The 124,010-nt window shown below is 41.5% G+C and overlaps 7 protein-coding genes across 19 annotated transcripts; 5 read left to right on the top strand and 2 right to left on the bottom strand.

Annotated features, from left to right (window-relative positions):
* The first annotated feature begins 22,376 nt into the window (after positions 1-22,376).
* Positions 22,377-32,356, top strand: dyrk1ab (dual-specificity tyrosine-(Y)-phosphorylation regulated kinase 1A, b). 5 transcript variants are annotated; one of them, XM_080460573.1, is made up of 12 exons: positions 22,377-23,209; positions 25,105-25,174; positions 26,659-26,855; positions 27,152-27,244; positions 27,697-27,885; positions 27,984-28,131; positions 28,226-28,512; positions 28,655-28,801; positions 28,964-29,104; positions 29,204-29,507; positions 29,693-29,817; positions 30,124-32,356. In XM_080460573.1, the coding sequence occupies exons 2-12, from the start codon at positions 25,165-25,167 to the stop codon at positions 30,706-30,708; spliced, it is 2,226 nt and encodes a 741-aa protein (XP_080316699.1). In that variant the 5' UTR covers positions 22,377-23,209; positions 25,105-25,164; the 3' UTR covers positions 30,709-32,356. The 5 variants fall into 5 exon arrangements, with proteins under 5 accessions (XP_080316699.1, XP_080316701.1, XP_080316703.1 ...); XM_080460574.1 differs by lacking the exon at positions 22,377-23,209 and adding an exon at positions 23,516-24,104; XM_080460575.1 differs by lacking the exon at positions 25,105-25,174 and having other exon boundaries at positions 22,383-23,209.
* Positions 32,357-35,002: 2,646 nt separating this feature from the next.
* Positions 35,003-40,109, top strand: thap12b (THAP domain containing 12b). Its single transcript, XM_080459851.1, has 5 exons — positions 35,003-35,327; positions 36,860-36,980; positions 37,060-37,167; positions 37,249-37,285; positions 37,367-40,109. The coding sequence occupies exons 1-5, from the start codon at positions 35,239-35,241 to the stop codon at positions 39,256-39,258; spliced, it is 2,247 nt and encodes a 748-aa protein (XP_080315977.1). The 5' UTR covers positions 35,003-35,238; the 3' UTR covers positions 39,259-40,109.
* Positions 40,110-40,587: 478 nt separating this feature from the next.
* On the top strand, positions 40,588-47,694 carry map6b (microtubule-associated protein 6b). Its single transcript, XM_080460187.1, has 3 exons — positions 40,588-41,592; positions 43,102-43,315; positions 46,044-47,694. Exons 1-3 carry the CDS (start codon positions 40,823-40,825, stop codon positions 46,251-46,253), a joined length of 1,194 nt encoding a protein of 397 aa, XP_080316313.1. The 5' UTR covers positions 40,588-40,822; the 3' UTR covers positions 46,254-47,694.
* Positions 47,695-54,319: 6,625 nt separating this feature from the next.
* LOC308107627 (histone H4 transcription factor) lies at positions 54,320-62,653 on the top strand. Of its 3 annotated transcripts, none has more exons than XM_080460069.1 (11): positions 54,320-54,383; positions 54,690-54,876; positions 55,859-56,085; positions 56,168-56,279; positions 56,358-56,510; positions 56,607-56,681; positions 56,988-57,108; positions 58,570-58,708; positions 61,418-61,542; positions 61,916-62,358; positions 62,455-62,646. In XM_080460069.1, the coding sequence occupies exons 2-10, from the start codon at positions 54,726-54,728 to the stop codon at positions 62,340-62,342; spliced, it is 1,530 nt and encodes a 509-aa protein (XP_080316195.1). In that variant the 5' UTR covers positions 54,320-54,383; positions 54,690-54,725; the 3' UTR covers positions 62,343-62,358; positions 62,455-62,646. The 3 variants fall into 3 exon arrangements, with proteins under 3 accessions (XP_080316195.1, XP_080316194.1, XP_080316193.1); XM_080460068.1 differs by having other exon boundaries at positions 54,330-54,383; positions 56,604-56,681; XM_080460067.1 differs by lacking the exon at positions 54,320-54,383 and having other exon boundaries at positions 54,618-54,876; positions 56,604-56,681; positions 61,916-62,653.
* On the bottom strand, positions 62,402-72,646 carry LOC308107628 (uncharacterized protein). Of its 6 annotated transcripts, none has more exons than XM_080460071.1 (7): positions 72,528-72,618; positions 69,953-70,155; positions 69,783-69,863; positions 69,629-69,700; positions 68,585-68,672; positions 64,914-65,593; positions 62,402-63,981 (listed from the first exon to the last, which is right to left on the bottom strand). In XM_080460071.1, the coding sequence occupies exons 2-6, from the start codon at positions 70,067-70,069 to the stop codon at positions 64,932-64,934; spliced, it is 1,020 nt and encodes a 339-aa protein (XP_080316197.1). In that variant the 5' UTR covers positions 70,070-70,155; positions 72,528-72,618; the 3' UTR covers positions 62,402-63,981; positions 64,914-64,931. The 6 variants fall into 6 exon arrangements, with proteins under 6 accessions (XP_080316197.1, XP_080316196.1, XP_080316200.1 ...); XM_080460073.1 differs by having other exon boundaries at positions 62,589-63,981; positions 69,629-69,697; positions 69,953-70,085; positions 72,528-72,646; XM_080460075.1 differs by having other exon boundaries at positions 62,599-63,981; positions 69,629-69,697.
* A 3,553-nt stretch (positions 72,647-76,199) lies between these two features.
* Positions 76,200-95,454, bottom strand: LOC308107938 (mediator of RNA polymerase II transcription subunit 13-like). The gene is made up of 30 exons (XM_080460545.1): positions 94,942-95,454; positions 93,471-93,705; positions 92,872-93,040; positions 89,742-89,887; positions 89,445-89,642; positions 88,603-88,797; positions 88,342-88,498; positions 88,149-88,256; positions 87,349-88,065; positions 87,049-87,265; positions 86,218-86,248; positions 85,976-86,097; positions 85,767-85,857; positions 85,483-85,679; positions 85,177-85,376; positions 84,017-84,906; positions 83,738-83,905; positions 83,393-83,616; positions 83,069-83,264; positions 82,557-82,983; positions 80,873-81,089; positions 79,887-80,078; positions 79,578-79,801; positions 79,343-79,485; positions 79,082-79,240; positions 78,822-79,001; positions 78,531-78,676; positions 78,169-78,333; positions 77,246-77,343; positions 76,200-77,126 (listed from the first exon to the last, which is right to left on the bottom strand). The coding sequence occupies exons 1-30, from the start codon at positions 95,005-95,007 to the stop codon at positions 76,994-76,996; spliced, it is 6,411 nt and encodes a 2,136-aa protein (XP_080316671.1). The 5' UTR covers positions 95,008-95,454; the 3' UTR covers positions 76,200-76,993.
* A 2,178-nt stretch (positions 95,455-97,632) lies between these two features.
* On the top strand, positions 97,633-104,190 carry c18h3orf33 (c18h3orf33 homolog (H. sapiens)). Of its 2 annotated transcripts, none has more exons than XM_080460184.1 (5): positions 97,633-97,785; positions 98,048-98,107; positions 99,467-99,626; positions 100,720-100,880; positions 102,000-104,190. In XM_080460184.1, the coding sequence occupies exons 1-5, from the start codon at positions 97,666-97,668 to the stop codon at positions 102,255-102,257; spliced, it is 759 nt and encodes a 252-aa protein (XP_080316310.1). In that variant the 5' UTR covers positions 97,633-97,665; the 3' UTR covers positions 102,258-104,190. The 2 variants fall into 2 exon arrangements, with proteins under 2 accessions (XP_080316310.1, XP_080316311.1); XM_080460185.1 differs by having other exon boundaries at positions 97,651-97,785; positions 102,003-102,970.
* The last annotated feature ends 19,820 nt before the right edge of the window (positions 104,191-124,010 follow it).

The raw sequence follows: 124,010 nt of genomic DNA, 5'->3' as shown, positions 1-124,010 counted from the left end.
AGTTCTGGAGCCTAATTCCATCTTGAGTGTGCAGGACTGGTAAAATGGTCCCACAATAACCTTCCAATTTAAACTTCAAAGGGTTTTTGCTTTTTGTGGCGCAGAGTATACGTGATGAAAATGTCTTTTTTTCTTTATAACCAATTACTACAAAACAAATCTCAACATGATGCCAATTTTAATGAAACCTTCTGGTGCAAAATACGATAAAATAAACAAAAAAAACCTTCTATAGTTGTTGTATTATGGGTGTTTTTTTAAGAAACTCCCCAGGCAGCATGGCTTTGAGGCGAGTTAGACAGCAACAAGGTAGCAAGTTTTCATGGCAGCATCTCTGGTACTCCTCCGGCCAGCTCAGTTGGTAGAGCATGAGACTCACAATCTCAAGGTAGAGGGTTCATGTCCCACGCCGGGCACCACCTTCCAGTGGGCTCACCGCCTGCAGGAAGGTTCTTAATCGGTGCTATGTGATCTGGGTGACGGTGCTCAGACTGTCACCCCCGTGACCCGGAAACGGATAAGAGGGAGAAAATGGATGGATGGATGGATGGATGGATGCATCTCTGGTACTTCAGCTTGGGTCTTAAGAAATTCCTCAAAAAAAATCTATTCTCTGAAATGTTTCGAACATGACGGGCCAGAGAGGAGTCTCCTGCTGGACGGTTCTGGCCCATGGGCCTTATGTTTGACTCTCCTGTTCTATAAACTTCAGGTGAGAAAAGTATCTCATTTAGAGAAAGGTTTAAGATGTAAAAGTGAGTAAAGTTTATTTATAAAGGGCTTTTCACAGAAAAAAATCACAAAGTGCTGTACATACAATGGGTGCAATAAAACAGAACATACAAATTTCATAAAATACTCTAAAAGTGAGAAAAGATGAGTTTTATGACATTTAGTTGTGTATTGTTGTTTTTTTAAGACAGACTGTAAATAATCACAATCATAGACATATCTAAGCCTCTAACAACATCCCATTAGTGTCTCTAAAGCAGTGCTTCTCAATGCTTTTGAGTTAACTTCTTTTTGGTGTTTGCGACCCCTCAATGAGGTTCAGGTTTGAAATGATCATACATCAATAAATCTGAACAGAACTGAACTATAACAGAGCTGAAATAACTTGAGATTAATTTATTGATCTATGATACAGCAGCAGCCGAGCTTCATGCACCAAATTCCTCCAGTCCAGTTAAATGAACTATATATATATATATATATATATATATATATATATATATATATATATATATATATATATTAATTAAACACACAACATGGTAGTATTTTGTGTAACTGAGCAGTTGAAGGTACTTTCGACCGGAAAGGGTGTTTGGTAATCATGGCAGATGCTGCTATACAGGAGAGAGTCGGAAGAGTTAAATGAGTCTAATTGGCTTTACCTAACTGTGACTTGTGCTTGTCTGCCACTGTGATGGAGCTCTGGTTCACCTTTACCTGAGGCAACATTGTGGTTATGCTCAGAGCTGCAGAAAACCCGACGAAATAAGCTTCTGCTGACATCTTGTGGTCAAAGATCATATTGCAATGGAATTTGCGGAGTTGCTTTCCCTGAGTGCAAGACTGTACAATCATAGTATAATCAGATCAATGAAACGACCAGACCTGGGAAAAGTACTTAAAGATATATACTCAGGCACAGCAGTTCTAATGTTGTTGAATAATACTCAATTAAAATTAAAACTACTGCTGTGATATAACTACAAGTAAAAAGTATTTCTACAGCTTTAAACCACAATTAATTGCATCATTCAAATGATCCAATTCAGTTTACCTGTTTGAAAAAATGTGTCAAAGTTAAAAGCACATTTCTCTGAGTAATTTGAAGTTTTTATGAAAAACATATATACACAAAACACAAACAAATGTAGATCAAAAGCAGGACTTTTCTGTGTCGAAAGAATAAATATATTAATAAAAAATTGCAGCCAAAAATGTTTGATTATGAACAAATTGGAGGGTATATTCAAAACTATGATTACATGGTGAAAGCTGCAGAATAGTGTAGTGGTTAGTGTGCCGGGCAAACCTCATATAATCTCCCCGGTTTGAGTCCAGGTTGGGATCAGGGCTTTACATGTTCTTACTGTCCAACTAATGAATTGATTGCATTCTGTTTTGTCTTTAAGTAAAATTCCTCCATCCATCCATCTTCTTTATTGCTTATATCCTGTTCAGGCTCACGGGGTGATGGCGCTAATCCCAGTTTACTTTTGAGCAAGGGCAGGATACACGCTGGACAGGTCTCCAGTCCATCACAGGGCAAACACACGGAGACAAACAACTACACACACTCACATTCACACCTCGGGCCCATTTAGGGTCTGTCTGTCCTGTTCTGAATGTTATGGTTTCTGTATATTTCAATAATGTTTGATTCCCTTGTGATGCCTGGTGTCCTCAGATTTCATGTTGTGGTCTTGTAGTAATGTCATCAGCGTCCTCTGATTAAGTGTCGTTTCTGCCAACCCATCAATGCTGTCGCTCCATCTCTTCAGTTTCTGTGAGTCATGTTGTACCTGTTTAGTTTCCATCTAGTTCCCAACTGGCTCCTCATTCAAAAACTGTCAATCAGTCATCAATGTCGTCCTAATCATGTTTTTAAGATAAGCTGCATCTCTCCATGTAGAGTGGTTTCATCTGGACACTTCTAAACCATTTGTAGTCACAACATAACTTAGACAACATAAATAGATCCTCATGGATCATTTTAGCATTAAAAAAAAAAAATATATATATATATATATATATATATATATATATATATATATATAATTTTGTTCGTAGCAAAATAAGTCAAAAAAAGCTGAGAGTGGAGGAACTATTAGTACTACTAGAATAACAGTGCTGGAGGGGCATTCAGCAACCGATTGGATGACTGGATATTAACAAAATTTAAAAAAGGATTTTAAAGAGACACAGTCATGAAAACTGTTTAGAATTAAGATGAGATCTGAAAAAAAGGTCTCTAAAAGAAGAAAATTTCCAACATTTAGATCATTATCTACCAAAATAGTAACAATTTGGAGAATGTGGGTAATTTGTGTTTAAGGAACAAGGTGAAAAGTGGAATATTGGATGTTGGTGATCTTCACGGCTTCGGGCAGGATTGTAATGGAATGAAACATCTCAGCCCTTCTCCTCAAGCACCGCCACTGTCCTGCAGGTTGTAGATGAAGCTGTCAGGCCTCTGCAGAGCTGGATGACAACCGGTTGGTTTGAATCAGGTGGAGCAGGAAAACCTCAAAAACAATCAGGGCGGCGTCTTGAGGAGCAGGACGGGGAAGTGCTAACTGAACAATTAAAAGCTCAGACATTTATTTCAACTCAAACCAGAACCAGTTGTGACCACTAGCTGGTGGCAAGAGGAAACCCATCTGACAAGTATGGATCAGGTGAGCTGTATTAGTTGTAATTAGCAGGAAACGGTTCGACGAAGAAATAACAATGATTATAAACTGATAATAAACTGCTGCACCTTCTCCTGGCCTGAAAGAAGTCATTTAAACACCATGTGAAAATGTCCGGGTTTCCTCTCATCTAAACCTATTTAAAAATGTCTTCATAAAGAAAAATAATAAACTTCTCTGTGGTTCTTTAGTTTTTAGAAATAATTAAGTAATGAAACTGAAATACTGGTTCATTTGTTTGAGCTATTTACCTACTTTACAGCTTATTTCTTAATTACTTTTCTCTATAAGTTCTTTGGAAACCCAATGAAATTCACTGTTTGGGTGACTGAAGTGTTGAACATCTCACAACACATTAAGGAGTAAGTAAGTAAGTAAGTAAGTAAGTAAGTAAGTAAGTAAGTAAGTAAGTAAGTAAGGAAAGTTTATTTATAAAGTGTTTTTTGCCTCCAAAAAAATCACAAAGTGCTGCACATACAAAGGGAGCACTAAAATAACCTAAGAATATTTTCATAAAGTCAATAACAAAAGTGGACAATCCATTAACCATAAGCTTTCCTAAATTAAAAAAGAAAGTCTTTGAGTGCTTTTAAAAGAGTTCGTAGAGTCGAGCATGCAGAGGGACAAATCCCCCCCACCCCCCGGATTGCAGAGAATAAATGAAAGCATGGACGATCATTTCGAGGTTTAATTTTGACTACATGCTCTGCACTTTAGAACAATTTCTCAGCACAACCCCGAGGTTTGTGGTTATAACAGACGACCCCAGAGCACCACGGTGGCTTTTGATCAGGAGCAATCACTTTCAGTTTTGTCAGTACTGATCTGAAGGTCATTTGAAAAAAGCCAGTTCTTAATGCAAGTCACACATTCCAAAAACATAGATAAGACATTAAACTCTGAGGCACTGAAGGAGCAACACAACTGAATATCATCAGCGTATAAGGGATAAGACACATTTATAAAACCAGCAATGAGACGACTAAGAGGCAACAGGTACAATATACACAGTATAAACAAAACAGGCCCCAGGACAGAGCCCTGTGCCACTCCACAAGATAGGCTGCACACTTCAGACATTATATTGTTAATAGCAACATTGAAAGTTCTTCCTTTATATTTGAGCAAAACCACTAAAGGACAGACCAGTTAAACTCCAACTCACATTTAAGTCTGCCGATCAATATATTGTGGTCTACAGTATCAAATGCAGATTTCAAGTCCACTAAGAACCAAAGTGTGTAATGACCAGAGTCTGCAGACATCATCACATCGTTTGAACCTTTGAGTGGAGCTGTTTCAGTGCAGTGCATTTTTAAAAAAAAAAGATTGAAATTGAACATAGAAATCCTGCTGCTCTAAGTATGAGGTCAACTGATTCACCACTACTTTTTTTTGAGACAAACGGAAGTTTGGAGATGGGCCTTGAAATTTGATCAAAGTTTGGCTTTTTAAGAATGAGATTCACCACAACATGTTTGGTGTAGCCGGGGATCGAGACAGATTCAAGCGAAGGGCTAATCAACTTCACAACCCATCAACAGGATTAGGTTGGAGTATTAGAGGTGAGTGAGCCACTAAAGCACGGCAAGGACATCATATGTAGATTTTAGGTAGATACTTAAAGCTATTTCTACTTTACCCCGAGTGTGTTACAATTTCCACACCATCTGAAAACATTGTCATAACTGAGCAGCATGCTTCATGTCTGATGATGAAAATAAAAACTTTAGATAAAATAAGGAGTGACAATAATTCGAGTTCAGGGGATACAGATGTTCAAATTTGATCATCATCAAATACCTTTAAAACTTGACAAACAGAAAAGGTTAAATTCCAACAATATGTCATCTTTATCTATGTCCTCTTGTGCTAAATACAGGAAAATGTCAAAAAGCTATGTCCCCTATTTGTGGCAGGTATATTTTCTATAAATGTTTTTGCATCCTCAAATACAGTGACTTGACTTTGAGCCTTGTGCTGTCTGAATCTGCTCATAGATCTGAAATCCTTTGTGCCACAGTGTTTCTGTTCATGCTCGTGTTTAAAAAAATCCTGACACTTCTCAGGTTGTACAATTTATGCTTTTTAAGGTTTTGCAGCATGCTTTCAAAAACCAAAACTTTATAACATCATGAATTTGATGGTCATACAACTTCACTAAAAACTTTAGTTTTACTAAAACATTGTGATATCCAGAGGTCAAATTGGAAATAGCAGTTAATTTTGGATCAGCCGAAGAGGTTGTGATACTTTCATTCTTATTAAAAGGGAGATTTTCAGCAAGTTTCTCTGTTATTCTGTCTCGCAGAGCTTCAGTAGGAAAAGTGATGATATATCAGTGTATAAATGTATACATTTCTTTTTCTTCTTACGTAAATCTATGATTATAAATGGACAATATCATATTGTTATGAATGAGTGTTGTTGTCTGCAGGGATATGAGATATGTGTGTTTCTTTCGCTGCTTTGAAATGCTGCAACAAAGCAATTCTCTCCAAAGTATCAATAGCTAAATTTTATTCTATTCTATTGGGTAAAAGTGTATATAAACCCCCTAAATCTCTTTAATTCCTTTTGCACAGATTAACCAAACTCATTGTGGTGCAATCTCTAACAAATAGCAGTTGAAATAAAGTAGTTGACCGGCCTCTAGTTCCTTTCTTAAAAATCAAACAATATAATATACTCATCTCAACTCATATTTATTTCTATAGCTCATATAAAAACAACCACAGCTGACCTCCGGAAATTCCTGTACATAAATAGACATAAAAGCCTAAAAACAGGAGGTGAAATCAGTAAAAACTAAAAAAATACAGCAACAAAATGTTTTTAAGAAAAACACCAACAGCAACAAAAAAAATCTATAATGAAATGGCAGCAAATAAAACAGAAGTGGAGTCTTAAACTGGATTACAAGCTAAGGAATACAAATTGGTGTTTTTAAAATGAACCAAACATATTGTGATGTGATTAATTGTTTGTTCTTCGCCTTCCAATCAAACTCCCAGTTGGTTTTAAATGAGTTGTATCCAGTTCCCCAAAATTTTCAATTTAAACCCGAGGACTGCATTTGACCAACTTTGTGTGACAATCAATCAGATTTCACAATCTGGCATGACTCTGAGTTGAGTGGGTTTTGCTTTTCATTATAACTGACTATTATTCCGAATCCCAACTTTCCATAGAAATATGAATGTATTTCATCATGTGTGTCGATTAAATATACACACTTGATGATCTGGTATAAAATTACAAGAAGCAGGAAGTGAGACTGTGGGAACCTGTGCCTCGCTGTAGGGGGCAGTGCTGAGCAGCAAAAGTTTAATCATTTTCGGCTGGTGCTTTTTCTTCTTTTTAATAATAGTTATTTTAATATGGGGATGAAATGTATTCTTTCACTTATTTTGAGTATGTGCAGAGCAAGACAAAAACATATGATCAACTCATTTAAATAATGACGCTCGAGCCCACATGTGTGTGTGTGATGGCGATATACAGCATATCCCATATCCATAGCTGTCCAGTGTCCAGGTATGACAGGTATATCTTGCTGAGATAGAAATATATTTTCAGGAAAGTGGCACAAACATGAACCAATTAGATCAACATCTAAAGGTAAACAGGTCTTGCGAGTGAGAAAAAAAACATATTGTGCCATATCAGAAACAAAACATGATGTTGTGTTTATTTATAATATAAAAGACAAATTAGAACCTGTTTTAGGGTTTCTGGTCATTTAACTTATAAGCTAGAAACATAGAGTTAAAAAATTGTCTTCTTTGGTACCTGCAAAGAATTCTCATGTCAGATGTGATATATAATCCGCACATATCAATCGAGGCTCCTCTTTTAGGTTCATATCTTTGTAAATCTGATGGCAAAAGACACAGTGCCATGCCAGCTACTATTCCTTTAATAAGGGAAATATTGGAAAAGGAAGTTACTTTGTTTAAATTGCAAGAGAATCTTGCAACTGTAAACATGTGGCTCTCTCTCTTTCTGGAGACTGTTTTGGCCAACAGAGTTAAGCATGTCTGACAGGCCTGATATACAATTTTAAATCATCTTGACCAAAATTATTTGTTTGGTATCGAAAATAGAGACCAAAATGGGCCCACTAGAGGGCGCTGTCCAGCCTCTCGGGATTACAAAGATGAGATCAAGTGAAAATCACTGCTGTTACTGATTTATTCACTGGGAATTACAATTGCATTGTTATTTAGCGGAGCAGACAACACAACAACAAAAGATAAGTGATGCTGCACTGAAAGCGAGTTTACTTCTTTGCGACATAGCATCACCATTAATCCAGACTGTGGGAGTGAATTTGTAAAAACGTGCTCATTGAAGGCTGCAAAATCGAAGGACATAACCTTTTCCCAAAATGTCACAGTATTTGTTTGTTTGTTTGTTTGTTTTGTGACTCATATTTTTTATTGGTGATTCAGTTCACTGAAAAAGTACTGAAGAATTTAATATGCCATTCATATGACGCAACCCCTTTTATTTTATTTTAAAATGTTTGTATTTGTACAAGAAAACGGTCAAACACAATATAACAAATGAAAATGAAAAAACGGAGTAAAAATCAATACATTTATAGATACAACTAAATTAAAAAAGAAAAAAGAGGAATTACGTTTTTACAATGGTACACACTTGGATGGGGAATTATACGACTGTGAAATTATCTCTATCTGTACATTGTGTTTCTTCTCAAAATGTCGGATTCACACTTATTCTATTTAGAGGTCTGAGTCATAAAAGTCTACTTTATCTATGAGCCTGGATGTAAGGCCCCAGTTACAACGTGGTTAAATTAAAACAGCATTGTTTTTGTGTTTTTATTACAGAAAGGTTTTTGCATTTACACAGCAACATTTTGATATCTGTTTACACTGAAAAGGCAGAAATGCTTGTAAATTATGTAGTTTTCATTTTGGGCCACTAGTGGGTGCTGTTGTTTGTTTTTATAATGAAATCAAACACGTGCAGATAACAATAGGCTGTAAATATTAACAATGGGACTACAGGGACATTCCTATGGACAGATGACCAAGTTGGATTGTTTTTACTATAACTCTGAACTTTAAAACCATCAAGTCCCAGGAGAATATGGACTGGGAGTTATGACACTCTGGAGGAAAACATTGTTGTTATTGTCCATCTAGTCACTCATGTGCAGAAGAACTATTTATTTTGGCCGTGGTGCACATGCACAGCAGCGTTTTCCCCATTTACACAGACGGAGTCAGAGCGTTTTTGAAAAGCAGGAGCGTTTTTTGAAAGCAGTTCTAAAGGTAGAAACCTCTTGTACCACTTGTACATAATTCATTTGCATCACAACATGAGCGTGTGTTTGAATCGAGGTGTGTCATTTTCAGGTAAACTGATTTTTAGGTCATAGAAATTAAGCTATTGACAAACCATAACAGTGTTACCTCATATAATTCTCTCAGCATCGTAACTTCTCTGTCAAACCACAACTTCCAGTTAACAGGAAAGTGTCTGGCCTATACATAGCCAATTTAAAATGTTCAGCTGGTTTGGGTTTTCTAAAATTGCACAAATGAACTGAAATAAAGGAGAAATTTGGAAGATGCCTGTCAAATTGAGTTGATGAAATTATGAAAATATAAAGCATAACAGATAGAAAAATATTAAAGATTACATTGACAAAGGACGTTTTGAACCTGGGGGTATACTGCCAACTCTGGATAAATAAAAGTTTTCTGTGTATTTTCTACATCCAGGTATGTTTAAAAGGAATCTCCTTCAATATCTTGCCTTCTTGAATGATAATTACACTGTCGTCAAAGTAAAACACAATATTAACAACATCCGATAAATTCAGTGGACATTTTTTCTTTTAAAAGGGACATTTGGATTGAGGTTGTTTTAGCAGGGGTCTGCAACTTTTATGACCAACAAAAAAAATTGGGGGGGGGGGGATTTTCCACTAAATCAAATTTACCTGGAACCTCAAAACACATTGAACCTTTAAAATGAGGCTGACACAGCTTCTAAAGTTTCATCTATCCAGTAGTTTTGAAACACGTATAAAAACTGAATCTTAAGTTGCATTTATGAAGTTTCAATTACAATTTAGAATGGCAAAAATGTCATTTCATTTTCAGCTGTTTTTGTGCCTGAGTTTAGCAGTTTAAGCCTTCTTTTTCAGCAACAATGTTGACATTTTAGAATAGAATAGAATAGAATAGAATAGAATAGAATAGAATAGAATAGAATAGAATAGAATAGAATAGAATAAAAATACTTTAATAATCCCAGAGGGAAATTCTTAAAAGCATTGCTCCACACAGAAGAAATAGAAAGTTGAATGACAAATAAGACAGGATAAACATAGATAAGTACTTTAAAATATTACTATGTACAAGACTTAATGGTGACTAATATAAGAGAGGATGAAATTAACCAAAACCCAACAAAAACCATTTACAGAGGAGTTATATGGCCTCAGGAAGGAAAGACAAAAAAGCCATTTTAACCATTTTATCTCTTTTCTAAACAGCTTTAATAATTTTTTGTTTGTTTTTTCATTTTAGAAATCCTAATCATTATAGTATTTTTTCCCATTTTAGTCATTATGCCTTTTTTAAAGCCTTTTTCATTCAAGAGATAAAAGGCATTTTTTTCAGGTGACTCTGGTGTTTAAAAATAATAAAATAAAAAGATAATGAAATAACCACGAGATATAATGTTTGTATAGGTATTATATTCTGAATGCTCCAGGGAGCCACTACAAAGGCCAAAGAGCCCCATGTGGCTCCAGAGCTGCAGGTTGCAGACCCCTGCCTTACAGTGTGGCTGGGTCTATATTTACAGTTTATCTTCAGAGTCCCATCTCAGTCTTGGCCTGATGTCATGGTACAAGCTATACCACAGGGTCAATGCATGTGTTGTGTTCAGTCAGCGGGAATTTTTTTGAGCTGGAGAGTCAGTATCTATCAGAAACAGTACACTTTTGTTTGTGTGTATGTGTGTTACTGATGCCTACAAAACCTTAATTGAAGTGAATTAACAAGATTTGTGAGTGAATATCAGGCTAAGGTGTACTTTTGGAAAATCAAATTCAAGCAGAAATCAAACATCCAAACAATGTGAACTTTTTGGTTAAAAACCTGGGTTAGGGTCTCACCCTGGACAGGTCTACGGTCCATCACGGAAACACACAGAGACAGACAACAGCACACACTCACACACGCCTATTGGTAATTTAATCTCCAGTTCATGTTTTTGGATTGTGAGAGGAAACCAGAGTACCTGGAGGGAACCCACGAACACACGGAATAAGCCCGACACAAAAGCCTATATTGTTGTGAAAACTAACCACTGCTCCACCATGTAGTCAAGGGTTGCTTTATTAATTGCTGAAAAATAAGTCAGAACTACTTAGAAAAGTAAGTAATGTTAGTAGGAGTACTGGGTGGGCCAGCCTAAGAAATGATTCACTCATTAAGGTTCTGCTGAAGATACATCAGTGAGTTACAAGCAAAATTATGTTATAAACACATTATTTTGTTCTGTTTTACTTCCTTACTAATTGTCAAAGTGAAGAATGTTCTACTGCAACTTCTGTAATATAGAAATGGATTAACGAATGACAAGTAGAATTTGCAATGATACAGCTACCAACATGAAAGTTACTTACAGTTGAGTCGAACATCTTTAAAATGTCAGTTTTGGCTCATGCTGAAGCAGCTTGTGGTCTGTTTGTGAAGTGCTCTGCCACCTTCCCCACCAGCTCAATGTCCTTCCTGTTCTCTGTGTGGATCTCCTGCTGCAGGTCAGGAAGTTCTTTATCGCTGACTGCAAGAAATGAATCCACATGGGATCAGAGCGGTGGTCAGCTTCAGCTTCCTGAAGCTGTAACCTTAGCTTGTTCCTTCTCCTCCTGATGGGAACTGTTTGTCAAGTCAGCCGGGATGTGGACACCATTGAATTTAAAATTCTCTTTGTACCACGACTCAAAAGGACAAAGAGTTGGGTATATTTCAATATTGTCATTCCAGTATAAAGTTTTTGTCCTTGTGATGTCTTTGTGGTATTTATGTCCTTGAATTTCCTCTACTTTATGTCTCTTTGTTGTTCAATATCAATCATACTAATTTAGATTATCATGTTGCTTCTTGGAAATATTTTCCCAAACACTGATCGTGGGTAGGTAATATTGAAACACTGCACAGAGATTTAATGTATTCTGTGCTCTATGTGTTTTTTGATTGTACTCGCCAGCTCCAGAAATATATTTGCTTCAGGCTTTTAACAATATAAGATCCCAGCTAGCGACACTGTACGACATGAATATCATAACTTTGGGCACGACGTGAAGTTTGCTGTGTGCACATTGCTCGATTGAAACGCAAGCTGAATCGCAGCCTACGATGTATGTGAGTGGATGTGAATGTGTAAGAATAGAAAGTCATAAGAGCGTGACATGACGGCATCCATTCATGTAAAAGATATTAGCGAAGCATAAACGGAGCCCTCACCCTTGTGGCGTTTATGTATTTGGAGAGAAGTTCACCCCAAAAAGTAAAGCTTCTGCTGTCACAACTCTACGAGGCTGTCTTCTTGGTGGACTTCTCACATGCCGCTACCTTTTTTTTTTTTTTTTTTTAAAGGATCTTGCCATTGTAGCTGCAAAGCATCTCTTTGTGTTTAGCGCCAGTGTCGCGATGATCAGTCGGTCATTTCATGCTGCATTTCTATTAGTATTGACACTCTGAATGTTTCCTTCTTCTTGTTCTTCTTCTTCCTGTTTGGGCGCAGAAGTGGCTGGAGGAGAGAAGTTGGTGAGAAAGAGAGATCTGGTGCTTTATTTGCTGGGTTTTTCCTGTTGCATCTTCTATCTGAGTGTTGTTTAGTGTGTTTTTCTGTGTGTTTGATTGTTCTTGTGAAGGATTGGGTTTAGTTTGTGAGGCTTCAGCAGCCAGCTAGATGGGCTAGCCTGGTTAGTTTGGTGAGACTGGAGGCAGGTGAAGGCTTCGGCCTACACCGGCTGACTTGTAGACATGCCATCAAACTTAATCCTTCTTCTAGTTGTTTGGTGGAAGACTGTGTTTTGGCTGTGGGTGAAGTTATTGGGTATGAAAGTGTGAAGTCTGCTTTGAGAATGAACAGTTGTGTTGTTGTGTTTGTTGATAGTATAGTATTACTACTGAGAAAGTAAACAAGCTCCTAGAAAATGGTGTGGTGATTGGAGGAACTTACACTCCTGTTATGTCCTTGATGAATCCTGCAAGAAATGTGATCATTTCAAATGTACCTCCTTTCATGAAAAATGAACTACTTGAGAAGGAACTAGTGAGACATGAGCAGGAAATCTCTCCTATAAAAATGATTCCACTCAGATGTAGTTCCCCTCATTTGAGTCGTGTTATGACTTTCAGAAGACATGTATTTATCATACTTAATTAAGCCAATGAAGAATTAAATCTAGTCTACAAGTTGAAAATTGACAATTTCTATTATACTGTTCATGTGACCTTGGATACCATGAGATGTTTTGGGTGTGGAGCTGAAGGACACTTGCAGTGCGGTGCAGTCCTGTCCAGAGAAGGTGGGGGAGAAAGTTTCATCTGCTCCGGTAACAGAACCAGAGGCTGGTGGAGCTGATGGAGGAGAGCGTGAAGTTGGTGGAGCCGATGGAGGAGACCCAGAGGCTGGTGAAGCCAAAGGGGGAGAGCGTGAGGCTGGTGGAGCTGATTGAGCAGAACCTGAGACTGGTAGATCTGAAGGATGAGAACCTGAGGGTGGTGGAGCTGAAGGAAGAGAACCTGAGGGTGGTGGAGCTCATGGAGCAGAACCTGAGACTGGTGGATCTGTTGGAGGACAGCGTGAGGCTGGTGGAGCCGAGGGGGGAGAGCCTGAGAGAGCCACACAGGAGGTACACAGAGAGGAATGGCAGGTGAAAGAAAAGTCAAAGAAAAAAGGTAAGAAAATAGCACAAGCTGAGCCAAAAGACGATGCTGTCCCCACTGCAACCAGAGTGACGGAGTTGGTCCTAGATGAAGATGAGGAAATGACAATTGATGATGAATTGTGTAAACAGTCAACTAAAAGAAACAACCCAGAAAACAAACTGACTAGTTACCAAGGATTCAAAGTGTCAAGGAAAGATTCAGAGGTCCAATCCTCACAGGCAGAGTGTCTTGTCCAACACTCAGGACAGTGAAGGTGAGAATACTCACAAGGACACAGAGAATCTTTACTCTTTCACTAGAATCCAGTCTTTTTTACAAGTCACCAAAGTAATGAGACAGATCAAACTTGAAGAGTTTTTTCCAGATCTAACGCTGTTTTTAGAATTTGTTAAACTCTTCATGTCAGATCGTAACGACCAGCCCACTTTCACTGATCAGGAAGTCTTCCGACTCAAAACATTGTTTCCAAAAGTGAAATTCCGAGTCGTCCAAAATGTTTAGTTTCTCCCTCCTCTGTGGTTTCTTCTCTGTGATGTTCACTTGTAGCTTCATCTTCTCCATGAGTCAGATTAAACTAAGCTCTTTAAACCTTAATGGTGCCAGAGAAGATGCAAAGCGAGCTGGAGTCTTTAGCTTGTGTAGACTTAAAACACTGGATGTAGTTTTTCTGCAGGGGACCCACAACACAGCTGAGAATGAGGCCGATTGGAGGAGGGACTGGGAAGGGGAACTGTTTCTGAGCCGTAAGAGCAGTAACAGTGCTGGGGTTGCCATTTTATTTTCTAGAGACTTTTTACCTATTTCTTGTTCATCTGAAAAAATTGTTGAGAGTCGCCTGCTAAAAATCCAGGCCCAATTTGAGAACAAAAATATAACTTGTATTAATGTTTATGCAGAGAGGATGATTCTTTTAGATATTGTAAACAATGTTGTAAAGAACTGTAGCCATGATAGTTATTTGTTTTTAGGCGGTGATTTTAACTGCACTGCAGATCCACTACTGGATCAAAATCACCCCAAACCACATCCACCCTCGAATTGGAAACTTTTCAGACTCATAGAGGAGAAAGATCTGTGTGACACCTGGAGGCTGTTTCATGCTACCCAATGACAGTATACCTGAGTGCACACCAATAAGAACTATTCACCCTTAGCCAGACTGGATCGTTTATATTGTCTGAAACATCAAACTAATGTGATGCAGAACTGTTCCACACATCCAGTTGGCATATCTGATCACTCTATCATGCAGTGTTGTGTATTTATTAAAGAAATAAAGTGCAATAGTGATTTCTGGCATTTTAACACAACTTTGGTTACTGACAATGTTTTTAGGAATGCTTTTACTTTGTTTTGGACGAGCTACTCAAAGAAAAGCAAAAAGGCAACTCTTTCTGATCTGTTGGGTTTCACTGCTCAAGGTGCTCTGGTTGGCACCCGTTTCCAGAACGTGGCACAGATGGACGCTCCCTCTCACTTTTTCTTTGGTCTTGAGCACAGGAACGGACAGAGGCGACTGATTCACTGCCTGAGGTCTGACACAGGGCAGCTGCTGCAGGAGTCCGAGGACATCCGGAGGTAGGCTGTCACCTTTTACCAGCAGCTGTTCACTTTAGAGCTCCAGCACAGGCCAGAGGGGGCGGGGTCATTTTACGAGGGTCTGCCCAACGTTCCTGCTGATTGTCATACATTGCTGGAGGCTCCAATCACATCGGAGGAGCTTCACACTGCACTGCAGAGTCTCAATTGTGGTAAGGCTCCAGGTATGGACAGTCTGCCTGTTGAGTTCTACAAAACCTTCTGAGAGGTGATCGGCAATGATCTGCTCCTGGTTCTCAGTGACAGCCTCAGCAAAGGACAGTTACCGCTGAGCTGCAGAAGAGCGGTGATCACTCTGCTGCCCAAGAAGGGAGATCTACAGCAGTTAAAGAACTGGCATCCAATGGCCCTGCTCTGCACTAACTACAAACTGCTGTCCACAAGGCTGAGAAAAGTGATGGAGCACATCATCAACATCGACCAGACATACTGCATACCCAACAGATTGATAGCTGACAACATCACACTAACTCAAAATGTTTTGGACCTCTCCAGTTCTTTGGGCTGTGAACTTGGTCTGATTTCCATAGACCAAGAAAAGGCTTTTGACCGAGTTGAACCCCAGTACTTGTGGCAAACGTTGGCTGCATTTGGATTCAGCTCTGGTCTTTTAGCTGAGATCAAGACCTTGTACAGTAACATTGAGAGTGAGCTAAAAATCAACAGTGGTTTAAGTGCTCCTTTTAGAGTCAGCAAAGGCGTGAGAAAGGGCTGCCCCCTGTCTGGTAGGTTATATTCAATAGCCATCGAGCCCTGCCTGCACAAAATATGAAAAGAAATGTCAGGTGTAGCTCTACCCGGCTGTAAAAGAAAGTTTGAAATTACCGGCCTATGCTGATGACATTCTTTTTATTGTAAACAAAAAGTATGACATTAACTCTCTTGTTAAATGTGTGAAAGATTTTGGTGGTCTCTCTTCTGCTAAGGTCAACTGGGGCAAAAGTGAGATCCCAGCAGTCACTGAGGGGCTCAGCAGGACGTTGGTGCTACCGGAGGGCCTCACATGGAGTAAGGGGGGTTTAAATACCTGGGGGTTTTTGTGGGAAACACTTTTGCTGTTAAAGATTGGGACAATGTGTAAACGGATGTTTAAAGAAATGGTTATTGTCACATATATCTTTTAAAGGAAGAACTCTGGTTATTAATAATCTTGTTTCCTCCATGCTGTGGCATCGTCTTGCCTGTGTTGACCCTCCCTCCGGCCTTCTAGCCAAGATCCAGTCTCTCCTGGTGGACTTCTTCTGGGACAGGCGGCACTGGGTTCCACAGAACGTGCTGGCTTTGCCCAAGGAGAAGGGGGGACGGGGACTCATCCACCTGGCCAGCAGAGTCACTGCCTTCCGCCTCCAGTTCATCCAACGGTTTCTCACAGGACCCAGAGACCTCGTCTGGAGACCTTTGGCCCGGACCAGCCTGGAGCAAAGAGGGAACCTGGGTCTGGCGGAGTCCCTGTTACTGCTCAGCCTGCAGGTTCCAGCAGCTCCCAAGGTTCTACTCTGGACTGTTTACGATGTGGGAAAAAGTCATCAAACACAGACTGACAGACTCTGCATCACTGTTTTGGCTCCTGAAGGAGCCAGTAGTGTTTGGGGGACCTTTTGATGTGGAGCCAGAAGCTGGAGCTTCAGTCCTAGACCGGTTTCTCTCTGCGGGGGTCACCACACTGGGTCAGGTCCTGGATCTATGTGGTCCCGATCTAAACAATACAGCAGACCTGGCTTCTCGTCTGAGGATCTGTCAGGACCCTGGACCGGCTGCTGAAAGCCTGGAAGTCTAACCTGACATCATCTGAATGGATTTTAATCAAAGACTACCGTGCTGGACACTGACCTTTTCCTGGCATTGCTATTGTCCCTGATTTTAAAGAATGCACTGGTGTTTTTTAAGAGATTAAGAAACCATCAGAGAACAAACTTAACACCATCCAAGGCAAAGTGCTGCACTGGCTGTTGATGAAGGTTTTAAATAAAGACAAACTCAGTGACTGTGCAGAGACTCCTTGGAGGTCTTTCTTGAATTTGCCAGAAAATGTCAAACCTGTATGGAGAGCACTGTACAAACCACCCTTGACCAAAAAGGTTGGAGATCTACAGTGGAGGAGCTGCATGGTGCCATCGCTGTAATCTCCTTTGTCTCTCAAATAAACCCTGCAGTGGAGGACGGCTGTCCTTTCTGCTCCACCAGAGAAACAGTTTTTCATTGTTTTCTGGAGTGGAGAAACCTTCTCCAAACAAATGTATATCGTAGGGTACAGCTACAAACAGCAGTGTACCTCAGTAGAGAGATATGTTGGAAAAGTCTCTGGACTGTGACGTCAATGCGTTTTTTTGTGAGGCTGATTAAAGCCAGATTAAAGGTAGATTTTAATTTCTACAAATGGACTACCAATGTTGATGAATTTGTTACTGTTTGGTGCTTTAAAGGTATTATTTTTGTTCTGTTGTTGAAAATGACCTTGTTTTTGGAATGTTCTTGAGTTAGTTTCTGGGATAAATCATATACAAATGTGTGTGTATATTATCATTTATTTATTTTTTTTCATTTAGTTTTCTAAACCTTATGGTTATTTGATGACTTTTTTGCTGTCTGCATATATTTTCTGCAAATAAAGTCATTCAAAAAAATCTAATCTTCTTCCACTTCTTCTACAGGATCGACCATCCAAGCAAGATCCAACAGTCTGAGATGTAACTTTTAAAAACTGAGTACTTTCTACTGTCTTTTCATAAGGGTTTACTTCAGGGTATTTCTTAAATTGCAAAGATTACTACAGCTTATAACAACCATTTAGTAGACTATCCATTGGATGTCAGGATATGTGTTCAATTTCAACTCCAAATCCAAGATTCTGGACCTTGAGTAAAATGTAAACAGTTTGTCCCTTTTGGGAATCCAACTACTTTTAAGGGAAAACTTAAAATCTTCCCTTTTTCATAAAGTAAAGAGGGCTGGCTCAAGTCACCCTGGACCACTTTCTAGTTTAGCTGCTATAGGTTTGGACTGTGAGAAGACTTTTATTGCACTCTCTGCGACCCTGAACTGAAAAAAGCGGTTTAGAAGATGGATGATTAAATAATTACTACTAGATATGCTCATAAACCCTTGTTTTATTGTTGATATATGATGAAGAACATATCAACACATAACAAGGTAAAGTAAGGCGTGACATATTTTAAGACCAGACATCCTGGTCAATCGAAATCTCCAGCTCCTAGACAAACTCTCCAGCATTTATTATTTTGTAATAAGTGAGTCTTTTCTCAGATTCACCCCTAAAAAGCTTTGCCCTTCCAAAAGGCTTTTTTTTTTTTAAAATACCAAGTGATGTTCCTTACTTGTCAACAAACTTGGTGGCAGAGTTCTACTCCAGTTCTTCCTACACCTCCCTTTTCTTGCCACTGCTCCAAATCATTTTCAGATATGTTGCTAATGTCAAAATGATCAACCTTAACCATTAAAATTTTCATGAAATTGTAAAGTACTTTACTTTCAATGACAAGTTAATGAAGATTTTATTGTGAGGGTTGGAAATCATTGCATACTGTTGTCATTTGCATTTAAGAAGATGGACAGACAAACCAACAAACAAACAATTTCAACAATTTGAGAACTTGAAGCCACTCACAAGCCTTGCTTGCTTGTTATCTTTTAGATTTGTTTATGCAAAAGTGAATAAAATCAAACAGAGTTGGGTTAAGAATATTATCTACAAGCCTGAGATAAGACAAACGAAAATAACAAACCACTCTGATGAAGTGAGTGGAGACCTGCTGTCATTTATTTGTCACCAATAAAAGAAGAAGGACACTGGATGGACCAGACATTTATATTTCATAAGTGTTTGATATACGACCCCGATTCCGAAATAGTTGGGACAAAGTGTAAATTGTGAATAAAATCAAAATGCAATGCCTTTCAGATCACATGAGCCAATATGTTATTTACAATAGAACATAGATAACATTTCAAATGTTGAAACTGAGACATTTTTAATTTTTTTTCACAAAATTTGCTTTTTTTAAATGTTCAAGCTGCAACAGCTCTCAAAAAAGTTGGGACACAAGCAAAAAAAGGGCTGAAAAAGCAGTTAATATATAAGAAAATCAGCTGAAAGAACATCTAGCAAGTAATTAAGTTAACTGGCATCAGGTGCGTAACATGATTGGCTATAAAAGGGATGTCTTCGAGAGGCTCAGGCCACGTTACACATACCTGGGTATCTGAAAAAACTGTGATATTTCTCTGCGTTTGGGCTACCCATTTACACATAAACGCACCTACGACTCACCACAAACGATGATTCCTGAAAACAACGGCCACAGTGGAGATCTGGATAAAATCCGTGTCTCTGTTTGCATCTAAAGTGGGGTAGGCGGATATTTATGTCACAATTGGTGACATCCTGGTTTTTTTTCCAGGATTCTGATTGGCTAGCATGGCTTCATGCTTCTTGCTACACTGCCACCTACAGGTTTGGCATGCTCGAAGCAGCTCTGAACCAGCTGTACAGTATATGTGGGTAAATGTAAATTAAGATTTTTTTTTAAACATAGAGAGGGTTATATCAGGTTGTTTTTTTTAAACAGGGTACGTGTAAACATTGCGGAAGAGTATTAGGGCCACTGAAGAAACAAAGATACAATAAAACCCCAAAAAATTTCCAAATATTGAGACATAATTGCAGAGTCATTTTTCACCACAATTAAAGCTGATATCTATTGTAAAAGTTCCATGAGAACTTTTTTAGATAAAAAAATTTTGTTTTGTTTTTTGATTTATACACATACATGTTCTTTGAAGATGTGCTCAAGCTCCACTTGGCCCTCTGGGAATAAATATAACCTTTTGGCCCTCCTAATGTTCAAAATTGCCCATACCTGTTATAGAAGGAAGGGTATATTTGTTTGGATTTCTTGTCATTTTAATAAACCAAACCAACCAAACTCACCCCATGGCTGTAAATTGAAGTGCAGTAAATGTGAATTTCCATTTTTGGATTTACATGTTTAACAGAAATTTCATATTTGTGCCATATTCACGAATTCACCATTTTCCCCAAATGTATATCAGGTTTCTATAGATAAAAAAAGACCAGATTTGTGTATTGTGTGTAAACTTTCATCAAGGTCATAAAGTTAGAATTGTTTTTGATAAGGCCACTTCATTAAAAAGTTTTGTCAACTTGAATGTTGAGGGTTTAATCTTTCTGTAACTGAACAAATGGAACAATTTTTACTTTGATATTTGAAGGATTACTGCAAAATGTAAGGACAAAACAATGTCAACAGCCAGTATTTAAACTGAATTTCTTTTTTTTATTAGAAAAAAGAGGGATAATTTTATAATAAAATCAAGTTAATTCAAGTCGGTTGCTGAAAGATTAGATTATGATTGGTTTGAGCTTCTCAGAATCATATACATGTCAGTGGCAAGAGTCTGAGCCTCGAACGGATGCATTCTTGACAAATCTAGGATCAGATGACAATGTTTTTATTGAACAAGTATGTCTGGATATAATACAAAATTAATCACAATCTAATGTAAGGTTTATCAAAATCAGTTTCATATAGTTTCCCTGTGATCCACATCAGTCTTCAGTCATCGTCCAGGGACATTGTTCAATTTTGTCCCATTCTCAAAGCTAAAAATAAAAAAACGATTTATTTTGTGTCATTTTATTATCAATATTAAATTACTATAACACTATTGGCCCGATCTTCATGCACTGTCCTTTTTTTTTCTTTAGAGAAAGTAGTGAGTAAAAAATTACTTTGGTTTTTCTTCTTTAGAAATGGCTGTTTCAATAAGAGTTCTAAGAGGAGGAGCCATAAGAAAGCACAAAGTGAAGTTATTGGTTTCATCTTTGGTTGCAGCAAAATTTGAGAAAAAAAAAGCACTAGATATTGGTGCAAAATGACTGAAGTGATTTCCAGACATGTAATAGTATTGTACACAGTAATTGGAGGACAAATGGCATAGTGTGAAAAATCTGTTGTTTTATTCTTGACAATTTTCAGGTTGTTCCAGTTTGGAGGAAAATGTAGATATGTCAGATGACAGAGTGAGAGGACTGTGAGGGACAGAATATGTGCATTCCTGGACAATCCTTCTCACCAAGCAGGATGAAGTCAGGCCAATGAGCAGCTCAGTCAGTGGATCATCTTATACACTGCATAACTGAACCATGATCATGAAGTGACAGTTTGGCCTCAACCACAGTGTGAACTGAAGTATTCTCCATCCGTCCAGTTGACACCTACCTTCTTTTTGTTTACAGTCAATTAATTAATTTTGGGCTGCATACCACTGGGTGAACATGAAATAATGTGTTCAATTACAACATGATGACACAGGATACATTACAGACATTGAAGTATTTCACATTATTGTCTTTGGGATTTGAGATTTTATATTCATAAATAACAGTGTTCTTTCTCTTGGCCCCTGCTTTACACCAGTTATGACAATTTCTTTTTTAATAAAATCACTTGTACATCAGCTTGTTGACTTTGATGTTTTTTTAATCTTTTTTTTTCTTCATTTCTTTCCTCCCTGTCTTTTTTTAAATTATTTAAATTTTTTCACATTTAAAATCCAATAATTTTTTAAAAACAATTTATTGCACTTCAGTTAGTCTTTTGGGGTAAGTATGTCACAATATGGATATGGAACTATTCATATCTCGATATACATATCAAGATTTTTGGTAGCCGTATCACGACATCCATATCATGATATGCTTATCACAAAAGATTAACTTGAACTGCAATGAAATGTTTGCTTTTAAATGCGTGTCATATGTATATTGCAAATGTCGATATTGTGAAGGTAAAACTGTGATATACCGTACAGCTCAATTGTGTAGCAAAATTAAAAATGTATATATCATTATTCTTTATTTAAATTTGCCTTGTGCTGCTGTGAAATTTGAATTTAAATCTTATTTAAACATTATGCAATCATTCGGACCAAACTCAACTGTATGCCACCACTGAATCAAATTGCAGAACTATTTCAAAGTAAAAACTGTTTGCTTTAAACATAAAAAGGCTAGAAAACTTTCCATATAAGGCAAAATGTTTCGTTTTCTGAGGAAATACGACGGAGCTTTGTGTTGGCATTGCTGTGTTGGGGGAGTGTGCAGAGCTGCTGCCTCTCTGTGAAGCTAAATGGTGGATTCACAGCATAATGACGAGCAGAGACGAGCAGTAAAGTGTTTATCTGATGGTAGCAACAGGCCAAACTCGGTGAAATTGGGAGAAAGGGGAGAGAAAGAGGAGGAAAAGGGGAGAGCATTTGGAGTCAGTGTGTCCTGTAACTCCGGCCAGTTACATTTTATTCGTCATTGGTACATCCGGGAACTTCTTCTTTTTTTTTTTTTTTGATTGACAGTTGCCATGGCAACAAGCTAGAGCATCGCCATTTTGTCAGGAGGGTTTTTTTTCCCAGCTCAGTCTTTTCAAATGTTCTCCCTTCCCGCCGGAATAATGCTGTCAGTGGATATATGTTTGACGTTTTTGGATATCGAAATGCGCCTAGTGGATCGGATCAAGAAGATCAAGAGGCCGACGTTCTAACAGAGTTGAAATAATTAGGCGGCGCCGCACTAACTGAGTTGTCCGTGTCTCTGGTCCACCGGGCCGGTTCACTGCGCAGGTTTGGACGGCGCGCCATTTTGTGAAAATTGACACAAAATTCCTAACCAAAATTATCAGAGGACACGGTTTCTGTTTCACGTGTACAACAGTCTGGATCCATCCGTAGGCTCGTTTTTTATCGAAGTGACCGACACGGTATTCGCAAAAGGAACGCAAAATCTGAATTTGGCATAACGTTTATTTAGCGGTAGCTAGAGTCGTTAGCTCCGGGCTAGCCAGGGAAGCTAATGTTAGCGGGCAGCTAACCGTTAGCTGCGTTCATTTTGTCAACCAGCTAGCCCGTCCGCTAAGCTTGGCTAGTGAGTTCTGCGTGCTAGTTAACGTTAGCATGTCGCTTGTCATCAGCTGATCGTAGCCTTGGTCAAAGTTGCTCCGATCGCCGATGTTGCTCATCGAAGCTTGGGACATGAAGAACGTATTAAATGTGACTGGCGAATTATTTTAGCCGGTCAGAGGACGGGGGATTGGATTTAACATTACTCGCTAACCGTGCAGGGAGGGGAGAATCTCAAGCTGGATAAGTTTCCTCATCATACAGGTTATTGGACTTTAAATGAAGATCGTGCCATCAGAGGTGAGTGATCGCGAGCTATCCTTGACATTCAACGTTTTTTTTTTTGTTTTTTTTTTTGCGTGAACGCTCTCGCCGTTGTATATAACATGTAACGTGAATGGTTAACAATGATGGACGCGACAGTGAAGTTGGGAACGGTAGCTTAAGGTATGGCGGCTAAGCTAGCGTTTCGTGGCGGTGCCGACTCCTCCGGAACCGCCGTTAACGTTTTACTCCCCAGTCAGTAGGTCAGCGGGGGGATTTTTTTTATTTTTTTTTAACTGTTGGACGGGAGCGGCGGTGCATCTGGTTGCGGAGCGGCTCGGAGGGGAGGGGGAGGGGGTGCAGCGGATTGAGTGGGTCATGCTGGTACGGCGTTAATGTTCCAGCTAACCCTTGCGATATTATACACTGTCATTGTACCATCCCAGCAAAGCGGCGTCTTGTTGGCTCATAGAACCCAGCTTTGATTTACTGCCAGTGCAACCTTCCGAGTTATTCGGTATCACGGTGTGTGCAGGCGGGTTTTGCGGTTTTACTGTACGGGAAGCTAACCGGGCTAACGCCTTGCTGCTAATTCGGCTAACCTGGCTATTGGTTAACGTTGACTTGTTGACGAACCAGCTGAATGGGCCCCACAACCCGCTGGCTGCACACAGCGTCACTGGCTAACGTTAACGTTGGATTGGTGAGGGATATGCTCGCTTGTCCTGCAGTTTTTCCAGGGTAACGTTAACGACGACAGCGTTAGCTAGTTTCGACTTGCTAGCGGTAACGTGAGCCCGACTCCCGTTTGTCATTTACGCCGAGAATCGGAGGCACACACACGGACGGATATGTAGCGAGAGGAGGACGAACATTAAACGCTGAATATGCTTCCTAAATTCCAACCATGACGAGATCTACCCCATCATCTGTAAGTACGGGGCTGCTCGGGAGACGTCTTTATGCGCGGACCGGAGGCTTTTAATTGTTTTGAATGGCTTTCATTTGATTCAGCTCCGGAATGGATCTAATCAGTTGGGCGTGAGAAGATGACACACAGGCTTTTTTAGAGAGGTCTTTAGCCATCACTTATGATATGATACGGCTACTAATAGCAAGCGAGCTGTCGTTATATTTACACCTAAATAGGCCCGTTGATGTCGTAATGACTAGAGCCAAAAAAGGAACTGTTCATATGTCAGTACTGAAAATTACCAATAATCCGACGTCCAGGAAACACTAAAGAGCTACAAGTGCGCTTTAATAAAGGCCTTCTGGACAAATACAGATTGGATTTCACCAGTACCCTATTTATTTAAAAAAAATTTTTTAACTCGTTAAATTCATCCTAACAGTTATTACAATCTAACACTAGCTTTTTGTTTGAGGACAGAGCTCAAACTAAACTTTTTCTTCTCTGTCAATTTGCATAATCTGATTAAGCAATTTTAGATAAACTACTTACATTTAGACACAAAATTGCATATTGTAACTAATGTTTTCTACGTCTTATTATTATTTTAGTGAGTATTATTGATTGACATATCCTGCAACTATGAACATGTTGGGAGGAGATCAAGTGCACATACAGATTGAAAACAATATTAATCCTGATTTAAGTCTAAGGAAATTACATTTTGACACTTTTACAAGAGGTTCAAATATAAAAAAAAAGAAATTATTGTTTTTAATTGTACAGCCACAAATGGCAAACTGCCTTTTAAAAAGTGTGGCCTTTGTTTAAAAAAAACAAACCCAAATTCAATTGATTTAGCTCTAGCACACTTTTCTTTCAAAGTTTGGGGGTGTCCTCTCTCTCTCCCTTTTTAGGGGCCCTCTGTTCCTCTCATCTCAACTAAACTTAAACCACAATAAAGTGAAATCCCAGCTTGAGATGCACAATGATAATCATTTGTTTTTATTCTTTGTAGTGGGTTGTGGTTTGCTGCTGGCCTCTCCTCCCAGGATGATATGAAATTTGACAGGAAAAGATGCATCCAGGTTAGCTGCTAAGTATTAAAGCTTAACCTTTTGGTGGGGAAGTCCTGCACATTAAATATTCTCTTTTGCTCTTGTGATTTTTCTTATTTTATTTTTTAGGGTGGTGGGATTCACAGTCACAAACTACTCTTATTTACTTAAAGTTTATGATGGAATACATATCTCTGTTAAGTTCAACTTTTTATTTATAGATATATTTTACAAATTAAAAATGTATTTCTTTTCATTTAAATGCTTTAAATATAGTGGATAATATAATGTAGTGTAATAGAAAAATACAAAGAACTCCTATCTTATTTAAAAAATATATATTTAAAATGTATTCATAAAACCATATATATATATATATATATATATATATATGAAAGGTCTTAGTTTCCAGCAGATCCAGTGTTTGGCCGTGCTCTATGTGCTCTATCATCTTACAGTTCCTCTTATTTCTGTCAGTGGCTGTGTATTTTCTGCTTTTCCAGAGCTGGGTCAGCTTTCTACCGCTCTCAGAAGGAGTGCAGGTTTTGGGCTGTGCAGCTATTTTGCTGTCAGGCTCTTGTGTTGAAAGCAACGTCTAAGTGTGCCAAAGTTCAATTTTATTTCTTGTTTATTTCTTGTTTTCTCATTGGAAAATGGGAGCAGCTCTGCCCTGGCAACAAAAGTAGGCTATTTGCATACTGCGTTGTGATTGGTCTGTGCATTGATGGGCTTGCCAAATCACGCTGTATCTCTGTGGTGATAGGCTATGCTAATTAGGTGCTGTTGCTGGGATTCTGAATAGTGGTTACTGTGTAGCACTGGTGAATTGTGTTGTCTGGTGAGAGATGCTGATAGCTGAACATGCTATTTAATAATTTTTTGATTCCTTCTGGCTTAAAATGAAGGATGATTCACTGTACAGTGTGGAGATGCTCTGTTTTCACCCCTTCTCACTGTTAAACCTGCTCTTTTCCTCCCTTTTCTTCACAAAGGTTGCTATATTCCTGCTATATATATATATATTCCTTTATTTTGTGCTTATCCTTTTTGATGCATTTTCTTTCTTTGTTTTACATTATTAACAAAGACACTATCTTTAATCCTGATTTTACCCGGTAACTGTTTATTAATCCTTGTTGTTGACATTTAATGACAATTTCTGAATGTTTTTTGAAAATTGAGCTTGATTATTTTTACATGTATGTATTTAATACATATTCCTAATTAGCATGTTGCAATTAAGAAAAAATTTAAAATATAAAATCTGTAGTTGCTGTCTGAACAAATTATTACAGGCCACGATAAAAAGCCGATAATTCTTCTTATTGTTGTGTCTTTACTGTAAGTAGGAATGTTTTACTCATTCAATTTCTGGCCTAAATATACCTTGTCTCAGAAGGGAAAAAGACAGATTCACACCGAGCTCATCAGCCTGTTTCTCTCTTTTGGATTTTGTTACACATCATGCTGAAATAGGTTAATATGCAACTCAAAGCGGTGTTAATGTCTTCCAGGAGGAGAGACTTCAGCATGCAAACCTTCGTCCGTCCGGCTTGCGCCCTCTTTTTCTTTACACACTGCTGGTCTTCAGATGGCTGCTCCAATGCCCCATACGCACCAGCAGTACAGTGACCGCCACCAGCCAAGCACTGACCAATCTGTTACGGTCTTACCGTACAACGACCAGACACCACAGCTCACTGCCAATCAGGTACACTAACTCGACCTGACTCCACTTCTCGCATTCCTCTTAGTCTTAACCTGGACAATTGCAAACATAATGTGATATGAAAGTCTACTTCCTCTTTTCTGCTGCTGTCACCAGGCAGAGTAGCTGCATGTCAAATATTTCTTCCAGTCCAGCCTTTTTCATACTGTGGCAAAACTCATTCCCATAATAACCATGTTAGGTTTCTGTGTTCCTCACAGGAGTGTTGTGTATATTTCTTGTTTATGAAATAATGTTATTTTTGTTGTCCTTTTCTTTTTTTTCCCCCGATACTTCAGAGGCACATGCCCCAGTGCTTTCGTGACCCAACTTCAGCTCCCCTGAGGAAGCTCTCCATTGACCTTATCAAAACATACAAACACATCAATGAGGTTTGTTCTGTTTTTTTTTTTTTTTTACTCAAGGCACCAAGAGATTGATCAGTTAGCTGAATGACAGACACTTCATCAGTCACCATCTTCGTAAATGACTTCAAATATATTATGTCACGTGGAAGAGTGAAATGTGTACTTTGTAACTTCACACGAAAGGATTGTTGTTTTACTTGTGATATGTGACAGTGGCCTATTTATCAGTGAACTTTAGACTGTTTGTCAGACAAAACAAGACGTGTGTAGGTGTCTCCTTTGTCTGAGTGACTGGTCATTTTGCACAGTTTGCTTTTACTTTGTAAGTGATTTAATGGATTATTGAAAAGTAGATTTTCTTTTCCTTCTATTTTTTTAATGAAAAAAGCATTTTTCCGGGCCTTGAAGCATCTTTCCATACCATTAACATGTGTGACTCTGAAACATTTTCATGTGAGCGTTTGTTTTGTTTACAGGTGTATTATGCAAAAAAGAAGCGGCGGCACCAACAGGGTCAGGGTGAAGACTCCAGTCACAAAAAGGAGAGGAAAGTCTTTAATGATGGCTATGACGATGATAACTATGATTACATCGTCAAGAATGGGGAGAAGTGGATGGACCGATATGAGATTGATTCCTTGATAGGAAAAGGATCATTTGGACAGGTATTTATTTACACATCGAACTCACACGTACACTTTGAGGACTTAAATGAATATAAAGAGGTTCAAATGTTAAGATTTTTTTTTCTTGTCTTCTTAAGGTTGTAAAAGCATATGACCGTGCAGAGCAGGAATGGGTTGCCATTAAGATCATCAAGAACAAGAAAGCTTTCCTCAATCAAGCCCAGATTGAAGTGCGCCTCCTAGAGCTCATGAACAAACATGATACTGAGATGAAATACTACATCGGTAAGTCACTCTCCAAATGAAGACATGTCTCGGGAATGACAATCCTTTCATTTCTGTTTTGGACTAACGTGGCTACTGTTCGGTTTTTCTGCAGTCCACCTAAAGCGTCACTTCATGTTTCGGAACCACCTCTGCCTCGTGTTCGAGATGCTGTCATACAACCTATACGACCTTCTCCGAAATACCAACTTCCGCGGCGTCTCACTCAATCTCACCCGGAAATTTGCCCAGCAGCTATGCACGGCACTACTCTTCCTGGCCACGCCAGAGCTCAGCATCATCCACTGTGACCTGAAGCCTGAGAACATCCTCCTCTGTAACCCCAAGAGGAGTGCCATCAAAATAGTGGACTTTGGCAGCTCCTGCCAACTGGGACAAAGGGTATCCAGCTTTGTTTGTTGTTATCAATTAATGATAATAAAAGCATGGAAGTGTGCAAGCTTGTGAGATAAGACACTTTCTAAGAAGATTGTTGGTCTAAGTGATTTTTTTGTTTTTGTTTTTATTTTTGCTTTGATTGTAGATATACCAGTATATCCAGAGTCGTTTCTACCGTTCCCCAGAGGTGCTGCTGGGAATGCCCTATGACTTGGCCATTGACATGTGGTCCCTGGGTTGCATCTTGGTAGAGATGCACACTGGAGAACCTCTCTTCAGCGGAGCTAATGAGGTAGAATGATCTCAAATGTATTGTTAGAAACATCTGCCAGGTGGCTTTCCTGATATCTCGCCCGCATGTAGACTTTAGACTTGTAAATGAAAACTCATAGGAATGTTGGAAGCCCTTCCTCTCTTTTAACAGGACTGAGTTGATTGATAATGTTCTCCACAGGTGGACCAGATGAACAAAATAGTGGAAGTTCTTGGTATCCCGCCTAATCACATTATGGACCTAGCCCCAAAAGCAAGGAAGTTCTTTGAGAAGCTTTCAGATGGTACATGGAGTGTTAAGAAGACCAAAGATGGCAAAAGGGTGAGCTCGGTTGCCTGGTTTGGAATTTGATGCAAGCTCAAAGATTAGTTGTGATACCTGAGTATTTTATTAAAATTTTGCTGTACTCTGTGTAAACAGTATAAGCCTCCAGCTTCGCGGAAGCTCCACTCCATCCTGGGTGTGGAGACAGGGGGTCCAGGTGGCCGGCGGGCAGGGGAGTCTGGCCATGCTGTTGCTGACTACTTGAAGTTCAAGGACCTGATCCTCCGGATGTTGGACTATGACCCTAAGAGCCGCATCCAGCCCTACTATGCCCTGCAGCACAGCTTCTTCAAGAAGACTGCGGATGAGGGGACCAATACAAGCAGTAGTGTGTCTACGAGCCCCGCATTAGAGCAATCCCAGTCTTCAGGAACCACCTCCAGCACCTCCTCGAGTTCAGGTAGATACCGGCTAAACAGCCCAACTGGTGTTCACTTATTCACTTTATACCAATTCTTTACTGTTGTTACCTCCATGGAACATCAGAAGTGTTAAAAATCAACATTCACTACCTCTTGCTGGTCCTGTTTGAGCTGTATACATCTTTGTCACGACTGTAATTGTGACACTTTTGTTCACACTTAGGAGGATCATCTGGGACAAGTACCAGTGGCAGAGCGAGATCAGACCCTACCCATCACCACTTGCACAGTGGAGGACACTTCGGCACGGCCTTGCCAGCCATTGATGGTGACAGTCTTTGCCCACAGGTCAGTAAGGAACTCCCAAATACCCTCAACCCGTTTGACACTGGCAGCCATTGTGCTTTTATGATGAAAGTAGAGTCTATGTTTTCCTTTACCTTTTCTTAGGTTTTGCATGTAAGAAATTTATTATTTTTGAAGCAGTGAAGCTATTGGGAGTAATAATTTTATTAAGATCATCTCATCACAGTTTCTCACACTGTTATTAGAGTTAATAAGAGGTGAACTCAGTTTGATTGTGTAGAAATGAGTTGTTGGAAAAGTTGCAGCCTTATTCACAACCGACTCCTGTTGTGTTTCTGACATCTACAGACGAGACAGGCCTACCCACCCCCGCTGTGGGGAGGTGGCGTGGGACCAGAGTCAGTCACTGGAGAGACCCACCCCGTCCAGGAGACCACCTTCCACGTTCCCCCTCAGCACCCCAAGGCCCTGCATCCCCATTCACACGCTCATCACCACCACGGGCAGATGATGGCGACACGCCCACGCCCACGCCACTACACCTCCCCGACACACAGCTCCTCGACACAGGACTCCATGGAGGTGGTTCATGGCCATCTGTCCATGACCTCCCTGTCTTCCTCTGCCTCCTCTTCCTCGACATCATCCTCTTCCACTGGGAACCATGGCAACCAGGCCTACCAGCTTCGCCATTTGCCCGCTGGAGCCCTTGACTTTGGTCAGAATGGCGGGCTGAGCATGGGGCTAGGTGCCTTCTCGAACCCACGGCAGGAGACTGGCATGGCAGCGCACCCTGCATTCTCCATGGGCACGAACACAGGGCCTGCCCACTACCTAGCGGAAGGCCACCTGGGCATGAGGCAGGGCATGGACCGGGAGGAGTCTCCAATGACTGGAGTGTGTGTGCAGCAGAGTTCAATGGCCAGCTCGTGACTGTACTGACATTTGGCTGTGTGTTCCCCCTGTGCGTCATTTTTAAGGTGGTGTTTTTTACTACAAGGTGTGTTGAGAACAAAAGCTGCTCACGTCAGAAGGGAGATATCACTGAACCGCTACTACAGAGAAAAAACCTTTGTTAAAAAGTATATATGTAATTTTCATCAGTTTTTCTTTTGCAATCATTAGGCACAAAGTAATACTGCGGAATAACCATAGTGAGATTGAGACATCCATCTTACCATTTCACCACTTTCATGTAACCACCAAGTAATCACCATATGGTATTATGTGGCAGTATCTTCTAAGGAGCATTTCAGAGCAAAGTTTGAAGATGTTTTGCAGGTAGCTGTTGGTGATGAAATGCTTGGCGTCCTCCTTCGGTTCAATCCGTGGACAGCCTGACATTACTGTTCCACTGGTTCTCAATTCTTTCTTTTGTTTTTTGTTTTGTTTTGTTTTTTGCCCTTTTTTTTTAAGTGAAATTTCACATAAAAGCTGCTTGTAAATCCTGTAGCTTGACAATGAGGGGAAGTGTTTGCGGTGATATTTCTTGTTGTTGGTCGGTTTGTGTAACTCTGTCAAAGGGGAGCACATAGCAGTGGAGTCCCTATGCGTGTGCTGGCCGGGGCGAAGAAGAGACCCCGCAGGTGGATACTGGCGTCGACCCAGGGGAGGTCAAAGGAGAGGGAAACACCACCCCTCAGGCCTGGGGGCCCCGTAGTCCTGCGAGCTGCGAGCGGGCCCGGCACAGGCGAGAGCAGCGACGGGCACGGGAGACGAAAGGATCCAGCCCAGTGAGAAGGAAGACAGTCAGCGGCTGGTTCTAGATAACCCTTTGGCCTTATGACTCATGGACTTGGAATGGGATGGAGCTGGACATTATCATTTGAATTAAGATGGCTATTCTCTATTTTTCTCTCTAGACAGCCCTTAATTCTTTAAGGAAATTAAAAAAAACAACTTAGAAAAAGGTAAATAAGAATGGTAATTTGAGGCCTTTCTCGACAAAGATTTCGTCTTCAGCAGGGCCCCACATAACAGGGTCTTATTGTACACAACAACCTCCTAAACATTACTTCCTTGAAATTCACTGGTTAAGGAATTTGCAGTGGAAAGAACTATCTATTCCAGAGTCTACCCTTTTATGTTTTGTTACTTTTTCCCTTTTGCATGTAGTTCCTCATCAGAACCACCTGCACAAGTCTCTCCATCCAAAACATGGAAACTGAAGAAAAAAAATGAGTTAAGTGACTGCCTTTTTTCTCCTCAAATTATGCTGTGAATTTTACAAGAATTTATTTTCCCTTTGGATATGTTTTTATACCAAAGCAGTTGTTTTATAGCATATAGGTGTCTGTAACCAATAATGTAGCAGTTCACCACTTTGACGCAAAGTTTATCAAGATCTTATTTTAACGTCAACACAAACAGCTGCAATATATTACTTTAGCAAAACTGGAGACCGTTGTCGAGACCGTTGGCTATTGTGTATCCTGGCCAGATTTGTTTGCAACGTTTTACCAAAACTGTTTCCATATTAATTGGTAGATTATTTTGGGAGTCTTTTAAAAACTTTGGTATGTTAGAGAATTTGGTAGTTACTCTGCAGGCTCCGGAGTAGCAAGATAGAAGCTGAAGGTTTAAAAAAAATCAAAAAACAAAAAAACAACAAAAAACCCACAAAAAAAAGGAAAAAAAAAAAAAAAAGGAGACTAATGCGTTCTATTTCTGTGTCGTCGTTTTTCTTTTGCCCCCCCCTCCCCCTCCCCCCTCCCCCCATCATACTATTTCAAAGGGTGTTGCTGCCTTTCATACATCATTTGGTCAACTTGGCTACTTTCTGCCATGAAGCAAGACTTTGTGTCGTTGTCTTGGCAGGGTAAAGATAATTGTGTTGAATGGTATTGTTCTGATTTGGTAGGGCAGATCCCCGGGATTGTTGTCCTATTCAAAGGGAAAGGGTGTCTGTCAGCCCACAATCACATGCTTTGCCTCGGCAGACATGCATGTCTTCAAAACATTAACAGTGAATTACCAGATTTTTTTTTTATATCAGGGATTTTGAAGTGCTTTCTTTCTTCTGTTGCTCATTTTATCAGCTTTCAAATTAGAAATGGAATAAAAAAAAATTAAATAAAACCCAACCCTGCCCACAGCCACCTCTCAAATTGAGGGCAGGCCACAGGTCATGCTGTTGTCATCTTAAAGGAGAAACCATCTTAAGAAATCATGCTTGGTATTTCCACAAACACAAATGTAAAGCTACCTATATTGAGATTGGGGTTTTATCTGGATGTCAAGGTTAATTGCAAATTTGCAATCATTTTTCATACCCCGCAGAATTTGAGACATTTAGAAATTGCCAGTGGCTTTTATCGCTGGCTCTCATACTGGTACTAAACATTCCAAAAATAAAGACTGAAAAAGAAAAAAAATTGACTGCAGTGACTCGTAAGTGTGCGCCTATTTCAGATCATGCTGATTGACCTCTTATTTAGAGCAGTTGTCATGAAATGCAGCCCCTTTTTAATAGTTGAAATAGAATTTATGTATATATTTATATTTTTTTAATAAAGGAAGTATAGAACTCACTACCTTGCTCCTGCTGGTATGTTGATTATGTTTGTCAATTTGGTGACCATTCAGTGGGCAGGAACTCCTGTTTTCTTAGTGGCAAAACCTTGCCTTTTGGCAAAGGTACTTGACTACATCAGGACAACACTATGAGGTAGGGTTTGAATCAAACAGGGAAAGCTAGATCTTCAAACCTTAATAATTTTCACAGGGTATATTGTAAGTGCATGTACATCACAAACCTTACTTTTTGGTTTAAATGAGAAGCACATGGTTGAAAAAAGGTTCCATCTTTCATAAGCCTGTTCAGTTTGTGGGTTATACACAAACACGTATACTTGTTGACATATCTGAACACCCGACAGAAGTTGAAATCCTCTTATTTAATTTGGATTTATCCTTTTCATTTTTGATTTCACATTTTTTCACTTTTTTTGTACATGCAACATGCACTATAGAATTGAACAGCATGGGGGAAAGGATAGGTCCATGTATCCACAGATTGTAAGATCTAGTCAAGACTTTGCTGTGTTTATGACAATGCCCTTTGTATTATATTAAGACAGTCTTATGTATGATATATAAAAAGAAGTTAATTGAATCGATCTGTGTGTCTTTATTTCCTCTTAAGAAAAATGTACATGACCTCAAACCTACTGTCGCTCATATTCCTCTGGAAATACGAACAAAGCAAATTGAGATGACACAAAGTCATGACAGAGCGTGGTACGGTAGGTTTATATCGGCATACAGACCGCCTTACCTCATCTCGGCTCGTTGGTCTAGGGGTATGATTCTCGCTTCGGGTGCGAGAGGTCCCGGGTTCAAATCCCGGACGAGCCCTTTCAAACATTTTGATATATAGAATACATTGATTTTACAAACCTAGAATCAGTGTTGAGAGTCAATAAAATACCAGCATATTATATTTGTAAGAAAAAAAAACAGCTTCGATAAACAAATACCTCTTATTTGGTAATAGAAGGAGACTGCCTTACTGCCGAAATAATTCGTCTTGACCGGCACAGCACCAATAGTTCTTGAGTCTGTATTTAAGACAAAATAAAACACAGTATTTGTTGACGAAATTAAAAAATAAATAAAAAACAAAATTAGAGGGCTCGTCCGGGATTTGAACCCGGGACCTCTCGCACCCTAAGCGAGAATCATACCCCTAGACCAACGAGCCGGTAAGCAGACAGCTTCACAGAGACGATTATGAACTAATAAACTGATGCGTCATCTTTCTGATCGTTTTCTCCATAAGCCTCGTATGTGAAGTCGTACTTAAGAGTTACCTTGTCGGAAACCTACCTTGCTATTCGTATTGAAAAATAAGTGGCTAAAGCCCACTTGGAGGGGACAAGGAGAAGCAGATGGTGACAACTCGTAGCTGCTGTTTTCTGCTCGATACATTCTCTATAGATAGCAGAACATCAATTTACAGTAAATATCAAAGTGTTTTAAAGCACGGCAGCGCGCTATAAAACTAGTTTAATAAATATTTGTTCATAAAATTGATTGAAATACGCCGGGAGCCAGCTAGCTTCTGTGTGGCAGGGTTTCTTTTTATAAACCGGTGGAGGGCAGCACTGCATCCTGCCGCGCTGCTGTCACAGCATTCCAGAATACAGAAGAAAAATGTTGTATCTATCCTCTCATTGGTCTACAGCTTATCCAATAGTTTCCGTCCAGACTCCTTGATCATCCAATCACAGCCAGGTGGGCGGGACGATCTGACATAAATTCAACCGTTGTGGTTGCATCGAGGTTGCCTCAAAATGTTTATTTGCTCTTAATTTTTTATACGAGAAACGTTGCCTTTTGAGTCCCATTAAGACCTTCAGCACAGATAAAAAACATCGACTCGCGCTATTAACAGTGACCCTTTAAGTTGGTGGATGACGTTGACGTGCTAAGTTAGCCTAAGCTAACAGCTTAGCTCGAACCATGCCGAATTTTTGCGCGGCCCCGAACTGTACACGGAAGAGCACCCAGTCGGATTTGGCTTTCTTTCGGTTTCCCCGGGACCCTGAGAGGTAAAATCTGCTCCTATAACTTCGCCTCCCCTCTGTCGGTGTGGAACTATCCACGTAACTGTCGCGAACACTCTTGAAATGTCTCGTAAAAGTTGCACAAACATGCGTGTGGAATCGTGTCTCTGGTCATGTGGGAGGTCCTGGTGAATTATGTCTTAAATTGGTTGAAAACTTGAATTAAACTCCCAATATAACTTCACCCCAAACAGTAGAAACGTGTTTATAATTTTTTTTTACTCAAATCGTTGCAAGTAGGGTTGAACTTTACCAGAAATCTGCAGACTTTTTCCTTTCTTTCTAATATAAACCAGGCTATTTAGTTCCTACAGAACCAATCAGACTCAAGGCAACTGACAATGCTTCCTAAGGAAATCCATTAAAACAAGGCGATTAAGAACAGCATCAAAGGGTAATAAACAAAGTAAACAGTTTATAAAGATAATACAATGAATAAGATCGGTTGTTTAATGTGAAGCCTGATCAAATATTAGTGTTTTTAGGCCTGATTTAAAAGAAGTGAGTGTCAGCAGTGTGTAAGTTGACCTAATGTCCTGTTTTGTCCCAACTAACCTCTCAAGACAACAACAATTTATCATGAAAGGTTTGCATAAGAAAATATGTTTGAAACCAGAACATATTGTTAAATATAGTTTATGCTTTTTCCCACAAACTAGCCGTGTGGAATATTAAGGATTGTGTATCTCACTTCTATAACAGTTATATTTTGTCAAAGGACAGAAATAGTTTGTGAATCTCAGAGAGGAATTATTACCAGATTCTGACCAGATGCAGCTCGACACAAAATACAACAATATCTGGGTTTTGTGTTGATATGGAAAGGCCACATCCAAACATCTCATATGCAGAGTGTTTCAAAGCACTGCTAGTTGTAACTCATTTAAAACATATTGCACCAGGAGATTAAAAAAACGAACTAATATAGTTAATCAAAATACTCAAAGTCACAGAGTAAATTTTCAAAAGAGATATTATTATTAGTCACTCAAACAACATGCATAACATCTGAAACATTCACATTTCAAGAACATGAGTAAACGGCAACATCTACAGAACAAAATCAAATTAGACTGAAGCAGAAAAGTATTTTGTATTTAATGTGGGGTTAAAGTTGATGTCAGTTTATTTTTTTAATGGAAAAAAAAGTCACTGTTCTAACGATGGCGTTGTGTTGGATGTTGTCTACCTGTTTTATACTAACTAGTTATGTAACTATTCACTGAGCTCATTATTCAATGGCAATCTTGACACCATGTCCTCGATATGGTTTTTATAAACAATTTTCCTGACAAATTGTGACTAAATACTTTATATTTTTTCTCTTAAATCTAATACTGTATTCTCTCATCGTCTTTTCAATACTGTTTTTTATTCCACCGATTGAATTAATCACACATTTATATTGGTTTTTAACTGTCTCGTGATCTATAGTGACAAATACTAACCATATTATTTCAGCAAAAATAAGGTTTGTTAGATGTAAAATGCAGCTGAGGTTCATACCGTCTTTCCAGATGCAAGATCTGGGTAGAAAACTGTCGCCGGGCGGATCTGGAGGCCAAAACATCCGACCAGTTGAACAAACACTACAGGCTATGTGCCAAACACTTCGACCCTGCCATGGTCTGCAGAACCGTGAGTAACACTCAATTCTATTCCTGGAGTTCTCTCTGCATTTTGCCAGTGTGTCTAAAGTGGGTTTCTTCCTCTCCAGAGCCCCTACAGGACGGTGTTGAAGGACACGGCTATTCCAACTATATTTGATTTAACAAGTCATCTCAAAAATCCTCACACCAGACACCGGAAGCAGATCAAAGAACTTGTAAGGAAAATGTTCATTTCAGTTCAATCTTGACTGACTGAATAAATGCTTTTCGAAGTTAACTGGAGTTCTTATTCTCAGACTGAAGAGGACATACAAAAGATTAAAGAAAGGAGATGTAAGTCATCAAGGAGAAAGTTAAACATCTCATTGAGTTTGTTTGCTACTTGATCTCAGTTCCTTTCACTTCTCCTTTCAGTGGCGTCGTCTATCAATCAGCTTGCTTCCAAGCAGGACGCCGCAGTTGAGGAGAGCGCGAGCACCAACGAGGACGAACCTCAACTCTCCACCGAGGAGAAGGAATACCGGGAATACCTCAGATCCTTGTTTGAGGTTGTGGTCATGTTGGGAAAACAAAGTATCCCGTTAGTGACCGAAGCTGAAGTGAAGTCCAACAACTTCCAGGCCCTCCTCGATTATCGCATGAATGCCGGAGACGAAGCCCTGAGGAAGCGGTTTGAGGCGATGGCAGTGAACAGCGAGTACCTCTCCGCGGCCCAGCAGAGTCAGCTGCTGGACGTCTGCGAGAACACGGTGAGAGAGGAGATGCTCATGGAGGTGCGCGAGAGCCGCTTCTTCTCTCTGGTGACGGGAGACCTAGTGGAGATCACCGACGAGAAGCTTCTGCCTCTGTTCCTGCGCTACGTGAATCAGCAGAATGTCCTGCGGGAGGAGTTTCTGGACTTCGTGTTGTTTGACGGTGACGAGCCGGCGCTAGTGGAGAGGCTGGAGGCTCAGCTGACCGACCGTTGGGGGCTCAGCATGGAGGATTGCCGCGGTCAGGCCCACAAGGCCACCGGCACCTCCACCATCAAGCTGAAGGCCGTGGCGGTGTTGCTGATGGAGAAGTATCCCCTGGCCGTGCACGTGCCTTGTTCCCACATGGCGTTGAACATCCACCTGGCCGGCAGCCTGCCTTTCCCCAATGTCCAGGTCGTCACGGAGACCCTGTGGAGGATCGGTGCGTTCTTCCGAACACCGTCGACACAAGTTGAGCTTGAGAACTCCGTTGCGACTCATTACCAGAAGAACGAAGAGAAAGCGGCTGCCCTAAAAGAAGCCGCCGGCTGCGAGTGGACGCAGCAGCACAACGTCTTCGATGTGTTTGTCGACATGTTGCCCCCCCTGCTGCTGTGCCTGGACGCCGTTTGCGACAACCCCAAGGGCAAGTTCCCACCTTCTGTTGCAGCGGATGCGTATTCGCTGGCAGAAATTCTTGCAGACTTTGAGTTCATCGTCACCGTTGTCATCCTGAAGAACGTTCTGACGTTCACTCGAGCCTTCGGGAGGAATCTCCAGGGCGAAACCCTTGATGTGTTCTTCGCCGCCAACAGCCTGACGGCCGTGCTGCACTCGCTGAACGAGGTCAACGACAACATCGATGTGTACCACGAGTTCTGGTACGAGGAGGCAGTGAGTGTGGCCTCCGCGATGGAGATTCCCGTGAAGATGCCGAGGCTGTTCCTCCGCAAGCAGCGCGCAGCCGACCTGGGCGAGATCCAAGCGGAGCCGTACTTCAAGGAGTACGTGACCATGCCGGTGATCCACGGCATCATGCAGGAGGTGGAGGACATGTTCTCCGACACCAACATCAAAGCCCTGAAGTGCCTGTCGCTGGTTCCGGCCATCATGGGCCAGATGAAGTTCAACACGACGGAGGAGAACTATGCTGACGTCTACCGGAGCGACCTGCCCAACCCCGACACTCTGCCCGCCGAGCTGCACTGCTGGAGGATCAAGTGGAAGCACCGGGGCAAAGAGGTGCGTCTGCCCACCACCATCCACGAAACCCTGCAGCTCCCCGACGTCAAGTACTTCCCCAACGTCAACTCTTTCCTCAAGGTGCTGTCCACGCTGCCGGTGCTGAAGCTGGAGGACGGAAACACGGCGAGCGAGCGCCTGCAGGCGTACCTCGGCGGCGTGCCCGCCAAGCAGTGGAACAAAAGTCTGGCCATGCTGAACGTCAACACCCACGTCAAACACGACCTGGACGTCATGGTGGACAAATACTGCAGACTTTACACCGAGGACGATCCCGATGCCGACGGCGAGGGTGACGAGGCACAAGAGGAAGATGGTGCAGCCAAGTGATTCCATTGATGAGCCACAGTTGTGTGTGCGTGCGTGCGTGCGTGTGTGTGTCCCAGGTGAACAGGAAATCAATTGGATTAGCTTTTCATGGAGAGATTGAACCACGTTTATCTTTGTATCTACTGTATTTAAGTATCGATAGAAACAGTCCAACAGCAGCATCATATCGTCCCTGAGGTTCAGATGGACATCTGGACCTGGGATGAGAAGGAACAAGAAGAAACCAGAGACTTCAACACTTCCTGACACACAATAAAAACATCAGACTAAACGACTCAAAATGTGAAAAAGTACTCCTATCAATTTGCTCATTCTATTTTCTTCCATTGCTCTGTTGAAGGATTGTTGTCTGGTGTTGAGACTGCCTTAATTTAAACACATCCAGCTTATTTTACATTGTAAATAAATAATAGATTTTTTTTTTCATACCCTGTAAAGATTAAATAACAAAACTGAGCATCGACTTCATGAGACACAAAACTTGTTCTGTTTGTCTTGGAAAGTAATTTGTAGGTCAGATTCCTTTATTTTATTTGAACGTTTCTTCACATTTGTGACTTTCTTTTTTAGCAGCTGTTAGCTCGCTGCTCACGTTGTCTTTTGATTCGATGTGTGCTTTTAACTCCAACCACATGATGGAGGCAGACCGACGCTGAATCTGCTGACTGCTGCAGGACGGGCACAGGAGGGAGCAGCTCCAGCCATAACTCAAGTGTCCCTGGATTCAAACAGCCTTTTTGTCTAAATAATTGAGATGCACATGGTTGCGTGACAGTCGAAGGAGAAAGTGAAGTGAATGTTGAGTGCAACAATGATGTCATTCTGGTTTGGAATAAACTGTTTTTGATACAACCGGATGTTGCAGTGTTTGTTCTATGGGATTGGTGTGGCTCTCATTCATTCAATTTGTACATTTCCGTTTGATTTTATTAGAATATATTTGTCTCAACGTGTTCTTTGTAAATGTACGCCTTCATGCACAGGAGATGGATGATTTCATCCATGCGTTCGCGCGTAACGACATCGAAATATCAGTAAGTGTTGCTCTACGTCTTCTGATGTTCTGCTGCGTTCTCAGCCATCGTCACAAAATGGAACAATGGGCTGCAGTTTGAAGTTTCCGGCATGGCAGCAGTGGGGTTAAACATGTCTCCTCCCTCTGCTGTGGCCAGACGGTGACGAGCACAGGTGATAGTTCACAGTGCAGACCCCGGGCGTCTCCAGGCATCACACCGAAATGTGGGTGGGGTCGCTTTGATGCGCAACCAGACAGCAATGTGCGCTCCACAGCGAGCAACAAAGTCTTAAACTTCAATAAGAGCAGACACCCTACTGCAGGAGGAGGAGAAGGAGGAGGAGGCGTGTTGGCTGATTCTCTCCCTGCAGCCTGTGGAAAAAGATTAGATCTACAGAATTACATAACGAGGATAAAAAACCCTGACTGGACAAAATCTGTAAGGGTTCAAGTGAGTAGGACGTTTATTTGCACATTTTTTGTGTGTGTGCAGATTTTCTTCCTCTGTGCATCCTCTTTTTCTCTGAGCAGCCTCTATAACTGGACACTATGGCATGGCCGTGCATTACGCGTGCATGCTGCATCAACCGCTTCTGGACGGAGCTGGATAAAGGAGACATCGCGGTGCCTTTGGTTTTCACCAAATACTCCGACGTTGCCGACGTGCAGCACCTGCCCCATCACCCGCAGCCAAGAGCCAAGCGGGCCGGTGCCATTGCCATAGAAACACAGCCCCATCCCGGCGTGCAGGAGGCAGGGAAGGCACCGCCCGCGTCGGGTGCCGCAGCGGGCAAAGATGGCTCTTCTGCGTCCGTCATGCGCCAAGACTTCAAGGCGTGGAGAGTGCGTCCCGAGCCCAGCTGCAAGCCCCGGAACCAGTACCAGCCTCCGCCGGCCCCCTTCATCACCGAGACCCAGTACCAGAAGGACTACAAGGCCTGGCCTATACCGAGGAAGCACGACCACCCATGGATCCCCAAACCCAGCCCCCCCACCGCCACCTCCGCTTCCACTACGACCACCGCTGCTGCTCCAGGGCCGGAGCGCAGCGCAGCGGGCGGAAAGCCGGAGCAGGCGGCCGCCGAGGCCGACAGCGGAGTGGAGAAGAGCGAGATCGAGGAGAAGATGCAGGAGAAAGAGTCGAAGGACACCCTGAAGAGGAGCGCGAAGAGGGAAAAGTCCTCCGAGAGGAAAACGGGCGAGAAGACGGAGGGACAGATGCCCGCGGACCTGAGCGCAGAGCAGAAGAAGAGCAGAGCGGCTGCAGACGCACTCAACAGGCACATCAAGGAGGTCATGTCCACTTCCAGCAGCTACAGGTAAGTATAGCACTCTGACTCCTTCACATATTCTCCTTAAACTTATTCCCAAGTAAGATAAAAGTTGATCATTTTGCTTTTTATAGCGTAGCACCACATCTTTACGCACACCTTAGCTCTTTACTGAGCCACACCGGCTTCCTGGTGATGAGGCATAATGTAAAGATCAGCAGGAGATATTTGATATTTCTGGGTCTCCTGTTACAATCTCCAGTGAGGGACAGCTGATACAGCCACAGATAAAGGTTGCACTATTGATTTCCCTTCTCTTCCAGGGAGTACTACACAATCAATGCTGTGGCCCTTGAATGGAGCAGAGCCAGTAAAAAGGCTCCAGATGGAATCACGTGCGTCTTAACGTGGTTTCTTTTGCACACGCTTCCTTCAGATTTAAGTTGGTGATGCACATAAATTGAAGCCGGGATGGATAAACTACGTTTTGATTCAGTTTTGACAGAATCAAGTTAACGAAAGTCGAGCTGGATTCAACAAGTATTCAGTTTCAGAGAAGCAGATCATGTGCAGGTCATTGAAGCTGAGTCACTGTGGGCTTTTCAGGCAATGGAAGCAAAAACAAAGGATTTCATAAAAATGTACTCAAAATAAATGCAGACAAAAAAACAAGAAATACATTAAGATTTGAAGCACTAATTGAACTAAAATCAAACATTAAGATGAGAAAGGTACGTGTAGAAGAGCCAATGAGTGTTTAATATTGGCTGATTTACAAAGAAATAATATCCTTTATATTTATCCATCTTTACGAATTGCTGTATGAAAATCTGGAATTTGCAAAATTATAAAACTGGTGGTAAAACTCTAAAGAAAAAACAGTTTTAAACACTAATATACTTTAAGAAAAGTCAATTTACATCAAGAACTCAGAAATACAGGGACACATAAGCTTTAATCAAGTGAGCTTTAAACAAAATGTTCCTGCTGCCTTCTCAGGTCTCACAGAGCTCAGGAAATAAAAGTGAAGATCAGATTTTGACAGAGATGCTGAACTGACCAGTTCTCCAGGGTTTAGAGATGGATGGGTGAAAATGATCTCTGTGATAAGAATCAAGTGTTCACAGCAATAAATCAATAACGGAGTGATGCACATAAAGTAGAACTGGGCTATAATCAACACAAACAATACAATAGTAATCTCCTGCTGTCAGTGTATGAACCTTCAATTAATCATTAACATGTGAGGTGGACAACATATTCAGAAAGCTGCTCAAAGTGATGAGTTTATGTCTTTTTAAATCATGTGAATCTCCTCAAACATGTACATTATCTTTTTTTTAAGTCGATTGACTGAGTATTAATGACACGAAACTCCCTGAAACAAGCGACAAGAGAGTATGGAGAACATGAATGGCTTGATTGTTAAACAGTTAAATAATACAACACTTGTACAGAACTGATCAACAGATGAAGTTAGCAGGATTTCCATCAATCGGTCTCTGCTTGCAGCTTTTCTAAAGTGAGAACTTCTATTATAATTTTTTCCTTCTTCAGGACTGAGTTCAAGGCATATAAGGATGTGAAACCAGTGAAGCCCATTAAAGCTCCATCTCAGTATAAACCCCCCACAGAGGAGACCAGCCTGGAAACCAGCTACAGCGCCACATTCAAGGGGGAGCAGGTGAAGGCTCACCCGACCGACAACAAGCTACAGGAGCGCCGGAGGATACGCAGCCTGTACAGTGAGCCGGGCAAAGAGCCCACCAAGGTGAGGGTTGGGCTGGACACACACACACACACACACACACACACACACACACACACACACACACACACACACACACACACACACACACACACACACACACACACACACACACACACACACACACACACACACCATCTGTGACCCCCCCACCATTCTCATTCTGTGTGGAGAAACCACAAACAGCGATCAAGTTGTGACGCGCTGAAAACCTTCACATTATCTTCTGACGTCTGAATGTGTATGTCTTTGTTATTATTGTTCAATTTACCACTAAAATTCAGCAAATCTGTGGATAAGAACAGAGGAAATGTTGAATCAATCATTGATAAGTATCGATGTAATGTTTCAGCAAACTGCAAGCTGGTCCCAGCCTAAATCCAGGCCTTTGAGGATAATCTTCAATTCTATTTGTATAGTGCATGTGATGGACAGACAAAATAACTGATAATAACTGGTGCATAACGTGTCTGCAGTGGTTTGTGTTCACGGAGCCGCTCCCTCTCTCGTTCTCGTAGGACTTCTCAGAGACTGAGAGCAGTCCAGTTCTTAATCTGCTGTAGTCAGGTGTGTGTGTCCTGTTTCTTCTAGAAGGCATGGAGGCTGACCTCAGACCGATCAGACGCAAACGCTGCACACTGCACACTGCACACTGCACACTGCACACTGCACACACACACACACACACACACACACACACACACACACACACACACACACACACACACACACACACACACACACGCACACACACATCCACACACAGGGGATGCATCTCGGCCGGAGTGGGCCGCAGACACATTTCTCACCCCCCCACGGAGGCAGATGCAGTCCTCCCAGAACAGCGAGCCACTCGCTCACGGTTTGCCCACATCAGCACCAAACACACCTCTGTTACTTCTGCTCAGTGGCTTAAACAGCCGATTATGGGCTCCTGCAAGAAGATGGCTCAGTGAATGATGAAAGATCACAGAGCAGATATGTTTTGATGATATTTCAGATGTAATAATTGAATTAACAGCATCAATGTAGGGAAACAAGACATTTAAGGCTCCATGTGACTGAGGCTGAAGAAGGCGAGGCCCCACAGAAGCCTGTGTGTCAGTAAAAGTGAAAACAATGCAGGAAATGTTGATATTAACATTTACAATCCCTTTTACATATGATGCTTTACTTTTAGCTGTTGGAGGTACTATTATCTTTCAAGGTCAGCGACATCATAAGAATAACCCCTGAATATGCTGCACCTAATATAGATTATAATGTTTAAAAAAAGAAGTGCTTGTAGGACTTCTAGTGCTTCTTTTCATCAGTAACATATTATCTCTGTATTGTGGCAAGAAAACTGTGTGAAGCAATTACCTACAGTTTGCACAACCACAGAAATGGAGCCCTTTCTTTGTAATGTCAGGAACAGCCTTTCACAGACATCTTCTATCTCTCACAGTGTATATATACAGTACATATATATATATATATATATATACACACACACCAATCAGCCATAACAATGCGATCATTTGATATATTGTGTGGGTCACCAGAAAGGAGAAACTGTGATCCAGGACGTCAATGATGCTCACGATTTCCCACAAATCACAGGACTTAAAGGATCTGCTGCAAACATGTTGACGCCAGATGCCACTGTACACCTCAGGGGTCTAAAGGAGTCAGACTCAGTGGATCAGGGCTGTTTCAGCAGGAAAAACAAGGATTTGATCCATATTGTTACGGCTGATCGGTTATAGATTAATAAGGTTTATTTGTTGAGCAAAAGTTGAGCATGCTTTGCAACTTTGTTGCTGCGTACAAAGTCGCCTGTAGAGCTCAGACGCTTTTCCATGTTTCTGCTGTGGGAGCTTGTCCACAGCAGAGGGGAGACGACAGCCTCGCTTCATCTCTGCACACACACACACACACACACACACACACACACACACACACACACACACACACACACACACACACACACACACACACACACACACACACACACACACACACACACACACACACACACACACATTGTGAACCAGCGATTTCCCTTCAGCCACGATCATTAAACTAACATCATATACTAATACACACTTTGTACGAATAGAATGACTCCAATCAGGAAACTGCACGAACCACTGTCTTTCAGGAGAAGCACAAATACAGTATGTGCTGTTTTTGTTTGTTTGTTTGTCTTTGTCTTTTATGCTCATCACACTAACCACATCATACCTGTAACAGACGGTGTCGTTTGCCTGTTATTATTTTAAGATTGTAAAAAGGTAAGTTCTGCATGCTGAATTAGTACTTTGGCATCTTAAATATGAGTTAAAGTTGCAGTATGTCATTAAAAAAAGACTGAAAACAAGCTGTTACAGTGACTCACTGCTGCCACCAAATGCACAAATGTGGCATTACTTCAATTTCACATACTGTACCTTTAATGAGAGATTTAATTGAATTGAAATATTCTGACTATACATTTGCTTTCTTGCTAAGAGTTTATTGAGATGATTGTCTTGTGTATTTTTTTGTGGAATTTCTTGACTTGAAACAATTTTTTTCTTGGTTTCATGCAAAGAATTGGGCAAAATAAAAATCCCTATTAAAGCTGCAGCTCTGTATTTACTGTTCAGACAGCACAGTGTTCCAATGAACTTGTCATCCTCTCAGCAAGAAAGGAATTCTCGTTTACAGCTGCTTGAATCTCATCATTTCCACCTGTCTGTCGCTTCAGGTGGATAAACCAGTGTCACGCATCAAACCAAAAAAGGCCCCGACAACGACAACAGGAAAGATGGTGAAGAAAGCGAAAGAGAAGCAGATCTCCAGCTCCCAGACAGCCAAGAAGAAACCCTCCTCCTCTTCCTCAGAACCTAAACCAGACGGCGCCGTCACAAAGAAGAACAAGGAGATCAGCAATAGACTGGCTGAAGCGAAACAGTAAAAGCAGTTCGTCACTCTACCTTTCTGTGCAATTGAAGGCCACGTGGTGAATTGGGGGAATCTGTTTCTTTCTGGGTTTTTTTTTTTTGTTTGTTCGTTTTCTTTTCTTCCTGGCCTGTTGTTTTTGCCGTCGTGTCGTCTATTATTCACCTCTGAACAGGCACGGATGTCGAGCTTTTAGAGTAATGCAAAAAATTTCACTGTAAAGCAGAAGTTTTCAAAGTGTAGAGCGACGAGCTTCTCCTCAGAGGACGTGATCCTCACTCCTATTAAACCCTCTCTCTCCCCAGCCTCCTCCACCCATTCATCCCATCAGTTGTATGATCCCCCATTCCAAAGCCTTCAATACTTCCTCTCCTGTCAAGACTCAGATTAACTTTCACCTTCTAGACGCAGTCATCGAGAAACACACATCTGTAGACGCAGTCAGAATTTAACTCTCATCAATGTTGAGTTGATCCACTTTGCAATGTGTAAAGCCAAGCGATACGATATTTTTTGGGGGCATTTTTAGCACTAAAAGTCTCTTTTTTTTCATCACGACCTTTAACTTCCACCAAGAAACATTTGAGCGAGCTCCTTTTGAAATAACACACAGTGAAGCATCAGTCCACGGCCATCCAAAATGTCTGCTCACTGTCTCGTCTTACTATAACAGTAGAAATCAATGCGTTCAGTCACACACATTTAAAATTATGTTGATTTCCAGTTGCCTCCGGCCTCCGCATTTCTAATTTACATCATTTTCTCAGAAAACTGGGTTGTAGCCATCAGATTTATCACAACGACAGTGATTCTTGTGTTTCTGTGTGAGGTTAAAACATTACACCTCCTTTCATTCACAGGGACACTGTAGCAGAGCTGAATGCAGGAGTCAATGAAACCGTCCGGAAGCTGCAAGGTGCTGTAGAAACAACATTAAAACATGCTTTAAATTAATGCTTTTAATTAAAACATTAAACACTGGAGATGGCCTAAGCTGCCCCATTTTTACCAGTTTATATAAGGAAACTCTTTTAGCATCAGCTGATGTGTTGGAGATGAGCTCCCTCTAGTGGTACCTGTGAGGCATACAAGAAATATAATCATTTTTAAAATGGAAATGGTTCAAAACCAATAATAAAAAATAACTTGCCAATAGTGTAATATGATATTTGATCGATTATTATAATCTAATAAGTTATTATGATTGAAGGAGCAGTTCACAAAATCATTTCTAATCATAATAATGGGGCTCGATTCCCTGAATTTAAAAGCCATTTGTTGCAGGTTTTGTGGAGTTTGCTTTTGAAAAGCAGGTGTATTGGATAGGTTAGCTGTTATAGTCATTTCCTCCTATTATTAGAAATTATTTGCAAATTATTATCGGCTTTATCAGATTCAGAATGGCTGAAATGATTCCGTTATTACACACTCTCTTAAAATAATAGCCTCAGACAACTAACAACAAATTTAAAAAAATTACATTTACGACCTTGTCTTGTGATTCTGGCTGAATAACATAAAAATAAAACTTTGTCAGCGGGTTGACGCTGAAAGAAGTTTAACAACCACCCTCCTCGATGGCTGCAGTTGTTTCTCTGCTCATTCTACACCTTCATCCTCTCCAGCTTCTCTGATGCTTTTCCTCCAGGAGAGGCCCACTTTGAAAACCCCTGCTGTAAACTTTACGTGCGTGCGTGTGTGCGTGCGTGCGTGCGTGTGTGTGCGTGTGTGTGTGTGCGAGTGTGTAGATGATTTCTTGTATTTCTCGTGCACAGAAACTGCTTTATACTGCTGCTCACTTAATTTGCACATTGTTTATATGAGTTGTCATCGAACCTTAAAAGGAGCCGTCGGTACTCATGCAGTATGTGTATGAGAGGGCGTTTTTTTCTTCTTCTCCTTTCGGCTGGACAGATGACATTTATTAAAATGATTGTAAAAAGAAAATAAATGCTAAGGAGATGTGTTACCGCTGAGACCAAGAGTGCAAAAAAGCGTTTACGCTTGTATTTCCTATGAGTACAGTGCCTCGGCTGTACGGTCCTGGTTTCCATTTCATTGTTCTGGGTGATATCTGGTTTCATCAGTTTGGTTGCTAAGAAACCAAATTAACTGTAATATAATTGCTACTGCTTGCATGCAAGACGCCCTTTTATTTGTTCAAGTAGCAAACATTTTAGCAGAAGATGAGCCACAGTCACAGTCTATAGCTTGTAAATTGAGCCAGAACAGATGAACGTGCGGGGTTAGGAGGGGAAGACAATGTAATGCATGTGTAGAATAGGTTCTGATCACTCCACAAAGGTATACACACAGTAAGTCAGATCAACACAGATGTAAGATAAACACACCAGCAGTATTGATTTCACCCACAGTAAATCACCATCCAGTCCTTTAATTTAGTCTAAATGCTGCAGTTTTCTAGTGACTCAGTATTTTGTGGTGTTGTACTCCGCCCTCTCCTCTGAGCTGGGGCGCTGTAGCTGTGCTGAATAGATTTAAACATGAGACAAAGAGAGAGAGAGAGAGAGAGAGAGAGAGAGAGAGAGAGAGAGAGAGAGAGAGAGAGAGAGCAAAACCCTTCATATATACTCAATACTTTCCCCAATGAATGTGCTGATCTCTCCAGGTGTTGACGGACAAAGAAACGGGCCAGGACTTTAAAAATGCTGCTGTTTGATCACACGTGTTTGTAACATGAGGTGCTTTAACGCCCCGGCCATCCAAACCCCCGAGGCCCTCCGAGCCCGAGGGTCGCCGTCCGTCTGCTTCCTGCTTCCACGTTCGGCTTCCTCAGTGTGTGTGTGTGTGTGCGTGTGCGTGTGCGTGTGCGTGTGCGTGTGCGTGTGCGTGTGCGTGTGTGTGTGTGTGTGTGTGTGTGTGTGTGTGTGTGTGTGTGTGTGTGTGTGTGTGTGTTTTACCACGTGTTTGACCTCTGACCTGCTGCCTGCTCGAGCGTCGAGTCTGAACTCGACCACCAAGAAGTGCTGCGGAGCGCTCCGACACCCTGGTGCTATAATCTCTCGTCATATATGCTGTGTGGTGTGGACTGTGCCGGGGCGGAGTGGCGGCGTGGCGACCGTCACGCGGCTGCAGATCTGTTGTGATGTTGTGCTTGTACTCTCAGCTTTGCTCCGAATGAACTCTTGATTAAAACCATCATTATGCTCCTTGACTCAGCGCCTCGTTTTTTTGTCGGGTGTGAGTGTTTCTTCATACAATTCCTAAAACTGAACTAAGTCAACAGCATTTTTAATTTTATTTTTTTTAAAGTCCACTCTTCTGACAAGCAGAAGAAAAATAAGGAGGGCGCGCCAAAGCAATTCGACCCCTGGGATGACCTTGCATATTATGACAATCACAAATAAAACTTTACTCTAAATGGTTTTTTTTTTATTTCTATTTGCAACAAAACTGAAACAGACATGATATTTTTGATATTCCACTACATTTTGCAAAAGGAGTTGTCGTTAAAAGTATAATTATGATGAAATATCACACATTTTTCTTTGCAACGTTCCACTTTAACTGGTTTCGTACAAAGATACTGAATTTGATTTTGGTGCTATTTTGTATATTTACACTCAAAGTTGTTGTTTATAGATAATTTAAAGCCGTTTGTTTTGACTAAAGGCCACACAGTGATGTAGTGGTTAACGCTCACCTCATAGTGAATAGGTTGCTGGTTTGAGTCCAGGGTTTGGCCTGGAGGGATTTCTGAGGAGTTTGCTTTGTCTCCATGCGCATGTGTGTGTTATCGCCAAGGTGCGGCAATATCCACAAACACTCCAGAGACAAGAGTTTCAGGTTAATCTGTGACTCTTAATCTGCACCTGGTGGGACTGTCTGCGTCTGTGTTTGCCCTGTGAGGGTTAATATAATGCCAAATATATGATAAAGATTTATCCAGCTGTCTCTTGCACTCAACTGTTTTCTTCATTTTCTGGTGTAACTAGATTCAAATCTCCGTCTTGAACCCACTCAAGGTCAAGACATCAAGCTGAAGATTTAGTTACAGAGTCAATTCAAATCATTTTAATCACGTATCCTTCTTTTGAGTTTAAATGTCTATTTGCTGTACAGGGAAAACAATAAAGCCACGCCGCCATGTCTCGTGTCTGCATCTCTGTTACAGTTTAAACCCTGTTTATGGGATGTCATCCCTCCATTATTCTCTCTGTTTGTATAAGGTACATATATTAATCTGATCTGAAAACAAAAGGAACCTTTCTAACCCGGTGTCAAGCAGAAACCTGCACGATCGCTTTTTTCCCCTGCTTTTGGATAGTCATGGTCATTTTTCCTGTGATTCAGCCATCCAGACATAAATCTGCATGAATAATTCAGTGGTTGTGGGCTCTTGTGTTTGCAGAGAAGTATGAAATATTGAAGAAGAGATCAGCTCCAGCAGAGCAGCCGTCTCAGCGATGCCCCCTCTCTAAAAGGACCAGTCTGGTCGGGATGTTCTGACCTTATGTTGTGCTGAAGGGTTCAAATCTGCACTTTACCGTGAAAGACTGTTATTCAATTATTCTAGTGTCGTTTTTTTGTTCTGTTTTTTGTTTTGTTCAATGACTTCCAGCTTCCAGCAGGACAAACAGCTATGTGAATGTTCAGGACTTTTCTGGGACTCATGAAAGCATCTATAGTATAAATTAAATATGCACCACAACATCCACTGTCACTGGTTAAGAGCATAGTATTTCTGGACATTGTGTTGTACTAACTTCACAAAATGTTACGTACCATGGTACCATGGTGATGATGCATCTTTAAAGATAAGACCAGGGATCTGCAAACCTTTATGAACAAAAGAGACTTTACACCAAATTTAATTTAACTGGAGTCGCAAATGAGGTGAACAAAGCTTAGAAAGTTCCTTATATAGCTTTTTTATATATACAAAAACTATCTTATCTTGCATTTAGGAATTCTCAATGGTAATTTCAGCAGTTTTACTACCTGCTTTTTGCAGTTTTACTCTTCTTTTTCTGCAATTTTAGACAATTTTAGTTTTCACTCTTTTTGGCCCTTTTTGTAATTTTTGTTTTTCATTTTAAGCTTTTTTAAAATTCCTTTTAGACAATGTTTTGTTAAATTTACATTTTTTAAAGCAGCTTTATCCCATTTCTTGTGGTCTAAGCAATTTCTATCCCAGTTTCGTTATTGCGGATATTTTTTATAGCTTTTTTTAGCCAAGAGTCTGGTTGAAAATGACTCCGATGTGTAAATGAAATAAAAATAATATAAAAACAAATGTTTATTTACGTATAATTTGGTGAACTCTTCAAGGAGCCTCATGCGGCTCCGGAGCTGCGGGTTGCAGTGAGACAGTAACTGATTGTCAGTAACTTCTGACCTCTCGTGGTGGAAATACATAAAACACTCTTATGTCAGGCCAGAATTCCTCTGCTGCTTTCCAAAGTGTTTTAGTCGGACGGGATGCATGAATCCTGGAGGATGTGAATTATTTATATCACTGCCGGTCTCTAAACCCAGCCCACGTCATCTTCATGCTTTCCTACACATGGAAACTTTAACATGAGAAATATCTAGAAGGATCAATGCTTGACTCTTTATATTGACTTTATCCTTGAACACTGTATTGATCATGATTATTGGATTAAACTTATTTCATTCATCATGAATTATAAATTAAGCTGTTTAGAGGCAAAAAGAAAACATTGCACAATGAAATTACAGTTTTTTGTAATGGAAATATTGACTTTACATCGTAAATCATGTCTTTTTTTCATAAAAAGAAAAGCTTATGAATCCAATATAAGTTTATTTTCTAAATGACACACTTTCAACATTCTCAGTCAAACAAAGAAAGATTGTGAGAGTAGAAAATATGATAAAGTTGAATGAGAGTCAAAGGAGGAGATTTTTATTATTTCCTGAGTCAGTTTGGTTTTGAAGTTGACTTTCATTCAGAGGTTGGAAGTAAAGAAGAACAGATACTTTATTTAAGTACATTTTGCAGGCTTCAGTACTTTACTTGAGTTGTTCTGATGACTGGGCACGTTCACTCACTTTCAGGATGTCTGGCCACAAAAACCAGCTGTTATAATTCCTTACATTATCAACACTGACTCTTTATTTCTCTTAATCTCTACAGGTGAACACGTGACTCAACTGTTAAAAACACACGTGTTAAAAACACAGAGACAAATATCAACAGTGAAGAGAAAATATCAAGTCCAGTGAAAAGAGGAAAAACACCAGCAGCGATGTGATTTAACTACTTTTTACAACTTTATGGAAGGTGGTCGTCTGAAGCTTTCACTTTAAAAGTACAAAGAATTCTGTATGTATTGTTTACAATAGCACTACCTGTTATAGTTACATTATCAAAGCTTTCAATGGGTCCTCCGTCCAATCCTTTCACCAAAAACTTTGTTTTGCTAAAATAAATGATATATTGACCTTCACTTCTTCTCAGAAATGCCAGGGATGAACAACGTTACCGTGTTACTCCACCGAATCCCTCAAACATTCAACTAAACTTTCTGAAGATAGCAGCTCCAACGTCCGGCTTCTCATAAGAAGTGTTCAGTTCATCATTGAATTTCACTTTTAAACTTTAGTACATTTCAGAACTTTTGTTTGTGCCTGACTAAAGAATTTAAAGGTGGCCCCAGCTAAAAATGAAGTTTTGCTGTTTATTGTCGTCTAACACTACGCACTCTGCAACGGGTTTGTAACCACCATGTCACAAAACTCCAATTGTCTCAAACAGGCAATGAATTAATTGTACTTCCAGACTCTCCAATGGCGCCAGATGAATGCATTATGGGATGTGGTGGAAGAAGATATTGTCTTCATGGATGTGTAGATGTTTCATGATTTCATGCCATCGTGAAATTAAAAATATCCAAGTAATGTTTTCAGAGTTTTGTGTAACTTATGCGGTGAAAAGTGAAGGCACAGCCTCACAGCCTGCAGGTCATGGCTTTTCCTTTCTTTGTGGAGTTTACGTGTTCTCCACATGTCTGCATTGGTTTCCTCCACCTTTCCTCTGGATACTCCGGATTTGCAGTAAAATCATATTGTCAAGGAGAAAGGTACCTTGTTCCATTGTCTATGGGATGTGATAGGGCCCACCAATTTTGGAAAAATATCGTAAGACGTTTGTCAGTTATCATGTTTCATTTTCAGTCCTGTATCGTCACACTATGTTTGCTTGGATATACTCCCAAAACCTTTTAGAAAGCTCTAACTGTTTAAAGTTCTGGGCTTTGGACTCCTCCAGGCGTGGAGAGGTATGACTGTACACTTTGTGGGAAGAGCGTGGGCCAAGGGCATACGAAAGGATTTCTTTGAACTTTCTGGAAACATACATGAACATAATTTTAGATGAAAACATGATACATATGTGGTAATTAGGAGCAATCTCTTAGACATATCTTTATCTTTATTTTTTGATTTAACCTGAACTTATTGAATGGCCTGGTCGAGATGGAATTATGGCTGGTGCAGGTGAATGTAAGTACATACAGTATACAAGTTTGTACTGGTATTATGATATTGCTGTTTGTTGTTTAATGTGGGAGGGGTATGGAAATATATCTGTGCCGTCAGAGTCTGAATTCGAATTTGTAACTCTGAATTTTTGTTGCAGCTGAATTTTTAGACAAGTTTAATTTTTATACACTGAATATCTTTGATGTTAAAAAAAAGAAGCAAAAAAACCTTATGTGCTTGAAATTGGACAGCTTTTAAAATTCAAAGTCTGATTTTGATGGTAAAAATAAGGTTAGAGTTAGAAATTCGAATTCAGACTCTGATGGCACAGATATACTTCCATAGTATGGGTAGAAAGAAAATGACTCTGAATAATATGAAAAAGAAAATCATAGTATTATCCAAAAAATACCCCGTTTTTACATCCTATACCACTATTTTGTGTTATGTTCCACCTCCGCCACTGATGCAGTGCTGCAATCATTGCATTGATGAGACAATAAAGAAAAGTTAAAGCTTCTGACGGCTTTTAATTGTCGTGTTTCCTTTCTGTCAGCAGGTGGCGGTGTTGTTCAGCAGGGTGTTTGGCGCCGAAGAAGAGCGGCTTCCGGTTTCTAACAGGAAAAAAACAAACCGGGAGGATCCGAGGAGGGAAGAAAAAACAGAGGAGGAGGACGAGGTTATTTATGAGCTTCTGCTTTCAAACTGTCAGAAACACTCACTAACAAGTCATCCCTGGCAAAGTTTAGAACCAGAGAAGTACTTCAATATGCAGTGTGTAACTGTTTCGGCACCAGAGCCTCATATTGTTTGTGGACACTGCGGCAGGTTTACGGCAGCTCGAGCTTTAGCCTAAATAACAGTGACACATCAATTAAAACTCAACTAAATACTTCACCAAACCGGTTCACTCGGATTCTGGGAATTTTCAGGAGCATCTGGAGTGTCTGTGGTTGTTAATACACGTTATTTTGTATGAGAGCAGCAGACTGAAGCAGAGCAAACAGGACATTATTCCACCATGATGTCGACAAAGAGGCTGGAGAACTTCCAGGTGGTGTGTGAGTGGGATTCCTGCGGCTTCCAGGGACACACCATGGAGGAGCTCAGCGACCACATGGCTCTGCACCTCAGGGACTACCTGGGAGACAAAGACGCCCTGGAGGAGCTGGGTGAGTGACCGCAACATCTTCTTTGTATGGAAATAACACCCAGTTCAAACTTTCTCACAGTCCTCCGTGTGAGGTGCAGGACTGTTTGACCCATGGGGATGTTTGTTTGTTTTGTTTGTTTGTTTCTTCTTTTTCAAGTGTTTCCCATCTTTCTTAAGGGCGAGGATAGCTTGATTTATAAGAGCAACTTTTGACATTAAACGCAGCTCAAAGTGCTTTGTGGTTGCATAGCAGATTTTTGATATTGTTATGTAAATAAATGAACATTTATGTTAAGATATTAACACAATTTTCCCACGTTCAAATGCTTATTGTCCCTCTATGGCAATATATTGAAGAAGTGGATAGAGCAGGATATAATATTTTTACCCATCTTCAAAAGAGATCTCAGAACACCCTTGTTATGACTATCATAGCCCTCATATTACATCAAATCCTAATTTAAATGTATTTTATACTGATCGCATTCCTATTTGTGCTTGTTTGATTTTGTGTGTTATCATTTGGGGAGATGGCCTTGAGAATTTTGAAATGTATATTTTTATTACGATCATGGTATTACTATTTTTATTATGCACTAATGCACTAACTCATAATGAACTGCACTATGATAGAATTTGAGTTTCCTGATTTGAGTTCCATCCTGCTTCTTGTGTCGTTGCTCATGTGCATCGTCTTCACCAGCTTCCAGCCTCGTTTACCCAAAAATGTTCCTTGTTTGTGTCTCACTTTTTTCATATGAGGTAATTTCTTCACTTCACTTTCTTGACTCTGTTTAGATTTTTTTATGTCATCAACACAATCAGCATGTCACAGGATTTGCACCTGCTCTTTCTGGTCTACACACATGACACCATCTTTAATACCTGCTTTACCTTGATAACAGTCGCTGAAATCATACATTTGCAGTCGAATATTGGCGTTTTCTTTGTGCATTTTGCCACAGCATTGCAATCATCCCTGGTTGTTTCCCTTTGATCAGATGAGTATGCGTGTCTCTGGGATGGCTGTGAGTTTCTGTCCATGGGGAGCCCCACTGAGTTGGAGGTCCATGCGTTTTTCCACAACTATCACGGCAAGCTGAAGTTTGTCGGGACGCAGCTGCTGAAGTCGCGCCCCGACCTCCCCAGCTGCAATCAAAGCCTGCACATCCACAACCTGATACCTGAAGGATCTGACGGATACATCTGCCAGTGGGAGCACTGTGATGTGCGTGTTTCTATTTGGACTTTATTGCTTAAATGATTAAAACCAACACTGGTTTTTATGACGTGTGTATTTCTGTGTGCAGTGCACATTCAATAACCCCGAGTGGTTCTACCGGCACGTGGACAATCATGTAGAGAGTGCAGAGCCACAGTCTCTCTCACAGCAGCAGCAGGCGCTCTTCTGCAGTTGGGCAGGTATGATTCAAAACATAATCATTGGCGTTTCACCTGCTGTGGTTCTTTTTTACCCGATGTCTCCTGTTTCTGTTCCAGGCTGCGATGCCTACTTCAAGATCAGGTACCGACTGAGGGAACACGTGCGGAGCCACACTCAGGAGAGGCTGGTCGCCTGCCCGACATGCGGCAGCATGTTCTCCAGCAACACCAAGCTGTTCGACCACCTGCAGAGACAGGCCGAGCCAGTCGGTGAGACGGACACTTTGGTCTGGACGGCATTTATCACATGCTTGTGATTTTTAAACGTGAAACATCTTTGCCGTTTCCTTTCTTCCATTCAAGCAGAGTCGCTGGTGTGTGAACACTGTGGAAAAGCTTTTCCTAGCGAGAGGCTTTTGAGGGATCACATTCGACAGCATGGTAAGAAACATCTGCAGTTTTTTTTTAAGTTACACGAAGCAAACAACACTGAACACTTAGTGGGAGGGGCATATTAAGCAACAGTTTACCATGATAGACATGGACATAACGTGCTCCTTTAACCTTAAAAAAACAGCAAAAACTAATTTGTAAAAATGTTTGAAATCATATAGTTCATCACTGCTTGTCCATATGTGAAATAGGAGACCAGAGCCAATCATCCTCCAGTTAATCTACAGAGTGTGATAACTAAACACACAGCCTTTACATCTACTTCTTCCTTGTTCTGTTTTTTTTCTCCGCCAGTGAATCAAGTGAAGTGTCCGTTCTGCGACATGACGTGCACCACGCTCGCAGCTCTCAAGATTCACATCCGTTTTCGCCACTGTGATGAGCGGCCCTACCCGTGTGACTTCTGTGACAAGAGGTTGGCTTCCAAACACCTGATGACGTTTTCAGTCAACAACAACTGTTATTGTTTGGATTTTGGGGGAAGAATATCATTTCAAGAATATGAGCGCTCCTCGTGATGTTTAATGTCTTTGTTAAACTGACACAAAAATCCCACCGACTTTTGATTTATATCTGGTTTGTTACAATGAAAATGTAAAACGTTTCCAACAATATTTACATTTTAATTGTAACATTTTCTTTTCCTCTGTTTGTAAAGATAGAAAAATCATATTATCTCCCAAAGGTTCGTCACATATTGAGACACTGGTGTTTTTGCATTGTCATAAGCTAACATCACAAAGAATAAAACTGAAAACATTTTAAAAGATTTTGTTTTGTGTAAAAAAAATTATGGAAATTAATTGGTTTGAATTAAATATAAGGCAAAGAAATTTCTTTTACAATCATTCTAAATATAAAATTTTTGCAGAAGGTCGGTCAACTTGTTGGCTATTTCTATCCATCTGCTTTAAATCAGCTCCAATAATGTGGCTGTAACATGTAAAATAACAAGGTAGGATCCAGAGTGAAGCTCCGTCATCATGAAACTGATGCCTTGTGTCATTGAGGGAGCGGTGGCTGAAGATTCAAGTGAAGACAAGTGAAGATTCAACTTGTTTTCCACAGAATGAAATAATACAGAAAGCAACGTCTGTTTTGTCCCAGATGACTGTTTGATATTTAAACGTTAGTTAAATTTTAATGTTTTCAGTCAAAATAAATACTAAAATGGATTCTGAAAAAAACACATTGAGCACAGAAAATAACCGTGTGGTCACAATAGTTGACAAAAACGTGGATTTTCTTTTCATTTTAAAAACAGTGTTTAGATGGGTTTTTCAGCGTTTCTATGGCTTCGTTTAATACCCTGCAAAAATACAAATAGTTGAAAGAACATTGAGCACTTAAAGCTTTCAAACTCTCTAAACATAAGAAATGAATACTTGTTTTGAGAGGATTCAGATTATAAACAAGTGAAAGGATCTGCCAGTTCAGATCTTGGTAAGGTTTCTCGAAATAAGAAAAAATGTCTTGGCTTTTGAAAAGAGAGAAATATCCTCAAACACTCATTTTAGGATGTGAAACACTCATTCCAAGCACAATAAACTCAAAACTAGTTTGTCAGTTCTTTGACATCCTGTTTCTTTCTCACTTCAAGTGTAATCATTTGTGTGTAATAATGCAGATGGATCATCGAGAAGCCCACAAAATATCATCATCACTCAATATTTCTATATTTTAGATAAAAATAAAAATAAAAATGCTTGTCCTCTTTTCATCACCGATAAAACCCCCAAAGAATAACAAAATGTTTTGGATTCATCCACGGAGCTGAAAATAATGAGGCGGTCGTCGGCGTTCGATTTGAAGCATTGGTGTTTTATCTTCAATACTTTTTCGTGACTTTCATGAACTTTCTTTCCCGTTCCACCAGATTTAAGAACCAGCGAGATCTCCAGAAGCACACGGAGGTTCACAACGAGGGAACGGTGTACCACTGCACTGTGGAGGGCTGTGATTATTCCTGTCACACATTTCAGACCATGAGCCACCACTTCAAGAGAGCCCACGAGGTGCGTTTACATCGCCACGAAACTATTATGCTCAGGTCGATCAATCCCAGGAGTCCCGGGCCAAAGCCAGCCTGCAGGAGGGTCCAGTCAGGAGGGTCCCGCTGGGATCCCCAGCAAGGTGTTAAAATGACAAAAAAAAAGTTGATGTTTCAAATTTAGTCGCACCAAATCCAACCTGTGAGAACATCCTGAATCCTGCAGAAATGATGGGGCCACATTCAGTCCAAATTCGTAAGGAAAGTTTATTTCTAAAACGTTTCTCGCAGATAAAAATCACAGAGTGCTGTTCATAAAATGGGAGCAATGAAAACAAAACATAAAAATGTCATAAATACATAGTAAACGTGGGAAGTTTACATTTGACTGGTAAAATAGTGGCATAAGAAATGTAAAATTTAAACTACAGTTTTTCCCTTGTGATGCGTGATGAAAATGTCTGGATTGGTGCAAAACCAAACCGTTGACATTAAAATAATCCTCAATCCAGACATAAAGCCAAAAAAAACATTGCGAGCTGTTGCAATATGTACAGGACTGTCTCAGAAAATTAGAATATTGTGTTAAAGTCCTTTATTTTCTGTAATGCAACTAAAAACATGAAAATGTCATACATTCTGGATTCATTACACATCAACTGAAATATTGCAAGCCTTTTGTCGTTTTAATATTGCTGATTATGGCATACAGCTTAAGAAAACTCAAATATCCTATCTCAAAGTATTAGAATATCATGAAAAAGTATACTAGCAGGCTATTTAACTAATCACTTGAATCGTCTAATTAACTCGAAACACCTGGAAGGGTTTCCCTGAGCCTTTAAAAACACTCAGCTTGGTTCAGTAAACTAAATCACAAGTATGGGGAAGACTGCTGACCTGACTGCTGTCCAGAGGACCATCATTGACACCCTCCATCAGGAGGGTAAGACACAAAAAGAAATTTCTAAAAGAGCAGGCTGTTCACAGAGTGCAGTTTCAAAGCACATTCACAAAAAGTATGTTGGAAGGAGGAAATGTGGCAGGAAACGCTGCACAACCAAGAGAGAGGACCGCAGCCTTAACAGCATTGTGAAGAAGAGCCGCTTCCAGAATTTGGGGGAGCTTCAAAGACAGTGGACTGAAGCTGGAGTCCAGGTATCAAAAGCCACCGTTCACAGACGTGTCCGGGAAATGGGCTACAATAGCCGTATTCCCATGGTCAAGCCACTCCTGAACTCAAGACAACGGAGGAAGCGTCTGACTTGGGCTATGGAAAAGAAGCACTGGACAGTTGCAGAGTGGTCCAGAGTCCTGTTTTCAGACGAAAGCAAGTTTTGTATTTCATTTGGAAGTCAAGGCGCTAGAGTCTGGAGGAAGGCTGGAGAGGAGCAATCCAAGTTGCTTGAAATCCAGTGTGAAGTTCCCACAGTCAGCAATGGTTTGGGGAACCATGTCAGCTGCTGGTGCTGGTCCACTGTGTTTCATCAAGTCCAGAGTCAATGCAGCTGTGTACCAAGAGATTTTAGTACACTACATGCTTCCATCTGTTGAAAAGCTCTATGGAGATGATGATTTCATTTTCCAGCATGATCTGGCACCTGCCCACAGTGCCAAAACCACCAGTAACTGGTGTACTGACCATGGCATTACGGTCCTCGATTGGCCTGCCAACTCCCCTGACCTGAACCCCAGAGAGAATTTGTGGGGTATTGTGAAGAAGAAGCTGAAAGACACCAGACCCAATAATGCAAATGAGCTAAAGGCCGCTATTGAAGCATCCTGGGCCTCCATAACACCTCAGCAATGCCACAGGCTGATTGCTTCCATGCCACGCCGCATTGATGCAGTAATCCGTGCAAAAGGGTTCCCAACCAAGTACTGAGTGCATGAATTGACATTTTCAAATGTTTGATTTTGTTTTGCTGTTATAAATCTTTTTTTTTTACTTGGTCTGAGGAAATATTCTAATTTTTTGAGATAGGATATTTGAGTTTTCTTAAGCTGTATGCCATAATCAGCAATATTAAAATAATAAAAGGCTTGCAATATTTCAGTTGATGTGTAATGAATCCAGAATGTATGACATTTTAGTTTTTTTAATTGCATTACAGAAAATAAAGACCTTTATCACAATATTCTAATTTTCTGAGACAGTCCTGTATATATTTAAAATCTCAGTATGGCTTTGATGCTAATGCTAATTTTCTACCTTTCATGGCAGCATCATTGATCTGTCAGCTCAGCTCTCAGTGTTCCGTTGTATCTGCTACTTGTAAGACATTTATTAAAAAAAAAAAAATCAATGTTTTCTTAGAAACTTTTACTATTGTTAGTTTGTCTGGATTTGAAGCCTCTTGCAGGACGGTTTCTGAACACAAACCTGATATTTGAAAACACTTAAACAGAAGCCGACATGATTTCAGCTCTTTAAGCAAATTTGCCGAATGAAGCACAAACTTAGGTAAGTTGTTGCTGTACAGAATTCAAAACGAAAAACAAACGAACCACAAATGGAAGGCATGTTTTTTTTTTCTTTTAGATTTCACAATAAATGTCCCCAAATCCTAAAACTCCTCATCTAAAGATGATAATTACACTGGTGCTCCTACTGAAGATCAAACTGGACTGTATCTCGTCTCTCATGTAAAAAGAGTTGATCATCTCAACCTGCTGCTCAATTAAAAGAGTGACATCATTTTATGTGGTGTTTTTTTTTTTCTTTTACCAACAGGATGGAGGGATGTCCAAATATAAATGCCATATATGTGACAAGGTGTTTTCTTGGTGCTACACCCTAACGCTCCACCTTCGTAAGAAGCACGAGCTGAAGTGGCCCTCTGGACATTCACGCTTCAGGTGAGTCTCTTTGTGGTGACACGTCGCTCCTGGTGCTGCTGTGAGCGTTCAGTGAAAAGACTTTAAGTTACTCCGAGGCGAGTAAAAGAATAGTTTGTGTATACCTCTGGAAGGAAGCCCTGCCTGGTGTCGTCAGCTCGGTCGTATCTCCAGGATTTCAGAAAATGACATTCAGACCAATTAATTCAATGTTTCTCGATTGAAATTGAACAAATGTTTAAACTCACATCAAGGCTCAGCCGATACTAAAGTCCTTTAGCCCTTTGGTTTATGTCGATTCTCTTCTAAAGCAGATGCTCTGCGCGGTTGCATCTGTTTTCACCATAAAAAGAATCTGTAAAGCACAAAAAGATTGCGGTTCTTTCCCCTGCAGATACAGAAAAGACGTCGACGGCTTCCTGAAGGTGAACATGGTGCGCTTTGAAACGGTTGAAGTGACCAAGGAGATCATGAAGAACATGGCCAAGAAGCCCCAGAGCCTCCGGAAGAGCCCGAGAACCAGCAGCCAGAACAAGCGGGCGGCGGCCACGCCGCAGAGCGGACGCAGCTCCCCCGCCGGCTCGTCCTCGCCGTCCTCCAGCTCCTCCTCCTCGTACTCCTCGGAGGTTTCCCCGGGCGACGACGCGTCGGGGCAGCCCAGCCCGAGAGGCAGCGACTCGCCCGTCTACTGCGTGATGAGCGCCATTCCTCACATTGAGGACGACGCGGCGGGACTGGAAGGCTGCGAGGCCGGCGACGCCTCGGGCGCCGTCCAGGCCCTCACAGAGGTGGCGAGGGGCCTCGGCATGGACGTGGTGTAACTCCCCCGAGTCCAAAGTGTGTAACAAACTCTCATTTCAATGACGTTAGCCAAATGTTTCAGTGTCTTTTTTTATTGGAGGCGACACAAAGAAGCTTTTTTTGTTTTTCCAGGCAAAGCTTCCTCGTTTCTTCTAACAATTCTGAACCTGGTGTGTGAAACATGGAGGAGTTCAAGGCAGAGCTGGTCCTGCAGGATGTTGTGGTTCCAACAATTTCAGAGGACATTCTTTTTTCTTTTTTTTTTTCAGTGTTTTTAGGACATTTACTTTTGTTGTAACATATTTTAAATACAGATTTTGATACAAAAGGGAAGTTTCTTTTGGTCTGTTTCGGTGTAATTGAAATCGGAGGCAGGTAGATCTGCTAACCCCTAACCCTAACCGTCGACGGAGAGTAGTGCAGAGTAGTGTTTTGTTTTTAACATGGATTATGTACGGTGAGAAAAACGTGCTTAAACCTCAGTCGACCCATTTTTTTAGAAATCACAACGCTCCACAGATGGATCAGCTCTAGGATTCTCCCCGATGAAGATCGTCTTCAACAGACCACCCAGAGTGGGATTCGAACCCCCAGCCTTCCAGTCACAGGCGATTTGTTCTGACCTCGAGATCTAAACTGCTAGAAATGTAGAAAAATTCTCCTCCTGATTCAGAATAACTGAGCCCAAAAATTAAGAACTCGTGTTGTCATTTAAAAAGAAATCTAGATTATTTTATATAAATGCAATATGCTTCTTCAAGAACAGAATCACATTAAAAACTTTAGGCTCAACCATGAACTTTCAATATCTGGCAGATCCTCAGGAAGTTGGTGTTCCAGCTGTGTGACATGCCCGTTAATCTCTTCTGTGATTGGACGACGGTACTGCCATAGTCATGGCCACTGTGGCGACTCGTACATGAACACGAAGCTCAGTTTCTCTGCTTTAGACCTTCAATTTTTATAGATATAAACAGTTGAGGAGTTATGAGAAGTCCACTTGCCTGGTTCTGTTAGAACATAATAGGAATGAAAAGGTCAAGAAAGCCGAGTTTAACCAAATAAAATCACATTAAATTGTCTTGAAGAAATATTTTTTTAAATGGACTAATAGGTAATTGAAAAAAAAAATAGGCAAAAGAAGTTTATTTTAATTCTAATAACTGCTGTAAAACAGTGACGGCATCAGGGAAATGCCCGACTTACAAAAAGTTTAGGATATTTGGCTTTTGTGTGAAATTTATGGGAAATGTAAAAAGTGATATTATATCATGAAAGTAGAGCATTTAAGTAGAAGCATGCAATGATTTCCTCATGTCAAACAATTTACTGAAAAGGAGAGCCAATGACAGTGGAGGGGAAACAAACAACAGAAAATGTCCCAATAACTTGTCATGAGACCTTCATCAGTTCAAGCTTGACAGCGGCGCCTCCTGTTGGTCACAAGTGGACCTATTATCTGCTGAGGCATCAAACTCTTCTGACGGACGGCCCTCGGGTCATTGAGGTTCTGGGTTCAGAGTTCCGAGACTCGGCTGATCCCAGAGGTTTTCTGTGGGATTCAGGTCTGGAGAAAGTGGAAGGTCTCTCCTCTGGAGGTTCTCCAGTCTCCAGCAGCCGTTTACTGGTGATGTCGCCTCCATGAACATGAAGGGAGGCCTGTATTGTTCATGCAGGAGCACAACAACTGGATTAATGATGTTATCCAGGTAATATGAGCTTGTCACTGTTCACAAAGGCTCCGTTCACACCGCAGGTCTTGATGTTCAAATCCAATTTTTTGCTGGGATTCGATTTGTTTACATGACCATTTCAAAAGTGACCTCCCGTGTGAGCGTGATCGGACCTGAGGTTTTCAGGCCCCAGAGCACAGAAGACGACGTTAAGTCACGCTGACCACACTATTTATGCACAGGTCAGCACCAGGGTTGCCAGATGTGACTCAGTTTCCAGCTCAAACAGCATACAACCCACAGCATACACCTCAATGAAAAGCAGCCCAAATCTCAGCCTGTGTAGAAATCGTGTTAAAACCGTAAAGCTATTTGTGTGATAAAAAAACAAACATGCCATAAACACACAAATGCACAAAATAAAGTTAAAAGGTAAGAGTTTGGCTCCCCAATTGGGGGATATCGCCATAACTTGCAACCCTAGTCTGCGTGTAGATTCATTTTCAAGTGTTTGTTAAATATGAGAGACAAAATGTAGACGATGCTGAGGGAATGAAGAAGGAAGAACAAAGAAAGCACGGCTTTTAACATTTTGGTGGAGCCGCTTCCTCCGGTGCTTATCCATGACGTCAGTCACGCAATGATGACGAAACAGTCACATGTAGAAAAATATCAGGATTGGTACAACATATGATGGAGGCCTGGGTCTGGAGTGAAATAATAGTAATTGGAGTTTTCACATGGCCACAAAACAGGTCGGCTATGAGTCACCTGAGAGCAAAAAATCTGAATTGGGTCTCATTTCCCTGCAGTGTGAACGAGGCCACGGTGTAGGACGGTTCTGTTTTGACATTCAGGAGTTAAGAGAAGGTCACATTAATATTTATAGAACATGTTGGGGTCATCCTGAAATCTCACCCAGAAGCCGAAGGTCGATCACGTTTTTTTGAGAGTGGTGTATCTGCTGTCTGAGAGCCGGGCTCGAGACTGGATGATTCCAGAAGGCCAACGTGAAGAGGCGGAGCCCTGCAGGGGCGACTGTGACATCAGAGCCACGGGGAAACAAACAGGCGACATGAAGAAAGCCTCTTTTCTCTGCCTCTCTGTAACAAAATGTGTCCTCGAGGCTTTGCAGGTTCCCACCGAGGCGTCGTTGGGGATATTTAGTCCGGCGCGGAGCTGCAGCCATGGAGCAGCTTCATAGTGACGCAGTTCACCTGGATAAGAGACGTCATATCCGCCGCCGTTGGGATACTCTGCGGATAAATCCCTCACGTGCTGCACCTGCACTCCGTGTGACGACAGGTAAGAGCGAGTGGCGACGAAGTGAGACGGGTGAGGGTGGAAGTCCTGCCGCTTTGCTCGCTTCACTTTCTCGAGGCCCTCGCACTCCAGCGGCCTCTTCTTGCGTCCCACGTCCAGCTCGGGATTCGGCCTCCGGTGGGGGAACGCGTCGGCCGCGGGCCAAACCTCGTGGTTCTCCCTCCTCGTGTGAGGGCGAGGCGGGTGACGTCTGTGGCGGCTCACGGACGAAGACGCCTTTCCCATTTCACTCCGGTCGTGGAAGTCTCCATAAAGCAAGCGCCCGCACTGCGATTCTGAAGAGTGGAGAGAGCATCAGTTTTATATTGCGACAAACATACAGGTGCATTTATTTATTTATCTGTTTATTTACGAACATGTGCAAAAATACCCCCAAAAACAAACAAGAGACGCAAACAGAAGGAACAAAAAAGAGACACTCATCCAAATGAATAATCCTGAGATTACTTGACACTCCAATTTGAAAACACGTGTGTTACATGTTCAAAAAGGGGAGGAAGAAGTATAACTTTTTAAATCTTACCCCATTACACCTTTATATCAATTATCAGGACACTGTAAAAAAAATGCTAAAAAGGAGCACTTGTTGAAAATAATTCTTGAAAACTGCCACCACTCACGCCTGCTTTTCAGAACCATTGATTCTGTTATAAATGCCCCACAGTCTGTTTTCCCGGAATCCTCTCCTGCAATTCTTCATTGACAAGGTTCTTTCCACCAGGGCCCTCATTCCAGCTCCTGGCTCTGATCCCTCTGGTTCTGCTCTGTGTCTGCCGACATTTGAGGAGTTTGAGCCAGTGACTTCAGTGACATTGCAACTTTTACAGGATGTGGTTTTCACATATGAAGCCCTCAGGTTCCCCCCGGGATGCGATCCCTCCTCATCGTTTAAAAGAAACCTTCCACAGCATAGGGCAGCGATATTATGGGCAGCCACAATATCACTATTATTAACTGCAGCCTTTCGTCTGGTGGTGTTCCTGTGCTTTTTAAACATGCAGTGGTGCAGCCCCTTAAGAAACCAGGCCTTGACCAGGCTGTCTTGGCTAATTTTAGGCCCATCTCCAAGCTGCCATTTATCTCAAAGATTCTAGAGAAGGATGTCGACGCACAGCTTAAGGACTACCTAGAGGAGCACAACATTTTAGAAGTTTTCCAGTCTGGTTTTAAACCCTTGTACAGCACAGAGTCAGCATTGCTCAGGGTTAATGATCATGGTGATCATGTTGTTCTGGGTCTGCTGGACCTGACTGCTGCATTTGACACCATGGACCATGACATCTTGATGTCCCGGCTGCAGCACCTGGTGGGCATCCGTGGTACCGCTCTGGCCTGGTTTAGGTCCTATCTGGCAGACAGAACCATGTGTGTTAGCCTTGCTTCCTCTGAATCCTCCTCTGCTCCTCTCACATATGGGGTTCCACGGGGTTCCACAGGGCTCAATTTTAGGGCCCCTGCTTTTTTCCCTGTACTTTCTTCCACTGGACATCTCTTTTCACTGTTATGCGGATGACAGCCAGATTTATGTCCCACTTAATAAAAAGATGCCTCCCAAGACAACTTGAGGTTAGTATCAGGTCCGAAAAGGAAGCAGTACAAAGTATTTTTGTTCCATTTGGACAATGTGGGGGTCTGCGTGACGTCATCATCTCATAGTAAAATAGTTCTATCTTTAGAACCTCAGAATCACTTTATTAATTCCTGGGGAAATTATTTAGCAACGCAGCACAAACAGCAGTGTTTCCAGCTCGAACACAAATGATTGGGACTATTTCCAGGGAGTTTAGCGCGGAGTAGGACGCAGCTTCACGGAGGTGTGAATCGACTGCTCCAGCGGAGGAGCGAGTTGTTCATTGTTTTGATGTCGCGGTCAGTGCTGCTCTCCTCAGGGAGCTGGAGTTTTAAAACGGTGACGTCTGTTGACAAAGCGACAGCCGCGCTGTAACAACTGCTCTGCTAACATCCACGTTGCTGCGTTGCTTTGCTAACATCCACGTTGCTGTGTTGCTTTGTGGTGTTTTGAGTGTAAAATCCGTCCAAACAGCAACATGTTGTCATGAAAAGATGTATAGCACAGTGCTACTTCCCTCGCCTGCTCGCTGGCTGCAAACTGTGAAGTGGATCTCCTGGCTCATTCCTCCTCGTCTCATTGAGACCCGCCTCCCTTCAGGAAATCCAGTCCACAGTTTGCAGCCAGCGAGCAGAGCAGCAGCAGGGAAACACTGAGGAGTCATTTCAGAAACAGTGAAGCAGACGAGGCTCGGAAAGGTTGGATCGGAAATTTCCGATCCGTGAAGTACGTTGATATCGGAACCCGATCCCGGATCAGATCCATCCCGAAAAACCACTAGCCCGTTCAGGTAAGGTGGGCAGATGACACACGCAGGACGAGCAAGTCGTCATGTGACCACATCACGTGAGCAGTCATACAGCCCTTGCGATTAGAAAATCCTGTTTTATCATATCGTGATATTATCGCAAATGCAATTAATTGTTCAGCCTTAACCCCCACACCCCTGCTCGGTGCCCCCGGTCAGCTGATCAGCTTCTTCTGGAGGTACCGAGGTCCAAACGAAAGCTCAGAGGGGATAGAGCCTTTTCTGTTGCAGCCCCTCTGTTGTGGAATGAGCTCCAGTCAGACAATCCTCCTCACTGTTCACTTTTAAAACTAATCTCAAGACCCATTTTTATTCCTTGGCTTTTAACCATGTTTGAGACTCTGTACCTGGTTTTATTGTTGTCAATATTGTTTGTTTTACTGTATTTGACTGTTTTTACTCTTCTATTGTAATTTTATATATTTTTTTAATTTGTCTATAAATAAAGTTGACTTGACTTTATTGTTACAAATCACACAGAATATATATACGTATATGTTTTTTTCATTTTTTCTTAATTTACATCAATGTTATTTTATGTTATGTTTCGCCTCCACCAATTGACAGTGCAACACCATTACCCACAAGCCCTTGCTCTCATAGCAAAACCTAGTACCTTGCCCAAATCAGCTCATTATATATATTTTTTAATTGCCTTTATTTTGATAATGGTTTAATCTCTGTACATGAATCATTCCATAATTTTACACCACAGATGGTGTTTCTACACTTGTAAACTCGGTTGCATGCTGAGTTTGTTCATATTGAAATTACAACAAAACCCAATATATTCACTTGTAATATTATGATAACTGCAGATCTCAGATCTTAAATCCAAGAAAATCTCAAAAGTTTGTTAGTCATGTGACCTGTTCTGTGTAAACTCACGTAGGTATGGATGCATGTAGGACGGCGCCTCTTGGTTGCGTCGTCCCGAGCTGCTCGGACCTTCACATGTCGGATTCTCCTGCAAACTCTGGAAACATTGACAACAGACACACTTATGGGAGCTGAAAACACACAACTCAACAGTGTAAGTCCTGAAATGAAATTCAAATTGTGTGAGGACATGATTATGATGATTGTAGGACAAGTTGTTCATGGATGAGATTTCAGAATTGTTTTGAGAAAATGAATCATGTACAATGTACATTTACATATTATTTCTAATTGATATTTGACCTGTTTTTCATATATCTACTATATCCATCCATCCATCCATTTTCTCCGGCTTATCCGTTTCCGGGTCACGGGGGTGTCAGTCTGAGCACCGTCACCCAGATCACATTGCACTGATTAAGAACCTTCCTGCAGGTGGTGAGCCCACGGGAAGTATCTAGTATATGTCCATATATAATTGGTATAGTATCATATGGCTGTTTCTCTTTGTTTACCATTCTCTTAATGGTAAACAAATCTAACAAGTGCATGTAAATAAATTTCTAGGAATTACTTTTGATGAAAAGCTCAGTTGGAAGAATATGATATATGAATATCCTGAAGTCAAAATTAGCAAAAAATATTGGCATAATGTGTAAAATCAGATCAGTATTAGATCAAAAATGACTGAACTTATTATATAACTCGCTCATTCTTCCATTTCTGACTTATGCTGTGGAAATATCGGGAAATAATTATAAAACAAACATTGATCCTATTTTTTTACTTCAGAAGGTCGTTAGGCTCATAAATCAAGCTGATTATTATTATGCTCCAACAAATCTATATTATATATCTACATATTATATATATATAGATATATTATGTTTTTGTGTCAAATATACTTAATAATCTAAATGTGTGAAATATACTTTGAAGTCCAATCCTTCAATTCAAAACTTAGTCGTGGACGAGATGTCTTTGAACCATATGGACGAGTCGTCCAGGGTTTCAGTTTTGTGGACGAGGTGTCGGTGCACCGATTATGATTACCTCGAGTTGTTTGTGATAGAAAATCTTCCAGGCAATACAGACATGCAGAGCGGCCCATCTCCCTCTTACCTGCTGTGAAAATTTTATATTCAATCAGAATGTAGGAAAAAAAAACTAACATTTATACAAAACAAATACAGTATTGAGGCCTCGCCTCAGTGCTGGACGACTTCTGTGTTGTTCTGTGAAAAGCTGGGACAGAAGAAACTTGTGTCCCGTGAAGAGTCGAGTTCACCTGCAACAGGAGGGAAAACGATGAAGATTAGTGTTTTGTTTTTTTGTTTGTTTTCTGAACAGATCGTGTCCACCTGACGCCTGGCTTACGTTTCTGTCCTGAGTCCCCGCCGGCTGCTGCAGGATGGGAGTGAAGGCATGCTGCTGGCTGAGCTCGTGCAGGTGAGGATGATGAGGAGGAGGATGATGATGATGTTGATGGAGCATGTCGGGAGTTGAACTGCTGCAAAGTAAAAACTGGGTTTTGGTCTCCAAGTTGGCAGGATTGTCTCTGAGTCGACTTGCAGCCTCTCCTTGTAAAAACACACAGTCAGCTTAAATGTAGATTAATTAACCATCAAACCGTGTTAAAGCAGGTGTTAGTGTGACTGCATCATGGAGATAAAGAGTTATCTAACGATAGATGATGTTGACACTATTTTATTTGCAGTTTTTCTTCTCTATGACTCATACAAAAGCTGGATTAATTAATTTATTCATCAATTATCCACATTTAGGAGTTTCACACAGCAAATTGACAGAAACAGTGCAGATATTCAAACAATATGTGTGAATATGAGTGGCATGTGATTAAAAATGGATAGAATGGAGAGATCGAAACTTGTTTTACGAGAGAAATAATTAAAATGATTAAAATGAAATGCAGGAATGACTGAGCAAGCTTTATTAGTGTCACATCAGTGAGGTACAGTGTTCAAAGAAAATATTTAAAGATGCAAGTTTTCAGGGATTAATTCAACTTTATTGAGATAGCACTACACACAACACAGTCATTTCTAGGTGCTTTTAACAGAGAGAAACTCAACAAATTCGTCATCTCTCCAGTTGCAAAAAGTATTAATTTGTTCTTAAATACAACTACAGTTAATTTGTATCCAAACACCAGTGAAACTACTATTTCCATTACATTTAAATGAAGCTCCAAAGTACTCTGAAACTACTTCATGTGTTACTTCATAACAGCGGATAATTGATATTTACAAAAAAGAAAATGCAGATCAGAGGATGTTAATATTATTACAAAGAGTCTTTTTGACTTTTTGTCATTTTAATTTAAGAACAGCGGCTTTTCCACTGTTGATGTAGGATTTACTTTTCAGGCAGTTTGTCTCACAAATTGTATGCAAACGACCATATCTTGTTAGATTGCATTATAGGAGATAATCCAATTGAGGCACGCAGTGTGTCAATCCATTTAATTAATTTAAAATCCATCCTTTCCAAGGACGCATGGTTAGTAATGCAGTTAGTGGAAAAGGAGCAGCTGTAGCTCATGAATGTACAACTAGAGAGGCAAAACTATATATTATTGATTGGTTGATTGTAGATTACTGGTGATAAGAGGCTGATGATGAAGAGAAATCACAAACCATCTATAATTTGACTTCTTGTGAAAGAAAAAGCTCCAGACTGAATTAATCCGAGTCCAGGGATATAAGAGAGGGAGAACTCCTGTTAGTAATGTGTTGGTCAGAAGATCATTAATCAATTAGGAAAAGCGTTTTTTCGGTTCCAAGAAGGGGAAACGTGTTGACTTTCTGTGAATATTTCTTAAAAAAAACTTTCTAAATGATATTCTGAGTGTACAAACAACCTTTGAAAGTGTGTGTGTGTGTGTGTGTGTGTGTGTGTGTGTGTGTGTGTGTGTGTGTGTGTGTGTGTGTGTGTGTGTGTGTGTGTGTGTGTGTGTGTGTGTGTGTGTGTGTGTGTGTGTGTGTAATGTATTCTTATAATAAACATCATAATTTCATTCTAAAGAAAAAAGTTGAATTGAAGGTGCAATGAACTTCATTCTTCATCGAGCAGCTAAACATTTCTAATTGTTCCTGTCACATTAATAACTTTATAATTTGATCGGATTGTGTTTCAGAGTCGTTCGATGTGCAGTCGTTGGTAAAACTTTCAGTGAGTCTCTCTTTCTTCCTCTGCTGTTTGGCCCTCGGACCCTCGGTGGGCCTCGAGCTCCTGCAGCCTGATCCCTCCTTTCTCACAAACACCAGATTAGCTGGAGGTTACACATCCCCTGCTCTCTACATTTCGTCCATGTCAGCGTGCCACACAAATCTCTTAATCTGGTGGAGGAAGCCGTTTGTTAGGGGCAGAATGAATGAGGCATCAGGAGCAGCTGGCGGCGGTCATGTGGGGGCAACGAGGGGCGAGCTGCCCCACTGGTTTGACTCTGACTGCACACACACTCACAAAAGATGGATTCACATCCTATAATAGTTAAAATATATATATAAGCTATGATATTTGAATTTAATGGAGTGGAGGGAACGCTTTAAAAATACTGAAAATATGTTATTTTTACTCTGCTTACAGCAAATAATCTACATTGCTACGTTTCAAGCTAAGTTTCCTCTAAACATTCACAGGATTTAAATATAAAAAATGCCATTTTTGTGTCCAGTACTATTGTTTATTTAAAACATAAATATAAAATATGGATTCTTTGTGTCTGAGAAATGTGTTCAACGTAGTTGAATTACTCACAAACGATAAAAGTAATTGTGATCACTTTGATTTAAAGAATAAGTTTTACATCCAACATCAGTATTGAGTACAATTTAAGTAACTGGACTGTAGTTGTAGTTAGGTACATAGTTCCTCACTCTCTCCTCTGCATGAAGAAGTATCCCTCCTCCTGGTTATTATTCATGCTTACCTGTTTGATGGAGCAAAGTTTAGTATCCAGTGAGCATATTCCTCCTGCTGCAGCGTTTCTGATCTGAATGAAGAGAAACCTCACTGTCTGCTGCCCCGGGGCAATTACTCACTGTTACTTACCAACACCGGGAAAGACCATTAACTACTCCTAATGGCTTAAAGTAATCCCATCAGCCCCCTAAACCTTTCTGATTCAGTTTGGAGAAAGGCAGCTTATGTGGCAACACAAGGGTTTTCTTTCTCCTCCATTAGAAATCTCACACACAGTTTCTCCCAAACATAAATCCCCCAGAGCAACACTGGGCCGGTTTAATACGAAGCTAAGGAGAATATATTTGGCCTGAAAATGAGAACTGGAACAATCACATGTATGTTTGAACACACTGGGTTTAGATGGAAATAAGTGAAGGCAGATAAAATGCAAACGTTCCTCAACATAGGTGATTAAGAGACTTTGTATGGAAATTAATATTTCTATTAATTATCAATCTATACATGAGCCTGGTGAAAAATTCTGTCTTTATAGTGTCTTTAAGCCTAGTTTTGGGCTATACTGTGAGTTATGGAGGACAGTCTCATTCATGTAACTGAACTCAAATGTCTTTTTAATTATCTAGACTGACGTGTGTCAGATAAATAAACTTCTGTTAAACAGTCTTGTTCAATATTCAGTTTCTTAAATTATATAAAGTGTCATTTAATGTATGAATTACCATCATTGTGTTAACAGTTTTTTCTATATTTGTGTTCCAAGTTTATGCTCCATACAAAATATTTATTACATATAATTTGTGCTGTTAGTGGACTGCCTTAAACCAATTTACTTCATTTTCTACACACAGGACATTATTAAATCAAGCTTTTTATTGCCGTTGTAAATATTTTAAATATGATTTCATACAGTGTGGGTATGTGAGAGTGAAAGATGTGTTGTAAATTAGTGTAAAGCTCAAAATGTTTAATAAAGTGTGTGTTCACATAGTTATAATTGAAATTTTATCAAGTGAATTTGGTGCTTCTCTCACTCTACTGAATATTAACTTTAGTGATAACTACAATAAAAACATATTTACAGAATACTCCGCATTTTATTTTGTACGAGCTTTTGTAAAGCTTTTGAAGGGACTATCAGTGGTGACAAAGAAAAACTAAAATGAGTCATGTTGTGTGGAAATACGTTTGATTTCCCTTGTTGAACCCAGAAAGCTGCAGTATGAAGTCACTCATGACCCCAGTCATGATCCACGTAAAGGAACGGCGGGTTTCACTCTCATCACCTCCCAGTGTGGCCAAAACATTTTGTGCTTTTCTTGAGATGCTTCTAAATACTGAAAGAGATTCTGTGAATCGTCCGATCTGGCTCGGGCTTGTTGTCCCGAATAGCCCCAGACAAATAGGGCCACCCTTCAGATTGGATCCCATTAAGCGGAACATAAGAGGGTGATTGGATGAAGCTTTGGGAAGACATGTTCTTCTTGATTAGCTAATTCCTCTCTCACTAACCGTCCACATCTTGTTAGTGTGGCCGGGCTTAAAGTCGCTCTTCCCTTGAGGAGCGCTGTTCACCTGGCACACCCAGCGTTCCCACAAATTAACTGCTGTGCCAGCGCTCATTAGACGACGCGAAGCAGCTTCTGCCACCAGTAGCCATGACAGTTTGGGTGGACTCATCATACGTTCACCGTGACTTAAGCCGCGGTCTCACCACACTGGGGCAGGGTGAGGTGGGACGAGGTGGGGCAGGGTAGGCGGAGGTGGGACGAGGTGAGGTGGGGCGGGGTGGGGCAGGGTGAGGTGGGACGAGGTGAGGTGGGGCTGGACGGGTTTTCCCGTGGTCCCACTGAAAAGGTTGTGGATGGTACGGAAAAAGACCGCGACCACCGGCTACAATTCTGTGTCACCCCTCCGTTGAGCACTGAGGAACGGGTCTGTGAGGAGGAGCGACAACGCAGCCGTCTGCTGATTGGTAGTGACGACCGTCACTCTCGACTTGCCCGCAATATTCCGCTTCAGCGTTCTTCGCCCGACACGTCCCTGCGTCGTTCACAAGCCCGCCTGCGTTTTAACCGTACTTTACGATTGGACCACGTGACAGAGTTGGTCCTGGGTGTGCCTTGCCGTACCGTACCTTCCCGCTCCGCGTGTTGTCAAACAGAAGTGGATAAAGTCATGGACTCTTCTCCTTTTTCTCTTTCTTTTATTCTTTTTTCTTTCTCCACCCCCCACCTTTTATTTTCTCTTGGCCTCTCCTCTTGCAGTTTCACGTGACACCTGAACACATTTTGAAATCTTGTCACTCATACACGTCACATCCCTCCATGCTATTTACTGCTGGTTGATCATCAGTAGTGTTGGTTTGGTCTCTGCAATAACGTATCTTGTGTGTAAATGGAGTTGAATTCAAAGCTTCCGCTGCCAATTATGACTGCTGCCACTGCCTTGAGTGTGTTATGTAATAAACTGCTGTGAGATGGAAGAACTGGAATAACTGGATTCGCGGGACTTCTTTGTTGATCTGTGGACGTCAACTGCAACTGTTTGGAAGAAATGAATGAATTATTATTGCAACCTGCAGCTCTGCAGCCATATGTGGCTCTTTGACCTTTTTGTCGTGACTCTCTGAAGCTTTCACTAATTTACACCTAAATAAATTAAAATGTACACACCAGCCATTTTTAAAATGACTTTTGGGGATCAAAAGTATTATAAAAACAAAACTAATGGTTGAAAAATGCTCAAATAACTAACATTTCTAAAAACTGTATAGAAAAGCTGTTAAAATGGTTAAAATGTTCCTTCCAAATCATGTGGAGATGGTCTGAGGACGGAAAACAGACTTTTGACTGCAGAGAGCTGAATTAAAGTTTATCTAATTAAGAACCAACTTCTTCATAATAAACAATTAAGTTGAAACTGACATTTGATCTGCCTTTTCTCTGGATTCCCTCAAATGTTCCCGCTGACATGACCACCAAATCTTTGAATTGAGGCGACAACAGGACCCATCCAGAGAATGAACAATACAGAACAGAGATGAAGAGGAGGAAGAGGTGGGGGACATTTATGGAGTCCAAGGGCAGTTAGAGAGCAGCAGGAGTGAAGGTTTTCAATGCTGTTTGGTTTGGAGAAATGGCCAATAAATTTCTCTTATGCTGCATGTATGTCTGTAAACTATTTATATTATAACATGTTTTATGTATAACTACGTACAACTGTTTGCTTGTGTCTGTTTCATGTTCGGGACCGGGTCTGCAAATTAACTTTGGCTAGATGGCTCATGGACATGGCATCGGTTGCTATTGTTGTAACAATGCTCTCTGTTCTGTCCCTCTTAAATAAACTAATAAATAAAAATGTTTTTACAAACTTACACTCGTGGACGGCCCCTTCAGTGTTATGCAGTCGGTTCTTGCTTGTTACCTGGATTGGAGCCACTTTTAGTCCACGAGCCTCATGTTTGACACCCCTGGTGTACTGAGATTTAAAGGATCCTGAAGATGGAGGTTGGCATGAATACATAAACTCAAGCATGGTGAGAATGTAACTGATCTGCACAGTTTCTATGTGGTATAAAATTGCTGTCCAGTTGCATTATGGGAAATCTGAGGTGCCTCGTTTGACTCAAGATTCCTTCCTGATGCGTCACAATAATAAAACGAGCATGAATGAAGCCGGTAAGGTAGACGCACTTTATTCCTAAAACAGAAGCTGCACCATCAGTAGCGGCACACAATTATATATACAAGTATACACACACAATTACCTAAATCTGTTATATAAAATATATAATCTGACAATGTACCTTTTTAATTCCTCTTCAGAGCTCATTGAGTTACTGTGCGAGAGACTCTGGAGCCGAAGCAGACAGAGAGGTAAGTCTCGTCCACTCATTGGGTGGGACACAAATGCCCAGGCCAGCGTCTTTCACTCCATTTTTTTTTTTTTTTTTTTTTTTTTTTAACAGCATGGCAATAGAAAGGTCTGTACCCTTTTGAAAAAATAATATTCTAAAAGCAATCTACAGCAAATTCACTTGAACAGGTTTGTCTTTGTTGTAATTGAGAAAATTACACTTTGAAACCGATTCCTTTACAGTGAGATGTACACACCCTCTAGGATTTGTAATATATAAAAGATATTAAGCATTAAAAATTCCACATTTAAAAACTTACAATAAATAATATATGCAGGCATTTCATTAAGATAAAATTTCATAGATTGCAATCTACAGTCATTAAAAAGAAAACGAAACAAAATTCTCCTTTTATGAAACGTCCCTTGATCATCCAAAATGCTAAAATGGATTCTTGGCATCTGATTGATTGGAAACTTCCAGAGTTTAGTGAGAAACGCCAGGAGGGAGGAAGAAGAGGAGGAGGAGGCTGCTTCCTCCACGTCGGCCCCCCGGCGGGAGTGTGACGAATCCAGATGTCAGATCTGAGCACTTTGATCGTGTGGAGGAGTTCAGAGCATGTTCATGATGAAGTTGTACATCTGTGTGAGCACCACGAAGTGAACGGGCAGACAGGAGCGCCGGTCCTGCGTGGCGGGGTCGCACGTCAGCCAGGAGAGGGCGTTGTACTGCTCCAGAACGAATCTGATGTGGAAGGGAGGAAAACAAAAAGGTCAATCATGTGAAAGGAGGGAGGTGGTAAAAAAAAAAAAAAAAAGTAAAAATTTTTTGGGAGAGTCGACTGTTTCGACAGCGCGTCGTACCGGAGCACATCAGAGGTGTGGTTGGAGTCCAGCGGGTGGGAGTGTTTACTGTGCAGGAGCTCGTCTTGGACAGAAGACACGTGCAGGTGCAGAGAGGCCTGGAAATTAATTCAAAAAAGAAAAAGAAAAAAAAAAGTGAATTCAAGCTTCAACTCTGACAAACACTTTGGGACCGCAGTCGTTTTCCAAACGATGTCAGACGAGAGGAAGGAGTTTAACCTCTGCGACCTTCATCATCATCATCATCACCAGAGCAGCACATCTGACAACTTCCTAAAAATAAAACTCGTCTGGAACCACAAAAAAGGTTTAACGAATAAAATGATACATCAGTTTGTAAAGTTGTGTATTTTTAGTGTGAACTTTATCTTAAGATGCATTTATGACATTTAACCGAGTGGTGGGCTTCCTTTCTGTTTTATTGTCCGTTTTAATTGTTTTAAGCCGTTTTCATTATTTTTCTTCTTTTCGCCAGCAGTTCGATTAAAAGTCTAGTTTTCACATAAATACCATCATGTTTAAAATCGACATGAACTCTAAATCATAACACTGAAATATCAAAGTCTGACAGTCTGCAACTGTTCTCACTAAAGCCAATCAATGTAATTTTTCTTCATTAAAGCAACAATAAATTGAGTTTTAAAAAGGTTGGATCCTCCATTTTTGTTTTATCACATTAATTCCAAACCTCTGCATTTATCTGTTTAACGACTGAAAGCTTTTTATAAACATCCTTCATCCAACGCGGCAACATTTTCTGATTAATTCAGTGATCATCTGCAAAATCAAGATTCTCTAATCACTTGAAAAACCTAAAAGTTAATCCTCTGAAAACTTTAATTGGACCTTCTGCTCAGGATGTTTTGTCATCTCATGACAGTAAAGCTCAGCACTGAGACTTGAATGAGAAACTGAGTCTTCACCTTGAGGAAGAGTGGGCACTGGTTTTGGGCTTGGGGGCAGGCAGACCAGAACCAGTCGGGCAGCGGTCCGGCCTTCGCCGTGGAGACGAAGTAGCCCAAAGCCATCGGCTGCTGCAGGATGCTCAGAGCCTCCTCGTGGGACTCCATGCGATCGGCGCTCTGACCCTGAAACACCACGACAAGGACGTTCACGAGCAAAATCCTCATATCAACTTTTACCGTTTGTACGTGGGAATTCATTCTTATTTTGTGAGAAATATATTTATCTGTAAATATAGCTGACTTTACAGTTTTTTAAGTGGCTTTAAATGTTGTCATTTTGTATTTCTTAGTCTCTAATCTTAGCGGGAAAAGTGCCAGACCTTGCTCCCGTCTCCTCCCTGGTGGTAGTGGGAGCCGGGGGAGTGAACCGGGGAGGTTGTGGGAGAGTTGGGCAGGATGTTGATGAGGTCTGGATCCACCATGTCGTTGTCGAACAAATCGAAGATGCCCATCCCATCAGATCCGTCTGCAGACAAAGAGAAAAAACATGCAGAGGCATCAGCGTGCGGTCGAGGCTCCAGTCTGGGTAACATGCACGAGTCAGCATCTCTGGACACGAAGCAGAAAAACACCAAAGTGATGCATTTTTCATTTGTAGCTCCGTCACCTACCGGGATTTATGGGGTTGAAGTTGATGTCGATGGGCTCTGAAGTGTTGGTGTTGACCTGCACCATGGCGGACGTGGGGAACACCAGGATGTGCGTGCACGACGTGTCCTGAGGTGTGCTCAGCTGTGATGTTTGCATGTTGAGCGTGCTGCGGCCAAACACTGAGCCCGTCGACACAGAGTCTGCAGAGACGGAGAACAGTCAGATTCTCTCCCAACGCAACGGCGTCCAAGTGCTTTTTTTGTTTTGTTTGTTTTTTTACCTGGCATGATGACGAAGGAACCCTGGGGCTCCATGGCAACCAGACAGGCGCTGAGGATGCTGGGAGTGTCGGCCGCCGAGATGCCGCACATCTTACACGTCTCCTTCAGACGCTTACTGAGCGACTGCAGGTTTCTTCTGCTCAGCAGAATGCTCCAGTCTGGAGGATGGACGTCATCATCGTTATCATGTGAAGACATAAACTGCAGACGCTGCAGATGTGTGTGTGTGTGTGTGTGTGTGTGTGTGTGTATGCTCGTACCTCTCAGCTCGCCATGACCCATCCTGCCGAGCCGTCCAATCACCACCCTCCACGGCAGGGATGTGACCTGCACCAGGCCGAGGCACCACTCCCACAGCTTCTGCAGACCCAGGCGTCTGGCTGAACCCTTTTTTCTGCGAGCCCTGCATGAGCAACACGGGACATTTAGACACGATCAGTAAAGCAACGGCTCGGTAGTTCCCCGGGTTTGTTTATTTGTCGGGAGAGTTCACACCTGTTGGGGACGTCAATACTAATAATGCAGGTCTCCAGCAGCTCGCCGTGCTGGTCGGTGCAGGAGGCCAGCAGCCAGCGCTGATCGTGGGAGAGGCAGTACCCAACAAACAGAACGTTGTACTTCTGCGACGCCTCCCCGAACGTCTCCCCAAGCTCCGTCTGCTTGTCTTTCACTGGAGCCAAGATGAAGGGCGGCGTGTACAGACGCAGACACTCGGGCCTCTGCACAGACACAGAAGAACATTTTTTTTTTTTTAGTTTAAAACTGTCGCAACAGCAGTTTCAGAGGTGCAGCTGGACGACTTGCCTCCGGGTTCTTGAGCGCCATGTCGATGGCCAGGCCTGGGCCGAAGCCCGTAAGAGCCTTGAAGTTGGTGGAGTTGGGCAGAGGCCGACGACACTGAGTGAACACCGAGAAGGCCAGAGACTTGAGGTGCTGGCCGTAGACGTGACGCTCTCCGCTGCGCACGGGCTGCAGCAGATACTGACAGGGAACAATCTGACACAGGAAACGCAATCATTAGACAGTCACATTTAAATGTTCTTCCTTCAGCTGAACCGTTGACGGAAGATGCAGACTGCATTAAATGAGACAAAACCCAAAAGACAAATAGCAATGGACATTAGCAGAACAAACATACAAAGGTCAACTCTGTATCTTTTGCTCCATTGAGCTAAAACAAAATTTAACCTTTCCTTTTCTCTGCTTCAGTCAGAAACAAGAACCTGCATAACAAATGTAAACACTGCACCGAACTATGAAACACCGCCCAGAGTAAACTAGAGCTCCTCGTCGTTTAGCTCAGGTTTCAGCAGTGTTGTGTTCAAAGAGAACATTCTAATTATTTTAGTCGCCACATTCCTAAAAGCCAACAGTATTTTTCAGTAGGTTTACTTTTAAATGGAGACGAGAGCAAACTCAAAGCACACAGAGGACTCTAACATAGTCGCATTAATTATCCAACGGTGTAAAACGTTGCTTTGATGTACTGATCAAACAATATTATCACGACCAGAGAGGACGGAAACATATCAGGCGTGGGTTAGCAGACATGCCATTCTAAATCTGTACATTTAAATCATTAGTGTGTCTGAACTCCCTCTGGCATTCTGATGCAACCTTATGCCACCGATACGCCATGGTATCGCAGGTGTGACAGCCTCCACCACTATTAGTGGCTGTTAACGACTCCCCTGCTCATTCTCACCTCTATTTGTGCCGCAACTAAACTGGGAGCAGATCGTTTCAAACGTGTTTCAAGTCACGTGAGACCACAGGATGGCGGCTCGTACCTGCACCGAGACGGCGTTTCTGATGCGCGCAGGCAGAAACTGCAGCATCTCCATGTAGCAGCGCAGCAGGCCCAGTGTGTAGACGCTGGAGTGGACCTCCCGGTCGGCGTCCTCGTAGCTGAAGGGGTCCACCATGTACACCACTATGGCAGGAGGATAAGAAACAGCGTGGGACTCTCCGTCCGTGGGCTTCCCCACTTTGTCTCTCTCCATTGTGCTGTTTAGAAAAATTAAGATCATTTATTCAGAAGGCTGAAGCCACTTACTCTCTTGTGGTACCAAGATTTTCTCTCAGTCAGAATAACAGTCTCCATTTATTTTTTCAGTGAAGCTGCCGTTTGATTTAATTGTAAAGCGCTTCTCTCCTGGTCTTACTATTCATTCATTCTTTAGTCACTGCTTCTGTGCTTTCCTTTTTCTAATTTGATCTCCTAACCACAACCATTTTCTTATAAAATGCACCATCAGATGGCTTTGTTATAACTGGCACTGGATGAATAAAGCCCAAATCAAAATGTATCCTCATTTAAGGTATTCTAAGGTGTTCATTACTCACACTAAAATGTGTAAAATACAATAAGCAAGCCGAGAGGGACGGAGCTCAAAGCAGTAACAGGTTGCGTCAATAAATGTGTTTAACGTATTTTTGCGGAGTCTTGAAGAAAGTCATTATTAATCCTCTTGACTAACTCCCAACATTTCCTGGTAGTTTAGCCAGAAATTTACCATAAGAAGGAATTTGTGCATCAGGGGTGCTCACACTTTAATATTCTTTATACTTTTAATAAGACTTGGTCAACGTGATACAATGAGTTAATGACTTATTGTTAACAGACTCAGGGGTCATTCACTCCACAAACCATCAGCTGCAATCAGGATCAACGACATGTTTTCCCAATGGTTTTTAATGTCTTTAAGTAGCAGCCATCACTGTCACTGTCTCAACGCCATGGATAACAGCAGATCTGAAATGCGTATGGCATCAAACCTCCATCTTCATGTCTTTACTGTTCACATGACGTCGTCCGCTCCTCAATAATCACACGACAAAACAAATCTATTAAACTTGTCACCCAGCGGCATAATGTGTGTTAGAAGAGGGGATCTGAGACTGGATGCTGTTTGGAACAACACGAGATTGGAACGTAGTGGACTGTACTTAGAGAGACATTAAATTAAAAACACACAAGTCCACTACGTTCCAAACAGCATCCAGTCTCAAAAATCAACATTTTTGTCAACAGCAAACTTTTTGGCTAAAAACATGAAGTTAATATGTGTATTAAATGCATCTATTACAAACCAGGTGTCCTCTTAATAGTATTAGCGCTACGCGGTCTTAAATTGTGGCAGCAGATCGGACCAGCTGACCCTGCTGTTAGTTATTATGGGGTGGACGGGTGGACAGCTGCACTTGAGCAACAGTTAATAGTGAAAAAACACTCTTTAATATTTTGAATGATTAATTCACTAAATTGTTTGGGAAATGCTGGTCTACAGCTGCTTTAACTAAGTTGCTTCTATCACGTTGATCAAAAATGATCTTTGATGCTTCTTGGTGAGTTCATGTGAGTAGTGACTTGACTCAATAGAGAAATTACCAACAAGCTTCTGACGTTTCTCTCTCGGCGGACAACTAACAGTCGCCTTGCAACGTTTGTTTAAAAGATAAAGACAGCCTTACCTCTCTGGTATCTCAGTGACCCCTGCAGGCTGGTTAACAGAGAGTCCGTTCTCTGCCAGGGTTCCCACACTCTGCGGGTTCGACTGGGGCCCGTTCTGAGACGTGCTGCTCTGCAGGCTTGCCGTCCCAAATGGCGAGTAGGAGCTTGGCTTGCCTGCGGTCATTCCCCCGATATTCTGGGAGCCTGAGGAGGAGGAGGGAGGCGTGCTGTTGACCTGGGCAGAGCTGGTGCTGGAGCTGGTAGTGTTGGTGCTCTGGAGTCCTGAGGTGTTGGAAGAGCTGGAGGTCTGGGAGGAGGTGGTGGTGGCAGCGGCGGCTGGGGCTGGGGCTGGGGCTGGGGCTGGGGCTGGGGCTGGGGCTGGGGCTGGGGCTGGGCTGCGCTGCGACAACAGAGAGCTGTCCAAAGACTGCTCGGACAGGTACGGCGCTGCAACATCACAAAAGGAGTATTAATAATCCTTATATTGACCTCACAGGCATCGTGTTTTTAGCCGAATAGAATAATTTGTTACCGAGATCGTAGCGGCAAACTTGGGCAAATAGTTTGAGCTTATTAAAGGCTTCATTGTTTCCATCTCGAGCAGCCATCTTAAGGAACCAGTCACTGAGGGGCTGCTCTGTCATGCTCCTGCCTTCTGTGGAACCGACCTTCAAAATGCCCTCTGGGTGACTCTTGCAGATGGGCCTGTGCTGCCCCAGCTGGCATGCCTGTTGGGATGAAAACAAAAGCAAATGCAAAATTGAAACAGTGTGAATCACTACCACAGAGCTCGAAACTGTTTTAGTGGGCAAGTTGGAACACGAAGAACGAGTTTCACACACTGCCAGGTGCATACCTCATACGTAGCACTAAGATCTTTGAAAAACATTTTAGACCCGCGGAGCAGAGCCTCGTTTTCTGGGCAGATGACTACATAGCCGACATCTCTCTGCGAACCAAATGGATCCAGGAGAAGCTTCTCCCAGTAGGGCAGCCCAAAAGGAGACAGCACCACAAAGTCATACTCGTAGCCAACCAAAAAGGTCGGAATGGGCAAAGGCTCCGGGGACTCATCCGTACCTGTGGTTGGGGAAAAAATTTAAAATAAAGACAGCAAAACATTTGTCAACAACAAAGTGACTGGACACCTCATTACTCCCAAAGTGATCTGTGAAAATCCAAAACAACACCGTCTGCATACCATATGATCCCCTCCCAGCCATTTTGTGGAACTGTTGCCAGGTGAGGGGTCCCTGAACACCCCAAGAGCGCACACTTCTCTTCTTCTGAATGGTGTCCTGCAGCACCGGCTGGAGGGCCAACAACACCCGCAGGACATCCTGAGAGAACAGCTTGCTCATGTCTGTTGCTACAAGAAAAAAGAGAGAGAAAAAAACCCATTAGGGAAAAGGCTTATGGGAGCAGCTTTCCTATTCATTAGAAATCAAGTTAAAGAAGAAATTTGTACGTGAATACATACATTTGCATTTTGGCCACTGATGAAGACAGGTGCTTTTCACTAGTGTTTCATCCACTTTCCCTCCGGACATATTGTCCATGAACTGCCTGCCATGCTCCAGTGCCATGTAGCAGTCGTTATAACAGTCTCTTTCTTCCACTCTCACGAACGAACTGGGGGCTGAAGTGGTTTTGGAGTACTCCACACCTGCCATGGGGGCAAAGGGGTTGGTGCACTGGTCCTGCAGCAGCAGGATGAGCTCATCTGGAGGCTTCTCCTTCAGGCTGCCCGACTTGTGTGTGGTGGAAGCCCGAAGCTCCTCAAAAGAGCGCTCGGTGTCGCGGCTGGCGTCTGAGCCCCGTCCCACCACGTCCAGCTCGTCCTCCAGAAAGAGCCCGGCCGATTGGCCAAAGCGCCGGTTGGCGACGGCGCTGAATCCGCACGTGCAGGGGTACTGCGCCTCGCCGTTATCCTTGAGGTACACGCCCACATCCGCACCCCGGATGTTCATGTTGCAGACGCACACGCAGCAACTGTCAAAGTTGCAGTCCTTGAAGAGGTTCATGACTGACTCGGAGAGGATGAGGGTGACGTAGAGGCTGTGAGCCTCGGGGATGGAGGGCACCGTGGCCGGCTCCACTGAGCTGAGGGGTCTGCAGGTGGAGGGCGTGGAGGCCGGAGAGTAAAGGTCCGAGTTGTCGTACTTGAGGGAGCCCTGCACGCTGGATGGACCGCGGGGAGTCCGTGGAGTGCGGGGCGTTCGAGGCGTGGGCACAGAGAAGCGTGGCGTAGCCGGGGATGGGAGGATACCCGTGCCGCTGTTGCTGGGAGGAGCGCTGCTGGACATAAAGGGTGTGTGCGTCTGAGGGGTGTAGGTCTGGCTATAGTCCGGCTCCACACTGAGGACATTACTGCAACACAAAGATAAACACCGATTCCAATTAATTTCATGTCATCGTCAAAGCAGAGTTTCAAAATATTAAAACAACAACATTCGCCATTGTATTGTTAGTCGGGCCAATTTTTCTTCATTAAAAAGCTGTTATTGTTCAGATAAAACAAAACAAAAGCATTGCAAATTTTAAACTAAATCAATCCATTAATGGTGCACTTGATTACAGTGGATCACTAAAGATCATTTGACGATGCTGGCACTCGGTATGGATCCAGGATGTATTTACCTGTCTTTGGTGAGGAGATTGATATTGGACACCGGGGGGATCAGTTCCATTTTGCCCAGAGTCCAGCTCGGCGTGTACACACAGTCCTCTGGAAGTTTGATGGGCAGGAGACACTGGCTCGGTAGCGTCTTCAGAGGTGCATACATCGAACAGCCAATAATGGATTGGCACGTCTCTGGCTTGTACACAAAGGAAAAGTCCTGAAAGCAGACACAGGCGGGTCACTTACAACCACACTGGAAAAACACTGATGTAGCTCAATGTTCCATCTTCCCCCCGACTTTGAAGTTTTGTGATGCATCTTACCTTTATTTCAGATGGCTTTGGGCTGCAGAAGCCCTCCTCCACCTCCATCTTGAAGTGGTTGTTAAACTGGCTTCCGTCCAACAGGGTGAGGCCCGCCCCTGCTTCCAGGCTATCCTTGCTCCCGGAGTTCATGGGAGAGTAACCCTGCTGCTCGAGGGAAGGCGGGGTGGGAAACATCTGGTGCAGGTCTGCTGAGCCTACAGAAACAGTGTTACTCCTCTCGACACAACGCGTATGAAAGTTACAATGATGCACGCGGTGCGGCTGATGCCGAGTCTCCTTACTTATGCAGGAGAGGGGATCCAACGTGGCTGGTTTATTGTCTTTAGAGCCAAACTTGTCCTCCGCACTGACCCCTGCTCTTTTGGACCCAGGCTGTATGATGAAGAACAAAATATCCCAGACATGCTTATTACGTGTCATAAAGGTTAAACAAGTTCACTGCTAGTGAACAAATCCAAAGGAGAAGTTCTGGATGAACTTTGCTACTTACTGCAAGCTCATCTTCATCCGAGTTGAAGATTTTGTCCAGGTCGCTGTAGGACACGGCCAAGTCGTTCTCATGGATGAGGCTTGTAGAGGCTGAAGGCTTATTTCCCGATGGACCTTGACCATCTGTGCCATGAGACGGAAGCAGAGGGAAAAACTCAAAAAAGAGATACACAACTGAAGACATTCTACTTAATTCAATATTCAAACTGAAAGGGAGACTCGTCACTAGAAGGATTTTCTCACCGTCACCAGAGGATCCAGTCCCATCATCCACCTGTGTCGAAGAAGAACATGATCACAAGATTTATTGTGACACCCATTCATAAAGATTGACAGTAAGTACATTTCTGTATGATAGTGATATGTTTAAGGCATTCTGGAGCCTTGCTTTGATAAGGTGTGTGCATTTCACACATGTATAAAGACAAACCAAACAACTCAAGACAAAAAAACAAAGGGAGAGGATTTGCTATATTGCCAATGTGTTGAAAATTATAAACCTCCTCAAAATATGTAAAACATTAGGTCCAAGCATAAAACCTTACAGAAATACAAGCAAGCCAGTGAATTGCTCAACATATATACTTTAGTATAGGCTGGTGATATGACATACAACTCAGTGGACATCAGCATATTTGAATGATTATTTAGGTAACAAACATGTTTTTATAAGTCTTTCTCCCTGCCCCACTTACTATACGTCCAAATTCAGTCTAGCGCTTCATTTTAACAGACATCCACACCGGAGGTGATTTTATTTAAACATGATTTCAGTCAACCATTCTAACAAGAGGAGTTGCTAAAATCTTTAAACCTCCAAATAATTCATTGAGACATTTTTATTACTTTTTCTGTGATGAACAGAAATTGTTTGTGTCAAAGTATCGACACGGCCATAAATATCCACAATGCAGCCAGAGGAAATAAATGAAAGTAACATGGAAAGGTTTAAAGTTTCTCCGAATATGAGCCACATGTTGATTTAAAAACATAAATGCTGAATTTCAAAAGGTTTCCACTTGCGAATTACCAGAAACAGAAAGTCAGATTTTAGTTAGAACTACATTTCCAAACCTTGTGTTTCTTGTTGCCTTCTTTCTCGGCTCCAGGCTTGTCCTTTTTCTCAGTAAAGCTGAACTCTTCGTCTCCTTCTACGAAGGCGTAAGGGTCCGGCTCCTCACCGTCTTCGTCATCTCCCGTCGTGGAACCAAGATGGCTGTTTCTCCGCTGAGCGTACGTCCTAACCAGCTCCTGAGACACCTTTAGGGGATGCGAGGACGTCGACATCAACCTGAGGGGAAGTAAATCCTTTAGAGATACAGAACAAAGAGCATAATTCAATTTGAAGCACCTGAAGAGAAACCGAATACTTACTCAGTGACAGAAACGATACTTTCTGTTCCGCCGCTGCTTCCGAAATCGTCTCGTACTTTATCAACGGGGAGCGAAGGGGTCAGGAAGCTGGCCGCCTTCTTCCTGGGCAGGTTGAAGTACTTCCAGGGGTTGTGGGTGGAGTCTTCGTTGGGGTTGATGGCCGAACCTACAAAGATGGTAGGCTCCAGGGTTTCGCTGTAGGTTGGAGGGAAGGGCAAAGGCATAGGCATGTTCTCCAGCTGATGCTCCTGGGGAGAAGGTTTCTGGGGCATCAGACACGGCTCTACTGACGGCGGGTAGAAGGGTTGGTGAATGGGTGTGGACGAGCTCTTCATGCCACCGGGAGTCATGTCGCTCTCTACGTGGTCACAGGGATGAGGACTGAGAGGAGGGGGGGGCGGTGAGCCCACCAGGTCTGCGGGGGGGCCGTGTGCATGCAGCGTGGGGGCTTTGGATGGCACCGTGTCGACGTGGTGCAGGCTGGGATACGAGCCCTCCTCCTGCGGCCGGAGACAAAGCCTCTGCGTCTGCGGCTCCAGCGACTGCTCCTCGCTCACAGAGTTGCGGTGATGGAACGGCGTCTGCGGCCTCTTCTGCTGCTTCTCCCCCTTCTCCAGCTTCTCCCCCAGCTTGTGCTTGGCGGGCGGCTGGGCGGGCTGGCCTGATGAGGGCGGATGTCCTGAGGTGCTGCCGGATCGCTGCTTTTGATTCTTGTGTCTGTAAAACAAAGAATACTTACAGAACCTTGATTCACTCAAAAGCACAAAAACACTGTTTAAGATGCATGTTGCTTCACACACCTGGAGCAGTTACAATGTGGCCTGTGAGTCGATTCAACAAAATCCCAGAGTCCAGTTTTGTCAGACTCCTCTTCACAGGTCCCATTTGTCAAGGTAGTGAATTTCCTCCTAGTAAAAAAATAAAAGAATCTGTTAAGTGAGGTACAATTTTGAGTAGAAATGCTAATTTTGAGGAAGATATTGAGGAACATACTTGTTCCCTGTACGGTTTATGTTGTATTCCTGCCACACAGACGCCACCATCTGGCTGGCGAGCCTGCGAGGGATTTTACCCCCGTGAAGAGTGTTGTTGCAGCTGTAGCCATCAGATGCAGAGGACAATTTGAGCCACCTCTGGGCAGGCTGATAATCTGTAGCGGAGGGTGAGAAAAGAGAACAATATTCAAAATGCTCAAATCCAAGAGGAATACAGCCAGATGAATGTGGAAGTGTTTAACGTGGCTCCGGCTCTCACCGGTCTGAGCCTCCTCTGGAGATGTTGGAGGTGTCAGAGTGACAGAGGACATGGCGGGGTCTCGATGAACAGCTTGGCCATGCTGAGCACCACAAAGGCTTCCTGAGGTGTTGGCTGAGCCCTGAGGGACCACAGCAGGGAGGTCCGACAGGGGGAGAAGCACCAGGCAGGAAGGGTAGACCATCCTTACTCCCGCTGGGGTAAAAACACATTAAGATTTCAGCAACATTCACAAGAACATAACTGAGCAAACCACAATAATTGCAGACGTCCATTCAGATTTAAAGGTATTGAGACCTCTAAAAGTTTCCCTCAAGTCAAATTACTACTTTATTCAATTCCTACAGTGGTCAATTCTTTCTACTAAAATTTAATCCCATCTAAAATTGATTGACTTATGTCAAACATAATTGCTGCTGTGGCAAAATATTTACACTTTCAATTCCAATACATACAACAAATCATAAACTAATAATGCCTGGTTGTACACATCATTCTCTATATTGAAACTTCTTTGTCTTCAGGTTGCCACAGAGGCTTGTAAGATCCACATGTTTGAGCTCAGAGGTTCAAACCAGGAAACTTCTGGTCGTCAGCTCACTTCCCTGACCTCTAAGCCACCGCTGCTCCGTGTCAACATCGAAACATTTACATTTTAAAACATTCAAGGCCAGTCCAGAAAACTGAACTGTGTTGGTGTTGTTTTTAATGATAAGAATGTGTTGAGAAACACCATTAAATTACAAGAATTCTGTCATTTCAACTCATCACAGCCATTAAAGTAATCTAACTTAAGAGTAATTTTCACTTTCAAAACATCTTTGCTGCTTGAGGTAACTTACCGACGAGGACCTCCACCGCTGCCAGGGAGTCGTCCTCCCAGTCTGTGTCTTCCAGCTTGTCTTCCTGGACATCCTTGGGATTGGGGCTGATGGGGTAAAACTGCCTCCACTCCTCTATGAGCTTCTGAGTCGGGTGGTCTGACATCTTAAAAGCCTGGCCCGTGAGGGTCCCGTTCAAACCGTAGGGGCTCAGGATGACTGCACAGCGAAGAGATTGCAAGACTCATATAGGACGACTCCGCTAATAAACCCAATTCAAAAGAGACATGGACCAGTTGAAGGCCTCCCGCAACATACCTTGCAGAGAGCTGGAGCTCTGCTGCGCCAGGCTGAGGTGCTCCTCGCTCAGCTGCTGAAGAGGTTGATGTTGGGCGATCTCCACGCTCGTGCACACGTTGCTGTCGCCGTGTACGAAGAAGGTGAACGCACACGAGAGGTGCTCACTGGGGGGGGGGGGGGGGGCAACACACGAAAAGAGCCACTGTAATGTTTAGACAGGCCAGTCTGAGAGCAAAAGCACGTCGTTACTTCATAAAGAATCTACTTGACTTGAGCACTCAGGAGATAATGAAAACCCCTGAAGGCTACTTGGATTATCAATGAACGCTCTCCATCACTGACAGTTAAGTTTGACTCAAGAGTAAAAGGCAAAGCTGAAAAGGCAGTATGAAAGTCAAGTTTCCTTGAAAATTTGAAGGTGCTCTCTGATTCATATCATGCCATCAGGTGACAGTGGCTGCTTTTACAAAAAACAGCAGACAATTCTGCAAATACCTGCAGCCTGTAATGCACAAGACTTTACACCACGTTGAATTTTTAATCGAGCCATGTAATGCAACACACGGGCAAATACTGGAAATTATTGCAGCTCTGAAATGCTCAAACAATATCTATCTTTATTTTCTAACCATGTCTGGAAGGCCAGTCGGCTAAATGCACTAAAATAGTACTTGTTGACATGGTTGCTGTAAAACCACAGTGCACATTCAGCATTTTCCAAAGACTGCTGTGTTTACCAGCCTGAGAGGGCAGGCGACAGCAAGACTGCCAGACTCTTCTGTTCGAGGTGCTACCCTGCTGCCTCCACACACACTCGCAGACCTCTGTATATTAAAAACTAAAAACAGGCTAAATACCAGTGAGCAATAAATCACCTCGTCTTCCACCGAACAGCCGTTTTGTTTTCCCCCAAAAGCTGCTCAAACTTTCTGAAACCATTCATAACGTTGCCAGAGGGAACTGAGCCAAGGGGTCGTGCATCAAACACGAGTCATCCTGGATGAGCGCGGCCAAAAACGCTGAGGCTCAAATTAGCTTGTCAGGCAACTGTAGGGTTCCCCAGGCCCTTCATTCAAGAGCACACACTAAATCTCTGCCACCACCCTTCATGTACGAGGTGTAAGGAAATACAGCAGTGCAGAAGCCGTTTCTGAAGCAGACATATTTACACGCTGCCTTTGGTTTACCACAAGCATGAATTTTTACAACACAAACCAGTTTAGTCAGTGTAGATAAACATGACCCTGACACAATGTCTCTACTATCAATCTAGTCATCTGGTCTATTAAATTGCAATTCATTTAACTGATTTTTAAAATTACATAACTAGGTGAGTGACTGGGACTTCATACCATTTTTCATTTCAACTGAACACGTGTTATGTCTATGATGTAATTAGTTTCAAAGTGTAATAATCCAGACACGGTCCATCATGTTGGAACAGCTGATGTAATCCTGGGAATAAAGAATTTCTCGGAATTGAAAGACCCCAGCGTCTCAAAGCAAATGGCTCTGGCAGTAAATTCAACATCAAACACACCACATTGCACCTTCCATATATAAACCCTTTACAGGAGTTAAATCAGGGCAGCAGAAGAAGCATTACATTCAACACTGTAGTGTCATGGTTACCCTGCACAAAGGAAAAAGCCCTCTGTATCTTTTCCTTATAAGATGGTGTCTCGACCGTAGCAGATACATGCTTATGATAACACAGTTGAATCAATCCAAACGTGAGCAACCATTTTTCCAGTTGCATCCCAAATGGGATTTTTATGATTTAAGGACAGCAAAAGCAAGAGATTATGAGTTCTCATTTTACAGCACAACTTTGAAAACAAAGACTTCACCTGCTTCCACATCCGTCTTCAACAAGTCAACAGCAAGCTGTCAATAGAAGTTTACTCCGGGTGCGGCAATCATGTGATCGCATGTTTGTTTGGCACACCGGGTGCTCTCCCTGAGGCCATGCTCACACGACAACCATTGAATGGAAATGGCATTGTTTTTGCATTTTCAGAAACATTTCGAGTTTTGAATACAGTCTCCAAATGTTTAATGGCTGTTTAGTTCGCCGGTCAGGCCACTCATTTGTGCTGTGTTTTCGTAGTAAGACAATCACTCATGCGTGCACAGAACAGTAAACATTCAAGCTTCTATAAACTGTCTTTCATCATAAGTTAAGCTCACTCAGTATCATCTTTATGCACATGTGATCCAGATGATGCTGTAGTAAATGTGCACAGACATTTTTCTGGACGCCTCCATTGTTATTGCCCATCTGTTTGCACATGAGCAGAAAAACTATTTACTACAATCGTAGTGTGCATGTGAAGTACTAAGCGTTTCCAAAAAATTGCATTTTCACAGATTATACAAGAATAAGTGAGAATTAAGTGTAAAGAAAAGAAAAGAAAAGAAAAAAAAACAAAACACTAAGCAGTTTTTTAAGTGCAGCGTTCACGGACTCCCAACTTATAAACAAAAAGTCACAACGCAACAAAAGTATGCCATTTTCACTTGAAAATGTTGCATAAACAGTGCCTCACACAACCAAAGCAGTAGGGTTCAAGGACCTTGCTTCAGTGGGATTTGAACCAGCAACAAATATACCGTCCATAATCATACATTTCACAGATCATTGAGCACCAAGTAAAGAAAAGGGCAAAAGCCAAACCTCAAATCTCCACTGCCACACAGCACAAGTACAACTCAGGACAAACTGCCATATTTACCTCAGGCAATTATTAAACCCTTTCTGTGTTTGAAAGAAAGTGTCACACGGCGCAGCGAGCACACTATTACAACACAGGTGGTAAGAAGCTGCGGTGTCGCCGCTTTTGTTGATATGAACCTCGCTGCTGTGACTAATTCTAACCGGCTCTTTTCAACTCCTCATTTTCACTGGAAATGTTAAGACTGCGAAACAGCAGCATGAAAGTGCATCAAAGGTGAGCGCGTTTCTGTTTAAAAGGAGCAACACGTGTCCGAGCCACGCATGACTAAGCTGCTGTACAGATACATTCAGAGGTAAATCATGTTTATCTGGAGTGAACACGCCCCAGCTACGACCGGAGCATTAGAGGAATGTCAAGACTTAATTTTGGAATGCATGACATATTTGTGTAATATAGCAAGTGGATCACACCTTTTGTTGATAGTCTTCTCCTCTTTTTGGTATGGCTTAACGAACCACTTTCCGATGCGAACGAAGCCGCGGTTCATGAGGCAGCGCTCCAGCAGGTTGTGGATGGCTTTGAACAGGAGCGTCCGACACTCGTAGGACAGGCCGCTCTCCCACTCGCCGTCCTCTTCACCTGTGACAAGCAGACACCTTACCAGAGGGGACTCTAGGCATGATTGCAGCAAAACCCAAAGCTCAAACTATTTATATAGTTGACAAGAGTTTCATCAAAAATGTGATAAAAACTAGCCTGTTCTGTCTACGAATCAAGATGCAAAACTTCATACAGATTCAATGTCAGCTGATTTAGAAGTCTGAACCTCTGTGGCCGTAAGCCAGAGGACTCCACAGTGGTTTTAAAGACCTGCTACTACCTAGAAATCAGTTTGGCTTTCATGACAGTCATCAGACTTTGTGCCATTAAAAATGCATTATGCTTCTTTGCCACAGTTTCAAGCATGTTAAAACATGAGCACTGACTGCAGAAGTGCATTTGTTTTTACACATTGAAATCTAGTGCACAGTGAGACTCTGCTAAATGCGTATACATAGCGGAAACCTACTCGAGAGCTCATTGTGGATGAGCTCGGCGAAACTGGGGTCGTCGCCCCACCAGAAGAGCCAGAGCTCCCGGCGACCTGGGGTGTTGTGCCTCCTCCACACGCTTAGCACGTCCGCCGCCAGGCATCGGCTGAAACTACACAGGATAGGGTCCTCCTCCGTCACGGGGAAAAGGATGGGCGACGACGTGGGTCCTTGCCACACGAAGCGCCGCCATTTTATTCCAGTCAAATCAGCCTGAAGAAGAAGAAGAAGAAGAATGTGAGTAGAAGGAACACGCTGCATTAAGCTGATGAATGTGTGGGCTTCTTACATTTAGCACGTTGCAGCGAGAAGCTGGGAACTAAATGTGATTGCGCATTGGAGGTTATTGCACCAACATTGTTAAAAGTTTACCATTCTTGTGCTAAGTTTGGATCATCCATTTTTAACAACACAACACATAATATTATTACTACCTGCACCATATTACTCATATGATGGTAGTTACTAAGGTAACAATTTGGAATTTAGACCTGGAAACCAGTCTGCAGCTAAATTAAACTAAATTTTGTTCATCATTTAATCATTCTGTGAGGATTTTAAATCCAAGTGCTTTTCTGGTCATTCATAATGACAATAAGACAATAAGATGAATTGAAAATAAGTCAAAATGAAAGCATATTAATATATATTTTTTAACTTTATTTCGATGTAGATGTGCCATCCCCATGAAAAGCCTTTAATAGTGACACATGCTTTTCTCTGATCCAGGCCTAACTTTATTGTCGGCTCTGTTTATTGTATGTCTTTACAATCAAAAGTATGTCTGCAAATCTTCTTATTGCATTGAAAATCTTCCCTCACTGCAATGCTTTCCTGCCTTTATGCAGTTATTTTCCTCAGTTCTCGTGTTTTCTGTGCCATATCCCCAGAGATCACCCTGCTTTCAAAACGTCCTCAATGAGAAAACACAAATCTTTATCTGATCCACTGTCTGTCTGCTGGCCTGTGAATCAAACACGCTGACAGGATCCCGACATTTACACTCAATTAATTCACATTTTCAGGTGGCATCCACTACTTGTCGCATTAATACCTGCAATTTCTTGTATATTAATGTTCAACAATATGTGTTTGTGTGCTAAATAATCCGCTTGTTGACCTGACCTGTTACCACAATCTAACTATCGCTAATGCTAAGCTGCACAAACATGTAATCAATGCAGTGTAACGACACGACCGGGGCCTGTTTATACGTTATTCTCGGCTGTCCTATGGTGTGTGTGTGTGTGCTGGCGAAAGTTTGAGGCATGATCACGATTTTAGCAAGTTGCAGGCCCGATGCCTTCACGCCAGTCTGCAACTGACGTTACACAGCTTGTTGCCTTATTAGCCAAAATGGCTTTCTGGCCTCTCGGCGGCTCGGCTAGCGTTAGCAGGGAGAGAGTGAGGGAGAGAGAGGAAGGGAGAGAGAGAGAGAGAGACACTCACCAGGCAGAAGAGGTTGGAGTGGCAGTCCTCCAAACTGGCCCCGTTCGGTACAAAGCACGAAGTCATCCTTTCACTGCGTGGCCGTAACGTTAAAGTCCATTGTCTCAATCACCTTCGGAGGGGCAATAGCTGGTCCGGGTAGTAGTAGTGGGGGGATGAGGGGGGTGGGGGGCCGCTCCGCCGGCTAGCGAGGCGACGTTCACCGGTGATTCTCCCGTTAAAGCCGCTGGCCAAGTTGCTAGCCGCGGCTAGCCCAGGCGGGGCGAACCGACAACTTCGAACCGGCGCTAGCCGCCGCTAGCCCGGCCGGCCGGCTAAGCTAACGCGAGACGGGCAGCCAGAGAGCGTCAACCGGGGGCTCGATTCATCAATCCCCGTCTGAAATGTATTGTCCTGCCGCGGCTAGCCGCTGCTACATTACTGGGCTTACACAACCCCGCACGGACTTTAGTGTTTAAACCCCGCCGCGAGGGGGGAAAGTTGTGTGCGCGATAAAAGCTCGAAAACTATAAAAACTTCATCATCACCCCCACCCTCCCCCCCGCAAAAAAAGAAGCGTAGTCCCCCCCCCCACCAACCACCACCTCCACCGCCGCCACCCCCTCCGGTGTGCCGAGGCTAACGCCAGCTAGCCCGATCTGAAACAATTTGAAAGCGGAGGAACTCTCCCCTCCCCCTGAGCCGCCGCTAGCCTGCCGCTAGCACGCCAGCTAACATACCACCGCTACACACAACAATCAGCCTCCGAACACACAAACATCACAGTGCTCCGTCGTGGTTCAAACAACCGCAGGTTAAAAACAAAACTAAAAAAAAAAGAAAAAGAAAAACAGCGAAATGGCTAATCTGAGAGGAGCCCCCTCATCGGTGCCTCCTCTGTGGCAGATCCATGGCTCCTGCAGATTTCCATTATTTCAGTTCATGGATTGAATTCTTTAATGGCGGCCAGGAGGACAACTCTGCCTCTCGGCTGCGATTGGCCGATCCGCGGCGATGGGGGCGTCATCCGGCTTCAAGTAGCTCCATGACTTCACAGTTTACAAGATGAAAGCTCTCCTGCATCTGTCACACACTGCTCACTCCGCACTCCGGCTCTCTTACTAGAACATGTTTCCCCTCTCTGCTGCGTCGCACTCTCCTCTCCCACCTCACCCTGCAGACATATGCACGCAAAAAAACAAAACAAAACAAAACCTAAAGACACTTTGCGGCATGTTTATTGAACTCACTAACAGGGATTTATTTTGCATGGACACTCAATGCATTGGTAGAAGAAGCAAAGGAAAGTATGTAAAAAGATTATTTAGTGCAAAACTTTTTTTCCCCTTTTCTTTTTATATTTATACTCATTTGAATTGACCTACACACACACACACACACACACTATGTATATATATATATATATATATATATATATATCTTCTTTAATGGCGGACATTCATATACACAAAATTATACACATATCCAGAAATGTATTCTTAGATACAAATACATGTATGTTATATAACTCAACATGTGTGAAAAGCAGTAGGAAGTTATAAAACTTTTTTAACCCTACCCCTTCGATATTCAATAATCAAATTTCATAGTTATATAACAGTTTATTAAACAAAATGAATCAGAGTGTATTGTTTTTGTGATCTTGTGAACCTTTGCACACTTTTGTACCGTGAGATGTTTTCAGTTTTTCATGTGTTCAAACAGATTAAAAGTAAATGCATGTTAATCTTGACCTTTTCTTTTATATATATATTCAAGGGGCTGTTCGCATCAATCAGACCAATTTAAAATATGTAAATATTAACACATGTCATACATACTTTCCAATCCGTGGCTTTTAATGCAAGACTGAACAATGTCTTATATATATTTACTGGTATTTTATGCTGCCTGTAACTTTTTGCAAGTTTCTGTTCTGTGTTATGTAATTGACAACATGTGTCTTTACTAGAATATCTGTATAAAGGTTAAAAAAAGATCTATCTATCTATCTATCTATCTATCTATCTATCTATCTATCTATCTATCTATCTATCTATCTATCTATCTATCTATCTATCTATCTATCTATCTATCTATCTATCTATCTATGCAGTGGATTGAGTGATTGCATGTGATCTTTATTCCCATTAAACCATAAATACATAAAAAGAGATCAATGCACTATTCCATAAATATCAATAGTTTTTGTGCAATACAAATACAATTCAAATTAATGTAAGTATCAATATACTGTACATGTGTAAAGTCTAGAAACATGTGTCAGGCATGAATGCAAACGGTAGTACATGGGAAAGAATGCATAATTTGATTCGGTCTTATATGATGCATGGACAGTAATGTATGGGGGGGGGGGGGGGGGGGGGGTAATGCTGCAGATGTGAGGTAATCTGGGTCAAACTGTGCAGACAAAAGATGTGTACGTCACTGATCCCAGCGGTATTTATTATGTTTTATTAGGTTATTAATCTCACTGTGTGAGCACAGATTCACCGTAATACAGCGTGCCATTGTGCTGAAAAACAATTATCAATCAGTATTTTCACGTCAAGCCACGTGAGGCACATTGTCTGCTTTGTGATGCAATTGATCAACTTGATGCGTCCAGCAGCGGCTCTGCGCTGCGCTGTGGTTCCGGCGCTGGCCGCCAGGGGGAGCCCCACCGCGGCGCGCATGTCCCTCCCTGAAAGGTGGAGCCTCGGCGCGTCACAACATGTCAACAACATGCCGGAGTCTTCTTCAGAAGCACAAACTGACAGACAACAAAGAGACGGAGCCGCACACACGTCCAACGTCGTGTCTGTCGTGTCACGGCTCGCGGATGATAATCTAACGCTCGTGCGGGTATGAAGACTCCATTGTTTCACTGTGCATCCTCGTACTGGTGTGTTAATATTGTTGCGGGGTGCAGCAATCAATTGTCTGCAAACTGGCTCACACATGGTGTCACCTGATGACCCCCGCCTGATCAGAGAACCTCCTCCCCCTGCAGCCCACCCCCATGCTCCTGAGTTATAATCCACTCAGTCAAAGTCTTTGTGGTGTCATCAACAGCGGCCATGATATCACTGTAATCCCATCAGGTCTCCTCTCCTGTCTCACACAGAACATCAGCACCGGGCTGGCTGTGGCTGGAGTCATTGTGCTGGCAAGGAGCATCAGACTGGTAAGAGACAGACGGACGGACGGCTTCTCATCCTCTAACATAGAGGCTCCCTGAAGCTTTAACAACAATATATGGAAACATTGATAAACGTTTTCTTCCACACTCTTATTTTTTTATTTTATTTGCACACTAAACTATCTCTCTTGTCATACAGAAGGGGTCATACATACCAGCCAAAAAAGGGATGAAAAGGCAAAAATAGCTAAAAAAAAAAGTAAAAATTGCTAAACCCGCAAGAAAAACTGTAAACAAAAGAGTTCAACCCAAACTCAAGGAAAATCCAAGAGTAAAGAGTAAGGTGAACATATTTCTAAAATGAAAGTGAAACGTCAAACTTGTACGGCAAACTGATACTTCAACTTTATACTTCAAACTCAAACTTCAACTTTATACTTCAAACTCATACTTCACACTCATACTTCAGCCTCATACTTCAACCTTAAATTTCAACTTTATACTTCAAACTCCAACTTAAACTTTATACTTCAACCTCCTGAGATTGATTGTAATCTCTTAAAACAGAAAATCCAAGAGTGAAGAGTAAGGTGAACATATTTCTAAAATGAAAAGTGAAACGTCAGCCTTGTGCGGCAAACTGATACTTCAAACTGATACTTCAACTTTATACTTCAAACTCATACTTCAATCTCAAACTTCAACTTTATACTTCAATCTCATATTCAACCTCAAACTTCAACTTTATAATTTAAACTCATACTTTAAACTCATACTTTAAACTCATACTTCAACCTTATACTTCCACTTTTTACTTCAAACTCATACTTCAACTTTATACTTCAACCTTAAACTTCAACTTTATACTTCAACCTCTTACTTCAAACTCATACTTTAAACTCATACTTCAACTTTATGCTTCAATCTTAAACTTCGACTTTATACTTCAAACTCATACTTCAACTTTATGCTTCAACCTTACACTTAAACTTTATACTTCAAACTTATACTTCAACCTCAAACTTCAGCCTGATATGGGGGCTGTTAATAGATTCAATTTTAATTTAAATTTTTTTTATTTTCGAACATATACAAATAATCTAAAAAGAAACAAACAAAATTGATAAAAAAAAAAAGAGAGACACTCAACACACACTCCACTTTTACAATATGTACGATACATGCTTGGAAAAGTATAACAAACGTATTGGCTACAGAAATGCAAAGAAAAGGTTTGAATCTGAAAATAAATCATACCTGCATGAAATTACATGGAAAAATAATGTTCAAAGTCCTAGAATATTCAACTTATTACAGTAATGTCAGTGTTTGTCATTTCCTCCCTGGTTTTCCCATAGTTTCCTTCCGTTTAGCTCACGCTGTCGTCTCATTCCACTTCTGCAGATCACGAAATTTCGGGCGGCGAGCGAGATCCCAGCTCGTTTTATAGAGAGGAACGTTAGCCTGCGAGGAAAAGTGCATTCCATCACAGAAAAAGGCCTCCAAGTGGAGCATGTCCCCATTCATCTGCCAGTCCTCTCTACTTTACTCTCCAGGCACGCCGGTAAGGTCGAGGTAGCCTTTGAATGAAATTATCTTCACCAACACACAAGGAGTCTCAACAACCTTTACGCTCAATTAAAACCTTAGATTTATTTACAGCTTGTATTTCACCATTGTCACTTTATACCTATGAAATGGAGCGTGTCCTTCACAGTAATGGTTGATCAAGCAGCTGGGAAAAAAAAATCACATTTACACAGCCTTTCATCATTTCAACAAGATAATTATACACAACAAGGGCACATTTTTATCCTCTTAGATTGAAATATATTGTGACAGTTTCCCTTTGAAAAGACAGACTCATCAATTTTATCATTTACTCATGACTGAAAGTGACAGGTAAACCTATTAGCTGCTGGATTGAATCACAGCACTCACTAGAAACTACAGGCTTTATGGTTTATATAAAGAGCAACATCAGCAGCCTTTGTGTGAAGGGCTCGTGTAAGGAGAGCCGCTTCCCTCCTGACTTTTGTGTTTAAGTACTGTTATTTGAGATTGAACGTACCATTTACAGGGTGTTCTCTATCACTCACAGTTTAATCTCAAATTCAAAGGCATCAGGAAATGTTTGGTGCCGATGGGAAAAGGAACAATTGCCATGTATTGGAAGTTGTTATTGTGTCTGATCATTTATGTCCCATATTTTGAGTATTTCTATCTTATAGGGCTACTGTTGATTGTGTTTCTGGATTCTGAAAACTCTTGTACAGGTTATCAAATTGTGGGGTAAGTGTAATATGAAGATTCAAATAGAAAAAATATATAATAAAAAATGACCTTTATTGCGAGCCCAAAACACTTATGAGAGTTGCAGACTACATGTAAAGTCTTAACAGAACTTCCCAATTAAAAGCATATCACTGTCACAAAGAGTATTCTGCTTTTTAATAGCTGATTTCTTATGTGTAAAAAAACATCAGGAACTGTGGCAGTCAAGTGAAGAATTACTACGTGGTGCGAGTTGGAGTGGCACGGGGGTGGAGGGTGCTGAGGGGCCCAAACTCATCCACTCACACTCTGAAAACTCCTGCATTACTTGTAATATGAATCTACGGAAAAACCCTGAATGCGCTTCTTCTTGTCTTCTTCAGATGCATCCACGGCGCCGTTGCTGGTCCGTCTTGCAGGAGTGGAGCTGACGCTAGAAGGAAGAACGTGGCTGCAGAAGAATCTGGCTCCTTCCAAAACCGTGTGGCTGAAACTTATCAGCCGAGAGGACGAAACACTGCACTGCTTGGTGTATGAAAGCAGGGTGAGGCATTTAATTACTTTAGGAAATTAGGAAAATCATCTCTCAATCCTGGAGTGGTTGAAACAAATGTTATTATTGGCTAAAGTTTAAATTTCTTTTTCATATTGAGAGTTTCTTTCAAATATTACATTGTCAGGCTGTAATATACAAACAGCGTCAAGCAATCGTCCTCGTTTCAATGTCCTTATAATCATGGCGTTCTCTTCATTTTGCAATGAAAATCTTCCAATCACACTTTATGTGTAATTTTCTCCACCCACTGCTCCTCAGTCTTCCATTCATACCACAGTCTCTTAATTTATGTATTATGTACTGTGTCAAATGTAAAGTATATTACATAATTTGGGTATCTCATGTCATATTTATTTAACCCCACTTATACTAATATACGTTTAATATTTGTAAACTGTGGCAATAAGACTCCATAAATCATCCCTGCAAATAGTGTTTGTTGTGTTTTTCTGCTTAGCCCTGTATATACAGTATATTGACATTTAATATTACTAATTTGATATTACTTAATTACCTTTACTCTCCCGTATTGATATTTACGTCCACCATGGACGTAATAAAATCATCGGCGTATATTTGTTTGTCTGTCTGTCTGTTAGACAAGATTACCTCAAAACTACAGCACAGATTTTGTCACAATTTTGACCACAGATAGATATTAGACCATGAAGATTCCATTATATTTCGGACGTGATATGGATTATTTTTTTTTCTTAGTCCAAGTCAACCTTTGGACGTCAGAAATGTCTGATTGCTCTTGTTTAGCATCTATTTATTTTGTGTTCTTTTCTGTGTGGAGTTAGAATTTACCCCAGGGAATAATAAAGTATTTTTATTCTATTCTATTCTATTCTATTCTATTCTATTCTATTCTATTCTATTCTAAAGTTTAATATTCAATATAGAGTTTGCATGAAAACTTCAGGACATTATTTTACAACAGGGCTCGCAGTATTAGATTTATTATATTGTATTGTGATGATCTATTTGCACTTAGAAGTGGACAGTACTCACATTTAGTTGCACTGTTGTAGAAAGTATGACTGTGCAGATAACAAATATTTGTCTTATGTATCTTAACTGGGCTATCTCCTCATATTTCTCCAGCAGGGGGTGCTGTGGAGCTGCTGTTTGAACGAGGAGGTCCTCAGACAGGGTCTGGCCCGCAGAGCCCCTCTCTCTGGGGTCCTGCCTGGCTCTCGCCTCCACTGGCGTCTCCACAAGCGGCTGCACAGAGCAGAGGTGAAAGCTGAGAGGAAGGGCCGGGGCCTGTGGAGGGAGGACGGCCTGTGGGAGAGGACGTCCAAGGTCTTCAGGGCCAACGCTGTGTTCAAAATGATGAAGACGATCTTTAAAAGAACTTGAATAATCCAACACTGAATCCCCAAGAACAGATTACTGCTCCTCCGTTTACACACATTACCTGGAAAAGCAGGAGTTCAAAAACATAAGCTAAAAAAACTGACTACTTTTGCACTTGTGTACTTTATGCACTTGGAACAAAAATACACCTGTTGAAATGTTTGTGCTGCATTATTACCCTCTTTCTAGGGTTGAAGAAGTTCAAAAAATCATTTAAAAGGTTGTTAAAAGCTCGGCCTCAAATCCTCAAAATCCTGATAGTAATCCTGCAGCTTTCATTACACATTAAACCACAGCTAAGCACAGCCTCCTCTGTGTGTGGGACACCCCACTAAACACAGGACAGGGCCAGGGAGGGGGATGTTAATGGTCTTCAGAGTAGGGGGGTGGGGGTGTCCATTGGTCCACGGTTGCTATAGAAACTCCAAATGTGAAACACAAAGCGAACCAAAGGCTAAACTCTATATTGGCAGCCCTCAAACCCCTCGGGAGCTTATGTGTATAATGTGTGATTGTGTCAGGGGGTCTTTAAGTAGCTTTAAAGAGGACCCTGTTAGCTGTAATGTGACCAAGACATTAGTGCATTGAAACACTGAAATAAAAGGGAGTGGGAAATCCAACAAAATTAATTTTGATTTCAGCACTCCACGCAGTGTTGTGGAGATAAGAAAAAATAACAACACACACACACATCAAACAAATTAAATCACTTTTCCTGTGTGGCTGTTGTCATGTGGTTCATCCATGCAGGGCCGGAGAGGAGCAGAAGGAGGAGGCGCCGCAAACGAGGCCAAACTGTGATGTGTCTTGTGGGGTGCAGGGTGACGGGGGTCTGGGTTTAGTGAGAAGTCGTTCTGCAGCACTGGATCCAATGGGCACAAGGAGATTAGTGCAGAAGGGGAGGAGGGTCACAGGGGTGGAAGGGGATTTTGGTGCCTGAACACAAAGGCAGGAGAGGAGGAGTCACAGTGCAAGGGAACGACAGAGTGAAGGAGGAGGATGAGGAGGAGGGGGAGGGGGGGGGGGGGTGAATCAGCTCGCCTTTCTTTTGTTGTGCAAATGTTACTAGTGACTGTTACTGCCAAAGAGGCCTGTGATTGGTGGGCTGGTTCAAATTGTAAGGTGCATTTCAGTCTGATAGCTGCTGCTGCCAGACTTTGGACTGTCACTGAGGGAGGAGTGGGAGAGAAACCACGGCCGAGATGCCCACGGGAATGGAGAGTTAAAGTTTGAAAAGCCTGTTTGTGTGTGTGTGTGTGTGCGTGTGTGTGTGTGTGTGTGTGTTGGTCAATGACAGGGAAAAAGTTTGTCTCCATTTGTGTAACTTCATTTTTCGGTTTTTCAGTTGCAGTTTTAAAAATAATTGATTACAAGGTAAAAGCAGACATTTTTCCACAATTTAGCTCAAAATATATACATACTGTATATAAAAAAAGTAAATCTTTTCTATTATTCTCATGTATGGATTATGTAAATATTGTGGAAAGTGAAGAATCTCAGAATTTGAAACTGCTTTAGATATTCTTTTTGGGTTCGTATGCTATAAATGAACTGATCAAGTAAGTTTTCAATGGTATTCTATGTTTTCAGACGCTCCTGTACACATTTACAAGATAACAGTCATGATTGGCTAATTGGAAATTGTATTTAAATCATCAGTTCTCAGCAATGCTTAACAAGCAAGGATCTAAATATATGATGGAAATAGCTATTTATTGATACAAAAAAAATCTAAATCTACACTATTCTGTTCTTTGTCATCAAATATCTAAATATTTATTTAGATATGATTGCTTGTTTTTTTCTTTAGATCCAGAATTTAAGAATGGTAATGGGTGTAGAAATAACTGGCAAAACAATGAAAGTTGTATTGATATTCATTGCTTTGGAATGAACCCTAGAGATACATGTTTTGCAAATAAAATAACTCTTAAGGTAATTATTGCTTTGTTTGAGTTGTATTTGGAGTTGTTTATTCAAAGTCCTGGACAGTAATTCTGCACAATCTTCATTACCTAATATTTTTTTAGAACTTAAAAGGAAATGGAACGTGGTTGAGGAGTGAAACAATTATTGCAAAAATCCAACTTTTGTTGAACCGTCTTGGGAAGATTGATAAACCTTTTGTTCTTTTTCATGAAATATGAGAATAGTTCATAACATCAGATATCCTTTATACATTTTCTAACCAGAGGTTGGATTAAGATTTCAACATTTTAACATTTTTGTCGACATAACTCACATAACAATCAACTTTATCATGATATTGTTAGTTTCTGAGGTACACCTCTACATTTTTGTCAAAATGAAATAGTAATCAATAATTACTTCTACTGGATTTCTATTTACCATGCTGATTATTACCACACATTTATCTCAGTATAATTTATGATGACTGCAAGTCTTAGTGACACACTCTTTGCAGAAATGCATATTTTGTTTATTTATAAATATCTTCTTTATCATATTCTAAACAATACTAGGCTTTTAAAATGAAATCATACATCGTCCAATGCAATCTAATAAGTTAGAAATAATGAAAGACAACATCTTATCGTAGATAAAATAGTAAAACTGATGATGAAAGTTGGTCTCCCCTGTCGGGACGGAGTCCACTCCCAGATCCAGTCCACTCTTTCCCATTCTCACTGGTCCCACACCAGGAGTAGTCATTTGAAAAGGCACCATGCTTGATGTAGTGGTGGGCACTTACCCACACAGTGAAGTTGTTGGGACCTTCTCTGCCTGAAGCCAACGCTGTGGGACTGTTACTGCTTCACGTCATCACATGCCATGGAGGTCTGTGTTGGGAAGGACTGCTGGGGAAAGTGACCAGACTGTGTGAGGAAGAAGACAAAGTAAACAGAATCTGAAGCTGGAGTGAAAGTAAGTTTGTTATTTGACTCTTTATGTTTTTACAACAAAACACAGCATGACATCCAATCTGAAAGGACACATTTTTAACATGTTTTCTGAGTTGCAGCACAGTTCCTGACCGTTGTAACCTGCTCTCAGTCTGCAGTCATTTAAAATCTACTGTTGTTAAGGACAGTGTATACAGTATCCAGGCAGCTGAGCACCTGTTAAACCTGTGTGCTTGGACTCAAGCTGAAGTAAACACAGATTCAAGACACACAAGTACTTATATTCACTGTGCTGCTCCAGGTAAAACACATTTAATCAGGTTCAAAACACTTCTCATCATGAACACCACACACTGCCTGAGCTGATGTGGGCATCTGCTTTTCTTGTCATGCATTTTGGCTTGAGTCAATGATTAAAGAGCATAAAGGGGGGGATTCACTTTGTTCTTCCTTAAAAATTCAGCTGTTTTGGTACTTTTTGCCATTGTGGTTTAAACAGCCAAGATTTGCAGCAGGCCAGCATAACAAAGGCCTTTATTGCACTCAGCCGGTAGCCATCCCAGAGAGAAAGAGATGGGACACTCCCCCATCCCAGAGCAAGGTCCTTGGGGATTTTTTTTTTGATTTGATTGGAGTGGTTGTGTGTGCTTGGCTGGGTGTGAAAGACAAAGAGATTTAAAGAGCCAGAGAGCTGGTGTGATACCACTGCATGCACTCCCCAAGGTCCAAAAGGGGATATCTCCATCTCTTCTGCCACCAGCCTCATAAACCTTAATGTGTCACATCAACATCTAATGGAAGGGGTTTTTGTCACAGGCAGCTATGCTATAAGCCTAATTACAAACTATCACCTCTCCATGGAAAGCAAGTATACATTCAACCACGTTTATGTGCAGTTTTCAACTTAGTGATTTTCTTGAAACAAAGCTTGTGTTTGTGTTGCCTGCTGTCACAGTAAACACACTCTCGCTAACAGCTCCAACACTGTGTAACTTCCATCACATGCCTACAAGCACCGTAAAGGCTGCGTGTGTGTGTGTGTGTGCGTGTGTCTGTGTGCAGGAATGCGTGAGCCGTAAAGTGACTCCCTTGTTGTTATGTGACTTGGAAGTATTGTGAACGGTGTATCAGCTTGCTGGTGTTGGATTGTAGGAGTGGAAACACGACTCTCTGTGGGTGCTGTGATCCCTCATGAATAATTGAAGTTTCTTGGTGGAAAAGAAAGAAGGAGGTAAGAGTGAGTAGTTTGGGATGGATTATACCACAGTGTCGGTATATAAAAGGTACAATGTGAATATGTGTAAGTGATTTCCTCAATGTTGCCTTCAGTTTATTGTAAAGTGAACAATCTGTCGATTTGTGCTGCTGTATGAATATCAAGATGGCTCGTCTCTCAGTGGACTGGATTCATTTGCCAATTTGAAGGATTATGGACTGTGGATCTGCTCAGATGAATAATAAACAAGTCTCTCTTCAAAGAGAACATGATGCTGGACATGCAGACAGCCTGAGTGTAAAACCTGAAAGTAAAAGTAAAGGATAGGAACAGGAGGGAGGGTCGTCTCCCCTTGAAATAGATGTGACAGTTTGACTTACGATCCCACCCAACACTCATTTCCACGGTTAGAGCAAGACGACCCCACTGCACGCATGTGTTTACACACACACACACACACACACACACACACACACACACACACACACACACACACACACACACACACACACACACACACACACACACACACACACACACACACACACACACACACACACACACACACACACACACACATATATGGATGTTAACCTGAGACCTAATTTATTTTATTTTTTATACAGAAACCATTGCTTATGTAATTTACAGTGAACTGCATCTAATCAGGACATATTTCATTTAAAATTGCATAACAATACCACTGGTATGTAGAAAGAAATGTGGCCTTTAATTATTCTGTTTACAAAATCATTTATCATATTAGGAACCTCATGATATCTGTCTTTGGCCTAACTTTAGACACAGATATTGAACACTTTTTCTTTGAAATTGTCTTTCATGACTCTGTAATCTCTCTGCTGTGACTGTTTATCAGCCTAAAAGCTGCACTGATGGTGATCCTGCTCCTCTGCAATGCAGCACTGACCCCTCAGTGACCCCCAAGACTCATCCCATGTCTTTCTCAGGTCAAAACACCTCTGAAATAATAGAGACTGAGCAATTACGGTGTTAGAACATCCAGATCTTAACTTTTGAAAAAGTCTGACTTTCAGGTAACAAGATATTCACATTGAAGAGCAGCAACTTAGATTAAAAAATCTGATATTGTGAGAACATCTGGTTTCATAACAGTGACAAATATCAGAATTGCCTTTTTCCATGAGTAAATTGAAATTGAATACACTTTAGGCTTTAAAGGTACAGTATGTAAGAGTAATTATGACACTTTTGCTCACTGTGTGGCAGTAAGGAGTCACAAACACACACACGCACGCACGCACGCACGCACGCACGCACGCACGCACGCACGCACGCACGCACGCACACACACACACACACAGAACATCAAATCCATCTCTTTGGACTGTGGGAAGAACATGCAAACTCCACAAAGAAAGATTTCTCAAGCCCTGATATGAACCAGTAATATTCCCACTGTAAGACAACAGTTCTAAACACTTCACCACATTGCAGGAATTCACAAAGTATACTGTGTGGTCAGATTCTGTCAGGCCGGTCACGACCCCCGAGCCACGCAGCCGAAACATGTCAGCAAGGTAAAAAACTTTTCCTGCATTTACCTGTCATTATAAAAAGAGTCTATAATATAGATAAGTGAGTATTTTTCCGATATCATAATTTCTATGCATATTTTCCAACTCCAAACTGTAGAAATGTGAGCGCTTATTGGATTTGAGCAAGTCAGGTGACGTGTACCGCGACCCGGAAACGGATAAGCGGGAGAAAATGGATGGATGGAGGTGATGTGTATTTGTGTAATGAGGGAGGGTGTGTCCAAAGGAGATCAACACCCTACATTGAGGTGTAGAATTATTAGGCAGATTCTCAGGAAAAATGAGCTGATAAAGACATTGGACCAATCTGACTCGTTGAAAATTGTAAAAAAAAAAAATCTTTCAGAAGGATGCAGCACGCTTGAAATTTCAAAGATATTATTTCATGATCACAGAACTCGCAAACATTTTGTTACAAAAAGGGTTGAACGAAACACATTTAGAAGCTGAACTGCCAAAGATGTATGAAAAATCAAGCGTGAAGCTATAATGAACCTATTGTCCTCCGGTGCTGGCAGATTCCCGAACTGTAACCCACCTGGAGTTCCCAGAAGTATAAAGTGTTCAGTGCTCAGAGACATGGCCAAGGTGAGGAAGGTTGAAATCTCACCACCACTTAACCAAGTGTCAAGACTGGGCCAAGAAATACTTGAAGACAGATTTTTCAAAGGTTTTCTGGACTGATGAAATGAGAGTGACTCTTGATGGACCCGTGGCTGGATCAGTAATGGGCACAAAGCTCCAGCAAGGTGGAGGAGGGCTTCTGGTATATGCAGGTATCATTAAAGATGGGCTTGATGGAGCTTTTTAGATTGAAGATGGATTTAAAATCAAGCCAAATGTACACCATGTCACGTTACACATTCAATTAAGAAATGATAGAATCAATGACAACATACCTTCCGTAAGACTCTTGGGTTTTCTGTATTTTAGACCGCCGTTACACTTTGTGGTTTTTTGAAAAACATAAACACCTGCAAAGCTTTAATGTTTCTGTCAAAATGCCACTTGTTCTTATCTTGTTTCTTATACTGCCAGGTTTAGTCTATACTTGCCCCCTCAGTGGGTTACTGAGTCATTCAGTTTGTGCCGTGAGAGCATCCGTCTCACCATCACCAGGCCAAGACTGTTTACTCTGTTCTGATAACTGCTTAACAACCAGTTACAAGTTACTCATTGACTCTGTGCCGGTAGTTTACACGCCGTGCGATGTTGGGGCACAAAACCCTGTTGAATACGAGTCTTTATGAAGACTAGTTTATTTATGCACATTTTCAGGTTTAGAGAAGGAAATTTAATGCAATCTTTATGTGTCAAAAAATTAAATAAAACTCACACGTGTAAGCAGAAGCATAAATATCAGCCATGTGACTGATAATCACCCAGCTTTTATGACAGCTGTCCGTAATAAATGAAATAGAGCAACCATTGTACAGCTCATTATTCAAGTATGAGTAGCATGCTTTTTGGCATGTGCCAGTATGAAGTGACAGATGCTCCTCTCTTTGTGTCTCTGTCATGAAGGGGGCTTTGTTAAAAGCATATATGAAGGGAGATTCATGTACCTCATGTGCCAAGGCGTATGAAGCATGGCATACATGCACACAAACATAGAAACAGATTTATACTATTTACATTATTTTGGAAAAATTATGACACTCACTTATTACCTACATGTTTATTTTTTCTTTATTATAATAATTAAGAAAACTAGCAAATGACAGTAATCCTATTGCACATTAAATATACACAAGAACAACACACATGAAAGTTGGTTTTTATCTGGTAATTAGAAAGAATATACCACATATATGAAACTCTAACGTATGTAACAAATAAACTGTAAATACTGGAAACATGTCACTTTTAACCTGATTCCAATGCTCCAGCTTGAAGCTTGCTCTCTATTCATATAATCAGAAAATGTAACATTCTATCTCACGCTGATAACTGACTAACTGTTTTTAATGATTCCTGTGCAAAATGTGCACGAGTAGCTGTTAGATGTGTTTTATAACACAGACGGACATGTAAGTGTTGCATCCAAAATGACAAGTCACTCATTTCTGAAAATATTACTTCAGTTTTATTGAATTATCTAGTACAAGAACATTTTTGCACTCGGGGGCATCGTCGACCTACTTCCTGTCAGGACCAGAGATAGATGGATAGCCCTGTTAGTCCATCAGTGAAACAATTATTTTTAAGCGCCTCACTTTCCCAGTGGCCCAATAGAGAGGAAAGAACAGACTGTATTCCCCTGAGGTTTGTGGCATAGATGAGAAGGCCACTCGAGTTACATGCCATCAGAGGATTCATATTACTGACCCTCATGACATAATCGTGGTGGCGCACATGTGCAGCACATTGACAAACCTACAGGAAGCACTCAGCTTATGAGGAAGAACTGTATCTAATGATCTTGTGAAATCAATGACAAGATGAAATCCTCATGAAACCAATTTGCTCATCTTAGCAAACACACTGAACACCCACAGAAAACAGGTTATGTTGGGTTAGGAAAAAAGTCAGACGTTTCAGAAGTTAGACTTCATTTTAGCTTGCCCCTGCTCATCGTTTTGGATTTTAAAGTCAGAAATATGTAGTCAAAGTCTAGCCAAATGGCTCAAACAGGTTGCAGTTGAATAATCTACATTATTTATCCAATCATCTCTTGAAAACTACCATAAATGATTTGGTGTTGGCGTCATCAACCAGTAGTAAATGTGAGAACTGGAACTCCTGACAGAGACACAGATATTGTTTCAGAATTATTTGTGAAACAATTTTTGTGTCAAACACATTTTAGTTCAGGGGCCACATACAGCCCAAGCTCATCTTGAGTGAGGCGGATGGGTAATATAGTGCCATAATAACCTTTAAATTTAAAGTTTTATTTTCTTTGTTGTGGAGTGTACCCATGATGAAAAAGTCTATATTTTCATAAAGATAAACAATTACTGCTGAAAATTACTACAATCTCAACATAAAGACAATTGTAATGAAAACTTCTGGTGTATCCAGTGAAATGTCCAATAAACTTCTCTTATAGCTGTTACATTCTGCATGTTTTTACAAACTCACCCTGACTGCATGACTTTGAGGCTAATGCTAGTTTTCATGGCAGCATCATTGATGAAAATCACTAAGAAATGTTAGAAAATAAAAATGAGAAAGGAAATCAGATTACCAAAATGGATGGCCTGTAATGAGAAACTTAAACCAGGACAGCTGGACTCCTCATTTAACCAGAGGGCGGGAAGGAGGTTCACTGCCTTATGCACAATTGTCAGAAAAGAGAAAATGAACAGGAACTAAAGGTTGATCATGATGTTGTGACTCAGGTCCTCTTAAATGAGAGATTATTATATCAGACATATTAAGACTGAAAAGGACAACATGCATCCTATCATGAAGAATATGTGTATCGGCTTATTGCAGTGACATTCCCAAACTTCTGTTACTCTTGTGCAGATGTTTGATCCAATCCCACACTAATTCAACTCTACACATTAGGGGTGAAATGGGAACGAGAACTGAGTGAAGAAATCCCAGAACAATGACTGAAAGGACATCTGGAAAACAAACAAAACTACAACACACTCAAAATGAGATCAGATACCTTTGTTGCACCACAAATTGAAAACAAATAAATAAAAGCTCAACAATATTGTTGGAGATCATGTGAGCAAATTGAACGAAAACCACAAACGAAAAAGTATTCTGGTCGTCAAACCTGCTCGGGTTCCTGATCTGGGCCACTCGAAGGGATGGTTCTAACAGAAGACTAATACTTGTTTAAGATTCTCTGGGCAGCAGCCGACAAAGCCATCACAAAGAACTGGCTCACAACAGAGGCACCGAATCATAAAAACTGGGTGTCAATATAAGAGGAAATTTTCATTAGGGAGAAAATCACATACAAGTTGAAAATACAAAAATACATCTTTACAAGAAACTGGAACAAACGACTCATTTACCTGCAGAAAACGGTAACAAACAAAAGAGACTGGATTGCTACTTAAAATTATAAGAGGACTAACTACCCCTGCATTTCCCAGATTTTGTTGAAAAATATTTTTTTTATGTTTAAATTTAGCGTTTTTGTGTTTAATGTACATAGGAGAGACAGAGACACACTAAAAAAAAAATCACATATACTCACGTTCAATGGGTAGTTTAGATTCACCAATCAAGGCCAACAGCAGGACTCAAACTGGGGATGTTCCTGTTGTCAGGCAAAAGATGGAAACTGCACTGGCCCGTTTAGAAAATGTGTCTGCACTAAATCGCTGTCATTATGTGACGTGTGAAAAAGCACGGTGGGATTGGAGTGTCTTCTATAGTCCTCATAAAATGTATTCATTTCATATTTGTAAGAAAGTAAACTTTCATTAATCATAAACTGAGATTTAATGACTTTGGAGCCAACTGAGAAAATGAAGAAAATATTGTTATAATGCAAAATCAATGATGGATAAAATTGAGATTCTTTCCATGTTTTTCAGTGCCGGTGTTTGTGTCGGTGTCATTAAGACATAGAGACTGAACAAAGTATGAATTGAGAAATACAATGCAGTTTTATCATCACTTTCTCCAAACAGCCTTTTGTACTGTTTGCCAGCTTGCATATGGTGTTGACTCCTTTTCGTCACGAGACTTCAGTGTTTATGCGGGTTTCACATAATCTGCCTCCATCGCTACCTGACATGCCATTAAAGCTGCTTAAACAATGTTTCCAGTCATCTCCCTCCACTGCCCGGCTCCTGTCTCTAATTTAGACTCTGTTATGAAAACAAACAGTGATTTTCAGACATTATTCCATAATTAAGCAGTGAGCCACAAGAGGCTGTGCTCTAACAGTGAGTTCAGAGCAGCTGTAAGATGCTGCACACACAGGGTGAACCAGAGTTTAAGGACTTTGAAGAGGAGCCTCACATGGTTTTTTGTCCTTTTAATACAAAGAGAAAGGAAATACAGAATATCTCATAATTGAAAAGTGTTTTTTTTTTCTTGTCTGTCTACCAAACCACTCAACTCACTGATTAGCTGAGATTTGTGCTGCGAAAGCCCTCCCATCAACCTCCAAGCACTGCAATAGAACCTCATATTAGCAGGATGACGCAAAATAAACTGCAGTCCTGATCTTATCACTGTTGAGAACTCGTCAAGGAGTTTAGTCAAAATGGTGCATTGAGTCACACAAAAACATACTTGACATACAACTGGGTGAAGTTTTGGGCCGGTTAACAGTGATTTTGTATTGGTGCTGAGCAGGTTTTTCACATTGGACCTGATTTAGACCACTACTGACGAACTGATTTATTCCCCAGGGCAGCTGTGGCTACAACGTAGCTTACCATCACTGGTGGGACTGGTGTGAATGAATAATGGTCTCTGTACGCGCTTTGGGTCAGCTCGAAAAACTTGTACTGTCTTGCTTTGAGCTTATCTTATCTGGTTTTTATTGATTTCTTCCGTTGTGACATTTCCCATGTCACATGCTAATTCCTGACAGATTGATGACTGACTGATGACCGAATGCATGCATGTATATGAATGTACACACTGGGAAAGTACAAATGAATTGCCCCTAAATAAAGGTGTCTGAAATCGAATATGAATCTGATCCACGACAGTAACAGTGCAGCAAAATGTTTTTGATCATAAAACACCAAATGATTCATATGTCACAGGGCCTCATATTGACTGAATAAATGAGCGTCACTCCATGTGGTCTACCCTGATAATTCCACTCGTCGCTGACCCGTTTTAAAGTGAGGTGATGGTCGGGTCACCAGAAAGTACTTTCTCTTTTAAGATTCTTGACCTCTCAGCACTGTCACAGTAACCTTTCATCAGGCCATCCGGCACCAGACGCCAGTTAATGTCTCATAGGCTCCGAGCTTCTCCAGATCTGTACATCTCCTGCGTGTGTGTGTGTGTGTGTGTGTGTGTGTGTGTGTGTGACTTAAGAACCGTGAGTGTGTTTGTAGCAGGAAGCAGTAAATCACAGAAAGACAGATGAGCAACAGGTGGAGAATCACTAAGTTTTCACCGACAGGAGGAGAGGCAGGAATGAAAGGCAATCAGGAGGAAGAAGCGGAAAATCTGAGATCCATGAAAAGAAATGGAAAGAAGATAAATGACAACACATGTAGGGAGATAGAAGGGGGGATATAAATGTGGCGGGAGAACGCTCTCTGCTGAAATGATCTGAAGGTGTTGTTAAGGTGCAGTTATAAAGAAGACGAGGATTTTGATTCACTGGCAAATAGGTACAAGCTGTTTCTGCCCTTCATTCCTTTCTACAACGGTGGAGAAAAGATAAAGAAAAAGATTGACTGTCATGTGTGTTTCATGCTTCTTGTCTTTGCAGATAATGAAAAAATGTCTAAAGTGTTACGTTTTTTTTTCTTTCTTTCTTTTTTTAATAATTCATTTTAGGCATATGGCATTTCACACACGTGTGAAAATCAAATACTTAAGCTCTCATCCATACAGTCCGTATATATACACCTTCTGATGATAATATAAAATAATAAATATAATATATAATATAATAAATTATAGCTTATGAAAATATATTCAGAGAAAATAGATAATCTATATTTAAATATACCCACACACACATACATACCTCACATATTTAATTAACATGCCTATAAAGGGGTCGCTGTTTGAATTGCAACCCAGCCAAACCAGTATAAACCTCTGTTCTTTCAAATAGAGCACTTTAAAAACCAGTGCTTTGTTTCCATTACATTTAATGTTGTATCTGTAATTTTCAGAACATATGTGTACTAAAGCAGGGGTGTCAGACAAAAGGCTCGTGAGCCAAAATTGGCTCAAGGCTGCAGACTAACCAAACCACCAAGAAATTTGCAAAAAATTCAAAGAAAGCATTGATTTTTTTAAACATATTTCTTAAGAGTAGCGGACACAATACTGAAACATGAGCTGAGATATTGTTGATGCTGTTGTGAAAGATAACAAACTAGCATTAGCCTCAAAGCCATGCTGTCATGGTGAGTTTGTATAAATATACATATTATAACAGCTACAGAAGGAGTTTCTTTTCGACATTTCACTCTATTTTGCACCAGAATGTTTCATTCAAATTGGCTTTATGTTGAGATTGTAGTCACTTCTAATCGAAATTGTTTGTTGTTTTTTTTTTTTGAAAACTTTATTTATCAATTTCACATTAATGATAACAGTACAGTATTTTTCACATTGTAAAAACATTTACACGCCCTATTCCCACCCCCCTCCCCAGGCTCTCAAAGAAAAACAAAAACACACATGAAAAAAGACAAAAAAAAACAAAAAAAACAACAAATAAAAAGACAGGAATTTTGAAGTGACAATATAATACTAAAATAGTGAATAGCCAATTATACATCAAAAGCAAAGAGTTTAACATATTCTACAAAGGGCTTCCAAGTAACAAAATATTTCTGCTGTGATGGTGATAGTTTATATCTAAGCTTTTCCAAAGGTAAAAAAGAAAGCACCTCCTTTAACCACTGAGAAAATGATGGGGCCCTGTTTGATTTCCAATTAAATAATATTAGTCGACGAGCAAGTAAAGTGGAGAATGCCACAGCATTTGCCTGAGAGCAATTTACCTGTGATGTTGATATTCCAAAAATAGCTGTTCTAAAATCGGGGGCTAGATCTATACCACAAATACGAGACAACACCTGAAAAATATTTCTCCAGTAATTGTCCAAACAAGGACAGGACCAAATCATATGACCTTCAGTAGCTGGGCTATGACCACACCTTGGGCAGGCAGGGTCTACTCCTGGGAAAATTCTTGCCAATCTTTCATTTGTATAATGGAGACGATGCAGTACTTTAAACTGGATTAAACCATGGCGGATACAAAGAGAGGAGGTATGTATGCGGGTCAAACTGGACTTCCACTCCTCATCTGATAAAATAGCGCCCACATCATTTTCCCAAACACTTTTTGTTTTCTCCCACAGTATAGGTTTTGATTGTTGCATCAATTTGTACAGGACAGACACACGCTTCCTGTCGAAAGGGTCCAATTCCAGAATTTCGTCAACTTGGTTCTTAGATGGTAGATAGGGAAACAAAGAAAACAATGACTTTGTGAAGCTGCGTATTTGCAAGTATCTGAACATATGGGACCCCGGAATGTCATGATCTTTAAGCAATACGTCAAATGATCTGAACCCGTCGCTTGAAAACAACTGATGAACAAACTTCAAGCCTTTGTTATGCCAAATCTGAAATGCTTTATCAGAAATTGATGGTTAAAAAAAAAGGGTTGCAAGACACTGGGAAAAACTTACTGACTTCTCGGAGGGAAAAATGTCTTCTAAATTGTAACCAGATCCTAAGAGAAGTCTTTACGATTGGATTGTTTATTTGTATCTTTCTATGGTCATAAGGTAATGATGTAGTTACCAAAGGCATAGGGTTAGAGTGCAATTCCATCCGTGTCCAAATTTCACCCTCATTTTCATCATATAAGTACCTCCAATGTAACAACTTAGAGATATTAGACGCCCTGTAGTAAAAAATAAAATTCGGCAACCCAAGTCCCCCTGCATCTTTTGGCACCTCCAAGTATTTTTTTTTCATCCTAGGGTTGGAATTATTCCAAATAAATGTTGTGATTAAGCTATCTAGATGTTTAAACACCGATTTTGGCAAAAACATGGGGATCATTTGAAACACATAGAGAAATCTTGGCAAAACTGTCATTTTGATAATGTTTATTCTGCCAGCTAAGGATGTTGGTAGCATTGCCCATTTTTTAAACTCTTGGACTGTTTTTTCTAGCAATATGTCAAAGTTTTGAGCTCGCAGCTCTGCCATTGAGTGTGTAATATTTATTCCTAAATATTTAAATCCTTTTTTTTCCAGTTTAAAGGGGAAATTTGAAAAATCATTATCAATAGTATTAACTGGAAACAATACAATTTTTGCATAATTCAATTTGTATCCTGAGAGACGACCGAACATATCAAGAATATTGAGCAATTTTGGCACCGATTCAGTGGGGTTAGAAATATACAGCAGCAAGTCGTCCGCGTACAAGGATACCTTGTGTGTTATGCCCCCTCTGGAGATCCCCGTAACCTCTCTATCTTCTCTGAGGGCTATAGCTAGCGGTTCAATTGCCAAGTCAAACAGATAAGGAGAAAGGCTACAGCCTTGCCTACATCCTCTGTGCAATTCAAAGAAGTCCGAAATCATGTTGTTTGTACGTACGGAAGCAACAGGGGAGGAGTACAGTATCCGAATCCATCTCTGGAATGAGGGACCAAATTCAAATTTCTGTAAGACTGCGAAAAGATATTGCCACTCAACGCGATCAAATGCTTTTTCGGCATCTAACGAAATAATTATCTCTGATTTGTCTGTCGTTTCTGGGATATGTAAAACATTAAGTAAACGACGCATGTTGTAAAATGACTGTCTGCCTGGTATAAAGCCAGTTTGATCCGGGTTAATGACTTTTGGAATGATGGTGTGAATCCTATTCGCTAAGATTTTGGTGAGAATTTTATAATCACAATTCAAAAGGCTCACAGGCCTATATGAGCTGCACTGTAGCGGATCCTTATCTTTTTTATGCAAAACTGATATGATGGCTTGTGTCATGGTTGAAGGTAACTGGCCGAGATTAAACACTTCCTGGTAAACAACTTTTAGTATTGGTGCCAATTTATCGATAAATACTTTATAAAAATCTATGGGGAAGCCATCGGGCCCTGGTGCCTTATTGTTCTGCATCGATTTAATTGCCTGACCAATTTCAGTAGTTGTTATCTCCCTGTCAATTTGAACTTTATCCTCTGGAGTAATCTGTGGAATCGGTAATCCATTTAAAAAGTTAGTTAGGCTAATATCGTCGGTGGGATCAGAGTTGTAAAGGGTACCATAAAATTGTTTAAACGCATCATTAATGGCATTCGGATCAGCAGTCTTCTCCCCCGAAGCTTTACAGATTTCAGAAATTGTGTTTGCAGCGTAATTGTTTGGTTTTGTGAAAATATGACATTTTCATTACGTCTACTCTGCGCCACAACAAAGGAAAACTTTAACATTTTAATTTAAAAGTGATAATGGCAATATTTTACCAGTTCAGCTCACTCAGGATGAAAGTGGCCCTTGAACTAAAATGTGTTTGACACCTCTGCGCTAAATGTTTAAATGTAATCTTTTCCTATAGTATTTCTCAATTTGGTCATAGCATAAGTCAAAGGACGTATCTGTATTAATAAGGTCACTTTAGCAACAGGATTGTAAATGAGACATTTAGCAGTTTGCAAGAGACCAACAAAACGAGTATCGGCTATATGAGAAGTGATGTTTTTAGGTGAAACTTACAGGTTTATTCACGGAATGACTGATGTGGATGTCATGTGGGAGTTTGGGGGATAAAGGGGCAGTGAGGCTCATAATGGAGGCATGTGAGCTGAAGTGGAGGGGATCGGAGGAGCTATGAAAGAGCAAGTTCATGGAGGCCCTTGAAATGGAGGGGTAGAGTTTTGAAGTGGTGTTGTATTAGAAGCCAGTTGAGTTTTTGGAGTGGGGTGTGTTATGTGATAGATTGTGATGTATGTATCGTATAATGTTTTCTTTGTTGTACTTTAGTCCTACTTGTGTCACTTTTTACGTTTACTCAACATTCAATCCTTTCCTTTTCTCCCTCCTAGGTTGTTCCAGTTGTTTATTCCTCTCTTTGCTCATCATGAGCTCCTGGGTGGTGAACAGAAAGGGAGAGCCACAGTACCGCCGGCACTTCCTGACAGACAACAGCATCTTTCATGGTAAATGTCAAAGGCACACAGCAAGATCATTATACGAAGTGCACAATGTGATTTACAGAGCGATAACTGCATGTCATGGGAATGAACACTAGAGGGAGACCCATCTCTACTCAAGAGAATGTATTGCGTTGGCTTTAACTGGCAATGAAATAAATTAAGCTCTTATCATGAAACACTCTGCTATGCACTGAATCAGTGGGAAACATTCTCTGGAAAAAAAAATATACATTTGGTCAGCGTTTTCCAGCTGCACAGAGAATCGAACCCCCATTCTGCGAATTGGAAAATGAATTTCTCGACCAAATAACACATATTTCTCCTCTGGGTGATTTGTTCATATCGTATCACTTTAAGTGGTGACTATCAACCAGTGTCCTGTTTATGGTGTTTATGGTTGTAGCTCCATGCATCTCTAGTCCGCTTAAAGAGGTTGTAAATGATACATAAGGACTTTACTATTTATCACATAGAATCAGACATCCTCCTCTGAGTGGAACTAATTCCTGGCTTCAATTTGATCTTGATTTTATGAGAATCACAGTAGAAAATCCACCAGATAAATCCATGACAAATCTCTGATGGCTCAGTGTTTGTCACACCTACAGCAGGCGGATTGCTAAAACCTCCACCTTGACTAACTGTGCCCAGCATTTACATCCCACCCCTGCTGACTGTGTGTACGTTGTGCTTGTCAGTTGACTGGAGGAGAAAAACAGGCTTGGCTGCTTTGAAGAGTGGATTGAACTGATTGATGTAGGAAGTGAGCACGTGTTTGCTTCCACTTGACATTCTTGCGATTTTCCTGCATATTTCCATACTTTTCAAAATGCATCTCCATTGGTCATTGTGTTTCAGAGTCCACAGAGGTTGAAATGATGTGTTTAACTCAGCTCGCACTGCTTCTAAATCATTTCTGACCACATGTCATAGCGATACCATATCTGTAGGTTATTGCTTTATGATGTTGGTCAAAAGGATAAAAGAAACAGTTAGTTGGATATCAGATCCCGTTTTTCTCTGTATATATCCCCATTTCCTCTTTGTAATGGTTTTTCATTTCCTGTCTGTCAAGCCCATTTTGAAAACACGCTTCTTCTCTTTCTCCCATTTCCATATTTTCCACATGGCTTTTCTTCACTCTGCCTTCATCCTCTCCGTTGCTTTGTGACTGACAAGAGTGGCTGGTGGTCTTTGTTTGGCTGTAGCCTTCATGACTCAGTCAGTGGGAAAAAAGTATGTTGAGTTGTGTCTGGGCAGTAATAGGAGGTTTACTCTTAATTCAAAGCCAGCAATCACTGGGAGGAGCGGGCCACCTGCTAATACACAAGAGACTAATAAAAGCATGCAGCGAAGCACTGAACCGAGAGTGACATTGGTGTTCAAACATGTCTTTTTGTTCCTCCCGGACACATCTAATTGATTTGGTAACCTTTGCCCATGGCACACACAGTGGTTGACTGTGTGTATACCTCTGTGTGTACTTGCCGCAGACTCCGGAATTGTCTAATGTAATTTTAAATGAAATGGCTTTAATGTGGACCAGTGAACGAGACTAATCTGGCATCTACAGATTGACTGAATTTTCATTAGGAAAATGACTCAACCAGGATGATATACTGGGCACATGTACAGGGGGGGAAACGCTTCCTAATCAACCTATTATTTATTGTTTATTGTGGATTCGCTCTGCCTCTGTCACTTTCTGCTTGTGTTTCTGAGTAAAGCATTAATACCCAAGCTGAAGAAAACAAGAAGGGAGGCAGCAAAGTGGGTCAGCGCTTTCCATGCGCAATGGTGCGTCTTTTTTGATCCTACATCCAAGAAAAGCTGACCAAAAACAAACAAACAAACAGACAAAAAAAGCAAACAGGCGGACACGGTACAAGTTTATATCGCCAGCAGAAACCAAACAGTCGCCAAACAGCTGAATCAGAGAGTGTGGTGAGGCTGATGAAAACGCTGAAATGGCCAACTGTGCTGGTTAAGCCACTGCTTTACGCGCTATCACTCGCTCTCGCTCATTCCACGCCCGTCTTAAGCTCCTGTTTATTAACATCCACTCCCCGTCAACCCGGCCAGCGGACGAGGAATCAGCTTTATCCAGCCTTCATGGTTTCTCCTTTCTGGTCTCTCCTCTGCGCTACGCCTGGTGAGAGGAGAGGATGTGCGCGCATAGACTGTGGATGTGAGAGGTTTGGCGCTGGTTCGTGAATCCGCTGCGCAGACGGTCTGCACCTGCATGCGGCTCGTTTGGGAGTTTTTATTTATTTATTCTCTCTCTCTCTCTCTCTCTCTCTCTCTCTCTCTCTCTCTCTCTCTCTCTCTCTCTCTCTCTCTCTCTCTCGTTGGCAAAAAACCCAAATTGACACTTTATCATCATGGCGCGTTTATCATGGAGCAATGGACTGATCGGGGATATTTTTCCGTGGCATTTTGGCTTTTCCAACCGTTCCTACCAGGGAGTATAAACGATGTCCAAAGCGCACAGGGGGACCTTGTGAGACCACCAACTCCAGGTCCTAAATGGCAGAGCTTGAAGTTTGTAGGAATCTCAGCCTGGAGAAGGGTGAGTGATCATTTCCAGCAAGATAGTCTTTTTTTCCTTTATTTTATATTCCTGTTTTTGTCTTGCGTAGAGATGGTTACTCTGTGTGGTGGGCACATTCCTTTGGGTGCCAATGAGCCAACATCAAGCTGGAGCCTAATTTCACAATTTCTCTATTGAAAAATTCATCACAGGCTTCTGCACACACTTGTGAAAAGAGTCTTAATTGGTCATGGACAATATGCATGTGGGGTTAATTATGTAACAATTAGGCCAATATGTGTTGTCATTTTGGATACAAAAAGGCAAAATTACATCATATTATTATTGGTATTGGTTTATCTCTATATGATTTTGTATGTTGTTGATAAGATTTATGGGATCAATAAAAAGCTTTCATTGAAAGCAGCTGTCAAGCAGTGGGAAACTGTCCCTGGTGCTGAAAATACCCCGTGTGCTAGTCACCAGGGGGCAGACTAAGCCTCTGGATATAAAGACTTGCTCTGCCATCAGTCCATGAAGATTTGGAGGCATCACATCCTTTACAGCTCTCATTCTCTGCCCCGGTTCACAGAAATCCAAACATGCCTGAGATGTTATAGGGTCTGTTACTATGATGTGTGAGAAGCTGTCAGAGTGCATAACATTGCCAATACAGCTCAGTGAAGGAGGTGGACTGGACCCCAACAGAAATGGGACCCTCTTTAAAGCCATGCATTGTATACTGAGCACCACACCATGTGACAGTGCTTTGCATCTGGCTTTGATGGTAAAATTGAAGTTCCAGCAGTCCCTGGGCTATTATAGCAACCCTTTTGCTCTCTCCCATATGCCGCCCCCCCCCCCCCAAAAAAAAAATCATAATGAAATAAATCAGAAGTACTCAAAAAACAGAATGTGCCACCCTTGCTGTGTACTGGGGTTGTGTGTTTCTTTTTGTGTGTTTCTTTTTGCTGCTACCTTCGGTGGACCAGGAGGCTATGTCTTTATTTGCTTTGGCCACACTCATAGAAAAGCAAGTGCTCAAGAGAAAATGAAAGGAAGGTTTGGAGGAGCGTGCATGGCTGCTAATCTCCTCCACATGGAAGAAATAGCTTTTCCATGTAAAATGTGTTTTTTATTTTTTTTCCCCTCATGTGTCCCCACAGTATTGATAATGATAAATCTCAGCACGTTCCCTCTGTTTTCCCTCTATCCCCTCTTTTGTCTCTGCCTCTTCCTTTTTGTAGCTCCGGGGCACAAACAGTAAGCAGACACCAGGAGGGAACACACTTAAATTTTTCCAAATCTGTGATTTTCTCCTTCCCTTCCCTCCCTTTTCCTTCCCTTTCATTTCTTTAGGACTGAATATTCACAGAGACAAGAAATTGCAGTTTCCTCACAATCTTACAATTTATTGAGGATTGTTTCTTTTGGTAAGCTATCATTACATATAATCTAATATGAGAGCTAACGCTGGTTAAAAAAATAGAACACTTGCATCCAGTTGTGCAGTTATCCATATTTCATTTATTCTTATCCTTTCCTTTTTCCATTTGCTTCCAAAGGATAATAATTTGCAAAACATGAAATTTCTCTCATGTTGCGTTTGCATTGTGACTTAGCTGCAGGCACTTAACATTCATATTTGCCTCAAGCATACAGAGTAGGTTTGGAGAAAAAGCAGTTTCTAAAACCTACAGGAACACTTCAGGCTACCGTCAGCATCAATCTCCAGATGACCAGTTTGTGAGCTGTATTGAACAGTATCATGCGTAGACCTTGATCTAGGCTAATGGGGTAATAAGAAGCAAATTATTAATAATTACCAGCTTTTATTTAATTTCCATTCCTACCCCTCAGCAATTAATGAACTCCTCTGCAGCATGGCTCTCCTGTATCAACACTTTTAGGCCTCTCTGGTGTCCTGGACTGAAGCACCGAACGGGCGGTTATAACTTCTGACATTTCTTGTGAAGCCGTTGAGATCTGACGGTTCACATGGAAGTCTGGCTCTGCTGCCAAAGATACTGTATCTCCATTTACTCACAGTCATCCAGCCTGGCTTTGGGAGGAAGAAAGAAAGAGCTTGAACATTGTGAGCACGGTCAACATCAATATATACTGAGCATGCACGTCAGACACACACACACACACACACACACACACACACACACACACACACACACACACACACACACACACACACACACACACACACACACACACACACACACACACACACACACACACACACACACAAGCTTCAGTTCCTTTGAAGTCAGTGCTGAACTCCTCCACTCGGGGAGCCCCTTGTAGCATCTCCAGCGAATGCATTATCATGCTGCAGTTGTCATGTGTTTATTTTTATTCCGGTGCTGCTCCACGCTCCGCACCCCGGGGAAACCTGGGAACCCATTTGTAGCATTGGTGACTTGAGTGCTGCCTTGAGCGCTCTTAATTAGGTGAAGTGAGTGACTGTGAGATAAGAATGTGCGTCTTTTCCTCTCTTTGCTCATCACTTGCCTGTTATTTTCTAACCTTTCATGTCATTAATAAGAGGGCCTAGAAAAAATATTTTGGACTGTGCCGTTTTCTTTTGTGTGTGTGTGCGTAATTAGTTTACTTTAAAAGGTATTCATAATTTAATCTCTCTCCTGAGGTCACTTTGGTTCAGTCTTGTCATCGTGCTGCTTCGGAATATGAAATATTTAGGCTGCAATAACCAGGAAACTGTCTCTGATTTCATGTAATTTTA

The sequence above is a fragment of the Lipophrys pholis genome, assembly GCF_963383615.2.
Source record: "Lipophrys pholis genome assembly, chromosome: 3".
Classification (NCBI taxonomy): domain Eukaryota; kingdom Metazoa; phylum Chordata; class Actinopteri; order Blenniiformes; family Blenniidae; genus Lipophrys; species Lipophrys pholis.
The sequence above is the reverse complement of the archived record's forward strand: the minus strand, read 5'-3'. Positions and strand labels throughout refer to the sequence as shown.

Bases quoted from the DNA above. Each gene is read 5' to 3' on its own strand.
- dyrk1ab (XM_080460573.1), top strand. The intron at 27,245-27,696 runs GTTTGTTCTGTT...TTTTGTTTACAG, and splicing joins CATACAAACACATCAATGAG to GTGTATTATGCAAAAAAGAA. The intron at 28,513-28,654 runs GTATCCAGCTTT...CTTTGATTGTAG, and splicing joins CCTGCCAACTGGGACAAAGG to ATATACCAGTATATCCAGAG.
- thap12b (XM_080459851.1), top strand. From the start codon at position 35,239: ATGCCGAATTTTTGCGCGGCCCCGAACTGTACACGGAAGAGCACCCAG. The intron at 35,328-36,859 runs GTAAAATCTGCT...CCGTCTTTCCAG, and splicing joins TTTCCCCGGGACCCTGAGAG to ATGCAAGATCTGGGTAGAAA. The intron at 36,981-37,059 runs GTGAGTAACACT...CTTCCTCTCCAG, and splicing joins CTGCCATGGTCTGCAGAACC to AGCCCCTACAGGACGGTGTT.
- map6b (XM_080460187.1), top strand. From the start codon at position 40,823: ATGGCATGGCCGTGCATTACGCGTGCATGCTGCATCAACCGCTTCTGG. The intron at 41,593-43,101 runs GTAAGTATAGCA...TTCCTTCTTCAG, and splicing joins TCCACTTCCAGCAGCTACAG to GACTGAGTTCAAGGCATATA. The intron at 43,316-46,043 runs GTGAGGGTTGGG...CTGTCGCTTCAG, and splicing joins CGGGCAAAGAGCCCACCAAG to GTGGATAAACCAGTGTCACG.
- LOC308107627 (XM_080460067.1), top strand. From the start codon at position 54,726: ATGATGTCGACAAAGAGGCTGGAGAACTTCCAGGTGGTGTGTGAGTGG. The intron at 56,086-56,167 runs GTGCGTGTTTCT...TTCTGTGTGCAG, and splicing joins GCCAGTGGGAGCACTGTGAT to TGCACATTCAATAACCCCGA. The intron at 56,682-56,987 runs GTAAGAAACATC...TTTCTCCGCCAG, and splicing joins GGATCACATTCGACAGCATG to TGAATCAAGTGAAGTGTCCG.
- LOC308107628 (XM_080460070.1), bottom strand. From the start codon at position 70,069: ATGCTCCATCAACATCATCATCATCCTCCTCCTCATCATCCTCACCTG. The intron at 69,864-69,952 runs GTAAGCCAGGCG...CTCCTGTTGCAG, and splicing joins CGGGGACTCAGGACAGAAAC to GTGAACTCGACTCTTCACGG. The intron at 65,594-68,584 runs GTGAGTTTACAC...TCCACTCTTCAG, and splicing joins CTACATGCATCCATACCTAC to AATCGCAGTGCGGGCGCTTG.
- LOC308107938 (XM_080460545.1), bottom strand. From the start codon at position 95,007: ATGACTTCGTGCTTTGTACCGAACGGGGCCAGTTTGGAGGACTGCCAC. The intron at 89,643-89,741 runs GTATGTTGCGGG...TTCGCTGTGCAG, and splicing joins GAGCTCCAGCTCTCTGCAAG to TCATCCTGAGCCCCTACGGT. The intron at 85,377-85,482 runs GTAAGATGCATC...GTCTGCTTTCAG, and splicing joins CAAAGCCATCTGAAATAAAG to GACTTTTCCTTTGTGTACAA.
- c18h3orf33 (XM_080460184.1), top strand. From the start codon at position 97,666: ATGCCGGAGTCTTCTTCAGAAGCACAAACTGACAGACAACAAAGAGAC. The intron at 99,627-100,719 runs GTAAGGTCGAGG...TGTCTTCTTCAG, and splicing joins TTTACTCTCCAGGCACGCCG to ATGCATCCACGGCGCCGTTG. The intron at 100,881-101,999 runs GTGAGGCATTTA...ATATTTCTCCAG, and splicing joins GCTTGGTGTATGAAAGCAGG to CAGGGGGTGCTGTGGAGCTG.